The sequence below is a fragment of the Anoplolepis gracilipes genome, chromosome 11, assembly GCF_047496725.1.
Source record: "Anoplolepis gracilipes chromosome 11, ASM4749672v1, whole genome shotgun sequence".
In the NCBI taxonomy this organism is placed as follows: Eukaryota; Metazoa; Arthropoda; class Insecta; order Hymenoptera; family Formicidae; genus Anoplolepis; species Anoplolepis gracilipes.
In genome coordinates this window covers 1,463,505-1,597,610 of record NC_132980.1, presented here as the reverse complement: position 1 = coordinate 1,597,610, position 134,106 = coordinate 1,463,505, and the positions used below count along the sequence as shown (strand labels likewise).

Below are 134,106 nucleotides of genomic sequence, written 5' to 3'. Positions count from 1 at the left end.
TGCTACTTTTGAAAGATATAAAGCAGACGGGGACTAGCGAAATTTCACTACTCTGGAAAACTACACAAACCTGTCATTGATAAAAATACCTCGGGATAAATGTACTCATGGTGAAAATAGAAAAAAAGTATGTGCTTCATGCGGTCAAAAAATTAAGTTTGGGAAAACTAAGCCAGAAAAATTTCTTGTAAATAATGTTACGCAAAATTTAATTTAAAAATTCATAAATTCTGATTATGACGTTAATAATGAACAATTCCCATTAGAAATATGTAGAACTTGTTATCTCACGCTGCTTAATGCCGAAAAAAATCTTTTTAAGAGGCCTATGCAGGTGATGCCAAATTATTTTAACGTATTGTTGCCAAAAGAGACTCGTGCAAAGAAAAAAACATGTGACTGTTATATATGTTCTATTGCGAGATGTACAGGACATCAAAAAGTTTTACATGGTAGAGGCTATAAAAGAAATTTGAAATGCCGTTAATACATCTAAAGATCCTCAAAATTCTTTCACTGAAGAGGAATTGCTGTCAACATCCTTAGAAAATAAAAAACCTAAAAGCTATATTCAGCTGTGTAATGAATGTTTTCAGGAGATTGGCAAAGGTAAAGTTCATATTTGTAAAGGTGCGAAAAATAATTTAGTGAAAATTGTTGAAAGGCTTACCGAAAAAGAACAAGATCAAATTGTTACAACTTTTATCAAAAATAAGGTTGAATATGAAATTCGCGAAGGTAGTTCCTCCAAAAATGTGGAGTTGAATTTGTCTACTCGTGGTAGAAAGACGAGAATTATTGTGAATCTTAATAAAGAAAAGCATTCTTTTTTCAATTAGGAAAATTTAGACAACTTTCGAATTAATCTAGGAGCTTCAGCTAATGCAATGAAAAAAATAACTAATTTTTTAAGGACTTCAGTTGGTAAAAAATCTGTTCCATATTATTCAAAGCACCTGACAGAAAAATCCACAGCTCTGAAAGATGTATATAAAGTATCAAAGCTTGAATTTGAATATGAAAATTCATTAGGTAAACAGAACAGATCTGTTGTCTATGCAAATGCTGAGGAGCTGCTTGATACAGTTATAGTGAAAAGAAAATTCGAAGGAAATGTTGTGATTAAAGTTATGGCCGACGGGGGCCAAGGATTTTTTAAGATATGCTTAACTGTGGCCCCTGAAAATTATTTTCCTAAACCACACACCGATTTTGATGAAGATCGTGATTATCTAATTTTAAATGAATCTGCTTCAAAAAGGAGTTTGTATTCTCAAGCAGGTAGTATGGCTAAGCAGGCTAAGCTCACTAGTGTAAATAAGCTCATTTTATTGTGTATTGTTTTCCTCAAATAAAGGAATCATATGATAATGTTAAGCTTTTATTTGATCTAACTAACATCAATAATATAGCGTTTAAATTTGTATCAGATTTTAAACTTCTTTTGATTGTTAATGGACAACAAACGGCATCAGCAATGTTTCCCTGTCCGTACTGTTTTATTTCGTTGAAGGAGTTAAGAGGTGATCGAAATTCTGAAGACAGAATAAATGATGTTGCTCATAAAATTACTGATGACAGTTTAGAAAACGAGAATCCTACGAGATTGAACACTTATGGAGATTTAAAAACCGACTATCAAAAATTTTGTCGTACAAGAAATAATAAAAAATATAGTGCAGAATCGCATAGTACAATTAATCCTCCTTTGTTTAACGAAAATGACAATATATATATTCTACAAAAATGCATCATTCCAGAGCTTCATATTCTTCAGGGTTTTGTGAATCACCTATTTTGGAAAGGCTTAGTTCCTCTTTTAGGTAGAGAAAAAGCCTTGATATGGCCACAGAAAATGAATGTAATCGCAAAAAACTATTACGGAGATTCTTTCGAAGGAAATGCCTGTAGAACATTGCTCAAAGGAGCTGATAAACTGAATGATGCTCAAATTTATAACGAAGTAAGATATTTCAAAATTATCCCTTACATTGCTGCATATAAAGCAATGGATAAAATAGTTAAGTGCTGTTTTACTTCAGGTAAAATTGGTGAATCGATAGATAGCCATATACTAGATTTACATAACGCTTTAAAAAGTATCGACGATCTTTCTGTAACTCTAAAACCACATGTACTTATTTCGCATTTAAAAGAAAGTCTACAATTCAGTGACGATGACAAAGGATTAGGATTTTGGTCTGAGCAGGCTGGAGAGTCGGCACACCGCGAATTTTTAAAGTTCTGGGAGCGCTACAAAATTAATAACATTCACGATGAAAGTTATTCATCGAGATTGCTGAAAGCAGTAGTCGAATTCACCTCACTCCATATATAATTTATTATATGTTTGAAAAGAGTAATTTCATATAATTTTCTTAAATTCATAATAAAAAGTTTAATTATATAGAACTAGATATTAATAAAAAAGCCCAAAAAAACATAGAAAATAATAAAAATCCCAGAAAACTACAAAATAACTACAATAAAAAAAAACTATAAAATAATCAAAACAAAAAAAAAAAACACACGTCGTTGGTCCTGGGTAAAGCCAAAAGTCAATAGTCAAAGCCAAAGGTCAATATATTTAAAATAATTAAAAATGGAATATCTCACAAAGGGGAACAGCTGGGATTTGCTGCTTTTCAAATTTTTAACCTACAAATGTTTTAGAATTTTCCTGTGAGACTCGTTTTTGGATCCATTTTTGTCAAACTTCTTTCACCTTCAGGACCACCGTGAGAAGTCACTCGACAAACAGACCGTTCTTGTCAAATAACACTTTAAATATTACAACACGATTTCCTAAAGAGAGGGCTCGATGATGAAACACATTACGGATCGTCACTACGTAGGATTAGATGATAATCGCCCAATTAGTAATAAGAAAAAGTCGCACAATAAATAGACCGTTCTTGTTATACAACACCTTAAACACTTCAACACGATTTCCCAATGAATACACGATAAAAATACATTACAGTTCGATGTTCGTCACAACGTAGGATTAAATGATAACCGTCCAATTAGTAATAAGGAAAAGTCACGCGATAAATAGACCGTTCTTGCCACACCGTAACTCAAATAGTAGTAGTAGTAGTAGATGTTTATTCGATCGATCCTCTTAGGGTTACAATCATCTTACACTGTGCAAAAAACTTAACCACTATTAATAAATTACTTCCCCCGGGAGCCCCCGTGACTATCCACAGCCACCTCGTCCCCCGGGGTTCGCACACACACATACCTCCTCTCACATTCTTCCCCTCCCCCACCTTGCAACCGTCACTCCTACATACATACATTACATTTTCAAAAACTCCACTCTCGATCCTGGCCTTGAGTGACCTCACATTTTAAAATCCCGCTCCCTATCTCACGCCCCATCCCTTTCCTCTCGCATTTCCGCTCTTCTATCCTCCCTCTACCGCTTCATTTCCCACATTTAAAAAGAAGCCTCTTTCTCATAGCCCGTTCTTTTCCTCTCTCTCCCTTTTTTTCTCTCTCTCTCACTCACTCTCACTTTCTCTCACTTCCTCTCCCTTTCCGCCCATCACCTACACCTCCCACTATCATAACCTATTTACCTCTCTCACCTCCAACTAACTCCACTTATAACCTCCTCTTCCCTCGTTTCCCACATCTGAAAATAAGAGCTATCCTTCCTATCCCATTCTTTTCCTCTCTCCCCCTCTTTCTCTCTCTCCCTCTCTCTCTCTCTCCCCATCTCTTTCTCTCTCTCATTCTATACTCCTAACTCCCTAATGGGTTGTCGTGATGCTCCTAAGAGCACGTCAACCCTTACAATATCGCCTAAAATTTATTCCCTCACACTCTCTCCCCTTGCCCTTCTCCTCTTTACTCCCTCTCGCCGCTTCCTGTTCCTTGATTGTCCTCTTCCTCCTCCCCCGTGTCTCCTCCCATCACTTCCTTATCTCTCCTATCGTCTTTCCCATTCCTTCCGTTCCTTCCTCTCTTCTTCTCCTTTCGGCTCTTCTCTCCTCTTCTCCCTTCCTTCCTCCTCTCGTCTTTCCCTTGTCCACCTCATTTCTTCTGCACTCTCTTCGATGCTCTCTCATCACATACGTATCCCGACTGCACCTGTCAGCCCCTATCGATTCGATATCTCGACGGACTCTTTCATCGATCACGATCTGCCCTTTTCTCCCCTCGTTTTTGAACACTTCTTCCCCACTCTCCTCTCCCTTCCATCCTCTTCTCTCTTCCTCTTGCCATTTCACCATCCTTCTTTCTTCTTCTTCCTCCATCACGCCTCTTCTCTTCTTTCCTTTCTCTGCGCACCTCCTCACTTGATCTCCCTTCTCTCCGCTTATTCAAAACTCGCACCTAACCTCCACTTGTCACCGTCTATATTTTTCTCCATCTACACTCCTTCGTCTCCTTTATTTCGCTGCTACTCTGATCCTATCTCCTCTCCAAAAAACTTCCCCTCTTTCTTTCCCTTCCTCTCTTCTCTCTTCTTCCGCTTCCTCCGTCTCTCCTCCGTATGTTCTTCATCATTCTTTCACCTCTCCCTCCTCTCTCATCTCTCCTCTTCTCTCCCCCTTCACCACTGTTAACAACTCTCCTATATATCCTTTCATCTCCTTCATTTCGTTCTTAACTGTTTCATTTCCTTCATCTCCTCTCTTCTTTTCCTCTTCCTTTTCACTACCCTTCTCCTTCTGCACCGCTCTGTCTCTTAACCTCCTGCTACCCGCTTACTCCTCTCTCTTTACACCTTTCTCCTAACCTGCTTGCACCGCAACACGTGTCGATCGCTTATACTGCCTTCCCGTTTCGAATCGATCTCACCCTTCCCCCGTCGTCCTATCGATCTCTCGATCCTCGTGCTATGCGCTCCGACACACTGCTCCATCTACCGTTGTCTCCTTGTAGCTCCTTCTCTCCGTTGCTTTGCGCCTGCTCACCGTCACCGCGATCTTGCCACGTTTCACAATCCTCTCCTTTCCTCTCCACTCTCATCGCTCACTCCATTTTTTCACTCCTGTTCTATTCCTCTCTTTCATTTCCGCCTCCTCCTCTTCCTCCGCTGTTGTCTCTCCCCTGCTACTTCTTTCTCTCCTTCCTCTTTACTTCCTCTAAGCCTCAATTCCTCGTCCTCTTTTCCACCGTCCCATTCTCCCTGTCATCTTCCGTCTTCTCATTCCCGTTTTCATTCCCTCATATTCCTCCTTCTAGACCTGCCCTCCGCTGAACTCCACTTTCCCACCTTCTACCTGTCCTCCGCTCTCCCATCCACCCTCACTTTCACCTCCTAATCACTTTTTCCTTTTATAAACCTCACTTCTACCTTCTTTATCCTTTCTCTCGACTTTTCTCCATTTTCCACTTTTTCAATATATTATTCCCGTAACTCAAATATTTAGACACGATTTCTAAACGAGTACAGGAGGGACCAACAACAAATTATCAATCTCTTCTGTAACCGAACAATAAACACAGCTGAGTAAATTCTAAGATTTCCTAATTTTCACGAGCTCGGCAACGATCAAAACAAGGCGGAGAAAAGATACCTTTGGACCAATACGTGGTCCCGCCCAACACGTCTCAGGAAAATTATATAAAAAGAAAGAGTTGCGAGAACGCTTATGAACATTAATCTTAACATTCTTCAAGCTCTTAGAATTTTTCAAGTCAATCATCTCAGAAATTCGGGGCTGATAATCAGTAGTGTTGTACCAGTAATTTCCCTCGGAAACTTGACTTTCGTTCAAGCTCTTTTAACGCAAATTCAGTGCGTGATCCACGAGCACAACCCTCAACGTTCAGCTGCAGAACAACACCGAAACGAAGGGAACACCACGAGACTACCGAACGTAAGACTTCACCAAAATAGTAAGGCGAACTTAATTAGATAGAATCAGAAAAACACGCATACAATTTTTTTTCTTATTACAACCAAAATAAATATGTAAACTTTCCACCCAAAACATAAAACTTTAGACTCTCACTCTCCCTCTCATTATTCTAGGTGATGACCTCCGTACTTATGTAACACCTGCGATTAACACACACACATACGTACTCACCCGAACACAAATTAGAGAATGATTTTAATTAAATTACAAACACATGTATACATATATTATATACACACATTTATAACCAAACTTAACGATAATTTGATGTAATATAGTTTCAAAACTATGAATAAATTTATGTAATATTAAAACTCAATTCTCTCCGTGACTTCTAGCCCCTCTATTGGTGGAAAGATCGCACTTGGTCCTATCCCGCGTAATAAGGATTAATTTCCTTTACCAAAAAGGACCTTTCGACGAATGTCCGAAATAACAAGTAATAGCGATATTCATTATCGTTGACTTGTTTTTGAACCTGATAATTCGTTCGACTCGAAACTTACATCCTAATCCGTACGGTTTCGAGAGCTGGCTGTTATACCCTTTCTTTTAACTCATCCTTCCCGAGTCTGGACGTAACACATTACAAGTAACACATTACAAGTTTCTAATAAGCGTAAGCATTTCTGGATGCATTATATCCAGATATTTATTTGATAATATAGAATTGTCTAGCAATTTTACAATTTTATAATTTTAAATATTTGTTCTGTTTATGAAAAATTAAAACATAAAACAACAAAAATTAAATAATAAGTTACACATAATATTAATTTATTCTGATTATGTCTAAAGATAAAATTCTTAATTATTTTACATATAGTTATCACAAGTAAATATAACGCATTTATAGCTAATATAGTTATATAGTTAATATTTATTAATTGTATATCTTAATGTTTAATAATTTAAAATGTGAAAGCATTGATGACGTCTAAATGATGTATTTTGAAACGTTTTTTTGATTGTTGTCGACAGAGTTCTATTGTGGAATTCTTTCACATTATATTTTACGAATGTTATATTCGAAGAGAATTAGCTACATACAGCAAATGCAATACTTAAAACTTAAATAATTCCGTTTTAATAATATATCTTTTATTTTTATCTTTATTAGATATTATAAATAAGATAAATCTTATATTTCAAGGTGAAGGTACTCAAATTCGTATATTGCATACCCAGTTCATTACTTTATATAAAAATGTGTTAAAAAATTTTATTCAAAAAGCGATTCTTGATAAAATTGATTTATCAAAAATTAATTTAACTAATCCTGATAATTATTTAAAGTTAGAAGATATTTACATGGGTGCAAATGTACAACTTTTTTAAAATAATCATTTAATATCTCCAGAGGAATTAAATAAGAGTAGAATTAATATTTAAAATTTTTACATAGAGTTATGTGAGCAAATAAAAAAAGATTTGATTTTAATGATAAAGTTCTAATATTTTGTTTGAGACGCGAAATTTCGCGCTCGCTAATTACAGAAAGGGACATCGCGCATCATTCAAAATTCATTGCGGTGCAAAACGCAGTTCGCAAAACTAAGCGAATTAATTGTCATTATGCAACCAATTGCTTGAATGTCTTCAAATTATGCTCAAAGGTCTCTCTATCGCCTGAGACAAACAATTTAGTAAACACACTTTGAAAATCGAAGTCGCAAACAACTTTTTTTGATTTGATGTCACTCTAGCAATTATGGAAAACAACAACAATTATCACCGTTACTCAACCGCTCAAGTTTAAAAAAAAGCCAAGACGACTCGCACGCGTAACAAAAACCGCGTAACGCGCGTCACCGCTTGGCGGCAACCAATCACGCGCGACACGCTGGCATTGCTCTCAGCTTTAAATCAATTGGCTCGCAATCGCAAAGGTATCGGCTATAAAACCGCGTCGATAAATGACCCGCGAGCTTTTTCGGCTAAAACCGAAACTCAGCATACGCTTCGCATCTTTCGCTACACCGCTTTCTTATAAACTATCGCCGTTTTTGCTAAGCTTACGTGTTGCTGACTCATCCGCGACACTCTCGAACATTTAGTGGTCTTTCGAGCCGAATCTGTCCATCGGCAACCGCAGTTCGTGAGTGCCATCTTCTCGCTCAGTGTCCGCAACGCCTGAAAGAGACGGAAACCAGTGAAAGTGATGAGCATGGATCTCAACGCGTTAGTGAGCAGCCAATTCGACCTCCACGATCGCATCAGCCGCGCAGTGGAAAACTTGAGGAAGATGGGGAGCGCCAATGTCCAGTGCAATTGAGACTCGCATCAAGCTGCTGGACCAACAGTGGGTAAATTCGAGAACCAGCATGATCTCGTTCGCGCAGCGTACAAAGACAAATTTCTCGAGAGTGAGTACGCTAAAATGACATTTTTTATAAGACCGAGGACACTTACGTGCTGCAACGCTGCAAGCTCGCTGAGTACGCGCAGAAGGTCGCGAGCGCTCCTCCGGGCCCCGCGTCGTTGCGAGACGCAAGTGATGATCACGCCACGAAAACCTCGCTGCCTCGAATTAAGCTCCCACCGTACCCAGGCGTGTATGAAGACTGGCCGTCCTTCCGCGATCTCTTCATGTCGGTGATCGGCGACAACAAGACAATCTCCAATGTCGAGAGATTTTACTACCTCCGCTTGTGTCTCTAAGGGTCGGTTGAAAAATTAAAATTTCTGTCGTCGCGTTGATCTTCCCGCGCCTCTCCGCGTACCAGGGCCCGTCATCAACTGACCACACTACATGGAGCCACATCCAGAGGCTGCCGTTGGCTGATCCGCAATACTTGGCCAACGATCCCGTTAAACTCTTGTTTGGAGCCGAGGTGTGCTCCATCATTTTCGAGAATTTTCTCTGCAAGGGGGGCGCACAAGTTCCCATCGCCCAGAAGACGTGTCTGGGGTGGATCCTATCCGGCGGCGTTGAGACGGCATTGTCGGCGTGCCCGCGTAGCTCTCTTCAGTGCTCCGTCGATCAAGATCTGCTCGATCTGATGACCCGCTTCTGGGAGCAGGAGGAAATGTCAACACTGGCGGCCCTCACGCCTGAGGAGGAAAAGTGCGAAAAACTTTCGTCCGCTCTCACCGGCGCACAACCGCGGGAAGGTACATCGTCCAGCTGCCGTTCTCGTCGCCCCCTCGTGGGCACACCTTGTCGTGGTGAGGGGGCCTAGTAACCGAAAGGTGAAGCCAACGTGCCCAAACAGCATTGCCACGAGTCGGTGTCAGCTTGCTGAACGAATGGCTCTTATGTGGCAAGCGCACTGCGTGCGTTGTTCAGACGGTCTACGACCGTCCCCCGCTCTTTTTTTTTTTTTTTTTTTTTTTTTTTTTTTTTTTTTCCCTCCCAATTTTTTTGCGGGTGCTCCCGCGGGATGAGGGTGCGGAGCGGTGGGTGCTCCTGCCGTGAAGCGTCCCTCAGTGGGGAAAAGTGGGAGCCGGTCGGGACCCTCGCCCGAAGGACTGGATGGGTGACTCAGTCACCCGCCGGGCCAGAGGCGGGGACCACCCTGATCCCAGTGACTCCCACGTGTGAGTGTGTGTGTGTGTCTGTGAGCGTGTACTAATTCTCTCTTCATTTTCAGGAATTTTACTTTCAGGTACAATCGGGTTTCGGATGTTGCCGTCTGTGGCTTCGTCGGCTGGGGCGGTCGTTAGGTCGTCGTTGTCGTCGCGGTCGCTTTCGTCGAGGTCGGGCCCGCGAAACGTCTGAAGACTAAGGTGTTAGGAACCGTGCTTAGGGTCTGCATGATCGCGTAGACGATAAATGTCGCGGTCGCGAACGGTCCGCTCCGGGATACCTGCCGTCCTCCCGGAGTATCTAGGCTTGGCGGCGTAAAGGTGGCTCTACGTCGCTCGACCACCCCTTCCACCGTACTCGTGGGAACAGAATGGCGTGTAACAATAAAATTTTCGACGTGGTGAGGAGGAGTGCCCGCCTGGCCGACCGCTTCCGGTCTGGCGCGGCCGCGAGTAGGGAAGCGCGGGGTGTCTCCGTCGTTGAGTCGCGGGTCTGCTCGACCGCGTGCTCGGTGGCGGCCTCCGCCTCCTCGAGAGCGCCTCACCGAGCTGTGCGCGGGCGGGCCCGTGACACAATACGCGATGGCGCACAGCCCCGAGATTGCGGCCTTCCTGCCGCTAGAACCGCGTTCGTGAATCGCGAAACAACCGGGATTAGAGCCGCGTACGTCGTATTAGAGCGATGTCTAATTACTACGATTAGGTCGACGTCGGTCAATTCAGCGCGAGAATCGGAGACCGGCGTAAAACAAATAGCGCGCGAGATAGAAAAGTCCGCGATTAGGCCCGCAATTAGACCCGCGCTTAGATCCGCGAACATTGCGACAACGGTGCGAAAGACGGTTAGATTCGCGGACCCAACCCCACCCCACACAGCGAGTGGCCCGGCGCCACAGGAATTAGGTAGGATAAGCTCTAGCTTAGGTAGTGCGTCCACGGGTGTTAGGATGCTGCAGCTGAACATGCGACGTTCGGCTGTAGTAACGGGTGAGGTACGTCAACTCGTAGTCGAAAAGCGACTTGACGTCTTAGCACTGCAGGAACCACACGTCGGGAAACAAGGTTCGGGTTACAAAGTCGTAGGATTAGGCATAGGGATGAGGGTTGCCGCAGTGCGCTCACAACGTCCGTGGGCAGCAGTGGTAATCTGCAATCCCAATTTAGATACGGTTTTCGTCTCGCAGCTTAGCACTACGCATTGTGTCTGCGTGGAAGTGCGGGCCCCCAGCTTCTCTTTCTACGTTGTCTCGTGCTACTTCCAGTACAGCGACGAGATTGAGAAGCACCTCAGCCACCTCGAAACGGTGCTTCGTTCACTGAGGGGGGAGAGACTTATTATAGGTGTAGACGCCAATGCTCGATCGTCACTCTGGGGTCCCCAAGAGACAGACGATAGAGGTGCCAGATTCGAGGACCTCATCAGGGCATTTGGCTTGTCAGTGGTCAACGATGCTGGACAGCCGCCCACCTTTTGGACGACAAGGGGTTCGTCATTCATCGACGTAACCCTGACGTCGCCCTCCATGAACAAGTTCATCTGTGACTGGAAGGTAAGGTGTGACTGGACCACCAGTGACCACAGGGCCGTGGACATAAGATTGAGATTGCCGAAAGAGTCAGGTGCCGATCGGGGCGCTGGGAACACGAGGTTCGACACAAGTCGGGCCGACTGGGAACGGTTCTCTGTCACCCTGACAGATCTTTCAAGATCGCAACTGGAGGCTATCGATCTGTGCTCCACAATAGAAGTAGAGAAAATGGCAGAAACGCTCACAGTGGTGCTCACGGAGACCTGTGTCGCGTCAATGCCTAGGAAGCGCAAATTTAGGAAGTCCAACCCGTGGTGGACTAAAAAATTAACTATAATGAAGAAACAGGTATATAGATTGCGTCGTGCCCTTCAGGGAGGGCGAGAGGACCCTACTTACCTCCGGGTGCTGCTGGAGTATCGTTCTTCCACAAAGGCAGTACTGTAGGGGGGTGAGGCGGGCGAAACTCGCAAGCTGGCGGAAGTTCGTCACATCGCACGGCAACCGGGAGCCCTGGGGCTTCGTTTACAAGCAACAGGCGAGCAAACTCCAGGTTGAGGGGGTGCTAAGCACACTCCGGTGTGGCGAATATTCCACAAAGTCACTAGGGGAGACCGCTAGTTACCTCCTGGATGTGCACATCCCAGATGACCGGGAGATAGAAGACACGCTCGAACAGCGTGAAATTAGAAACGAATGCAGGGTCGCTCCCGATACAGCCGACGCCTCTTTCTTCACGGAGGCGGAAATGGCTCGCGCGGTGAAGACTTTTAAGAACAATAAAGCTCCGGGTTTAGATCTAGTCGAGGTCGCCGTACTCAAGGCGGCCTGTAAAATAATCCCCGGTCAGTTAGTTAGGCTTTTCAACGGGTGTCTCCAGTGGGGCGTCTTTCCTTCTGTCTGGAAGGAGGGTTCACTCCGAATCCTGCTGAAAGGCGAAGACAAGGACGAGAGAGACCCGAAATCCTACAGACCCATTTGTCTCCTCTCCGTAGTAGGAAAACTTTTCGAGAAGCTTATAAAAGCTCGTCTGCTAGACACGTCACTGGCACCGGGGAAGGTCTCCGATCGACAATTCGGGTTCATGCCCGGAAGGTCGACGGAGGAGGCTGTCGTGGAGTTGCGACGGATGGTCTCTGCCTCCGAAAGGAGGTACGCCATTGCGCTTCTCTTCGACATTTCCGGGGCTTTTGACAATGTCTGGTGGCCCCTTGTGTTAGATAGCCTTAAGAAACGAGATTGTCCGCGTAATATTTTCGAAGTACTCTGGAGTTACTTCAGCGATCGAAATGTAAAAATCTCTCTTAGCTCCGCGGAGGTGTCCAAGCGGGCCGAGAGGGGGTGCCCTCAGGGTTCCGTTCTGGGCCCGGCCTGCTGGAACCTCATGTTTGATGGCCTATTGAGATTACTGGAAGACGTGATTCCAGAAAGATTCGCCGCGTACGCGGACGACCTCGTGGTCGTCATAAACGGAAACTCGCGAAGAGAACTGGAAACAGAAGGCCAACGTGTAGTCAACATAATAACAGAATGGTGTAGGTCCGCGAAACTTCAGATTTCCGAGCGTAAAACTGAAGCCATCATTCTGAAATCCGACGCGATCGCGAGAAACCCGATAGGTAGACGGGGAGGAGCACGACCGGATAGGAAGCGAAAAACAAGCAAGAAAACCGTCGACTTCGATAACAGACCGCCAATTATTAAAATCGGTGAATCGAAAATAGGATTTAAGCGAACGGTTAGGTATCTTGGCGTCTATTTGGATAGAAATTTAAAGGTCAGATCGCACTGCGAATATTTAAACAGCAAAGTCGGTCCGCTGTTCGAGAAGTTAGGTAGAGTAGCGAGAGCCCATTGGGGCCTGCGTTTTAGGACACTCTCCACAATCTACCGGGGCGTGTTCGCACCGACAGTGGCTTATGCCGCTGCGGGGTGGGCCGACCTGTGTACGGAGAGAGATATTAGAATTCTGAGAGCCTTGCAGCGTCGAGTCCTAATTTCAATGACTGGCGCATACCGCACGGCCTCGTGGGAGTCGCTTTGCGTCGTCGGAGGAGCGACTCCTGTAGACATAGTTCTTCGCGAAGGTGCCGCGCGTTATAACGTTAGATCGGGAAAAGACGCCAAGATCGGTAATATTGAGATCTCCGCCGGAACCGAAAGAAAAACCGCGATCGTAGGAATAAAAAACGAAGCGATAAATATGTGGCAGACCCGATGGAACTCTTCAAGTAAGGGTCGTACCACGTTCGCCTTCTTTAGGGACGTGCGAGATAGGCTAGCTGCGCGTTCGTTAGATATAAATCATTGGAGCACACAGGTCCTCACTGGACACGGGGATTTCAGAGAAAGACTCGCGTCGTTAGGTCTCGTGGAAAGTGACGTGTGCATTTGCGGAGGTGGAATCGATTCAGTCCAGCACTTCTTGCTGGAATGTCCCCTCTTTGACGCGCAGAGAGAGATACTGCGAAGCGTCGTACCGGAAGGTGAATGGCAGTGGCCGGATGTGGCACGCTTCTTCGTGTCAAACCCAGAGGCCCTGTCCGTATTTACCGATTTTTGCCGCGAATCCCTCTGGTTGAAGGGATACGAAACGTAGATGAAATATTAGGTAGGCGCGTTGTTCAACCGAAGAGGTCGGAGCCTTCGGATATGGGGGTGTGACCCCGTAATCTTCTCGGGACAACCACGCTCTCGAGCAGCGTTCGCGTCGCGTTAGATAAAATTAGGTAGGACTCCACTTACCTTATTACGCCCACCTATCCCACCATTCCCTTCGCCCGACAGGGTCAGAAGCGTTCATCCAGGTCGGGATGCAAATGGACAGGCCTCCCCGTGGTCCCCGTGGGCACGACGGATAAGATAGCGGGGTGAAGGAGTCGGATAGTGGCGAATGCCAGCCGGCGGAGTTTATGTCACCCTAAGGAAGGAAGGATGGGCTTATTTGTCGTGGCCAAACTGTCCATCCTGCTCACACGAACCAGCAGGCGCTACTGGATTTTTCCATCGCCCGTCTCGGGGCGGTTCCGATAGACAGTGGATGTAAAAATGTGGCGTATGCCTGAAAGGGCGAGGTAGCACGGGCCTTTCCCACTCGTGGGAACGGCTCACACATTAACTGCCGTTCTCGTCGCCACCACCACCTCTCGCCAGCACGCGAAAGCCTGCGGAACGCCTCCTCGCCGCAATGGAACGCAAGGGCCGTCAGGTTCCTCGGTTTGGTCTATCGCACCTTTTTGCGTGAATACGAAGACTTAGAACACATGAAGTCAGTTCGCTCATCAACGGAACAACAGCCAAACAAGCTAAGGGTAGTCTTCAATGGATCGCAACGCATTCCCTCCGGCGAGTCACTGAACTCTCAATTGCTCATTGGCGCCAACCTCCTTCCCGCTCGGTATCTTGCGTAACGGTATCTCGCTGGTGACAATATCGCGATCGTTGTTTACAATTTTAGTACTTTCAGTCGCGGGGTGAAACCGCTGTACGACGGAATCACGATGCTCGCTACTCTCGGGCGCGAATACAAATCGTGTTTAAATATCATGTATTATGAGAATTCGCGTTATTATAATCCAATATTAAATTTAAAAGCCGCTGCCGGTTCTCGTGATTATTGCGCGGCGTATAATACGACTTGTCGAAACGAAAAAAGTGCTCACCGGTGTTCACATAAATGTCCGCATTGTTTTGCTATGCCTTCGTGCGATCAGTTCGACGCGGAATTCGTAAAGTGCGAGACGTGTAACAGAACATTTTACGGTACTTCGTGTTTCGAGCGACATCGGCTTGAAAAATGTTACAACGCAAAGTCGAGTATTTGCAACATTGTACATTTTTGCGACAAATGCAGGCGTGTTGTCCATACAAATTCGAAACACGAATGCGGAGTTTTTTATTGCAAATTATGTCGGTTGCGGCAATCAAGAAATCATTTTTGTTATATGCAGCCTCTTCATCGCGTTAATGGCTTTTCTATCGAAGTAACCTCGTCATCGTCGTCAACGACGGTTACGACGACTGCGGTAGAGTCGATAGAGATCTTATCAGCTGAGAGAAAAGATGCGCAGGGCAAATTTGATAGCGCGAATCAGAACGAGCGTAGGCGCGAAAAAGGTCGTGTAGCGTTTGTTTTGTACGACTTTAAAACGTGACAAGACGAAACGTTAGAGGGTACAACATTCGTGAAAAAGCACATTCCGACATTATGTATCAAGCAACAAATTTGCAAAGCGTGTGCAAGAAAACGACATGTCCATGTGGTGACGATGATGCGGTACGCGAGTTTATATTTCGGCATGATCCGGTTAAACAATTTATCGACTTTGTTACGCGCCCCTTATTTCAAGCAAATCATTTGCATAGCACATAATGCGAAAGAGTTCGACGCGCATTTTATTTTACAGTATTTAGTGGAACATCAAAGCCCGTTAGAGTTAAAAGTAGTTTTAAACGGCACGAAGATAGTAGTATTAATGGTAGGACGTACAAAATTCATCGACAGTATTAATTATATGCGGATGCGTTTATTGGAATTGCCAAAGGCTTTCGGGCTGGAAGATACATCGGCTAAAGGTATTTTTCCGCATTTGTTTAACACTGTCGAAAATCAAATGTATGTCGGACCGTTACCAGCCGTACAGTATTATAATCCTCCTGAAAATATGAAATCAAAAGTGCGCGAGCGCTTTCTTGTATGGCATGCTGAAATGACGCAGCAAACGTCGTATTTGATTTTCAACGCGAGATCGTTCGTTATTGTCGACGTTGTACCGACGTTGACATTCTTCGACGGGCGTGTATAGCTTTTAGAAAAATTTTTATAAACCGCGGTAACGTATGTCCATTCGAGGAATGCACAACTATTGCCTCGACGTGCATGACCATTTTCCATAAACACTTGTTGCGCGAGAAGAAAATTGGTATTATTCCTCCAGGTGGTTACAGGAAAATATGTAATTATTCGCGTAAAGCTCTGCAATGGTTGGTACGGATGAAACGTGAACTCGGCCATCCAATAAATCATACGGGGCGCGCGCGTGAATATCACACGGATGACGGCATGCTCGTCGATGAATACTTCGGAGCTACGACTATTAAGGGAACGAAAGCATGGCGCGTATTACATTTTCACGGATGTTTTTGGCATGGGTGCCATATTTGTTTTCCATTAAATCGCGATAAAACGCTTTCGTCGGCAGCGCAACGCAAAGATACGATTAAATCGCGTTACAAGCAAACTCTCGCGATGTCATGGCGGGTTCGTCAACGGGGATACTTAGTAACGGAAAAGTAGGAGTGCGATTTTGAACGTGAAATGTGTGATAATCGTGAGATGCGCGAATATCTTGTTAACGGGTGACACCCATTTGGACACGTTCAGATTGGACACCGCACGATTGGACACCGTACATGGAAACTTTATCTTGATATATATTTTCAATATTTTCATAATATACACACATACACACACAGGGGGGGATGAGGGTGCCTCCGGCTCTCCCCCTTTCGCACCCACCCCATCCACCTTTTTTTTTGTTATCGTAGAAGAAATGCATTACGCATCCCCCGGAGGATTGGGAAATCCGGGGGTATGTGGGACTCTCCTTATTTAACGGGCATATCCACTAAAACCTCTACAGGTGGTCTTCTCGGCGATTTGCAGGGAGGGCGGGCCTCGTCTGCGGCACTATCCCGCGATCCTCCCCTCGCCCGAGCCCAAGCTCCCTTAAAAAGGGAGGGGCTTCCTACACGTGGTACGTCATTGAGACAAGTCCCAATGACGCACCATTGACGGCGTTGCGGGAACCACCACCTCAACGCCGCCCCTTCACTGGGGTCAAGATGCAATGGGGAGTGAGTGTTCCCGCACTCACCCCCCTTGACCACAAGGGGCGGGAGATGTTCTACACGCTCCTAAGTGGCCGCCAGATTAGGCGACCTAGGTGGGGCGAGGAGGGCCAAAGGCCCTCCGTGTTCACGGCCCCGGCCGGACAACGGGGGAAAAGAGGAGATGGCGCTATCGATGGCAGAAGCCCAGGATCGCCCCAAGTCCTTCGCCACCTCCCGCCAAACTTCTTCTACTTTTTTTATGTCATCCGGCCTCACTCCCGCCTTTATCTCGCTTTAGTCCCCCCAGCAGAGGGGGCCTTTGAGAGTCCTCTCTAGTGGAAACACCACCGCACGATCCTCGCGATGCGTTTTTCGGCGGGTGTACAGGAAATATCGTAACGCGATATGAGATTACAACCACGGAGAAAATACGTTACGTGGACGTATGTTCTCTATATCCCTACATATTAAAAACAGATGGTTTTCTAATCAGTCATCCGAATATTTACGTCGATGCAGAATGTTCTAGTTTAATCGAAATGGGGCCCTGTTATAATTTTGACTCGCTCGAAGGTCTCATTCGTTGCACGGTACTTTCTTCCCGCAATCTCTTTCATCTGGTTCTTCCGTATCACGTTCGCGGAAAATTGTTATTCGCATTATGTCGTAGTTGCTGCGAAACATTTTCACAGACTGTACGCACGTTCATCCTAGCGAGCGTGAATTCACCGGCACGTGGGTGTCCTGCGAATTACGTAAGGCCGTTGAAAAAGATTATTTCGTGACATCGGTAAGCGAAATTTGGCAATACAACGTTAGCTAATTTAATCACGCGACTCGACAGGGATTGTTCGCCGAATATATTAATTTATTTTTGCAACTTAAACAGGAGACATCCGGATGGCCGAGCGAATGCGAGAACGACAACGCAACTAAAGAACGATACCTGAGGGAGTACAAAGAAACCGAAGGTATCGTTCTCAATAAAAATAACATCGCGCGGAATCCCGGTTTACGGATGGTCGCGAAACTTTGTTTAAATTTGTTTTGGGGAAAATTTGGCCAGCGATCCAATATGCCCAACACCGAAATCGTTAAAACGCAACAGCATTTCACAACACTATTAACAAGTCCGGAGCACGAAATAACCAATATATTATCTGTAAACGACGAGGTGATATATGTTTCGTGGCGACAAGAAGCCGTCGTACCTTCACCGATACCTAATGTCGTGATAGCGGCATATACGACAGCACAAGCGCGCTTGAAATTATATTCTTATTTAGAACATTTAGATAGTCGCGTCTTATATTACGATATGGATTTGTGTATTTACGTGAACACCGGTGAGCCAGACGAGTACGAGCCGCATACGGGAAATTTTCTGGGGGATATGACCGACGAATTAGAGAGTTATGGACGTGGTAGCTACATCGAGACGTTCGTGTCCGGTGGATCTAAATTTTACGCTTACGTTGTATGTACTCCCGAGAGACGTACACACGAAATTTGTAAAGTTAAAGGTATAAGCCTTAATTTTGAAAACTCCCGTCGTATTAATTTTAATAGCATTAAAGACTTATTATTAGCGCGCGAGAAATCACGAGAAAATATACAAGAAAATAAAAAAGAAGAAAATAAAACAGTTGCAAACGTGATAAAATTAAATTTTAGCGCAATTCGGCGAACTGCGTTTCACGAGATCATAATGCGATGCGAGACAAAGAAATGCGCTCCGGTATTGGTAAAGCGAAGATTTATCAATAGTTGGTTTTCATTACCGTATGGATATACGGCGTAGCATCTTCTTTTATATTTCCTTCTTATTTCTTTTATTATAATAAACTGTAACGGCCCCCCCCCCCCGCGTCTTAATTTACTTGACGGATAGTTTGGCGGGATCAGGGTTCGTGAGCTGGGAGGAAGGAGACAACGAGCGAGTGTTATTCTGAAATGTATTGTTGGTTTATTGGTATAATAAAAGGCTATATACAGTGTGTGTGCGTATATGTGAATGTTATGTACAGATAAGAGTGTGTTAATCGCGACGCCCGCGATTATCGATTTATTCACCGTGTTAATATCGGCGTTTGCTTTCGCAAGACGGGCGCGTTCTATTTTTAGCGGCACGGCGCGTGGCCGGGTTTTTTGTTGCCTTGTTTTTGCCGCTCGGGCGTCGCTGGGTTTTAAATCGCACGTGTAGCGGTGTTATGAACACCGGCGGTTATTGACCCGCGTGCGATGAATCGATCGAGATCCTGCGGGCACGTTTTCAGGATTGAGGAAATGCGTGAGGATTGTTCTTTCATCGGATGACGAGAACTCTCGTCAGAAGCTCACTCTCTACCCCTTGACCGTTGGTCCAATGTTCTGAACGGCGAGTTACCGAGAACTCTCGGTGGAAGCGGAGTATTCTCCCCTTCGGTTGACTCGCGTTTTTGAAGTGTCAGGATAATCCTGGTCGATCGAGAACACTTGATGGTGGCGGAGTACGCTCCACCGCTGTCGCTTCAGGATTTTTCTAGGAATCTGGAGTCTTTGGTAGCGTTCGTGATCGTTGTGAGAATCGGATCGGGAATGCTCTTTTTCGATCGGAGCGCTGTCTTTTTATTTGGGTGGATCTGCTCCTTCTTTTATAACAATTATTCTATCGGACCGTTTAATTTGAATGTTTGTTTGGTTTAGTCGTTTTCGAGTCCAGTCGGCGGCGTTCGTTGTCTCGACGAGCTTCGAGCCTGTGTCGCACGCTCCAGTGGTTTCGGGACCGGTCGGGTCGGTCCCCGAGCGGGACTTAGTCTCTCGCTCGCCGAGATCTGCCGGTCATAATAACCGTGCATTGTTGTGGAAGAATTAAAAAGAAATAAAAAGGGCGCATGGCGCCTCCGCTTTTGCCCGACCGGTGTTCGCCGGACAGCCGACTTCCGACGGTTATTTGGTCGGATATTAGTAACGGCGGCGCATCGTTACAAAACAAATTCGCATATTTTCCGCCATGTTAGCCGTAATTTTATTGTAAATCACTAAAGTTTTTTATGTATTAGATAATTGTGTTAAATAAAAATTTGTAAAATTTGTAAAATTTATAATAGCAAATAGTATTAAAATTATAATGTAAAAACTTAGTAATAACAAATACTATTAGAAATAAAAGTGCAAAATAATAATGTAAAAATTATATATAATAAATTTTTTAAAATATCTTTTCTATTCTATATGTGCAAGTAATCTCATTACTTTTATTGATTTGTCTTAAATCGCCTTCCGTTTCTTTCTACTATCCTTTTTCCCTTTTACAATATCAGTCGCACGAAATTTTACATATCTGTTTTTATTGTCATTATCATCGGGATGGCGCTCCGCAAACAACCAGACATGTCCAAACTCGTTTTATTATTATTTTTATTTTATTATTGCTTAATAAACGAACGTCGGGTCCCATGACCCGTTATTCTAGCCAAAAAGTTACAATAGTATAGCTCAGTAGGTAGCCTAACCCTTGCCCGACTGTTTTTTATTATCTCTCTTTGACTCCAAGAAAGATGATTTACATAATTATACAACAGCATCCAGACACTGTTTTTTCGTAGTACCCGTTTTTTTATTTATGACGCTTATCCTTTTTTTATCTCCATTCTCGGTGAGCACTATGGAGCGGGCCAATCCGACGCATGGGCACCATGGAGCGGACCAATCAGAACAGTTTCCTCTCCAGACAACCACACCTCTCAACCAATCAGAACACTTCCCTCTCCAGACAGCCACGCCCCTCAACCAATCAGAACACGGCCATTTCCATCACCCGGCCACGCCGCCGGGTCGGTGGTGGGAGTTTGTTTTGACACTCCATAATGCCCACTATACTACTCGTTTGTTATAATTGTTGCTTTCATTGTGCCACAATTGATACTTGTGGATTATTTCTGAATCTGGACATATTGACGAAATTAGTTTTGGTAAGTGATCCATTAATAGAAATGGCAGATTATGTTCATGAGTAAAAACATGATTAATTTTAATTCTGCACTGTAGACTTTTCTATCGTGTAAAATTGTTTTGTCATTCTTAACAAAGTGTTCCATCTTATGATGTTTGTATATTTGATAATGAATTTTATGTTTATTAGTTTGTTCAGGTCGTTTTATATGAGTAATGCTACCTACAAGTTTTAAATCACATGCATTACAAAAAGCATTTTCTTTATATTTTTTTAACCAAGGAAATTGTTCTGTCCAATCAGTATTGAACTTATGTGGATAAAGTTTTCTTTTTTTGACAATATCACAATTATTTTCTTTATTAGATATATCATCATCAAATGATGATATATGCACCTATAATATAAATAAATATACATCATAAACATATGTTATAAAATAGGGAAATAAACTAAAAACACATTTTTCTAACCTAAATACAAATACGTATTAAAATAGGAGAAAGTGGTAAAAGCATTAAAGAAACCGGTTTTTATATAAATCGTAAAAATAAAAAAGTTTAATATATAGTTAAAAATTATGGGATGGTTTACAATTGAAAATGGTAGTCGGTACATATTTTATCATAGTTATGGTCACAGAGGTAATAAGCAAATAAATTGTATAATAGATTGATTATGACTATCACATAGTTAAATAACAGTAACTTACATAATAATAACAAGCATGGAAATTGACAGAATGTACGTAAATAATATAAATAAATTAAAGTAACGAATTAAAAGTATATAAAAATCGCATGTTAACGAACGTTTCGGCTTGATATTTCAAGCCAACCTCAGGGCAAGAAATTGAATTCAAAATTAAAATTAAAAAATTAGTCAAGTTACGCAACGATATATCATATAATAAAACGATATTCAATTAGTTCGCCGTCCCGAATAAATGGTGGTTTTTTTATACCACATTGTTATTAATTTGTTGAATAAATAATTTATGACCCTCTGGAACGTAATGATTGAAAAATAATAATATAATAAACATCGGTTTAATTAAAAGAAAGAACTATTAAATTGTGTTTTTTGAGTACATGGAAATGTGGTAACTTACATAATCAACGGTATAAGTTCTCTTGTCTCTTGTGAGTGGATCTCCATATTAAGGAGACAATAGTCACTAGGTATAAACGGCAAACTAATGTCACGATACGCAATTGGGCGCATTATTTATACGTGTCGCCTGATGTCGTGGAGCGGGGAGCTTTTTTATCATATTACTATAGATTTCGGGTAAGCATTCCATATCGGTTTGTAAATTCAAACTATTATGTTGCGATTTGATATGCAACATTTCTGAAATTAAACGTTTACTGTAAAATGGTTCTTTGTCTAGAATTTCTACATTATCCCAGTCAAATTCGTGGTTTTCGATGTTCTGTTATAACGGATTTATTAGTGGTGTTTTTATGTATATGTTGTCGGTGTTCGTTGATTTTCGTTTTCAATTTTCTGCCGGTTTGACAAATACGTATGTTTTTAATATTAATTCATGAGATGTAATAAAGTTAATAAAAATATTTTTTAAAAATTACCTTTTCATTTTTATTATATAATAAAGTTTTCCAAGAACAGCTTCACAGTATAATAATAATAATTAAAAGAATGAACAAAATAATATTATAACGAGGCAATCCCGTCACCAAAATCCGCCTCGAATACCCGACCGTCCAGCCATCGGAAATCCGCTGCCCGGCGAACATCGGTCGGGCAAAAGCGAAGGCTGTTACGTGCCGCAACTCGCATTCCTAAACATTTATGATTTCCGTTCCTAAACTATATAACTTACTACAAATAACGCCTAAACCAAAACCAACAAATAACGCCTAAATTAAAACCAATAAACCTTATCTTTTTCATTTCCTCAAATTTTCCGACCCATAAATCGATAGGAAGATTCATGAGATAATATATATATATATATATTTACTCTTTACCTTTTTCCTTTTTTTATTACTTCCGAAACACGCTCCAATCATCACTTTCAAGATTAAAACATATTCAATCATTGGTCGTTATTTCTACGGGTTCCGAAATTTTGTTCAACCCCCACAAAAGGCTTTTCTTGAATTTTATAGTTAATTTTACAATTATTCAGCAGTTCTAAGTCGTCAGTCTTAGAGAAAATACCGACTTGTAACATTGCGCCTAATAAAGTCTTGTAACCAGATAACTGTACCTTTTTATTCATTACGTCGCGTTCAGCACGTAACAATTGGTGGCAGCGGTACTCAGTTATCCAGAAGACAAATCGTTACCAACATTTCACTTCGTTATTTACGTAAAGTACGAAGTAAATAAAGCACGAAAGAAGAATACGAGCGGAGAAGTCTGAATTCGAGAAAATCTTACAAGCCGTACAGCGGAATATTGAGATAGAAGACCGAAGACTAACGCTAACTGTTCCTGTTCAACAAGTGCAGCAATAGGTGCAATAATTTCGTGGTCTACTCACCGATAAAACCTTGGCAAATCACTGCTTAATATACAAGGTAAAAGGTCAGGCAGACGTTGCGGAAATACAACGAGCGAAGAAGAAGACGAAGCATCCCGGAACCTTTCCGAGAGAACGACAACAACGAAACTCCGTAGACGGCCGTAAAAGGGCTACTTCATTGAACTTCGAGTCAACAGCATCTTGGAGCAGCGTCAAACATCCCCCAGCCCCCAGCAATGATGTTATATACGCCGTATTACTGTAAGTTAATGAACTACAGAAATCCTAAAGCGCATTATAATACAGATAGCTCCGAAGAAAGTAGTTTAGAAAATAGTAGTTTAAGAAACAGCAGCTTAGAATTTAAATTTACATTAAAGAAAAAATCGATAATCATGAACGATCAAGCGGCAGATTTTACGCAAAACCAAGACGAGATGAGCCACAGTCGTAGATCCTCTGTTTCATCAAATGATAGTTATTTTTCTGTTCGGAATAGTTTAACACTTTTACCAGTTTTCAACGGCAAAAATATCCAAACACACCAATTTATATCCGACTGTAAAGGAATTCTCGAATTAGTCGAACCGGTCGAAAGAACATTCTTTTTCAGAGCAATTCTCCAAACAAAATTAACAGTGCGAAGCCGCACTAGTTAGATCCTTATACACGATAATGAATCTCGACGAATTATGTAGCGCGTTGGAAAAAGAATTCGGCAATTACAAAACTTTTGATCATTGAAAACTCGAAATAAATAATCTTAGGCAAAATAGAGATGAATCCATTGAAAGTTACATTATCAAAGTAAGGAAATTAAATTCTGAAATGATTATTGCAATTTCTAATTAGCCTGATCCAGCAGCAAGAACAGGATTAAGAGTTTTTGCCACTAATAAATTAATAGATAACTTTTTGGGCGGATTACACAAACATATCGGACAACATCTTGTAACGGCCGTCACTAACGGTCTCGGGGCTGAACACCCGCCCCGATATTGAAACTCGGCGCCAATGGGCGCCCCACCGCGCATACCATCGCACGCTACTGGGATTCCCCTCTCTCTCGCATCGTTTGAGAGAGAGGGAAGGCTCCTGGGTATATAAGCCCGACCGACCGACGACCAGACACCTGTCCCGATCCTGAATCCGGCCGGACAAGAGCCTCAGAGTTAAGCTCCGAAGCGAAGCCAGCTAGATTCAAGCCTCTCCTCGAGTTCTTGACCGTCGATCCGGGAGAAGGGTGTTCTCTTCTCCTGCCGGGTGTTCTCGGTGACCGCGACGAAACGCGCGCGCAGCGACCTGCTGGCAAAGCGACCCGCTCGCAACCCGCGCCGCCTTAGTTTGTAAATACGGCGAACCGCTTGTAATGCGCACCGCTCACACCGGTAGATAGCCCTATCGCGACCCGCTTGCACCGCTAAACGCTTGCATCCGTACCGCTTACCGTACACGCCCGCTTGCGCTCACGCCCACATACCTCCCCCCCTCACGCACACGCACGCAATTACACTTGTAAATGGCACACGACCCCCCAAACACCTGTAAATAATACGCGCTAATAAACGCTTGTTATTGAAAACCGGTCTCGTCAATTGGAGTCTTCCCCTTCTCCTGAATCCTGGAACCGACGAGTTTGTCCGAGACGTCGGGAAAGGTGCACCGTTACAATCTCTTAGCACAAAAATTTAATACATTAGAAGAAGCAATAGAAAAAGCAGTCAGATTCATACAAAAGTCACAATATCACGCAGAAAGAATTAAAGTTAATAAATCTAATGTTCAAACTATATAACTTGTAATTATTGTAGAAAAATCAGGCATTCTGAAAATGAATGCAGGAGGAAAATTTTTCATACGCAGAACCGAAGCGGAAATTCAAATCCAAATTGAATATAATTTAATAGACGTGAATTTAATTCTGTGCAAAATTTCGACAATAATTCTGGAACTAGATTTAATGTACAAACCAATAGACACCAAATAAATAACGGGCAAAATAACGATAATCGGTATAGCTCAAATAATACAAATAATTATCGCCATAATAATAGTAATAATCAACCTAACAATAATTTAAACTATCAAGGCCAAGTGGCAGGCGTGCAACGCCAGGGCCAATCATCGAGCCGTGCAAATCCGATTCACCTGATCGAAACAGAGTTCGAACATACACAATCCGAACAAATTCCCGAAACATCATCTCAATCCCTTTCGACAAGCTCAGAAATTCAACGGACAAATTCTTATTAGATACAGGTGCTGACATAAACATTATTAAAGCAAATGCCTTGCTGCGAAACACATTAGTATATCAAGATAGAAAAGTCGAAATACAGGGCATAACAGAAGAAAAACAGCAAACTTTCGGAACTGTATATTTAAATTTAGAAAACGGCAATCATGAGTTTCACGTAGTACCAAGTAAATTTCCATTGAAAGAACAAGGAATTATCGGATCAACCTTTTTACGTATCAAAAATGCAAAAATAGACTTTGAAAAACAAACGGTTACTCTACGAAATAATAAAGTATATTCATTAGAATATAGTAATATGTTAACATTACCGGCTAGAAGCATATGCTTATGTATAATTAAATGTAAAAAGAGCTAAACAAAATAATATTAATGACGGAGTAATAAATCGACAAGAAATATCAAACAACGTATTTTTTATAGATAGCATCGTAAAAGTAATTAACGGTAATATACATACATATGTAATTAACACGACAGAAAAAGAATTGAATATCGTAACACCTATAATCGACGTAGAGCCAGTGTTAATTAACACGAGCCCGAGGGACAACCCTGCGTGCGTAATTAATTCGGTGATCTCAAACAATCTAACAGATAGATTAAGATTATTGAGAGAAGGAAAAGTTAAGATTAAATCACTTGAATGAGGAAGAACAACTTTCTATATTATCTACGATAGAAAATTATAACGACATATTTCATTTACCGGGAGACTTTTGCAATGAAAGAAACATACTGGAACGATGTTTCTCTATTAAATAAAGATATACAGGGTGTCCCCGAATTGCCAGATCAACTCTCGTGGGTAGATAGAGCGTGTTAAACTGAAAACAAAAGTCTTATATCATTTTGCTAAATTCGCAATAATTAATGAGATATAAATTAATAAAGATCGGCCAATCCGTGCCAGTATAAGCGCGCGGCGCAAAGAAACCTCCCAGTTGTTACTTGATACTAGGCGCGCGGCAAGACATGAACGCAGCGCGCACTGTACGTATCTTTCTGTACGTCCTTTGTACGTCCTTTGTACGTTCTTTGTAGAGCGCTCCACCTACTGTCTCGCCGCGCGCCCAGTATCAAGTAACAAGTAGGAGGCTTCTTCGTGCCGCGCGCTTATACTGGCACGGATTGGCCGATTTTATTAATTTATATCTCATTAATTATTGCGAATTTAGCAAAATGATATAAGATTTTTCTCTTCAGTTTAACACACTCTATCTACCCACGAGAGTTGATCCGCCAATTCGGAGACACCCTATAGATGGTTCAAAAACTTGTAATTTTGTCAAAAAATTATGTTTAATGGGCAATCTTTTACGTATTTCTTGTGCAGCGGTTATATAAAATTGTAAACAGTTTTGTCGAATAGTTACAATTGTATCTATATGACCTTCTTATCATTAAATTATTAAGGTATTCTTGACATTCTGACCCAACAAAAATTTTATTAATATCTTTCTGAATTTTTTTTTGCGAAAAATCAATACTTGTTGCTATATCTTTTAAATATTCTTTTTTAACGAAGTTTTGGCAGACTTGAGAGAGAAAATTAGCTGATTTTAACGATAATGAATGAATTCTCGTCTCTGTTGATTGAAAAAATGCATGGAATATATTAAAGAAATTTAAAATATATTGAAGAAAAAGAAAATAAGCTTTTATTTCTAAATTATTCATCATAGACAAAAAATATTCTCCAGATTTTGTTTTATCGCTCACAACCATTTCTTGCAAAAAATTTTTAATTGTATTCCATGATTCTAGAAGTCTTTTGATACATGTGTGATGAGACAGCCAACGCGTTTCACTTAATTTTAAAATTTTGTGATAACTTTCTTAAAAGCAATTGCAAAATTTGTGAAAAATTGCCGAACGTTTTAGACTGTTATTAATATAATGTACTATATTTTTTAAAAACTCGTCACAAAATGACGGTGTTTTTGCACATGCAGCATGCGCAGCTAACGCGGCTGAATAACACGAGCATGGAAATGTTAACAAATGTTTGCACATCTCTTCTAATTTAGTTTTGAACGATAAATGTTTCCCTGTCATTACTGATGCATTGTCGCATGCATGACAGGGCAACAATATTTCCGAAAGAAATCTGTAATTTCCACATTTCAATTTTAAATGCGTGGAATAACTTTTCAGCACTACTATCTCTTGCATCAATATTTATTAATTTGATTAATTGTGAGTGAATATTTAATGTCTTAGGATCAATGTATCTAACAAAAAATGTCATCCATTTTTCGTTGCAGATATCTGACGTTTCGTCAATAAAAATAGAAAATTTTGTTGTTTGAAGTTTATTAGCAACATTTTCACTTTCAACAGGATACAAAACATAAGAAATTATATTTTTACATTTAGTTCGACCTACAGTCATTTTTTTAAATACATTAGGGTCTTGTCCTATATGTTGAAAAAAGTTCGAAATTTCTTGTGCTGTTTTATAAGGTATATTTTTTTCTGCAATTAAAGTGGCATATCGTATTTCCGCTGATTTCTTACGTTCATCAAATGACAAAAGTGGGTCATCTGTTATGTTTAAATCTTTGTCTGTATTTTTGGTTTCTGTTTCAATTTTTTTAGACATTATTATATGTGATTCGGATTTTTGCGTGACGATAAATGTGCGATAAATCACGAACCATAGATTTATTACAAAATGAGCAGACAAATGAACTTATGTCATGTGACACTTCACGTAACCATGGTTTAAATAATTCAATCTCAAGCCATTGTGGTTGAAATTTCTATTTTTTAGGTATATTTTTATATGAACTTTTATTATCATTTAATAAAAGTGAATTTCTATTTTCTTTAATATTATTTTTGTAGCACGCAGAATCCGCATGTCTTAAAACATGTGTGTTGCAGGAAATATTTTCGTTACATATAGCGCAATGATAAAAGCTATCATTAGAAAATACTTTACGTATCCAAGATTTAATTCTACCGTCATTAAGCTAAGCTTCCTGGAAGCTTCGCTTAAGTTTTTTTTTTAATTTATTTTTAAATAAGTAGAAACAAAGAATTTAAGAAGAAATAAACGGAAATAAATAAACAAGGTGAAAATATATACAAATTTAAAACATTTTGGACTTACAAACGGATTGTTTAACCAGGATTGTTTCAACTTCTCTCTTTCTCTCTCTCTCTCTCTCTCTCTCTCTCTCTCTCTCTCTCTCTCTCTCTCTCTCTCTCTCTCTCTCTCTCTCTCTCTCTCTCTCTCTCTCTCTCTCTCTCTCTCTCTCTCTCTCTCTCTCTCTCTCTCTCTCTCTCTCTCTCTCTCTCTCTCTCTCTCTCTCTCTCTCTCTCTCTCTCTCTCTCTCTCTCTCTCTCTCTCTCTCTCTCTCTCTCTCTCTCTCTCTCTCTCTCTCTCTCTCTCTCTCTCTCTCTCTCTCTCTCTCTCCCCTCTCTCTCTCTCTCTCTCTCTCTCTCTCTCTCTCTCTCTCTCTCTCTCTCTCTCTCTCTCTCTCTCTCTCTCTCTCTCTCTCTCTCTCTTAAACACCAAGATTTGATCACCGAGACACAAGACACGTTAAAAAATACGTGTACTCGGAAATACAAGATGATAAGATTATCTAACAGAAGTGCGATGAAACGAATGGGCCGCATTCGAGGAGACGCTATTAATGCAAAGAGCATCATTCTATCTTTGTTATTTACTCAAAATTGAATAACGACAGAACAAGTTGAATAGTGCCTCCTTGAACGCAACCATAGTGATATATAAAACAAATGATATATGAAAAAAAATAACAAATGCCAAATACTTCATTGTGACATTGTGAATCGTCGATCGTCGACTGTCGCAGGACGCAGAAGCCGAGCACACAGCATACATAGAAATGTCACGTAAGTAATAACTATAATTATTATTTGTAATGATTAAAAAAATTAAGATTATTTAATTTTATCCTTAATAATGATAACAATTTAATATTTCATTGTTACAGTTGAACTCACCAACGAGATGAAGCAGTTGGAGGTAAAGGACAATTTCGAAAAATTATTAGAACAGCAACAAATACAAATGCAACAACAGTTGCAATATTTGCTGCATTTGGCTAAAAAGCAACAGCCGCAGCCACAGCAGCCACTGGAGTCGCAGCAGCAGCAACAGCAGGGGAAAAAATGGTATTTATTTAATAATTTATTTATATATGTAATATTATAAGATAATATTAATTACACACGTAGTGCATTAATTTGATTAATAATGTTGTTGATTCTTCAACTTTTGTTTTCAGTATACTTGTGTATATATTTATTTTTCAGATACACAAAAAAGAGCTGGCGGCCGATCGCGTGCTCGCTGGTACACGCGAAGAATTGATAGAGGCGGTAGGAGCGGCAGAGGTGGCTACGGCTACGGCAACATAAAGAGTTGCCAAAACCAAGAAAGAACTATATGCGGCAGAAGAGGCCGCGGAACTGTCATTAACTATTACATAAATCATACATATTAATTTTATATTAAATATTATATTAAAACATTTATATCAAATATTAAAATAATAAATATATAGAAAACATTAATATGTAATAAATTTTTTTAAAGACATCACTCCCGGCATAAATGACACATTATAAAATATAATAGTATTTCATGTGTGGTATAATAGGGCTCCAGGCGAAGGTCCACACTCTAAAAAAAACCTTACGCGCCATTGGTGGTACCTCATGGGAGTGGTGAGGAAAATCACTATTAATATTATTTTATTATTATTTTTGAACCATCAACGACACAAACGTATATGTGGGTCAATATACGTTTGCTGTCGTTATTGTGTTGCATATATGTAAATATATAACCAACTTTAATACTTTTGACTAAGCCTGTATATACAAAATGCGAAATAAAGGTCTTAGTTTTAAATAAGATATTCATATTTGTAAAGATAAAGAAAGATCCTCAATGCCGGAGTGTCGCCACAAGAGAGAGCGAGAACGTACGAGGAGCAAGCGAGATAGTTAACGAAGTCCCGCTCGCGAGAATGTCTTTATCACATGTTTTTCGTATCACATATCATCCTATTATAGAAAATAAAATTTCTTATTTCGCATTTCATCGGTTTAAAAAAAATTTTAATGAATTAATGAGATTTTTGCGATTAAAATGACACCAAACACGACATAAATCGAATGATTTTTAATTAGAAATATAATTGTAATTACGATTAAATTTCTAATTAAATATTATTCGATTTATATCGTGTTTGATGTCATCTTAATTGTAAAAATTTTATTAATTCATTAATGTTATTTTCAAGCCGATAAAATGCGAAATAAAAGTCTTAGCTTTATTCAATAAGATGTTTATATTTGTAGAGATAAAAAAAAATTCTACCGATGCCGAAGTGTTGCCGCAAGAGAGAGCGAGAACGTATAAGGAGCAAACGGTGCTAATGTGATTAAGATTATGCATGTAAAAATAAGAATATACAGAAAGAGAGTAAAAGAGAGATAGCATTGCGTAACTTAATATAATTATATTGATATTGCACGATAACATTTTACTGCGTATAAATAACGTATCGATTATCCAAAAATGTATCGATCCAGTTCAATTGATGAATATAGTGCAATGATATCTTGGTATTTTATTAATTTCTTATTTTGTTATATACATATATATATATATATATATAGGGTGTCCCATTTTAACTTGGACAGTGAAATATCTCGAAAACTGAGCCCAGCAGACAAAAATGTTTCAGACAAAAGTTGTATGGTTTCGAGAGAGACGTAAGATGGTACCATTGGTTTGACCTTGAAGAGTAATTTGAAGGTCACATGAAGGTTACCTTCAATCTCGTAAATGGAACCTACTATTTCTCGTTACATATTCTTGTAGGTTATCTTGAGAGCTTTCCAGACCACTATAATAAAATAACTTTTCATTTAGTAATTTTCGAGTTATGAGGTTCCAAAGCAGTACTTCGCAGTATTTTGACATAAAGTACAAAATATCTTGTATGTTGTCATGTTATGGGGTCAAGTTGATCCTTAGGTATCATTCCAAGGTCAAATCAAATTTTCACCCAAATCTCTGTAGTTATAAATGTTTAAAAAAATTCGGATTATTCTACTTTTAGCGCTATACAGGAACAACGACGTGTACGTAGTAGAATTCTGTTCCCTTTGGGGTGCTTGATTAACGTGAGTCCCTTTGCCTCTCACGATCGAGGTTGATCCGGCTAGCAAAAGCAAGATCGAGGTTGATCCGGCTAGCAAAAGCAAGATCGAGGTTGATCCGGCTAGCAAAAACAAGATCGAGGTTGATCTGGCTAGCAAAAGCAAGATCGAGGTTGATCCGGATAGTTCATTTCTTAACCTTCATGTTCAAAGTGCCCTCCTTCATTATCTAAACACAAAGTCAATCTCCGCCTGAAATTTTGCATAACTCCTACAAGAGTTTCTTGCGTAACTGCACGACAAGCTCTTCTTATTCTATTCATCATGTCAGCTCTTGTTGTTGGAGCTACTTGATACACAAAATCTTTTGCATATCCCCAAAAGTAAAAATCAAGAGGGTTCAAGTCAGGAGATCTTGGAGGCCACAATACTGGACCGTTACGCATGATCAGACAATCCTGATACCGCCGTCGAAGAAATCTGCTTTAATCTATGCGTTGATAGTAATAAGCAGAAGCACCATCCTACTGGAACCACATTCTTTGTCGAACATCTAAGGGGATTTCCTCCAAGTAACCAGGTAAGTAATTTCGAAGGAAATCCAAATATACTTCACCATTGATCGTTCGCTCAAAGAAATGTGGTCCAATAATAGCCATTTAATATCCCTACCCATACGTGAATACTCCATCGGTGCTGATTCATTTGCTCTCTCATCCACTGAGGATTAACGGGCGACCAATAATGACTATTATGCCTATTCAGACTGCCAGTACTATGAAATGTAGCTTTATCACAGAAACAAACAAATGAAAAGAAATCTGGATCATTTAATGTATTCAGGGCTCACCTACAAAAATTGACTCTCAACAGTCGATCATTCTCACTTAGTTCTTGAACAAGTGTAATATGGTAGGGATGATAATTAACGGAATGTAACAAACAATGAGCGGTTGATCGAGGAATTCCTAATTCACGTTCGATGTGCCGAGTGCTAATGTGAGGATTCAGATGAACCATACCCAAAATGGCGAGAAGCCTTGGGTCATTATTATTATTGTTTCTGTTTCGCTGCCTCTGGCAACGATTTACTATTTCACGAGATCTTCTTTCAATATTTATAATTTGTTGCGGGTCTGGATGACGACGATCGGGATAATATTCAGCATAAAAACGTGAAGCATTCCTGTAATTTCTATGGCTTTCGCCAAGAACTAACAAAATATCAACTACCTCACTTGGCGCATAGTTTGCCATGGTACAAATTCGTATTCAAATACAAGATAGTTGAGAGTTATCGATCATGAACGAGAATCTGCAAAATGATAAGGAATGTTGTTTTCCGCACGTGGACCTTGCTCACACTACCCTCTCCCGGGAATATCGAAATAAGCAATTCAATGAAGCAAATATTATCCGCAAGTTTTAGAATTTTTTTGAAATGCAGTGATAGGTTGACAATATCGGATTAGCAGATCGTGAGAGGCAAAGGGACTCACGTTAATCAAGCACCCCAAAGGGAACAGAATTCTACTACGTACACGTCGTTGTTCCTGTATAGCGCTAAAAGTAGAATAATCCGAATTTTTTTAAACATTTATAACTACAGAGATTTGGGTGAAAATTTGATTTGACCTTGGAATGATACCTAAGGATCAACTTGACCTCATAACATGACAACATAAAAGATATTTTGTACTTTATGTCAAAGTACTGCGAAGTACTGCTTTGGAGCCTCATAACTCGAAAATTACTCAATGAAAAGTTATTTTATTATAGTGTTTTGGAAAGCTCTCGAGATAACCTACAAGAATATGTAACGAGAAATAGTAGGTTCCATTTAAGAAATTGAAGTTAACCTTCATGTGACCTTCAAATTATTCTTCAAGGTCAAACCAATGGTACCATCTTACGTCTCCCTCGAAACCATACAACTTTTGTCTGAAACATTTTTGTCTGCTGGGCTCAGTTTTCAAGATATTTTACTGTTAAGTTAAAATGGGACACCCTGTATATACGTTTGTATGATAAATTTTTATAGAAATTTACATAAAAATAAAATACATTAATTAAATATTGTTCACAATAGAGAACACAGTTTAACGGTAGAAAACGTATATATATATATATATATATACGTTTATTATATATATAATTAAATATTGTTCACAATAGAGAACACAGTTTAACGGTAGAAAACGTGTATATATATATATATATATATATATATATATATATATATATATATATATATATATTGTGACCGTATATCTGTTTCGATAAATTATCGTGTACGCTCCTTTATACAATTTTCGGCCGATGGACTGGCCTACGGCACACCTTCGGCGCGATCGCTTAATTAATCGGCGTTTTCCTTTACAAGAACGGTAATGTGTAGGCGCCAGGCACGAAAATTCGCGCCGTCTCCAATTAACAGGATATTCGTCTGATCCACGTAAAATCTCAAAGCGATTACGACCGCGACGGTAGCCACGACGACTAATCAGTACTTAAACGGCAGAGGGGGGGATGCGTCAGGAGCCGGACGAGATCGAGAATCGATAGTTTACGGGTGAGAAAGCCTCCGGGAAAACAGATACAATTACTGAATTTAGATAATTTAACAATCAATAGACAGAATGGATATGATATATAAGAAAACTTTAATTTGACCGACAAGTATCAGACAGAGTTATTCGGAAGGCGACAACTAGATGTGAGAGTCGCACGCTCGGGGCACGTGAAGGGCGTGTGACGGCGCGATGCCGCGACCAAAGAATATCGAATTACACTTGGTTTGAGGTGATTTTGGTTATTTGTCGCAGATCGTCTGCGGCTTATTAAGGTCGCAACGATCGTACGAATAAACCTTTTAATGAGCTAACGCAATTCTCGGCCGCGAATCGTCCGTCAATCACCCCAATCGATCTACAGAAAAACTCTCCGGAATGCACGCAAACAAGCGCGGTCGGCACATATCGACCTTCACTGATCATCGATCACAGCGGTATTTACTCCACGTAATATACGACGTACGCAATTCTCCACATACGCGGGATACAAAAATTCGACGTTCCTTTACATAAAGTTGCACTCAAACAATTTGCGTCTATAAAAATTGTTCCCGAATCGCGAGTCGATAAACGGCATGTGATATTAGAGTCGCACGCGACACGCAGTACACGAGCTCGCTTCCCGACGGATACAATTTAACACGCGGTACGACAAATTTTGACAACTAAACAATACTTAACACGGCAATACAATAATGACTATCGGCGGCGGTTCCAGAGAGAGACGTTATGCCCTTTTACGATTCGGACGAAATGCGGCCCCTCGCAAATTCCAACAACGATACGGCAACAAATACGCGACGGCGGAATATAATCTTCCCGTGAATCGCGACAACTAAAATTACGATAATTACGACAGGGCACGTTCGTCCGAATCGTATGAGTTACCGGTTTGGCGGCCTTACAATCTTCTTCCTCCTGCGTCGTCTGGTCTCACTCGGGATGCTTTAAGATCGATCGATAGGCTTGTCGTCCTCGAACGCTCGCCGAACAGTGACGAGCGTGAGGCTTACGGGAGACACGCCGGCGACATCCTACGCAATTAGGCCACCTGTGGCGCTATCGTGGCTCTTAGGGCCAATCACGGCCGTTTCTTATCGCAGCCGATTCGATTCGGATTATCGATCTTTGATCCTTCGGTATATATATATATATATATATATATACGTTTTCTACCGTTAAACTGTGTTCTCTATTGTGAACAATATTTAATTAATGTATTTTATTCTTATGTAAATTCAATAAAAATTTATCATACAATGACTGATTATCAACATTTGAATTTTTGCACTGAAGAAGGCTTGAAAAGTCAAGCCAAAACGTTCGCCACAACACCACATATGTTTTTATTATCTTTTTATTTTTTATTTTGTATTATGTATATTATGATTTTTATTTTATTGTACTCGAGTTTATTAGTTACGCTTAAATTTTGTTTATACATCTTAGTTACTTCCGCTACGACTATATTTCACGTTTATATTGCGATTCGACATTTTAATTTTATTGTAGTTTTTTCTGATTTTGCATTTAATAATTTGATTATTATATAAATTATATATGTTTGGCTCATTCACGCCTTTGTATCACATATTCCGATCATATTTTTTATCTATATTATTTTTATAAAGCATTTTTTACCGAAATGATACATTGTGCTATACGTTAATAAAATAAAACTTTCGAAAAATTTACGGACAAAGCATTACCGCTGAGAAAACTTTTTTTTCATAAACGTGTCGTGTTTGGCTGCACACTTGAATTGCTTGCATACGCATCTAAAGTTAATGATATCCTCAATACTAATATCATCGTAGCCAAGAATAATGTCTATTACCTCTTCAGGCAAGCACACTATTGCCATTATAAAGCGTTTTAGTATACCATAAAAAATATAATTAAAAACACAATAAGTAAAGCTAAAAATATAATTAAAAGCACAAAATCGACAGCGATGATATTTGATCTTGTCTGTAGAGAACACTAACTTCTTTACACTCCGTTCCTCTATATTTTGAACTATCTATAGTAAATCTGAATGCTCTTCCACTGTTGCCGATAGTTGTGAAATGACTGTGCTTGCAAAAGAAAAATTCCATCGAAGGATCTTAGGAAGTGCACAATGTACACTACCTGAAACTTTTCGAGTTTCAAAGTATTATTCTTTCCAAAAAAGGAAACAATTGTTTGGAAGAAAATGTATACCTATCTTTTGTTCATTATTAGTCCTAAAAAATACATACGCTTTCTAAAACGTTCTATACCACGGATATAGGTTGGGTTAGATTATAATTTTGATTGATTTATAGCCGGGGACACTTTAGAGTCCATAAAATTCACGTTAGCTTTTATTTTTTTTATTAGTTGTGAAGAGTAGGCATTTGTACTAGCTCTTATAAAATTCACGTCAGCTTTTATTTTTTTTTATTAGCTATGAAGAGTAGGCGTTCGTACTAGCTCTTATGCCATGTTCATCCCCTACCCTTTTTACCGAGACGTTACCTAGCCTCCGCTGAGGCAGTCATAAAGTGCCTGACTGTGGTCCAGTGAGTATATTTTGTGAAGTGATTTGATAAAAGTTAAAAAAGATGTTGCAAATATTAGCGTTTTTGGATGCTATTTTTGAAACGAGCTATCGTCGCCTACGGTTTCTCGAGGAAATTAATAGGCGATACCATCGCCGTTTACTTCGAAGAGTGAAGAATTTGGCCCGCGCTCTGTTTCGAGCGTTACTGGATACATTGTTCGAAGATGTAAGTAGTTTTTTTATTATTTTATTATTTTATACGCTTTATCTTTTATAATATATTTATAATATATTTATAATATATTTATATTATATGTATACGTTTTTATCTTTTACAGCTTTACGAATTTCGTTCCCATCACCACATCCCGGGATACATAAATATATAGCGCACATGAAGGAGGTGCGTCGGGTGCGGACTTTTCACCGCCAATATGCAGAATTCGAGGACTTATAATGTGATGGCCCCCGTGCTCGAGAATTAGACGAGTTTTTCCCATACAAGTACGTGAACGTATTTTACCTCCGCAGATTATTCGGAGAGGAGCCCCTCGCATTGTAAGTATCTCTATATAATATGGTCAAATTTTAAATATTTTTTTTAAGGTACTAATAAAGATGTTCATTTTCTTTTCTGTTACAGAAGCAGCTGTCGTGAGTTCCCCCTCCGCCTCTCTCCGACTAATTTTTAGTTTTCTTTTTATTAAATTTTATATTTAATATCATTTTATATCATTTTATATCTTTTATATTTTAAAATTTTATATTTATACCTTTTAAATTTAAAACACACACACACACATACTTTATATGTATACACACACACTTTTTGAAATAAAAATTATATTTATGATAAATATGTATATTGCTTACTTGCGCCTTCTTCATCAGTCCCATCCTTCTTCCTCCATATATTAGGTATAATTAGATATAATTAGATATAATAAGTTAATAAGTTAATATTTAATATAAAAAAAATTCTCTGTTGCGTTCTCGCATCATCTCCTTCGCCTCGCGTTATCTCTTTCTTTCCCAGCGCTTACTCTCTCGCTCTCCTTCGCCTCGCGCTATCTCTTTCTTTCCTAGCGCTTACTCTCTCGCTCTTCTTCGCCTTGCGCTATCTCTTTCTTTCCTAGCGCTTACTCTCTCGCTCTCCTTCGCCTCGCGCTATCTAACTTTTAGATGTTGCTCTCTCTTTCACGGTCCCTAGCTTCGCATTCTCCCTTCCCAGCATGACGTCATCCCCCGCAATGAGCTACGTATGAGAACTGGGATTGTTTACGGGTGGGAGGAATCACGGATGGGAAATGCGTGCGAATAAATTATATCATGATTTAGATTTAAAAAACTTTATTCTTCTCTTTTATATTTTTTTTATTATTATTACATATTGTGACTAAAAACTAAAGCTGCCAGTTTGTGGTATGGTATAGAACTTCGAAAAATGTAGTGTGCGAGAACAGTTCTTCTTCTTAGCACCGCCACCTCCTTTGCGATGAATTTATTCGAAACGATAAATCCTTGCAGATCGACAAACGTTGGTACAGACATGACAAGATCTCTCTTCGTCAGTTAAGAAAAAGAATGACAACCATCTCGTAACACTTGGATTTATATCCTGCTTCCCCTCTCTCTAAATTATTTTATTAAAGTGTCCATCCACAATAGTTGACTCACTCCAGCCAGCATTTCTCATAATCACGCTTCTATCGGATGATATTGTTACATAGTTTTTGAGCATACTTGTTATTCCCACGTTTCTATTGCGATCAATCTCCACACTATCGAGTTCGTATCGAATCTCATCAAACATGAATGCAACGCAATTATTTTGCAGTACCACATCGGATCCGACAGTTGGCTTTTTTATCTTCAATTCTCCCTCGATGTATAAGAAACTCTCGTACGGCAATGTATACAGATCCTGTTGTTATATGGGTATTCTTATCTCGTCACTGTGTCCGAACGTTGTGTTGGCGAATGGGTTGTAGGAGTGAGTCAATCTTGACGATGCGATCGTCAAAAATTGGCTCGTCCGCGATGTTGAGAATGTCAGTCATCGTTCAAATGTTCACACCGCAAATCCCAAAGATTGTAAAAACGCAACGTTTGATGCGTTCAATTTCTTTTTCTTAGTGCCGGATGATTGGATATTAGCAAATGTCGATGTTGTTGTCGCTGGCGTCGTAAAGATTGTGTTGTCTCTCACGTCTTTCGATCCATTCAACACGAGCATCACACGCTAATTTTGCCGCCGCCGCCGTACATGCAATCGAGTAATCGTCCTTCCTGGTCGACAACGCGTAACGTTAAATCCGTAATGCACCGCACGATGATCGGTAAGTAAATGATGTGCGCCGGTGTTTCCGATATCTTATATCCTGGTGGTACCCTCGGTGAAAATTTGTGTATCATATGAACGAGTTTGCGTTGTTGTACGCACCCGCGGTCACATTACATTCGACGCGGATAATGTTCACGTTGATAATGTTAATCGGCACGTCCGACTCGTACTATTTTCGCGGCTGCAGTATACGGTTCGAGAATCTTAGCAGCAATTCAATGTTGTTAGGCTTGCTAAAATTTATTCTGTAGGCGCATTTAATCTCGCTTCTCATCGTATTGTAATTAGCGCGGAGCACTATAGGCCACTCTCCAGCCTCAAAGTCATCGTCGTCGTCAGTGTGTTTTTTATCACCATCACGAACTGTGTGTTGCGAACGTTTTCGTGAAATTGTATGTTTCAAAAATTCATGTATCGCTTGCAGCTCGTACGATCCCTTGAGAATCGTAATTTCCGCATCGTCTTTGCCAAAGTAAAATTTATTATTCAAAGAATTCACGTTTGATATCATGTGATAACTCTCAAAATCCGCTCGACCGAGCTCGTATTCACCGTCGCTTAAATCTATGTTGGGAAAGTAGTTTGCCGCGAGAACGCTGCTCTTTCCAGTCAGCATGAATGTCATAGACATGTTGACCAAACTGTTTAACAAATACTAAGTTAAATAGCGCAATGTATGTCTTTAAATTCGCGTACATCGACCGTTCGGAGAAACTACAAGCACAATTGTCCACAGATGCTTTAATTAAAAGCTTGATAAGATGTGTGATTATATTCTATTTTTGTCACATTTAAATATCGCACCAATTCATTCGACGGTCGAAGATTGCCAAAACTGTCAAAATATATAGCGCGATTCCCCCTCTTTGCATACGCTATATCTTTGTCACGCATAAAAACACCTCTAAAATACGGAATGTGCATACGTTTTGCTAGTTGCAGCAATTATATGTTGGTAGTTACGTCCTCTGGCATTTTTAGCGTCTCTTTGATGTTTTTTTTTTCGTCTTTCTCATTGAGACTCCTCGTCCGTATTTGTATGGCGCGAGATACAATCCGCGACCTTCCATGACGCGATTATGACGTAGCATCTCTTGAAACTGACGTTGTGTAGCTTTTCCATCGTTCACCATCTTTGCTACACCAGCTGCTCCACCAATCAGAGATCCGAGAACGCCCAACATTGGTAGAATCGGTAATACACCCCTGCGTTTCGCTACCGGAAGTACTCTTTTTTCACCATCTTTTTCTTCGTTTTCGTCTTTAGACCCATACCGAACTTCATCTTGGTTTTCATTGCTGTCCAGACAGCTGTGGCTGCGGCTCTCTCACCGAGAGACGAATCTTTCACAATGATGCGAGTTTGCGCCTTCTTGGCGAGTATCTTATCCGCGTGTCTTTCGGCAAGATCATTACTCCAAAAGTACGCTATATCGTGTTCACGGCACGCCGCGTCCAATGGGTTGATACCTCGATCGCTTCCAGCCAATTGTTTTTCTAGCCGCGTGCCCGGACCGCAAAACTGATATCCAGGAATATGCAATTCGATAGAAAGCGCGTTTATCGCACGATTTAATAGACATCTATCTATTTGCGTTGACATTCACGACAATCTTTTATCATCGGCGCTGGACCGTCAATGTGCGTTTGTTGCCACGGTCGATTGTAATGTTTGAAACAGCGACGATAGGTCTGAATCTCCGAATCCGCCTTTATGTATTCTGGAAATTCATCCCACATGTAGTGGACGTGATTGCCACACATTCGCAATAAAACTGCTTTAGTTACAAACTGTAGCTGTTCGGCATTCAAATCGAGAATATCGTAAAGACTTGATAGCAGGACAAACATTTTTTCGTTACTGAACACTTTGTAGTTCCGCGCTATAAATAGACAGGCGTGCGATCCGAATCGGAAGTGGGAAAATGAAATTCGTGTGACAACCTTTCGCGATACGCGTGACAAATTACGACGCCAGATTACACCCGATGGGGGACAACGCGGAGATGCGTAGACACGGTACGATGCTGCAGAATACTATACGCGCAATCGTTTGCGGCCCCTCGAATTGCGGTAAAACTAACGTGTTAATTAGTTTGATAGAAAGCCCGCACGGCGTCCGCTTTGAAAATGTGTACGTGTATTCAAAGTCACTGCAACAGCCAAAATATCGATATCTGGAGAATTTGTTAACGTCGATCGATGAAATCGGCTATTTTACATTTTCCAATAACAGTGACGTCATTCCACCAAGCGAAGCACGTCCAAACTCGATTTTCGTTTTCGATGACGTGGCGTGCGACAAACAAAATACGATAAGAGAATATTTTTCAATGGGACGCTACTCAAACGTCGACTGCTTCTATCTCTGCCAGACATACGCGAGAATACCGAAACATCTTTTACGCGACAACGCAAACCTACTAATCTTGTTTAAACAGAATGGCACCAACTTGAAACACGTGTACAACGATCACGTGAATACCGACATGTCATACGAGGATTTCAGTGAGTTATGTCGTACTTGTTGACAGCAAAAGTATGGATTTCTCGTGCTAGACAAGGATAGCTTGCTTACAAACGGGCGATACAAAAACGGATTTAATGTGTTTGCGATATTACAAAACGATTAGTCGTTGCCTACATTCTGTCGTAAAGGGTGAAACGCGAGCGTTCAACACTCTCTACCGATATGGTTGGGAGCGATAATATTCGCGAGTGTGAAAAAATGGCGAAGGAGATTGCGAAAACGAACGAATCGATCCGCAAGAAACATCGCGCTTTGAAGACCGGTAACATCGATGACGATATCGCGGTCAAGACCCATTTTAAACCTATTATCGAGCCGCTGCAAAAAATTGTCGACAACTCGATTGCGGTGAAAAATAAGTCGGAGAGTAGCGCAAAGATTAAAATCTTACCCATCAAGCGATACAAGGAGGATGAGAAAGAAGAGGATAAAGATGAGAAGAAAGAGGAAGATGCGATACCGAAAAAAAGGAAACGTTCGGACGTTTTACTGTATGAACCGTCGATAGCCTCTACGCCGTTAGCGGCACCAACAAGCGTAAACGAAGATATTTTCGAAACCTCGGGCAATATGCTCGAAACATCATTTGTTCGAAATAAGTTACAAACGTCGGAAGGTCAAGAAACGTTGCGGGAGTACTTTGGACCACTTGGGCAAAAGTACATAGGCGCTTTGCTCGGTGGCGACAGAAATCACGAGATTGATCATGTGTATGGAGTCTATTTTGACAGAAAGAATGAAATGTGACTCGGCAACAAACGATTCAACATCAATAAAGATGACTCTATTATCATAGACGACGTGCGGCACATTGGAACGCCAGGATTATACGAGTTGATCTTCAAGAGAATTCTCAATGACAAACTTTACACAAGGGGGAACGATTTGGAAAAATACAAGAGCATATTATTGGTGACGAACGCGCATAGACGCGATTATGATGTGTGCAGGGCCATTTGAAGGGTAACAGGGGATACAAGTACAAACAAATAATTGCACCGTTGATGTCGCTCGAATCGAAAAATACAAAATCTGGAGAGGGGTATCTATGCCTCGCGCTATGACGCTAACCAACAATATGATTGATTATGTGCACTAAGACGACCCCAACGAGCTAGTGGATTGGCTACGATTGCTCGACGCTTCGCGACAAGCTGGTCACAACGCTCACGACAACGAGATCCAGTCGATCATCGAGGAACTTTGCGAAGCAGGAATTATTATAAATTAAATGGTGTCTCGATAAAACTAATCAGTCGATCAGCGTTGCGTGACACTTTACGAAGCATCGGGAAAAAAATACCTATCAACAAATTTGGATTATTCGATCCAAGAAATGATGCAACTGGCACAAACGGTTCTTGGGATAGATTGGTAAAAAGTTATGTGCACGAAAACGCTTTGTGTCGCGTTGTTACAGACTTCGATGCAAGGTCGCGTAAGATTCGCCGTGTAGCGCAACCTGAAGCTGACACCGATACCGTCAACAAACTGTACGTGGAGTCCTGCATTAAAAGATTAATGAGTCGACAGAAAAAATCAGACGAGAAGCTGACTTCGCTTGAGAAGGACATGCGAGCAATACAGATTGTATTAAACAAACTTCAACGCGCAGCTAACGCTAACTCAGAAATAGCTATCAATCTGAATGAGCATCAGTGAACGGGTTAGGAGCGGCTATCAAACGGTTATCAAACAGCTACGAAGGATTATCGAATGGCTGCGAACAATTATCGAACAGCTATGAAGAATTATCGAACTGCTATCTAACTACAATGAGTGGCAGTGGCAGTGAACGACCTAGCAGCAGCAGCTGCAACAGCTTCGAACGAGGCTATCAGCATCTCAAGCAGGGCTGCGAACGGGTCAGGAACAATTTTCGAATGGGTGAAGGACGGCGGTGAACAACGCAAGAACAGGTCAAGAACAGGTCTAAAACAGGTTAGAACAGATCAAGAACAGATCAAGAAGAGGTCAGAACAGGTCAAGAACAGGTCAAAAACAGGTCAGAACAGGTCAAGAACAGGTCAGAACAGGTTAGAACAGGTCAAGAACGGCTATTAAAGGATAATAAACGAAAATGAGTGAAAAAAGGCGAACAACAAACGGTCATCGAGAAAAACTGACAAAGCAAAGAATCAACATAGTTTGGAGAGACAGCAGTTGGTGAATGAACTGCACGCGCCGGCGAGAAAAAATTTTCCCCGAAGACACGTCATAGTGCGGGGATACGATGATCTGTGGCAAGCCGACATCGTCGAGATGCGTCCGTATTCTCGTTTCAACAAAGGTTACCACTACATATTCACCGTCATCGATGTGTTGAGCAAGTATGCATAGGCTGTACCACTCAAGAGTAAAGGTGGAAGCGAGACGGCTGATGCAAATGCCAAAATAATTCGAGATAGCAAGAGATGCTCGAAAAACATGCAAACTGATAACGAGAAGGAATTTTACAATATCGATGTGTAACGGCTTATACGGAAACCTAACATTAATCACTATTCCACATATTCAGTATTGAAGGCGTCTGTCGTCGAGCGATTCAATCGCACGCTGAAGAACGACATGTGGAAGATGTTTACGCTGAACGGATCGACGCGTTATCCCGACTCGTTGCAGAATATAACGCGCGAAAACATTGCACTATCAATATGAGACCTATCGATGTCACTCCCACGATCGCTGATAGATTTTTAAATACGGTATACAACAGTATAAAAATTGCGGGAGCGTCCCGTTTGACCACGTCACGATTGACCACAGCCACTTATATCGACCGATGCCTAGGGTCATCAGCAACGATTACCCAATCAGAGAGCCTCATTTTAAACTGGCCAATTGGCGACGTGGTCAATAGACTCCCACCCAAAATTGCTGCTCCTGCAAAGTTCAAAGTAGGTGACCTGGTACGCGTTAGCAAATACAAAAAACTTTTCGAAAAGGGTTACACACTAAATTGGACAACCGAGGTGTTTAAGATTGTTAAAGTGCAACATACTAATCCCGTAACATATCTACTCGAGGATTATCGCAAAATATCTATCGCTGGAGCATTTTACGAGCACGAGTTGCATCGCGCGAATTATCCAGATGTGTATTTCGTAGAGAAAGTACTGCGTAGGAGGGGTGACAAAGGTTTACATGAAATGGCTGGGATTTGATAATTCGCATAATTGTTGGGTACATAAGGATCATGTAATTTAATTTTATAAGAAATACAATGTATTCAATATAAAAATATATGAAATATTTGAAATATACAAAATCTTTATTAATACATCCTTTCCAATAGTCATTACAATATATAAAATATGAAATAACTGTAAGATATCATCTATGATGTTGTATATCTATGTTCGCATTTACTTACTATTCTCCTATTGGCTACTCTAATATGCGTCTGTATACACGGTAAAATTAAATAGTATTTATATATTCTAAGTACGTTGCTCAACAACAATATAACAAGAAGGTTCGTCAAGTCAGTTGACGATACAGATTCGTCTTTTATCGATATCTGCGCGAGTGATCGGTTGTGTCTAAGGTTTTTTCCATGTTTTAATCGATTAAAGTCCTATAATTATATTAAGAAAGTTGTGTTAACTTTTACTTTTTCTTATATATAAATAAATACTTGTGTTTAACATTCTAAATAATAGTGAGTGTTATTTTTATTCAAGTTCAAAATATTTTTCACGGAACATTATTAATAATATCTTTCTCCCGTGGAAACATCCTGACGAGTGTATAAACAGATTGGCTTTAATTAAAAGCTATCTTACATACGTTTACAAGAAAAAAAAATCACACACATTATATTTTATAAAGGTATCTTATAATGTCCCCACGGTAACGTATCAGTAGTTGTAGATACGATATACCGCTTGTCGTCGTACGGACTTAGAGCAATTTTTGTTTCGCGAATGGTGTATATCTCGTGCAATTTCGATCTTATACACGATGGACTATGTGTCATTTCAATCTCTTTGTTCAAACACCGCGTGTAATCGTCAAACGTTTTCGTTCTCGAGACAACATTACTCTTGACGCCTTTTACCTTTTTCGTATCCTTCTTACCATCCACGCGCAACGCGTACATTTTTGCTCTAAGCCCGACAAATTCGGTCATTATGGTACCGTTGTTTTCATCCTTCATTAGACCCGGTACCTTTTTATTCACAAGCGGTATACCGTACGCATTGTCTATCGCATAGTCGCTCGTATTAAATCTGCTGATGTCGCATTTCATATTCTCGTACACATCGTCGCACTTAATGTGATATATAAGACTATCCGTGTCAGTGTACATGACTTTGCATCTCTCCCGATATATTGACACCATATAATCGTGGTGAAATTCGTACAAACATGTCTTGGATATATCGAGAATACACATACCTACGTAAATTGGTTTGTAGAATTTCACCTCGAATTTACGTAATTCTTCAGCGATTAGATTTTCCAAAAAAACGTTTCTGCTATGAAAATTTGGTTTTACAATCAATGCCTCTGCGCCGCACCTTCCGTCCCATTTTGTTAAAAGTTTAACATCTACGCGATTGCGCACATTTTCCATCGTTTTGCCAAACACGGTATTATTCATCAGTTTGTACAAATTTTTCTCAAAATCATTTTTCGCCTGTGTTCTAAATTTTGTGTTGAGTTCTATATAAGTACGGAGCTACGGAGATTGAGTGAATTGTAATATACGATGAATTTTTGTAACACGAAGACCGTGACGAGAACATTACTGCAGGTTGCAGTAGTGTATCACGTAATGCTTCTTATCGTATAAGGTTGCGAGAAGCTTGTCCTCGCGCTTACCGGGTGGTTTGTCGCGTGTCGGACAAAACGGTAGGTCAGTGTGCGAATCGTGAAGATGCTGCGGATACTCGAGGTCGACTTCGAAGATGTAACCTGTAGACGAATCGAGCGCGATCGATGATACATCAAAATTGGAAACATTATCGACCCATTGAAAATCGGCATAGGGCAATGGTTGACACATTGCCCATCCGTATAAATTATTAACATCGAAATACATCAAGTACGTTGACGGTTTCGATGAGTCATACGACTGCATGTACTTGTTATTAGCACGCGCGTACCTGTTGGAACATTGACTCAGACCACCGCGTATACCTCGTTCGATAAATATAACCATGTCAATGTCTGTGAGTAATTCAAATATAATTTTTGTATGCTTTAACATGGCGTCCCACGTGTAGCCAGGAAGAGTATAGTAATACGTGGGGTCAAGCCCATAACTCTTGATACAACTCTCTTGGAAATTTTCAAAAATGTCTGCTAGTAACAAGACATCGATTTTTAAATACAGATCGCTATATTTGCCTAGCGTTTGAATGGAGAATCGCTTCCACACAGTCTCAGCGCATAATCGCTCTCGGATACTGTGTTACCAGTCAAGGAGCTGTAAAATGATTCTCGCGATGGTAAACACGCATCTTGCAATTTATCTACGCAGTCAATGTACTCGTACGGGAAGACACCTTTTCTTGTTAATAAATTGAAATCCTCGGTGGATAAATTTTTAAATTCCGATTGTAAAATTTTGAGTTCGTCCTTGCTCAGAAAAGATGCCAATTTGTCGAGTCTTGTTGTGAGAAATTTATATGAATCTATGAAACGTAATTTAATGTGATTTCCCGGTTTGTCTTCCGTACCTTTAATATGTTTTGTAAATGAAATATATTTTTCTTTTGTTATCGGAAGTAAATCGATTTCCCCTTCGAACGCTGTGGCTATTTCCTTGATTATAAAGTGAGAATCATAATCAGATAAATTGTGAAATACTATTGGAATGCAAAAAGATTTTTTGTAATTTAGATTGCAATTTGAATGCGCGGAACCTCTGTATCGCCCGGTCAAATGACAATGATCGCGTACGTGCGTATCATCTTTCACAAATGGTTTTTCACAGATATGACACTGAGTCGCACTTCGAAATTCTTTCCATTCATCTTGTGTTAAATTTACCATGGGGACATTGGTTGTTAAAATATTTTCTACATGTTGCGCCAAATTTTTAAGTTCGTCGGCGAACCATGCAACACAATTGGCTTCACGACGAGAATGATACGCGGATAACGAATTATCGTACGAGCAATGTACATAATAAGCGATATTAAATACTTGGTGATGTTGATAAAAATTTTTTTCTTTTTTTTTCATCAAAACGTACTCCAGGTCGGCATACACGATAAAAGGTAGTCGCTCCTTCCTATGGTTGGTGAATGTGAGCCACCTATTTTTATTACTCGGTAACCGGATAGCGCAATCGTTCATCTTTTCACAGTCTACTGTATGCGACTATAATTTCTCGTCCGAATTAAAATAGTGCATGCATCTGTAAAATAAAAGTTACAATTTGTTATCCTTGTTTTAAATATTTTTAGACGGTTTTATTAAATATACATACCGATCGCAGATATATTTTTTAGTTTTGTGTTTGCTGAATTGTGAACTCACGAGCCTGGACATATTCTTGATCCACGTAAAATGTCCAATATCTTGCGCATCTTGCACGTAGAGCAAGTTGACGTGCTTGTCCCTTTTTTGCTTCGTAAGGTGAATAGGGACAATGTTTTCGTTTTCAATGGTATACACATTGATTGAAATGTCGTTATAAATTTCAAACTTTTTAATTTGATTAAAAGTAACTGGAAACTCAATGTCTTGGAGATTCAATACTGTTGTATAATACGGGTATGATGATTGTCGGTCTGTGTGTCTTTCAACTGGATACAAAGCAGCTACCACCGCCCACGCAAAACATGCATTGTCTTTAGATTGCACGTTAACCACTGCTCGTTTCATTATTATCTTTCGCGATAATTGCACGCAACATCCAGCGCGCATAGAATTATATTTATTTATATTTACAGTCATATACGCGATAATGCCCATCCGCGTTCCTGAAATTCTTCGAGCGATGCAAGGGTGGGCTCGACGACTTGCCGCTCATACCACTCGCGTAAATCGGATGTATGAAAGAGTTCACAGTTTCTCGTATTGATTGATTTATTGGCATGCTTATCGCTCGCCACAAACTCGTTAAACACTGTATTCACTTTCACACTGTTGTGTTTTTGCATAACATCTTGCACGTGCTCGAGCACAATGTCACTCGCATCTTCCAAAAATTGACGAGGTTCGATGTGATTATAATTTATAACCGCACCAGTCAAGATGCGGCTCTCAAACGCCGTATCAATCTCTCGCCATATGAGTCTCTCCGCGTTATTTTCACTACTATAATCACCACCACTGGGTATAAACTGTCTCTGCAATCGAGTTTTTGTACCCTCGAGTCGCGCAATTCTTGTCACCAAAGATTGTCTATTTCCGATTGAGAGTCGCGGACGCTTGACACGGTTGCGTTCTTCAAGCTCTTCGATAAACTCCTCGCAATGCTGCAGCCATCCAAAATATTCGCCCAATGTGGTGACTTGGTGGGAACGCTCCAATAAGTCACGTTCTTTCTGCTCTGTTTTCCATTTTTTTTTATTTTGTTTTTTTCTCTATTTTTGTGTGCAAACATAACACATATTACGCGACATTATTATATGTAATAAAATTCCACAGTTGCTGCACCATCGCATATCCACCTCATCGGGCGATGTAACTTTATGTTTCCGTATTTCGTACATTACTCCGATGTCATCTCGAAAGGTGTCTATACACGAAGCACAGAGAGCTAGAGCACCACCCGTTGAATAATAAAAGTGTATGGCGCAAATCTTACGTTGGTTTTGCGCACGGACTTGTTCATTTTCCACTACGTTGTTGTCAAAATCGGTATCACTGCAATCACTAATATAATTACTATCGTCCGACAACGCGTGATCTTTGTCTGACGACTTGCCTATTATCGCTTCGAAATTAATATTTTCCATTTATTCACTATTGTGTCACTAACAATTCTAATACCAGACAGTAACCATTAAACTTTTTTTTCACAGCTACATCTATGCGCTTTCAAACATACTATGGTTTGACGAGCTCTCATCCTTCTTATATATCGCCTAATGCTGTCTTAAGGACACATGCTACCGAACTTCAACGCTTTTTTGTATTTATAAAAACGTTCCGACATGTTCGTCGCAGCGTCGGCCAAAAATTTCTATTCTTTTCCTACGACATCCTAATCATAAAATGTCCATAAAAATTAGAAAAGAAACAGTTTTATGGACTCTAGAGCGCCCACTTATATGTTCGAGCAGCCGAACGTTGGCGCAGTTGCAATTCTTTCTTAAAAAATAATAAGGAAGATGTCTCACTCCCGTTTTATGAGATTTTCCGCGAGGGTGCAAAGCTGCCGAACACCGGCGCTTAAAATCCTAATGATAAAATGACCATAAAATAGTCATAAAAATAAAAAAAAAATTTTTATGGCTTCTAAAGTACCCCCCCCCCATCCCGGTTATAAATCAATCACAAAGATAAACATCTGTTTTCGAACGTGAGTAGGACCCTTCCCCCCTTCCCCCAGTACTCCCCTGGGTTAGAACCCTCATTATACCCCTACTATTATATGTTTATCTTTATGAAATTTCATTAAAAATAATTAAAAAAAAAAAATTATGAGAATGTAAATAAAAGAACAATAAAGCAAAAAAAAAATATAAAAATAGCTTTACTGTAAAATATTAAGAATCATTTTTTATAGAAATTTACATAAGAATAAAATACATTAATTAAATGTATATATATATATATATATATATACAGGGTGGACCATTTTAATCCATCCAGTCGAATATCTCGAAAACCAAGCCCAGGAGAGAATAAAGTTTTATGGTTTCGAGGGGGTCATAAGATGGTACTATTGGTTTGATCTTGAAAAGTCATCTGAAGGTCACTTAAAGTTTTTTAAAAGGTACACTCTATATATTTTTACATATTCTTGTAGCTCATCTCGAGAGCTTTCCAAAACACTTATGACAAAGTATTTTTCATTAAGTATTTTTTGAGTTATAAAGCTTCAAAGTTGCAGTATTTTGACATAAAATACAAGATATCTCATAAAATATTCATTTTTTGATTATCTTACTCTAATACTTTTATACACAGAATAACGAGATGAATCAATTGGCATAATTAAAACACATAATTGTGTTTAAGTAAAAATCTGAATTTGCAACTAACAGTTACACATTTTTACTTTAACATAATTATGTGTTTTCTTTACACCAATTAATTTGTCTCATTATTCTGTGCATAAAAGTATTAGAGTAAGATATTCAAAAAATGAATATTTTATGAGATATCTTGTACACAATTTTGATTGGGACAATGTCGAGATTGTAGATAAAGAGTCCCATTATAGTAAGCGCTTAATTTCTGAAATGTTGCACACAACACAACATAACAGCTTTAATTTGCAGACCGATACGGAATACTTATTAGAAGTCTATATTAATGTGATTAATAAGTTCCCTACTTCGCGACACTCGAACACACATGTATAAATATCGCGCTCAATTGCGTCCCTTGACAGTATTTTGCCGTCTTTTATCAACGCCGATTGTTCCCGCATAATGGAATTCCGTTCACAACGATCACGTGAATTTGTACCGTTAATTATGTTAATAATACGGTTATATAAACAAATTAATATCACAGTACATTCCTTCTAATCAACTAACTAGAGCGGTACAGCACTGTAGAACACTTCGGGAAACTAGTTTTTTGTTGATACATGACAGCAAATTATGAATATCATAAATTTCGACTTTATACCTATGACACCATTGCATTAATTTATCATACAATGACTGATTATTAATATTTGAATTTTTGCGCTGAAAAAGGCTTGAAAAGTCAAGCCCAAACATGCCACACCACGACATATGTTTTATTATCTTTTAATTTTTTATTTTGTATTATGTATTTTATGATTTTAATTTTATTGTACACAAGTTTATTAATTACGCTTCAATTTTGTTTATATATCTTCGTTACTTCCGCTACGACTATATTCACGTTTATATTGCGACTCGACATTTTAATTTTATTGTAGTTTTTCTGACTTTGTATTAAATAATTTTATTATAATTTAAATTATACGTGTTTGGCTCATTAACGCCTTTGTACCACATATTCCGATGTTTAATCTTTTATGAGCTTTTTTTATTAATTTTATAAAAAATATGTTTCAATAAATGATTAAAAAACAAAGTTTCACAAGCTATTAAGAGCTACACGTGAATAGTAATACGCTAGTTTCGTAAAGAATTAATTTTTTTGCTTACGCTTTTTCTTACAATGAGATAAAAAAGAATTTACAATCTCAAATTAAGATTTATTCAGGATTTGGCATAAATATTTGGCTATTTATAGCCAAAAAAATTCGTGCTCTGTACACATTTAAATGGAAACAAATTATTTTTTTATGAAATTGCAAGTATCCTAAGAAAATTTCTTTTAATAGTTACTTCTCTGCTCCCAGACTCTCTTTCCTCTTCACTATAATATTTATAATAAAAAAATGAACATATATATTGTATATATAACATGATTTTTTATTCAGTCATTTGAAGATTAACAAACCCTACGTGATTGAATTTTTTCGTAAACTACATTACTACGTTAATGAAAATATGCCATCTTATTTAGAATGTCCTTTAAATCTCATAAAAGGTGATATTAGAAAAAGAATTTTATAATTCTTGTCGAGGTATCATTACTTTTAAATCGGATAATTTTGCTTTTGATATTTTTTTATGTCATCAAAAAAAAAAAAGAAAAACAGAAATATGTTAAGTGCTCTAATTAGAGGGAACACCCTGTATTTATATCTATTCTGTTATATTTTGTATTTTTATATATATTATTTGTATATATTATCATTAAACTTGTCACGTTTTTACACCTAAAAAATACATTGTTTTTCTAATTCCTTTTGCTCTCTATTTGTTTTGTTATAAGTACACGCACGCACGCACCCACACACGCACTACTCCCTGGCACATTTTTCTTTTCATTTTTTAATAATTTTTTTAAAATGTAGGAGGTTTCTTTAATTTTTTATGTTGTCTGTTGGTAAATGTAATATAAATAATTGTAACTTTGAAGGGAGCAATAAAGTTTATATATATATTTATTTATTTAACAGGTGGCCTAATGGAAAGAAGCTTTATGATAAACAAGAAAATGAGGCTAAGGAAAATAAGCAGAAAAAGTTCAAAAAACACAAACAAACAAATGTAAAACATTTAAACTTTATGGAAGCAGGCAATGATAAATGACGTTAGACAATTGCAAAATTTCTTGACTGAAGTAATTGAAAAATATTATAATAACGAAGTGTTAATCAATAATGACACATTTTATGGACAAACCGTAATATGTCAAACACATTTAAATAATTCTGAACATGACAATTTTGTTTTTAATCCTCTCATAGACTTTTCGTCTTCTTTTATGATGGATGAAATTAAAAGCTTGCTTCTTCGATCTCCAAAGTAAAACTAAATATAAATTGAAATATTATATACTAATAAGAATCTTTATAGCTTCATAGAATATGTATTTATTGAACAGTTAATATATAAATTTTTCAGAAGAGCTGGTTGCGATTTAACAAAAAGATATTTCAATATGCAAATGCTTAAATATCTAAACAGTTTAACGCTTGACGGTTTGTGCAGAAATTCAGAGCCACGCTTGGAATGGTATTATTATGCTATTATTTTAGCACACAATCTTCAACCCCAAAAGGTTATAACTCACTCGTCTGTAAAAGCGTCATTAGATAGCATCACATATGAAGTGCTGAACTGCCTCAGAGAAAAACATCCCGACCATTCCATATTCTCGATGCCCGTTAAAGAAGATTTTCATGATTGGCTCGAGAATACTTGGAACGAAACAGAAGGAACGCAGATTATAAATTCAATCGGTGAATATTTATTGGGCAAATTGAACTTTCGACTAAACCAATCGAAAGAATTGAAATACATGTGTATAGATTATGTAAGTTATATATTATAATACATTACAGTTATGATAAATTATGCTGTGAGCATATGTCATGTTCGTTATATGAAAAAATATACTTTCTCTAATTAATTTCTATTTTATAATTTTCGGCATAGGTCTTAGAAAGTAAATGTGGCCAAGAACTAATTTTATTAATAATATGTTACTGCGTGGCCAATAGACTTGGTGTAGATTTCCATATAATACTAGAGCATCCCGCTAGTGACCGGCGTCTCTATTTAATTTGGTTCCCAAGAGAGTAAGTATAATAAAAGATTAAAAATTATTTGACCTTTCGATATTTTTACTCTCATCATACAGATATGTTATCATATATTATGATTTATTGTTTACAGTCATAGGAATACTCTAGAAATGGTAACATATTTTACTGTAAGATCTAACGAATTCCCAAGTGGTTTTATGAAGCAAAGGTTTTTACTATGGGATTTTACCGCAAACAGTACTATACTAGGTATAACATCAGCAGAAGAAGTTAGCCTCCAACTATGTGTTTGTGTCCTATTAACATAATTAATAAATTCATAATCTTGGCAAAGATATAAATCAATAAAATAAGCTTTATAAGCAAAAAAATTATTTTTTGTTTTCGCGTTTGTAATCTTGTTTATATATTTAATCCTTTTTTTCTATATTTTTAGATGATGCTATATATTACTGAATACTCTCACTTGAAATCTGAAATATGGAAGTATAGTAAGAATTCGCACGTGGTATGTTATCAGAACATGATGCATATTAATAATAGAGAGAACTCTATCTCGTGTTTCTCTGATAATATATACAATTATGTATACATGAATTATAATTATTTATAATTTAATACAAAAATCTATTTTAGAATTATTATACTTGGCAAAAATATTTAATAAAAATATAATCTTTCTAGACTTTAGACAGCATGGAATTTCAAGTTCATGAATCAAAACCACAAGCAGTAAAATTTGCGGTTGGAACAATTGTAACAAATAAGGATCAATCTACAGATTCTTCGACTGGCGTGATAATCGGATGGCATCGCAATAAGGATAGAAATAATGTTACATTCTCTAGAAGAAATGGGAGAGATTTATCAAACTATTATGTAATGCCAATGAAGGTCTACAGTACTTGTAGTACAGAACAACAGACACATTACTTAATTCTTACCGAAAATAATGAAATGTGTTACGTGCAAGAAGGTATAAATATCGTTAGACATCTTCATTTTAAATTATATTTGTTTAATGTACGAGTTCCTCTCTTTTTACATAATAAATATGAAATATTTTATTTTGATTTATATCTTAATACTTTTAATTTATTTATTTGATCTATTTTAGTTATTATTTCTTTATTATATTATTTCATTTATTGATTTTTTTCTTATTGTGATTATGAATAATTTATTCTTCGTGTTTTTTATTTTAGACGCTATAACTTTAACAACACCGAAATGGATCGAAAATAGCGAAATAGGTCACTATTTCTGTAAATTTTAGGGCACTCATTACATACCAAACAAAATGCTGGCAAGACTTTTCCCACACAATGCTGCTATAACTGCCGAAGCAATATCGAAAAATTCCTTTCCTGAAATAGGTATGTTATTGACATTGTTGTCTCTTTTCCGTGATGCTGGTTGGTTGTTGATTGTCAAATTCGTGTGCTGCTTTGTTTCTGTTGTCTGCGGCTGTCAAACTATCCATTTTGTTTGGCAGTTGTTTAAAAACATTGTTTGAACAAAAGAGAAATAATATAGAAAGATACGAAAAATTGAGAAATAGAGAGCGAAAGAGAGATTTATCACATGATGCATATGTATAATGTATATGTGTGTGTGTGTGTGTGTGTGTGTATGTGTATATATATATATATATATATATATATATATATATATATATATACATATACATACAGGGTTTAATTTTAATTACCTTCGGCAAATATCTTGAAAAATACGGAAAATATGAAAAAATGTTTTAGACTAACGTTGTATGGTTTTGATGGTGCCAGTGATTTGACCTTGAGTAATTGTTTGAAGATCACATGCAGGTCATCTTGAATTTTTTAATTGGAGCACCATATATATTATTGCATATTCTTGTAGCTTATCTCGAGAGCTTTACATAACATTATGATAAAGTATTTTTTCATAAGTACTTTTTGAGTTATCGGCTCAACTTTTGGGTCTTACCTTCACCGGCCGGATCAGCCTCGTGTTTTACTTTCATCAGCCGGTACACACCTTGGATTTAATGCTAATGCCGGTAAATACTGTGATTTTCAACCCTTATAACTCGTAAAGTGCTTAATGAAAAAATACTTTATCATAGTGTTTTAGAAAGCTCTCGAGATGAGCTACAAGAGTATGCAATAATATATAGAATGTTTTGTTTAGAAAACTCAAGATGACTTTCATAAAACCTTCAAACAATTGTTCAAAGTCAAATCAGTGGCACCATCGCATGTCTCCACTGAAACTATACAACTTTTGTCTGAAACATTTTTCATATTTTCCATATTTTTCGAGATATCTGTCTGGCGCGATTAAAATTAAGCACTCTGTATACACAGAGTGTTCTCGTAGAGATGAGCAATTTCTTGTGGACATGTAGAGTTAGTAAAAATAATCCCATAAGTTTCTATAAAATTTTATTCTATAATGCATTTCTACTGAGATATTTGTCTCTAAAGTTTAAATTTCAAAAACATCTTTTTTAAATAACTTTTATATTACTTTGCAGATATAAATAAAATCTTTTTTTATATTATTAAATTAAGATGTTTAAAATAGTACAATACATTTTTTTATATTATCTCGAAGACAATCAGAATCGGATCACCTGTAAGTCTTCTAACTTACAAAACTTTAAAGCCGGTAGGGTTTTTTATTCTTAAAATATATGTTTTTAGATTCTTCTCTAGGAACATCTTTCTTTAAAAAATCTATCCTTGTTTCATTTCGTTAAAATTAACTCTTTTCAAGAAAAACGTATTTGATTGATAGAAAGTAAACCTTTATTCGTAATAATTGAATAATAATTTTTAAAATAGTACAAATTAACATTGTGTACTAAAGAGAGACGACTACTTGAAAAAAATTATTTATCACTGTGAACAAATAAGATTTAATCGTGGAATATTATAGCGGGTGCAACAATTAGCTATTCGTCGTACACGGAAATGCATTAGAGTCGGTGGAAGTCATTACAAACATTTCTTTAATTTGACTAAATTTGTTTTCTTTTAAACAAATTTTAATACATATACTTCTTATGAAAATATCTTTTATAATCATATTTTTGTACACAAGAAAATGTAAGCCCAACATCTTTAAATGAACAGAGTTTGGATTCATTAGACATAGTAAGAGAAGAAGACATTGATAAACAAACATCACAAGAAGTACAAAAAAAAACTTTTTTTTGATAAACTTTCCCAACAAGCTTCTAGTTTTTGAAGAAATACAAAAATTTGTGTTTTAATTATGCTTATTTTTTATTTAAGATGTTTTATTTAGTTTTGCATGTATAAATGTGCAATCTTGAATAAAAAATTTGTATATTGCGAGGCGAAAATTGCACAAATAATTGCACGATTACTTAGGATCTTTATTTTGTTATCTTATGTTATTATTTTTTGCTTACTTATATGCAACATGCTTGTATTTTTGTGTCTATTTTTCGTTTTTAGAATATCGAAACATGATATCACGGAACTTAAAAACATGTCAAGTTAAGGAGAAAGTTTCGATGGGTAGTACATGATGTTATGATTAAACATAAATCTGTAATAGACGTAGTAGCGAAATATGAACTTTATATTGAAACTTTATTATTAAAAATAGATATTTTGAAAAATAAAAGAAAGTATCTAAAAAAGAAAATAAAGTACGAGGCAGCAGTGAACGATGTTGTATCTGAAAAGAAAGGTATAAATAAAGTTATGAAACGCTACCGAGTTAACAAGAAAAGACTTGACGAAGATATAGCTCGTTATAAACATCTTGGAGAAAAATACCAATTTGACAGAGAGGTAAAGCCCAAATGTCAAATAGAGTTCACATTCCTGGAAGAGAAACGGTTTTTAGAAACTTTAGAGATATGGACAAAGGATCGACTTCAACGGAATTCTTACTCTTCCGCAGTACGTGTCTTGGAACGACTATTAAAAGTTGGTTATGAATACGCCAAAGAAAATGGGATAAAATATCTAGAAAGTTGGGTTAAACATGAAGAAGTGGATATATTCTGGCTACGAGAATTTGAACTGGGACACAGTAATTAAATTTATATTCTATTGTATCGTTCTACTAAAGGAGCTTCAAAGATTAAGGCTCCTGAGTAGTCACCGCGGCCATATTGAAATCGTGACGTCACAAGCGAGAAATAGCGAGAAATGACACCCTGATTTATTATATATTGCAACTGACATGTAAATAAAAACATATTTTAACGAAATAATACTACCAATCTCTTCAGCACACCTGTAAAAATGTACGGCTGGTAATCCTTTCTCCTGACAATTGATAAATAACTGTAAATTGAGTCCGAAATGAACCCTTGAAATGCGGAAAAACACGCGATTTGAGAGCTGCTGAAAGGAGAGGAAAATGTTACACAGTTTATTCCTTACACAGCTTAGCAACCGTACATTTTCACAAGTTTCATAAATACGTTGCACATCACAACACTAGTAAAAAGCAAATAATTACGACGTAGGTTGCAACATAAATTGGATTGTCATTTCTCGCTTCTGACATATTTCCCAAAAGAAGGAAAGAGACAGAACTATATGTCGCCACTGTCGACATCAAAGCTTCGCGGCGAGTACTCAGTAGCCTTAAGATAAGTGACGAACAACAACTTTCGTCAACATTTGATAAAAACATTATCAGATCAATAAAAAGTTCTAACATTCTATAACTGACAAATCTTGATTTGTTTTCAAATTTCACTGTAATTGAATGTTGAATAATAGTCTAAGAAGATAATATTTAATATTTTTTATAAATTTATATTTATAATTTTAAAAACACTTTTTAAATAAAAAATTACTTAAATTAATAACAACATCCACAATTTTGTATAAATGCCTAATTTATAAATTCAAAAATTTTAATGAAAAAAGGTATTAATAAAAAAGCTAAAAATTCATTGAGAAGACGACAAGATATATTAAAGTTTTATTTATTGATTTAAAACATAGTAATATAAGTAAAATGCTTTAAATAGTGCGAAAAGTTTTTTTTTAAATATCTTATTTGGCTATTTCTTGCGGCATTTCGGCAAAATGATAATAATTATTTTGAAAATTTGCAGAATATTTATAAGTTTCTTCTTAATTTTTACACTATGTTCTTTTTGTCTTTCTTTCTGCTTTTTATATGTTATAATATATTTAATTAAATAATTATTTGTTGCCCAATATGTATAAATTGATTGTTTATATTTCTGTAAATAGAAACAATAAATAAATTTCAATCCATCAATCACAACCTTCATGACATTTGAATACATAAGCTATTCAAGTTATATTAACAATCGCTATTTTTAATGACATGACACAAGAAACAATATATTAAAATGTTTACAAATTTAAAAATTAAAGAATTGTTGTTGTCTGTATTATATTTTCCCTGTATTGTGTCATATTAACTGCATTTTTCAAATGCAAATCAGCAATATTCACATTCATGAAAGTTTTCTATTTAATTAATATTTGTACGATTTATATTTTCACATAACTCCGTAATGATTGTAATGTGATAAAGATTTAGAATGACTTCGACAAATGTCCGATTAACTTTACAAGTAACGAAATATATGAAATTTTTAGTATAAATAGAATTATTAATTTTTTCTCCGTAAAAAATCAAATTATGGCGACGGATTATGTTTTTTAAGATTAATGACAAATCAAATTAATCAAAGTTAATTTAAATAGTTTTTTTGTATTTTTAAAATAGATTGTAAATTTGATGTCAAAGTTTTTGAACGCAGGATTTTTTATATTTATAAGGTTTTTGTTATTTATATATCAGTTATGACACATTTGTCTTATTTCATTAATAGATAAATATTCTAACATCAAAATATAAATTCTATTATAATTTCTAAGTACTCTGACACATTTTAACACATGAGATCGTATATCAGAAAAGATGTTTTTAAATAACAATTTCTATTTTTGACGTAATGATTTTATACGTGATTAATGAATCATCAAGAACATAATGTTAATAAAACATTTCTTATTTTAAAATTTATAACTATTACTTAAATAATTATTAATATTAATACATATACATATTAATTATAATTTAGTTTATTATTAGATATTTTATAATAATTTCTAAATAATAAAATAATTATATTAATATTAATAATATATAATTTGATTTATATATAATAATAATATTTTATATTAAGATTAATTTTTTTAATATTAATTTGTACATTTTTTGAAAAGATATTTTCATTACTATATATTGTAACAGGTATATGTAAAAATTATTTTGGCAGTTAGTTATTTTTTGCGTTTTAAATCAATTTTCTTTAATAAACACATGTAACTATCAATTAGGTAATGAGAACCATACGCGCATGTTAATGTGTAAATTTCTTTAGAAATTAATTCTTTCCGTAAAATTTGAATCGTGCACATATTTTACTTGGTGTATTTTACTAATTTTTCTTTAACAAAACTTTTAATAATTTTTATATTAATATAAATTAAGTATTTTAAATTTGTATATAAGTAAACAAAAGATTTTGTGCTTTGCATTGACATTTTTGATATCTGTGACTATATGTGTTTTGAGAAATTTTCTTAAAATTTTATCTTGACATTTTAAAAGTTCAAAATATAAACTGAGAAATGCAGTGAGTTTTAAAAGTGATTTGTTGCGTAGCTAGATCAATGCTTTACAAAATGTCTGTAAAAAATATAATTACAATATAGTAAGCAGTTACACGTGACTCAATTTACTTACATAATGTAATTTTAAAATACATTGTAAAACTTATCATATGCATTTCATTATCTAAAATGGTATTATGAGTTTGTAATATATTGACAATTTCTTGAGGATATGTTTTTAAATTATCTGGATAACAATCGGCTACCTGCAATGATACGAAAAAAGGTACGACAAGCGTGTTTATTATATGCATACTTTATTAAAAGAAATTTCTTAAAATTGTAAAAAAAAAGTTATGCAGTTAATATATGTTATTATATAATATTATCTTAATATAAATATATTATATTTATGATAATCACAATTGATAACTGTATCATTGTTTAATTAATATATTATAATATATTTATATATTAATTATATTAATAATTTAATATATATATATATGTGTATATATATATATATATAAAATATATTAATATATTATAATATTATAGGGCGTAGTCGATTTTCGACGAGGTTTGTTCGAAAAAATCATTTCCGAGAATCCCAGATTGCAAGATCGGGAAATCGTTGGAAACGATGTGGAAAGTAACCGGTCTTTCGAAGAGAATTACTGTAATTTCGCCCAGAGTGTAAACAGGATAATTATTTATACCGTTTAATTTTAAGATGTTCGTACGGTTAATACTTATTCCTTCAGGTACGAAGTTTTCTTTAATGACGTTTGGTCCGGATCCTGTGTCTAACATAAAAATTATCTTAATCGTGTCACTTATGGTTATTTGGACGGTAGGCACGCGACTCTGTCGAGATTTACGGTTACAGGTCTTATTTTTGTTTCGGTTTTACCTACTTGACTACTTGAGTTTTGTGTGGGCGCTTTTTTTGTTCGGACCCCTGCTGCGCACCCGATGTCGAGGGGCCATTGTAGATTCCCTGTGCCTTATTTTTCTTTTGATTATTAGCAAGGCGCACTTGGCAATTTTCTAACAGTTGTCCTTGTTCCTTGCAGTATCGACAAAACAAAGAGTTTCCGGTTCTTCCCTGTTGGTTCATGCTGGATCGGCAATCCTTTGCAACATGCCCGTAATTATTACAAATTTAACACGTGGTCTTGGGCCGATTTTCATTTTGTTTCCTCCAACAGTTATTAGCTGAATGTCCAGGTTTTTCGCACCATTGACAAATTATTGAAATTCTATTAGCTATATTGTTCACGTTACCTTGTTGACAAGTTTTTGCATTGTGACCGGATTTTGAACATAATTAACATGTGGTTAATTTTTCTTGTATTATATTGACCGACCGACGGACTTGAGGGTCGCGATACCGGCACTTGTCCGCGGTGTGTCCACGTTTTTTACAAATTTGGCAGATTAAAATGTCCGTTTCTAAATCTGTGCGGTTGTTAGTGGTCTGAGATACCTGTAAATATTTTCTGCAGTCATTGGCCACGTGCCCTTGCTTATAACAGATTTGACAGATTTCTCTTGAGCTGGCGTTCTTTTGTCTTCCTGAGTGGTCCGTTTCCTGTCGTAATTCTGTCATTTCCCGAAGCTCTCTCTCTATTCTTAAAGCGTCGGCTACTGTCGCATTTACTTCTAAAGTTTTCGAAATTCTTTACTCGATTTCTGGTTTTAATTCTTTAATGAAGCATTTGTTCATGTCTTTTTCTAATGATGCCTTAATACTCTGATCAATCGCAATATTTCCCGCGGTTTTATATGCTTCTAAAATTTGTTTTCCTAGGAATTTAACTCTGTTTGCGTATGTTACTACATTTTCATCGCCTTTTTGATATATACACTCTAATTCTCCTTGCAATTGATAAATATTTTTAGTTGGTCCGTATATCTGCTTTAAATAAGTGGTTAATTGTGAAATGCTATCAAAATTTTGATCTTGTATCGTGCGACGGGCCTCACCGATTATCCTCGTTCTTATTATTCTAGTTAGCTGTGGTTCTGTTTCTTTAGATAGCATAGATTTTGCTTCTTTACATCCTTCGATAAAATAATTTAACGGAATATTTTGACCGTCAAAATAAGGAACGGCCTCGACCGCGTATTTAAGAGTAGCGAAAGGATTATTCTGCGTCATGGTGTTATCGTAAAAATTTTCTAACTCTATTTCAATTTTAGATTCGGCGCCGTTTACAGGTATATCGCTATCGGACGTGCCACTGGTATAGGAATGTTGTTCATTACTTGTCTCAGTGGTTATTTCGATTGAAGAAAAATTAATAATTTTCGAAGATCGTGTGGAAGTAGATGTAGTAGGTGTTGAAGTGTAAGGTGATTCTGGTTTATCGAATTTCGGCCGTTTGTGTTTCTCTAGCGCTAATTGAAAATTTCGTTCTACTTCGTCTTTATCGGTTTGCCCTCTAGTCCCTTTACTCATTCCTGCTTAAAATCACACATTTCAATCAATCCCGGACGAGCCTCCAATTTTTCAGTATGTTACGTCCAGGCCCGTGGAAAGGATGGGTCAGAGGAAGGACGTAACAGGAACTGTTCCGATGTCAAAAGTATCGACGAGTGACTCGGTCGAGCGAGCTGCAGGTTAGCAAACAGGTAAACGACGGATGTCGTTATTACTCTGTTATGCGAACACTCTCTCGGTGATCCTTTTTTAGTAAAAGAATCGAATCTCTTTTACGCGGGACAGGACCAAGTGTGATCTTTCGCGTGGAGAGAGTGAAGGAATTAAATAAGTTTACCGATTATTTAATTTTTAGATTAACATTTATTCAATTAATTCCTAACGTTATACATATGATCTTATTGTTTAGAATATTAATGTCAGCCTTAAAATTATTTGTATGAGTGTGTGTGTGCGTGTGCGTGTGTGCGTGTGTGTGCGTGCGTGCGTGCGTGCGTGCGTGCGTGCGTGCGTGTGTGTGTGGATCGCGGGTTACATAAGTACGGAGATCATCAACCAGAAAAGAAGGGGAACGAGTGCGATTTTAAAGATTTTATTCTGGTTGGTATTCGTTACAATAGTTAATAAAAAAAAATAATAATAAAGATTTACGAAAAGTGTAATATGTGTTACGGCGTGATTTCGCACACGGTCGTGTCGTCCAGTCTATGGTCTCGGTTAGCTCGCGAGAATCGGCGGGTCGACGCGATTTTAGGCACTTTAATAAAAGAACAGGGTTGAATAAAGGGAAAAGAAACGACGGTAAAAGAGAGAAGAAAAATAGACTTACTACTAGGCAGATTCGTTGCGTTTTAGCTGCTGGTCAGGTTGTGGCCCAGTTGTGGCTCTTGCTCGGCGGGTGGTCGTTGTTGGGCACTGACTCTAATAGTTTTCAAGACTTAATCAGAACTCCCGATATGTGAAACGAATTCTTTGGGTAAGCGAACGACCGAAATAAGAATATAACTGTGCCGAATGAATCTAACGCTGTACTATCGACTGATTTGAATTTTGTGTGTCTGTAATACGCGAGTCTTCCCTTTTTATATTAAATCTTGAGGGCGTGTTAACAATTTTGGGCGGGAGTATTTTTGAAATTTTGACGTGTAAAAAGCTGTCGTTCGATGAGATCTTTCTCTTCTTTATTTTTGGTTGTTGCTGATTGGTGAGCTCTGTACGGCCTCTTAGGAAATTTGAAGATTCTTCATTTGGTTATCTCCTGGGATTATGCAGCTGTTTTTCATTTATTTATTTATTAAAGGGATCTCGCTATCGATCCTTTTCGGTGATTTCTTTGAACATCGATTTCAATGTTTAAAACATTTTTTCGTTCCGCGGCCCTTTTATAACTGGTCGGGCAATTATTGCTTCATTTTTATAGGAGGTAAAGACGTGGAGCTGACAGTGCGTAGTGGCATTATTTGTTTCTTTCTTAAGATTATGCAACTGTGTTTGTCTATTTATTCATTTACAGGATCTCATTATCGGTCCTTTCCTGTCGTTTCTTTTGACATCGTTTTCAATGTTTAAAATATTTTTCGTCGCGCGATCCTTTTTGTGACCGATCGGACGATTATTGTTTCATTTTCGTGGGAGGAAAAACGTGGAGCCGACAGGACGTAATAACAGCAATTTGGTAATTCTTGATTTTTGTTTTATTTTAACATGTAAAATTATCACTTAAATTTTGTTCTACCTGTCGAACATTTTGTATATGCCCAATGTTGCCTCAATTTTATTCTTCTTGATTTTTGTTTTATTTTATCATGTAGAATCATTTTTTAAGTTTTCCCACCTATTGTCGAACAACTTGTGTATGTGCGTGCGTGCGTGTGTGTGTCTATATATATATATATATATATATATACAGACAAAAAAAATATATATACGGACACATACACACACATATATATATATACAGGGTGGACTATTTTAATCCATCCAGTCGAAAATCTCGAAAACCAAGCTCGGGAGAGAAAAATGTTTCAGACAAAAGTTGTATGGTTTTGAGGGGGCCATAAGATGGCACCATTGGTTTGACCTTAAAAATTCATTTGAAACTTGAAGTGACCTTTACGTGACCTTCAAATGACTTTTCAAGGTCAAACCAATGGTACCATCTTATGGCCCCCTTGAAACCATACAACTTTTGTCTGAAACATTTTTCTCTCCCAAGCTTGGTTTTCGAGATTTTCGACTAAATGGAATAAAATAGTCCACCCTGTATATATATATATATGCGTGTGTGTGTGTGTATCTGTATATATATATATATTTTTTTTTCTGTATGTATATATATATATATATATATATATATATATATAGACACACACACGCACGCACGCACGCACACACACATACACACACACACACAAGTTGTTCGACAATAGGTGGGAAAACTTAAGAAATGATTCTACATGATAAAATAAAACAAAAATCAAAAAGAATAAAATTGAGGCAACATTGGGCATATACAAAATGTTCGACAGGTAGAACAAAATTTAAGTAGTAATTCTACATGTTAAAATAAAATAACAATCAAGAATGACCAAATTGTTGTAAAAGCTTCGTTTTTTAGTTAGAAATTATTTAAAAATTTATGTGAAAGCCTGAAGTAAGGTAATCCGCAATATTTTTGCCTTGCGTAGGTTATATCGACTGAATAGCTTTTAAAATACTTCGTGACTCAAAAGTATACTACGAATTGCCGAGATGGATACCTTTGAATATTAAGTTTTAATTTTATAATTAATTTTATAATATTATATTAATTTTTTTTTATAATATTAAGTTTTACTTGAAATCAGTGATGTTTTAAAACTTACTGATAGATATTGACTTATTTAAAGCATCACAAAATTCAACAAATTCTGGTTCGATATCTAATGAACTTAATTGATTACTTTGATATAACTAGATTTATTTATTATGAAACTAAATTTGATATAACCGTATTTGTTTGAATTTGCAACTCGTACGGAACATTTCTATTATTAAATCTAGATACTTTAGGTATTCTTGCTTGTACACCGTCTAAGTAAAGAATCTAACTTACAAAATTTTGTGTAATTAAATATTAAATTAAGAAATTTAATAATAAATTAAGAAATACATACAAATATATATTAATTTATACTATAACTTATTAATTAATATTAAATATTAAAAGTTTATTAAATATATTTCGATAATAATATTATAATATAATATGTTTAAGATTTTTTTTTATTCTTTATATTTAATTTTTTTATATATTTAATATTTATATTAAATGTTAAAAATATTATCATATTTTATAATTATTATATATACCCCGAAAGAAAAACATTTATAAAAATTAAATCTGATATGAAATTTTTATGATTTGCAATTATATAGATATATTTTAACAAATAAATGTAAGAATATTGTTCTTTTAAAAAATATTGACAATTATTTATTTAATTGTATTAATAGTTATTTAATTAATTTCTAAATTTTATATACATATATATACAGGGTGTCCCAGAACAACCTTCCATCCGTAAAATGACGTATTTCTGACACAATTCTAAGACAATTTTTTCTTTACCAAAATTTGATTTGAAGCGTAGTTTTTGAGTTATAAGCAAAAATAGTTAGCAAATCATATGTTGTTTTGGTAAAGAAGAAAATGTCTTATAATTACGTCAGGAATAAGTGTTCTTTAAAATAACGTCGGAAGCTGCGATCAGCTGATTGTTACACGCGATGTGTGTATGGCTGAGTGTGTGTGTAAAAGAAAGGAAGGGAGGGAGGGAAGGAGGGTGGGAGGGAAGGAAGGAGGGAGGGAGGGAGGGAGAGAGGGAGTGAGTGAGTGAGTGAGTGAGTGAGTGAGTGAGTGAGTGAGTGAGTGAGTGAGTGAGTGAGTGAGTGAGTGAGTGAGTGAGTGAGTGAGTGAGAGAGAAAAATAACCGTCTTCGCGACGGCGACGCTCCTTCGATTGTCATCGACATTGTCGTCGACGACTTCAGACCGATCGATATATTGATTTTCCAGCTCAGCTGACAGACACATCGCGTGTAGCAATCAGCTGATCGCAGCGTCCGACGTTATTTTAAGGAACATTTATTCCTGACGTAATTATACACCATTTTCTTCTTTACCAAAATTTTATTTAAAGCATAATTTTGTGTTATAAGATAAAATAGTTAGCGATTTTGACTCATGCGGCGGTAATCACTCGTCGGACGGTCAGCTGCGCCCGCGCTCGCGGTGCGCCGCGCCGCTCCTGGCTGCCTTCTATACTCGACGCGTGATTTGCTAACTATTTTCGCTTATAACTCAAAAACTACGTTTTAAATCAAATTTTGGTAAAGGAAAAATTGTCTTAGAATTGTGTCAGGAGTACGTCATTTTACGGACGGAAGATTGTCCTGGGACACCCTGTATATATTATAAAAATAAGTAATTATATACATAATTATCCTGGAATTATAATATAAAAATATCATCATAAAATATTACACGTCAAGTATAGCAAAATTGTTCAATTTTTAATAAATCTTATATACAAAATTTTATTCTGACAAATTGTTATGTTAAAATGTTATGGCAAATCATATTAGTGCAATTATTAAATTTTTTTTTTAATTATTATACTATTATATACAATTTGTAAATCAGGGTATATATAAAAAATAAATATTACTTACATGATTCAATTTAATATGAGGTTCAATATATGTAATTACAATACATCATTCCATGCAACAATTTGTACACGCCGTCCGCTATTGTTATTTAAATAAAATTTAAAAACTTTATATTGTTACTTGTCACCGACAAAGCGTGGGGTTTCAATGCCATCTAAAAATCCTACTATTTCACTGTAGAAGTAAAAAAGAAACTTAAATTGTTTTCATATTATAATTACGTATAATAATTATTAACATTGTATATACAAACATATGTATATATTTACACATATATATAATTATACAAGGTGATTGTTAAGTCAAATCAGTCGTATACAGGTAGAGTATGGTAAACTAAATCTAAAAATTTTTTATCATTTTGCAATTTTTGCAATAATAATTAAGATATATTATTGAAAAAGATAGATGAATAATTGCACGTTATAAACAGCTAGACTGAGATGTATATTCTAGGCATAGATGAGAAACATGGACTGTACTATTTGTATTTAAATTGTACATTAAATGTGTTCGGAAAAAATGAGAGAAAGGGCGAGAAAATGGCAAATCTTTTTCTTTTTAATATAATATACATTTATGATATATATTAATATACATTTATAATTCATATTAATATACATTTTTACAGTTAATCGACAGCACTTTATAGTTCAAAATTTAAAGATGTAACAAAAATAACAGAACTATGTATGTGTGTGTATGCGTATTTATTTAAAATTTTAATTAGTAAAAATTAAATAAAATTTTAGTACTTACATGATTGAGTCAAAAATTTGTAAATTATCTAAAATTTCATTTGAAGTTAAACCTTGCATACCATCTAATTTTTCAATTTCGTCTTTAATAGTTTCCAATCTATTTACATTTAAATCCATTTTTTAAATGTGACTTTTATAAATGAAATTTAAAATTTTTCTCTATAAATTTTATAAAAAATTATATTAACGTTTAAAAAAATTATATCTGAGAAGAATTATATATTTAAACCTCGTGCCTTTAATGACAGATATTCTGATCAGTTTAAAGAAAATAAGACAAAACTAATTAAATCTAAGTCAATATTTCTTGGAAATATTTTGTACTTTCCATAGTATTCGACTTATAAATAATCATAAAATCACATTGTACAATAATATGATATTTGTAAAAATTAGTATGTAATAAATATATAATATGTAATAAATATTTATATAATATAATATTAGAATTGTAAGAATTGTATATAATATATTAATATAAAATATAAATATATAAAATATATAATAAATATATAATATATTATTCTTCAATTATATATTATTCTCTCTTCCTTTTCTTTCTGTCTTGCTTCTATTGCTTTCTTCGTTTATTTTTCTACTTTTTCTCTTTTTCTTTCTCTGAGAATATATATATATATATATATAAGTAGTGTTATAGTGGGGATTCTAAGCCATGGGGCGCTGAGGGGAGTGCGGGGACGGGGGTATCTGAGAGGCGCAGGGGTCTGTTAGGGAAAGGGGGGGGAAGGGTCCTACACACGTTCGAAAGTAGATGTTTATCTTTGCAGTTGATTTTATAGCCGGGGGGGGGGGTATTTTAGAAGTCATAAAACTGTTTTTTTTTTCTAGTTTTATGATCATTTTATGACCATTAGAATATTATGAAAAAAGAGATTTTAAGCGCCGACGTTCGGCAGCTTTGTACCCTTGCGGAAAATCTCCCATAAAACTGGAGCAAAATATCTTCCATAATTTTTAGGGAAAGAACTGCAAGATGTTTATCTTTGTAGTTTATTTATAGTCGGGGGACATTTTAGAAACCATAAAAGTGTTTTTTTTCTTTTTTTTTCTAATTTTTTATAATCATTTTATGACCATTAGAATATTATGGAAAAAGAGATTTTAAGCGCCGACGTTCGGCAGCTTTGTACCCTTGCGGAAAATCTCCCATAAAACTGGAGCAAAATATCTTCCATAATTTTTAAGGAAAGAATGCAACGCACCAGCGCCAACATTCGGCTGCTCGAATTTGAGAATCTGTCTCCGCGTTAAAACGTATTCAACAGTCGTCGAGTGTCTTTCGATTTAGTGCTAAAATGAATATAGAAGATGTGATTGTCATCGAAGACAATGAAGACAATGAAGATGTGGTTATCATCGACGACAGCGATGAAGAAGTGGAAATAGTGAATGACTCTGATTATGAGAGTGATCCGGAAGACTATTTAAATGAACAAATAGTGCCGTTAGTGCGTGAAGATTTACGAATTATAACTGAACGGCAGGAAATGTGTAACATCATATTTTATTACGAAGTAAAAAAGTATGACAACGACGAGGAAAATAGTGAAAAATTTTGTTCGGGATGTTTCATCGAAGTTCAAGATTCATATACACAAGGTAAAATTGTGTATAAACATGAAACAGGACAATATATTTATCACGGTTGGAACTCGTGTAATAATTGTGGACACTCACTGTGCCAAGTAATAGCATGTAGTGTGTGCCGTTTTTGTGCGCAGCAATAAACTTTTGTAGACATTTGCTAGGATTAAGTGCTGTGAAAAATGGTGACCAAAAAACTATTGAATGCGGTGGTGGAGTTTCAACGAAATCGCGAACTTGACATAAAAAATTTCTCAACAGTGATCTTTAAATACAAAGTTATATATGGACGAATGAAAACAACAGACTAAGGGGAAAGCCTTGCGAGAATTGCTGTTTACCAGGCGGAAATCGGCAAGCATGTCCTGAGCAGTTACAAGAAATCCATCGGGAAATCCGTCAACATATCGATAACATGTTGTATCTACAACATGTTATCGACAATGATCCAGATTCTGATACTGATTCTGATCAGTAATTGTAAGTAATCCTTGATGTGTAAGTATTCTTTTTCAAATTATGAAAATATTAATAAATTTTTTTTTTTCTGTTATGCAGGAGCCCTACCTGGACGCCACCACGATCGCCCGGTCATCCCCTCCAGCGCCTCGCAGCAGCAGTCGCCGTCGTGCCGTACCGCTCGACCATCGGCGTGCAATCTCTTATATATTTTTTTTTTTTTTTTTTTATATCTTTTTCTTTTTATTTTTATTTTTAAATTCACACACACACACACAGATTTTTGTAAATAAACACACACACTTTTTAAATAAAAAAAATTATGTTAAAACACATATAATTGCTTGCTTGCGCTTCCTTCATCTATCCCATCCTTCTTCCTTCATATACTAGATATAATTAGATATAATAACTTAATATTTTAATATAAAAAGAAAAAAAAAGAAAAAAAATAATAAAAAGGAAGAAAAAAATAATAAAAAGAAAAAGAAAAAAAATTATAAAAAGAAAAAAGAAAAATAATTACTGTTTGCGTTCTCGCTTTCCTTCACCTCGCGCTATCTCTTTCTTTCCTAGCGTTTACTCTCTCGCTCTCCTTCGCCTCGCGCTATCTCTTTCTTTCCTAGCGTTTACTCTCTCGCGGTCCCTAGCTTCGCATCTCCCTTCCCAGCATGACGTCATTCCCCGCAACGAGCTACATATGAGAACTGGGACTGTTTACGGGTGGGAGGAAGCACGGATGGGAAATGCGTGTGAGTAAATTATATCATGATTTAAATTTAAAAAAACTTTATTCTTCTCTTTTATATATATATATTTTTTTTTTTATTACATATTGTGACTAAAAACTAAAGCTACCAGTTCGCAATCGACGAGTTGATGTTTATTGAAGGCGTCGCTGGCGCATATTACATTTGACACTTTTTTATTATCCGTTATAGTGGACGCGATATTGGAGAATTGCGTAAACTTAGTATCGACTGTCTCGGTGATTCTAACCAATCGATCAAAGGTTACATCGATGCATTGATCGAGATTAAACATACGGTGTAACATCGGTTCAATCATCATCATGCGTACGTTTAAAGATTCGAGACTTATAAGTTTAGTATCGTTAATCGTATGAACTCGCACTGTTAGCGGTCCAACGCTTATAAAATTATAGGTATCTTTAGAGTCCTTTCGCAGTAAATCGTGAATATTGCGACGTTGCTCGTAGAGTCCCTTCCACGTTTCGAGAGATAATACCAGTTCCTTTCCTTGATGATCTCCTATGACAATTTCCACGTAACTCGGTGTACCCACGTTGATACCAATTTCAAGGAATTTGAATTCCGTGGTTGTCAATGCGTATCGTCTACTTAGTATACGAATCGCACGACGCTTCAACGAAATGCTGTAGAAAAATAAAATAAAAAAAAAATTAGTTTAAAAACAATTTGTGAAAAAATAGAAAGAAGTTAAACAAAAACTTACTTGTCACATTTGTTCTCAAACAATAGAGTTTCATAACGATTCGGTACGTAATTATTCACGCTTCTGCTGGGGCCGCCACTGCTTCTTTCGACGTAGTACATATTTCCAGATTTCAAAAGTGGACCACTTTCACGAACGGTTAACGCAACACTGACCGTATGAAGAATCAAATATACGTGACATCCCGTTTTTCAAAGTAGTGGGAGATTAGTGGTAAATGTGGTGGGAGATTCTAGAATACTTTAGTGCTCTGAAATTTTTAGAAGGGAGAGAGAGACGATACTCGGATAAAAAGAATTCTTAAATGACTCGTGAGGGAGGGAGGGAGGGAGGGAGGGAATGAGGAGGGGGAATAAGAAATAAAACATATTAGTGTTTAAATATTTTATTTTTCCAAATCTTGCAATTCTTTCTGGCGTTGCGACCACCAGTTAAATATTTTAAATACATTTTGTAATGCGCAATTCTTAACATGTTTTTCACATCGTATAGTATTTTTAACATCTAGATTATTTAGAGATTCGATATCGTCGTAATCAGCATCCAAGGTCTCAATGATTAAATTTTCTCTCACATCGTCGCCGAGCATATTAGCAAGCCATTCTCGTTTCTGGCATCCTTTAACGTATACGATACACTGCATTTTATCATCTTCTTCTTCAACTACAGCTGTTGTAATCAATCGTTTCGCCATGCTGTACGCAACGATTCCATCCTCCCATTGTAGTCCATGATGATTCGCCATCAACCATGAAGCTTGACACTTTTCGGATTTTGTAAGGAGATGCCATGGTATAGGACTCCGAAAAATGTAGTGTGCGAGAACAGTTCCTCTTCTCAGCACCGCCACCTCCTTTGCGATGAATTTATTCGAAACGACAAATCCTTGCAGATCGACAAACGTTGGTACAGACATGATGAGATCTCTTTTCGTCAGTTAAGAAGAATGACAACCATCTCGTAACACTCGGATTTATATCCAGCTTTCCCTCTCTCTAAATTATTGTCGCAAACACTTAGGTAATTTTGCGCACAACGTTGGTCAACGGGTTGTACTGGATTACGCGATCGTGTATGATGAGACAGTACGCAGTCGTATTATTAGCCACATTCTCCTTACACTCAAATTCCAATCGCACATCCACGGTTGCACTCTTGACCGATTCGTTTTGTCGAGAACAATCGATGATCACAAACGGACCGAACTGTAGAAACAGTGAGACAATGAGAGTCGGTTCGAGGTACTCGTATCCGTAATAGTTTTTGCAGAAACACGCGTACGTGTCGTACAAAATCGACCATCTGTTTTTATCGAAATCCAGATTTATGTCATCGTACGGATAACATTCCGAGTTCAGATAGAGTTTCACGTTTGTTAATTTACAGTCGTCGAATTTACTCGCATCTTCGGACATAACATTCTTCCGGCCTGTCTGCAGAGCAAAGATAACGTATCGTGGTTTCTCCAGCTGAGTCGCGGTCTTAATGGCCCACGAATGTTTGGTTGTACGCTGCAACAGCGGAAACTCGTACAGATCCCACGAGCGAAAACCCATGCTGAGGTAGCGTCCGCTTTCCAGAGCGCGCAGCATAGACAGCTTTTTAATTTCACTCAACAACACATGTGGCATTCGCCATTGTATCTTGAATATGTTGATCACAGGCTCCAGCGTCGAAGCTCCAAGCAGACAATTGTTGTCATTGCGCGATTGTATTAAGATCAATTCGTGACGAGCGTTAATTACTATGCGTCTGTAATCCTCGCAAAATCCCAATAACATGTAGAGCGGTACGCAAAAATTAAAGTGTCCATCCACAATAGTTGGCTCACTCCAGCCAGCATTTCTCATAATCACGCTTCTATCGGATGATATTGTTACATAGTTTTTGAGCATACTTGTTATTCCCACGTTTCTATTTCGATCAATCTCCACACCATCGAGTTCATATCGAATCTCGTCAAACATGAATGCAACGCAATTATTTTGCAGTACTACATTGAATCCTCCAGCTGGCTTCTTTATCTTTAATTCTCCCTCGATGTATAAGAAACTCTCGTACGGCAATGTATACAGATCCTGTTGTTGTATGGGTATTCTTATCTCATCACTGTATCCGAACGTTGTGTTGGCGAATGGGTTATAGGAGTGAGTCTCAATCTTGACGATGCGATCGTCAAAGATTGGCTCATCCGCGATGTCGAGAATGTCAGTCATCGTTTAAATGTTTCGCACCACGAATCCCAAAGATTGTAAAAACGCAACGTTTGATGCGTTCAATTTCTTTTTCTTAGTGCCGGATGATTGGATATTAGCAAATGTCGATGTTGTTGTCGCTGACGTCGTAAAGATTGTATTGTCTCTCACGTCTTTCGATCCGTTCAACACGAGCATCACACGCTAATTTTACCGCCGCCGCCGTACATGCAATCTAATGGTGATCTCTTCTCCTCGAAAATCGAGTAATCGTCCTTCCTGGTCGACAACGCGTAACGTTAAATCCGTAATGCACCGCACGATGATCGGTAGGTAAATGATGTGCGCCGGTGTTTCCGATATCTTATATCCTGGTGGTACCCTCGGTGAAAATTCGTGTATCGTATGAACGAGTTTGCCGTTGTTGTACGCACCCGCGGTCACATTACATTCGACGCGGATAATGTTCACGTTGATAATGTTAATCGGCACGTCCGACTCGTACCATTTTCGCGGCTGCAGTATACGGTTCGAGAATCCTAGCAGCGATCCAATATTGTTAGGCTTGCTAAAATTTAATCTGTAGGCGCATTTGATCTCGCTCCTCATCGTATTGTAATTAGCGCGGAGCACTATAGGCCATTCTCCAGGCTCAAAGTTATCGTCGTCGTCAGTGTGTTTTTTATCACCATCACGAACTGTGTGTTGCGAACGTTTTCGTAAAATTGTATGTTTCAAAAATTCATTTATCGCTTGCAGCTCGTACGATCCCTCGGGAATCGTAATTTCCGCATCGTCTTTGCCAAAGTAAAATTTATTATTCGAGGAATTCACGTTCGATATCGTGTGATAACTTTCAAAATCCGCTAGACCAAGCTCGTATTCACCGTCGCTTAAATCTACGTTAGGAAAGTAGTTTGCCGCGAGAACGCTGCTCTTTCCAGTCAGCGTGAATGTCATAGACATGTTGGCCAAACTGTTTAACGAATACTAAGTTAAATAGCACAATGTATGTCTTTAAATTCGCGTGCATCGACCGTTCGGAGAAACTGCAAGCACAATTGTCCACAGATGCTTTGATTATAAGTTTGATAGGATGTGTGATTATATTCTATTTTTGTCACATTTAAATATCGCACCAATTCATTCGGCGGTCGAAGATTGCCAAAACTATCAAAATATATAGCACAATTCCCCCTCTTTGCATACGCTACCCAGTGAGTACCCGAGCCTTTAGCGTTATTCAAATTTATGATCCCGCTCTCGTTTCGATATATACCACCGATCGGTAATGAGTTACGCATAAAAACACCTCTAAAATATGGAATGTGCATACGTTTTGCTAGTTGCAGCAATTGTACGTTGGTAGTTACGCCCTCTGGCATTTTTAGCGTCTCTTTGACGTTTTTTTTTTTTCTTCTTTTTCATTGAGACTCCTCGTCCGTATTTGTATGGTGCGAGATACAATCCGCGACCTTCCATGGCACGATTGTGACGTAGCATTTCTTGAAACTGATGTTGTGTAGCTTTTCCATCGTTCACCATCTTTGCTACACCAGCCGCTCCACCAATCAGAGATCCGAGAGCGCCCAACAATGGTAGAATCGGTAATACACCCCCGCGTTTCGCTACCGGAAGTATTCGTTTTTTCACCATCTTTTTCTTCGTTTTCGTCTTTAGACCCATACCGAACTTCGTTTTGGTTTTCATCGCTGTCCAGACAGCTGTGGCTGCTCTCTCACCGAGAGACGAATCTTTCGCAGTGATGCGAGTTTGCGCCTTTTTGGCGAGTATCCTATCCGCCGCGTGCCTTTCGGCAAGATCGTTACTCCGAAAGTACGCTATATCGTGTTCACGACACGCTGCGTCCAATGGGTTGATACCTCGATCACCTCTAGCCAATCGTTCTTCTAGCCGCGTGCCCGGACCGCAAAACTGGTATCCAGGAATATGTAATTCGATAGAAAGCGCGTTTATTGCACGATTTAATAGACCTCTGCTTATTTGTGTTAACATTTACGACAATCTTTTATCATTGGCGCTGGACCGTCAATGTGCGTTTGTTGCCACGGTTGATTGTAATGTTCGAAACAGCGACGATAGGTCTGAACCTCCGAATCCGCCTTTATGTATTCCGGAAGTTTGTCCCACACGTAGTGGACGTGATTGCCACACATTCGCAATAAAACTGCTTTAGATACAAACTGTAGCTGTTCGGCACTCAAATCGAGAATATCGTAAGGACTTGATAGCAGGACAAACATTTTTTCGTTACTGAACACTTTGTAGTTCCGCGCAGCTATAAATAGACAGGCGTGCGATCCGAATCGGAAGTGGGAAAATGAAATTCGTGCGACAACCTTTCGCGATACGCGTGACAAATTACGACGTCAGATTACGCTCGATGGGTGACAATGCGGAGATGCGTAGACACGGTACGATGCTGCCGAATACTATACGCGCAATCGTTTGCGGCCCCTCGAATTGCGGTAAAACTAACGTGTTGATTAGTTTGATAGAAAGCCCGCACGGCGTCCGCTTTGAAAATGTGTACGTGTATTCAAAGTCACTGCAACAGCCAAAATATCAATATTTGGAGAATTTGTTAACGTCGATCGATGAAATCGGCTATTTTACATTCTCCAATAACAGTGACGTCATTCCACCGAGCGAAGCACGTCCAAACTCGATTTTCGTTTTCGATGACGTGGCGTACGACAAACAAAATACGATAAGAGAATATTTCTCAATGGGACGCCACTCGAACGTCGACTGCTTCTATCTCTGCCAGACATACGCGAGAATACCGAAACATCTTTTACGCGACAATGCGAACCTGCTAATCTTGTTTAAACAGGATGGCACCAACTTGAAACACGTGTACAACGATCACGTGAATACCGACATGTCATACGAGGATTTCAGTGAGTTATGTCGTACTTGTTGGCAGCAAAAGTATGGATTTCTCGTGATAGACAAGGATAGCTTGCTTACAAACGGGCGATACAGAAACGGATTTAACGTGTTTGCGATACCACAAAATGATTAGTCGTTGCCTACATTCTGTCGTGAGGGGTGAAACGCGAGCGTTCAACACTCTCTATCGATATGGCTGGGAGCGATAATATTCGCGAGCGTGAAAAGATGGCGAAGGAGATTGCGAAAACGAGCGAATCGATCCGCAAGAAACATCGCGCTTTGAAGACCGGTAACATCGATGACGATATCGCGGTCAAGACCCATTTTAAACCTATTATCGAGCCGCTGCAAAAGATTGTCGACAACTCGTTCGCGGTGAAAAATAAGTCGGAGAGTAGCGCAAAGATTAAAATCAAGCGATACAAGGAGGATGAGAAGGAAGAAGCTAAAGATGAGAGAAAGAGAAAGAGGAAGATGCGACACCGAAAAAAAGGAAACAATCGGACGTTTTACTGTATGAACCGTCGATAGCCTCTACGCCGTTAACCGCACCAACAAGCGTAAACGAAGATGTTTTCGAAACCTCGGGCAACATGCTCGAATCATCGTTTGTTCGAAACAAGTTACAAACGCCGGAAGTTCAAGAAACGTTGCGGGAGTACTTTGGGCCACTTGGGCAAAAGTACATAGGCGCTTTGTTTAGTGGCGACAAAAATCACGAGATTGATCATGTGTATGGAGTCTATTTTGACAGAAAGAATGAACTGCGACTCGGCAACAAACAATTCAACATCAACAAAGATGATTCTATTATCATAGACGACGTGCGGTACATTGGAACGCCAGGATTGTACGAGTTGATCTTCAAGAGAATTCCCGATGACGAACTTTACACGAGGGGGGACGATTTGGAAAAATACAAGAGCATATTATTGGTGACGAACGCGCATAGACGCGATTATGATGCGCAGGGCCATTTGAAGAGTAACAGGGGGTACAAGTACAAACATATAATTGCACCGTTGATGTCGCTCGAATCGAAAAATACAAAATCTGGAGGGGAGATATCTATGCCTCGCGCTATGACGCTAACCAACAATATGATTGATTACGTGTACTGGGACAATCCCAACGAACTAGTGGATCGGCTACGATTTCTCAACGCTTCGCGCCAAGCTGGTCACAACGCTCACGACAACGAGATCCAGTCGATCATCGAGGAACTTCGTGAAGCAGGAATTATTATAAATTAAATGGTGTCTCGACAAAACTAATCAGTCGATCAGCGTTGCGTGACACTTTACGAAGCATCAGAAAAAATGCCTATCAACAAATTTGGATTATTCGATCCAAGAAATGATGCAACCGGCACAAACGGTTCTTGGGATAGATTGGTAAAAAGTTATGTGCACGAAAACGCTTTGTGTCGTTACAGACTTCGATGCAAGGTCACGTAAGATTCGCCGTGTAGCGCAACCAGAGGCTGACACCGATGCCGTCAACAAACTGTACGTGGAGTCCTGCGTTAAAAGATTAATGAATCAACAGAAAGAATCAGACGAGAAGCTGATTTCGCTTGAGAAGGACGTGCGAGCAATACAGATTGTGCTAAACGAACTTCAATGCCCGGCTAACGCTAACTCAGAAACAGCTATCAACCTAAATGAGCATCAGTGAACGGGTTAGGAGCGGCTATCAAACGGTTATCGAACAGCTACGAAGGATTATAGAACGGCTGCGAACAATTATCGAACAGCTACGAAGAATTATCGAACTGCTATCTAAACTACAATGAGTGGCAGTGGCAGTGGCAGTGAACGACCTAGCAGCAGCTGCAACAGCTTCGAACGAGGCTATCAGCATCTCAAGCAGGGCTGCGAACGAGGCTACGAACACGTTCTTAACGGCTACACTCAAGGTTACAAACAACTCAAGAACTCCTACGATCGGTCAAAAGACGTCTGTGAACGAGGCTACGAACGGGTCAGAAGCGGCTACGAACGAGTCAAAAACGACTGTGAAAAAGGCTGCGAACGGGTCAAGAACGATTTTCGAATGGGTGAAGGACGGCGATGAACAGGTCAAGAACAGGTCAGAACAGGTCAAGAACAGGTCAGAACAAGTCAGAACAGGTCAAGAACAGGTCAGAACAGGTCAAGAACAGGTCAGAACAGGTCAAGAACAGGTCAAGAACGGCTATTAAAGGCGATAAACGAAAATGAGTGAAAAAAATGCGAACAACAAACGGACATCGAGAAAAACTGACAAAGCAAAGAATCAACATAGTTTGGAAAGACGACAGTTGGTGAACGAACTGCATGCGCCAGCGAGAAAAAATTTTCCCCGAAGACACGTCATAGTGCGGGGATACGATGATCTGTGGCAAGCCGACATCGTCGAGATGCGTCCGTATTCTCGTTTCAACAAAGGTTACCACTACATACTCACCGTCATCGATGTGTTGAGCAAGTATGCATGGGCTGCACCACTCAAGAATAAAGGTGGAAGGGAGACGGCTGATGCAATCGCCAAAATAATTCGAGATAGCAAGAGATGCCCGAAAAACATACAAACTGATAACGGGAAGGAATTTTACAATACCGATGTGCAACGGCTTATACGGAAACATAACATTAATCACTATTCCACATATTCGGTATTGAAGGCGTCTGTCGTCGAGCGATTCAACCGCACGCTGAAGAACGACATGTGGAAGATGTTTACGCTGAACGGAACTTACAAGTGGATCGACGCGCTATCCCGACTCGTTGCAGAATATAACGCGCGAAAACATCGCACTATCAATATGAGACCTATCGATGTTACTCCCACGATCGCTGATAGACTTTTAAATACTGTATACAACAGTATAAAAATTGCTGCTCCTGCAAAGTTTAAAGTAAGTGACCTGGTACGCGTTAGCAAATACAAAAAACTTTTCGAAAAGGGTTACACACCAAATTGGACAACCGAGGTGTTTAAGATTGTTAAAGTGCAACATACTAATCCCGTAACATATCTACTCGAGGATTATCGCAAAAAATCTATCGCTGGAGCATTTTACGAGCACGAGTTGCATCGCGCGAATTATCCAGATGTGTATCTCGTGGAGAAAGTACTGCGCAGGAGGGGTGACGAGGTTTACGTGAAATGGTTGGGATTTGATAGCTCGCACAATTCTTGGGTACATAAGGATCATGTAATTTAATTTTATAAGAAATACAATGTATTCAATATAAAAAATATATGAAATATACAAAATCTTTATTAATAGATCCTTTCCAATAGTTATTACAATATATAAAATATGAAATATACATACAAGAAAAAAAAATCACACACACACACACACATTATATTTTATAAAGATATCTTATAATGTCCCCACGGTAACGTATCAATAGTTGTAGGTACGATATACCGCTTGTCGTCGTACGGACTTAGAGCAATTTTTGTTTCGCGAATGGTGTATACCTTGTGTAATTTTGATCTTATACACGATTGACTACGCGTTATTTCAATCTCTTCGTTCAAACACCGCGTGTAATCGTCAAACGTTATCGTTCTCGCAACAACGTTACTCTTGACGCCTTTTACCTTTTTCGTATCCTTCTTACCATCCACGCGCAACGCATACATTTTTGCTCTAAGCCCGACAAATTCAATCATTATGGTACCGTTGTTTTCATCCTTCATTAGACCCGGTACCTTTTTATTCACGAGCGGTATACCGTACGCATTGTCTATCGCATAGTCGCTCGTATCAAATCTGCTGATGTCGCGTTTCATATTCTCGTACACATCGTCGCACTCAATGTGATATATAAGACTATCCGTATCAGTGTACATGACTTTGCATCTCTCCCGATACATTGGTACCATATAATCGTGGTGAAATTCGTACAAACATGTCTTGGATATATCGAGAATACACATACCTACGTAAATTGGTTTGTAGAATTTCACCTCGAGTTTACGTAATTCTACAGCGATTAGATTTTCCGAAAAAATGCTTCTGCTATGAAAATTTGGTTTTGCAATCAATGTCTCTGCGCCATACCTTCCGTCCCATTTTGTTAAAAGTTTAACATCTACGCGATTGCGCACATTTTCCATCGTTTTGCCAAACACTGCATTATTTAGTTTGTACAAATTTTTTTCAAAATCATTTTTTGCTAGTGTTCTAAATTTTGTATTGAGTTCTATATAAGTACGGAGCCACGGAGATTGAGTGAATTGTAATATACGATGAATTTTTGTAACACGAAGACCGTGACGTGAACATTGCTGCAGGTTGCGGTAGTGTATCACGTAACGCTTCTTATCGTATACGGTTGCGAGAAGCTTGCCCTCGCGCTTGCCGGGTGGTTTGTCGTGTGTCGGACAAAACGGTAGGTCAGTGTGCGAATCGTGAAGATGCTGCGGATACTCGAGATCGACTTCGAGGATGTAGCCTGTAGACGAATCGAGCGCGATCGATGATACATCAAAATTGGAAACATTATCGATCCACTGAAAATCGGCGTAGGGCAATGGTTGACACATTGCCCATCCGTATAAATTATTAACATCGAAATACATCAAGTACGTTGATGGTTTTGATAAGTCATACGACTGCATGTACTTGTTATTAGCACGCGCGTACTTGTTGGAACATTGACTCAGACCACCGCGTATACCTCGTTCGATAAACATAACCATGTCAATGTCTGTGAGTAATTCAAATATAATTTTCGTATACTTTAACATGGCGTCCCACGTGTAACCGGGAAGAGTATAGTAATACGCGGGGTCGAGCCCATAACTCTTGATACAACTCTCTCGGAAATTTTCAAAAATGTCTGCTAATAACAAAACATCGATTTTTAAATACAGATCGCTATATTCGCCTAGCGTTCGAATGGAGAATCGCTTCCACACAATCTCAGCGTGCGCGTAATCGCTCTCAGATACTGTGTTACCTGTCAAGGAACTGTAAAATGATTCTCGTGATGGTAAACACGCATCTTGCAATTTATCTACGCAGTCAATGTACTCGTACGGGAAGACACCTTTTCTTGTTAATAAATTGAAATCTTCGGTGGATAAATTTTTATATTCCGATTGTAAAATTTTGAGTTTATCCTTGCTCAGAAAAGACGCCAATTTGTCGAGACTTGTTGTGAGAAATTTATATGAATCTATGAAACGTAATTTAATGTGATTTCCCGGTTTGTTTTTCGTACCTTTAACATGTTTTGTAAATGAAATATATTTTTCTTTTGTTATCGGAAGTAAATCGATTCCCCCTTCGAACGCTGTGGCTATTTCCTCGATTATAAAGTGAGAATCATAACCAGATAAATTGTGAAATACTATTGGAATGCAAAAAGATTCTTTGTAATTTAGATTGCAATTTGAATGCGCGGGACTTCTGTACCGCCTGGTCAAATGACAATGATCGCGTACGCGCGTATCATCTTCTACGAATGGTTTCTCACATATATGACACTGAGTCACGCTTCGAAATTCTTTCCATTCATTTTGCGTTAAATTTACCATGGGGACATTGGTTGTTAAAATATTTTCTACATGTTGCGCCAAATTTTTAAGTTCGTCGGTGAACCATGCAACGCAATTGGCTTCGCGACGAGAATGATACGCGGATAACGAATTATCGTACGAGCAATGTACATAATAAGCCATACTAAATACTTGGTGATGTTGATAAAAATTTTCTTCTTCTTTTTTCACCAAAACGCACTCCAGGTCGGCGTACACGACGAAAGGTAGTCGCTCCTTCCTGTTGTAGTTGGTAAATGCGAGCCACTTATCCTTATCGCTCGGTAATCGGATAGCGCAGTCGTTCATCTTTCCACAGTCTACTGTATGTGATTGCAATTTCTCGACCGAGTGAAAATAGTGCATGCATCTGTAAAATAAAAGTTAAAATTTTTATATCCTTGTTTTAAATATTTTTAGACAGTTTTATTAAATATACATACCGATCGCAGATATATTTTTTAGTCTTGTGTTTGCTGAGTTGCATACTAACAAGTCTAGATAGATTCTTGATCCATGCAAAATGTCCGATATCTTGCGCATCTTGCACGTAGAGCAAGTTGATGTGCTTGTCTCTCTTTTGCTCCGTAAGGTGAATAGGGACAATGTTTTCGTTTTCAAAACTGTACACGTTGATTGAAATGTCATTATAAATTTCAAATTTTTTAATTTGATTAAGAGTGACTGGAAACTCAATATCTTGGAGATTTAGTACTGTTGTATAATGCGGGTACGATGATTGTCGGTGTGTGCATCTTTCAGCTGGATACAGAGCAGCCACTACCGCCCACGCAAAACATGCATTGTCTTTAGATTGCACGTTAACCACTGCTCGTTTCATTATTATCTTTCGCGATAATTGTACGTAACATCCGGCGCGCATAGGATTATATTTATTTATATTTACAGTCAAATTTAGTATACGCGATAATGCCCATCCGCTATCGCGTTCCTGAAATTCTTCGAGCGATGCAAGGATTGGCTCGACGACTCGCCGCTCATACCACTCGCGTAAATCGGATGTATGTAAGAGTTCACAGTTTCTCGTATTGATTGATTTATTGGCATGCTTATCGCCCGCCACAAACTCGCCGTTAAACACTGTATTCACTTTCACACTGTTATGTTTTTGCATAACGTCTCGCACGTGCTCGAGCACAATGTCACTCGCATCTTCCAAAAATTGACGAGGTTCGATGTGATTATAATTTATAACCGCACCAGTCAAGATGCGGCTCTCAAACGCCGTATCAATCTCTCGCCATATGAGTCTCTCCGAGTTATTTTCACTACTATAATCACCACCACTGGGTATAAACTGTCTCTGCAATCGAGTTTTTGCACCCTCGAGTCGCGCAATTCTTGTCACCAAAGATTGTCTATTTCCGATTGAGAGTCGCGGACGCTTGACACGGCTGCGTTCTTCAAGCTCTTCGATAAACTCCTCGCAATGCTGCAGCCATCCAAAATATTCACCCAATGTGGTGACTTGTTGGGAACGCTCCAACAAGTCGCGTTCTTTCTGCTGCACGTTTTCCATTTTTTCTCTCTCTATTTTTGTGTGCAAACATAACACATATTACGCGACATTATTATATGTAATAAAATTTGACAGCTACTGCACCATCGCATATCCACCTCATCGGGCGATGTAACTTTATGTCTCCGTATTTCGTATATTAATCCGATGTCATCTCGAAAGATGTCCATACACGAAGCACAGAGAGCTAGAGCACCACCCGTTGAATAATAAAAGTGTATGGCGCAAATCTTACGTTGATTTTGCGCTCGGAGTTGTTCATTTTCTACTACGTTGTCGTCAAAATCGGTATTACTGCAATCACTAATATAATTACTATCGTCCGACAACGCATGCTCTTCGTCTGACGACTCGTCTATTATCGCTTCGAAATTAATATTTTCCATTTATTCACTATTCACTGTCACTAACAATTCTAATGCCTGACAGTAATCACTCAAATTTTTTTTTTGTTTTTCCACAGTTTCCTCTATGCCCTTTCAAATCGTACTATGGTTTGACGGGGCTCTCATTCTTCTTATATTTCGCCTAATGCTGTCTTAACACATCCTACCGAACGTCAACGCTTTTGCATCTATAAAAACGTTCCGACATGTTCGTCGTAGCGTCGGCCAAATTTTTTTTTTTTTTCCATAATGGCGCTGATGCGTTGCAGTTCTTTCCCTAAAAATTATGGAAGATATTTTGCTCCAGTTTTATGGGAGATTTTCCGCAAGGGTACAAAGCTGCCGAACGTCGGCGCTTAAAATCTCTTTTTCCATAATATTCTAATGGTCATAAAATGATTATAAAAAATTAGAAAAAAAAAAAGAAAAAAAACACTTTTATGGTTTCTAAAATGTCCCCCGACTATAAATAAACTACAAAGATAAACATCTTGCAGTTGCAGTTCTTTCCCTAAAAATTATGGAAGATATTTTGCTCCAGTTTTATGGGAGATTTTCCGCAAGGGTACAAAGCTGCCGAACGTCGGCGCTTAAAATCTCTTTTTCCATAATATTCTAATGGTCATAAAATGATTATAAAAAATTAGAAAAAAAAAAGAAAAAAAACACTTTTATGGTTTCTAAAATGTCCCCCGACTATAAATAAACTACAAAGATAAACATCTTGCAGTTGCAGTTCTTTCCCTAAAAATTATGGAAGATATTTTGCTCCAGTTTTATGGGAGATTTTCCGCAAGGGTACAAAGCTGCCGAACGTCGGCGCTTAAAATCTCTTTTTTCATAATATTCTAATGGTCATAAAATGATTATAAAAAATTAGAAAAAAAAAAGAAAAAAAACACTTTTATGGTTTCTAAAATGTCCCCCGACTATAAATAAACTACAAAGATAAACATCTACTTTCGAACGTGTGTAGGACCCTTCCCCCCCCCCTTTCCCTAACAGACCCTTCGCGCCTCTCAGATACCCCCGTCCCCGCACTCAGCGCCCCATGGCTTAGAATCCCCACTATAACACTACTTATATATATATATATATATATAATATATATATTATATATATATATATAATATATATATTATATATATATATAATATATATATTAATTATATAATTATCGCGAGGAATCGATTCATATAAACAAAATTAATGTAGTTTCATTTAAAAAAACATAAATAATCTTCAAATGACTTTGAAAATCGCTTTTCAGGAAAAAGTCAGTAGCACCAATTTCTTTCTTTCCTTGAAATTTTATAATTTCTATCGAAATCTTCTTTGTATATATACAAAGTGTATATAAAACATCTCTTGTGAACAGATTTGTCAAACATCACAAAATTGAAAGTAATATATAAAACAGTACTATATAAGATAGTACTAATAATATCTTATCGTTCATTTATATTATTTACACAATTGCACAATTATTTTTTTTGCATAAGTGTTTTAATTATACGATATTTCTGTTTTTTTATTTGTTATTATGTTCTTAAAAGAGAAAATTTTATTTTAAGAATAAATTAAATTATTACTTTGATTATCACTATTATTTCAACATAAATTAATTGTTATTAATTAGATTTAAAAAATAGAAAGTTAAATATATATTTCCTTATATACATAATAATTTTTTACGTATCTATTATTACGTTGATTACCAAGGTGAACTTTTAATGCTTGCCAAGAACGAACTCGTGAAAAAGTAACATAAAGCTGCCCATGATTAAAAACATCTTTACGAAGATCTAGACCAATTCTATCAAACATTTGTCCTTGTGATTTGTTAATTGTCATAGCAAAAGCTAATTTTATTGGAAATTGTCTTCTAGAAAAAGTAAAGGGATATACATTTTTACAATATAATGTTATACTTTTCAAATTATTAAATTCAAATAATGTTATACGATTCAAAAAAACAATATCTCCTGCTTTGTCACCTGTTAAAATCTTACACTTTAATAAATGATCTGCAAGCTCTATAACCATTAATCTAGTACCATTACAAAGACCTTCATTGATACTAAGATTTCTAATCAGCATAATGATACAATTTGGTCTTAAACGTAATTCATGAGGAGGAAGAGATGATGGAGATAAACTATTCAAATATTCCGGTAACAAAGCTTCACCAATGTCACCATTGTCATCATTTACAGCACTGTCTATACTTGTATAAATTCATTCACCAATTATATCTAATAATTCAACAATTTTTTGATTTATTTCGTCTACATCAATATTTCTTGCAGAAAGTATCGCACATTTAGCTACTTTAATAAACTCTTTTTTTTTAATTAATTCACCATATATATCTTCCACAATATCAACATTAATAGGTGCTACACAACATTCAGGAATCTGTATGTTATTATTGAAATCATTTAATACGCCATCTCTTATATCTAAGAGAAACTTTGCAAATTCAATTTCTTCTGGGAGAACTCGCATATTTTGTGTTAAAAAAAATTTTACGAAATATCTCCAAGTAGAACTAAATTTAATAGAGAGATTCACAATTTCACTTCGAGTAGCATGTACTTTAATAGGCAAAAGTTGTCTAAAATCACTACCTAATAAAACAATTTTTCCGCCAAAAGGAAAATCATTATTCATAACATCACGCAATGTTCTATTCATAATCTCTAAAGCATATCGTGGTGTCATTGGTGCTTCATCCTAAATATAAATATCAGTTTCTTTCAAATATTGAGCTTCTTTAGTTTGTATTTTAATGGTAGATGATGAATCAGCAAATAATGGCACCGGTAATCTAAATGTCTTATGAACTGTTTTCCAGTAGGTAATAATGTTGCTGCAATACCTGTAAAAGCCATTGTGCACACGCGTTTATTTTTAATTCTAGCTAAATGATAAATAGTTGTGTATATAAATGTTTTACTTGATCCACCCGGACCATCAATGTAAAAACAATTATTATGATTATTATTACTATTATCCAATCTATTTAATAAGAGATCGACTATCTCTTTCTGTTTCTCATTTAATTGTTGGTATTGCTTAGTGCCTATTTCCATAGCTTCTTCAAGTGTCATGTAATTCTCCTCTCCGCTATTTTCTATTAACTGTTCCATTTGTGGAAAATCAGCAAAACTTTTATCTTCAGCACGAAGCATACTATTAATTTGCGCGTAAGCTTTATTTTGTCCTTCTAACATACCAAAATGTCGAACGTAATCCTCAGACATTGTTTCTTTAAAATTTTTCCACAATTCTTCAGGATGTAATGGTTAACAATGTAATAATATACGTACAAATAATCTACGAAGTTGTCGAGGCATCATCCATCCAACAGCTTCATTCATAGCTTCTACAGGTCCAATATAACGAGCTTCGATATAATTATGTATCTCATCATGATCAATAATAACATTTTCTGTTATTGGTTCAATGGTTATAGCAGCAACATCGTGTCCTTTATAAATATATTTATACAAATATTTAACCGATTTGATACTACTTCAATGTTAATATGACAATTAAATATAATTGATAAAATAGGGCAATATAACGATAGAACAACATAACGATTATCAACTATATATCCGCCAGGACGTTTAAAATTTCTACCATTATTTCGTTGACGATAATAAGGATAAGCATTTTCATCCATTTTAGTTTCTTCAAGAAAAGATTTCGGATAGTGTTTCGAACAACGTCCATCTACCAAACACCAATCATCACAAGGTTAATGAATCATATGTTTCATAACTATATTATATAAAATACGATTTTCATTAAGATCAGGAATTTCAGCAGAAATGTATTTATCAACAATTTGTGGAGTTGTTATTTTAAAATTATATTTTAAAGTAATCAATAAATGAATATGTAGCAAACCGCGTTTTTGAAATTCAATAACGTATACAAATGCTGCTACTTTACCAAAAAATTTTTGCTTCACAATTAAGTCAATTAAATAATCTTTTTTAATATTAAAAACACGAGCACAAATGTCAGGTCTATCAGAAGCTTGTTGACCAGGCAATAGATTTTCCTCGATTTCACGCCATTTTGGGTTGCAAGTCATTGTGATAAAAAGATCTAGCTTACCAAATTTACTAACAATTGCCATTGCATCTTGATAATTTTGCAACATATTACGCGGCGACTCAATAAATGTAGAAGGAAGTATAACCACTTTTCCAATACGTTCATTTAAGTTATTCGCCGTAGTTTGTAAATAATCTCTTAAGGCTCCTGAGTAGTCACCGCGGCCATATTGAAATCGTGACGTCACAAGCGAGAAATAGCGAGAAATGACACCCTGATTTATTATATATTGCAACTGACATGTAAATAAAAACATATTTTAACGAAATAATACTACCAATCTCTTCAGCACACCTGTAAAAATGTACGGCTGGTAATCCTTTCTCCTGACAATTGATAAATAACTGTAAATTGAGTCCGAAATGAACCCTTGAAATGCGGAAAAACACGCGATTTGAGAGCTGCTGAAAGGAGAGGAAAATGTTACACAGTTTATTCCTTACACAGCTTAGCAACCGTACATTTTCACAAGTTTCATAAATACGTTGCACATCACAACACTAGTAAAAAGCAAATAATTACGACGTAGGTTGCAACATAAATTGGATTGTCATTTCTCGCTTCTGACATATTTCCCAAAAGAAGGAAAGAGACAGAACTATATGTCGCCACTGTCGACATCAAAGCTTCGCGGCGAGTACTCAGTAGCCTTAAGATAAGTGACGAACAACAACTTTCGTCAACATTTGATAAAAACATTATCAGATCAATAAAAAGTTCTAACATTCTATAACTGACAAATCTTGATTTGTTTTCAAATTTCACTGTAATTGAATGTTGAATAATAGTCTAAGAAGATAATATTTAATATTTTTTATAAATTTATATTTATAATTTTAAAAACACTTTTTAAATAAAAAATTACTTAAATTAATAACAACATCCACAATTTTGTATAAATGCCTAATTTATAAATTCAAAAATTTTAATGAAAAAAGGTATTAATAAAAAAGCTAAAAATTCATTGAGAAGACGACAAGATATATTAAAGTTTTACTTTATTGATTTAAAACATAGTAATATAAGTAAAATGCTTTAAATAGTGCGAAAAGTTTTTTTTTAAATATCTTATTTGGCTATTTCTTGCGGCATTTCGGCAAAATGATAATAATTATTTTGAAAATTTGCAGAATATTTATAAGTTTCTTCTTAATTTTTACACTATGTTCTTTTTGTCTTTCTTTCTGCTTTTTATATGTTATAATATATTTAATTAAATAATTATTTGTTGCCCAATATGTATAAATTGATTGTTTATATTTCTGTAAATAGAAACAATAAATAAATTTCAATCCATCAATCACAACCTTCATGACATTTGAATACATAAGCTATTCAAGTTATATTAACAATCGCTATTTTTAATGACATGACACAAGAAACAATATATTAAAATGTTTACAAATTTAAAAATTAAAGAATTGTTGTCTGTATTATATTTTCCCTGTATTGTGTCATATTAACTGCATTTTTCAAATGCAAATCAGCAATATTCACATTCATGAAAGTTTTCTATTTAATTAATATTTGTACGATTTATATTTTCACATAACTCCGTAATGATTGTAATGTGATAAAGATTTAGAATGACTTCGACAAATGTCCGATTAACTTTACAAGTAACGAAATATATGAAATTTTTAGTATAAATAGAATTATTAATTTTTTCTCCGTAAAAAATCAAATTATGGCGACGGATTATGTTTTTTAAGATTAATGACAAATCAAATTAATCAAAGTTAATTTAAATAGTTTTTTTGTATTTTTAAAATAGATTGTAAATTTGATGTCAAAGTTTTTGAACGCAGGATTTTTTATATTTATAAGGTTTTTGTTATTTATATATCAGTTATGACACATTTGTCTTATTTCATTAATAGATAAATATTCTAACATCAAAATATAAATTCTATTATAATTTCTAAGTACTCTGACACATTTTAACACATGAGATCGTATATCAGAAAAGATGTTTTTAAATAACAATTTCTATTTTTGACGTAATGATTTTATACGTGATTAATGAATCATCAAGAACATAATGTTAATAAAACATTTCTTATTTTAAAATTTATAACTATTACTTAAATAATTATTAATATTAATACATATACATATTAATTATAATTTAGTTTATTATTAGATATTTTATAATAATTTCTAAATAATAAAATGCTTTGCATTGCAATGAACGCAAGACACATTCATAGAACCAATATAATATTCAACAACATTATTTACTGACATAGTATTATTTAAACAAGGTTGATTTTTTTGTCGTAATCGAGATTGCCATTCTGCGAAACGTTCTTGGCATACTGATACAGTATTACCAGAATTTTGTTCAATAATTTCATTATCCAATTCTATTACACGATTATCACGTATTGTACCAGAAGTACAAACAATTTGTTTGTGTAATAATATATTATTTGATGATTGTTTTTCAAAATTATCATTTAATTCTATTACACGATTATCACGTATTGTACCAGAAGTACAAACAACTTGTTGATGTAATGATATATTATCTAATGAATATTCTTCAACATTATCATTTAATTTTATTATACGATTATCATCTATTGTTCCAGCAATACAAATAGTATGATTTTTATCATCAACTGATTTTGGTATATTATTTATTACTTTTGCAATCTGACGGTGACGATCTTGATTTTTTGCTTTTCTGTCACAACGTCGTCGTTGAAATTCCTCTTCTTCTTCTATAGTACGCTGTATTTTGCGTCTCGGCATTTTATAAAAGTATTAATAATATATTAATAAATGATTAACAGATACGCAATATTTATATTATAAATTGCACTTTAATATAATATAATATAACAGGAAGAAATATAAAACAAATACAAGTAATATAAACACAAACATGTAAAATATTATATATGTAAAATCCTACATGTGGATATTACTATATCTGTTGTCGAAAAATAAGCACTTTCTCTTTTATCACAATTTTTGAAAGATCTTACTGTTTATGTCAACATTGTACATTTCTTATTACTTTTTTATTCTTCTTGTAAAAATTTTAATAATTTTGACATATTAAAAAAAAATTCAAAAATGCTGCAGTTCCAGAAAGCTAATAAAAAAAATGCTTTTTTTTGGCAAGAGTATCAATTTGTATTTTACCTGAAATTCCAAAATCTTAATTCTAACGATGACAGAGAAATATGTGCTTTCGAGTAGGTATTACCACGAAAATTGCCCAACCAAACATCATAGCCTTGATCCGCTAATAGTAAGCTAGAATGCAAAAAAAAAGTTTATTATATAACTTGTATCCATTATTATATAATTAGTGTCTTCTCAATATTCTAATATAAATTTCATAATATATTTTTATGTGTTATTAATATATTTTAACCATTTATTAGATTAAAACGATAAAATAATTCATAATGTACTCATTATTATTCGATAAGTTAAATAAACAATTTTAAATATACAAGATGTCCCATTTTAATACCTCCAGTCGAATATCTCGAAAACTAAGCCTGGAAGAGAAAAATGTTTCAGGCAAAAAAAGTTGTATGGTTTCGAGAAGGCCATAAGATGGTACCATTGGTCTGACCTTGAAGAGTCATTTCAAGGTCACGTGAAGGTCATTTCAATTTTTTTAAATGGCACCCCCTATTTTTTGTTACATATTCTTGTAGCTGACTTCGAGAGCTTTCCAAAACACTATGATAAAATGTTTTTTCATTAAACATTTTTTGAGTTACAAGGCTTCAAAGTTGCAATATTTTGACATAAAATACAAGATATCTCGTAAAATATTCATTTCTCGATTATCTTACCCTAATACTTTTATGCACAGAATAATGAGACGAATCAATTGGTGTAAAGAAAACACATAGTTATCTTTAAGAAAAAATCTGATTTGCACAACTAGCAGTTACACATTTTTACTTTAACATAATTATGTGTTTTAATTACGCCAATTGATTTGTTATTCTGTGCATAAAAGTATTAGAGTAAGATAATCGAAAAATGAATATTTTACGAAATATCTTGTATTTTATGTCAAAATATTGCAACTTTGAAGCCTTGTAACTCAATCTATAAAGCAAAATATCTTGAAAATGATTTTGAATTAAAAAAATTAAATACATAAGTGTTGAAGAAGTTCAAAAAGATCGACAGAACATCATAAAAAAAATTCGATAAATGAAGAAATCTAGGAAACTTCAAAGCTATCTTTATTTTTCTAAATGGAACCTTTGCGGGTACTTTTTTTATTGTATGAGAGAAAGCGCGACGAGATGAATTTATTCATAAGTATGTTGTAATGATTTAATAACATTGATTGTTTGATTGTTTGATAACATAATAATGTCAAAATAAATTATTACGGATTTTAAATTAACTTTTAACAATTTGTTCCGTTGAGTTATTCATATCGCTTATGATCAATTCACTTTTATAACACGAAGGAATATAAATAAATAAGTCTATTTCAATGTCAATCATGAAATGTGTATCTTGAGCGGAGATGTGAACTATTGAGCAATTACTGATCAACTACTGAAGTCAAGAAAACTGATATTGAAATAGACTTGTTTTATATACCTTTTGTGTTTTTTAACACCTATGTGTTCAATTTTTTAAACTCAAAAGCCCGTATTCTGGGTTCACATTTATCGCTAAATGTGCCTTTAAATGTGAGCTCAGAATACGGGCCAAAGTCATTTCCAAGATATTTTAATTTATAGATTAAAATGAGTCATCCTGTATATATAATCAGAGTCGGTGTGTGTGAATTTAGTTTCAGCTAAGTATCGAGTTGAGAAAATCGTATTACTCAAATATGATTCGCAGAAAGGTGATTTAAAAACAGATTAATATTTACAGAAATATGTTTTGTATAGAATAGAAAATTATTATATTTATAATCATAATAATAATACGTCTCATGAACCTAACAAAGTTTTTCTATCTCGTGCAGATAAGTTTAGTTCTTCACGTTCTCATTTATTATAAATCGATTTTTGCAAAATTCTGTGAAATACAAATTAAAAGATAATTAAAGATAATTAAAAGATAGTTTATTTTTCTTTAATAAAAACGTCTTTTCTAATAAAATTATTTTAATAATTTCTTTTGTTAAAAAAAATAATTAATCTCTCGACATACACATAAAAAAATTCCTTAATAAAATATAATTTGTTAGAAGAAAATAAACATTAATTTCATATATGTAACTGATTAAAAGTAACAATTTTTTCGCAAATCTCTTATTCTGTTTTTATAGTTTCGAGCAATTTTTCATCAAATTTTTAATTTTAAATTTGAATGTTAGTGTAAAATCAAATACAAAGAAAGAATAATGACTAATTAAATTTTTAAAAATATTAATGTTTAATTAACCGAAAATTTCGCTTATAAAATAATAAAATTTTACTCAATAATAATAATTAAATATCTTATATTCCATGTTACATGCATTTCTGCTAGAAGTGCTTTGAATTTTTTATTATTTTGTCATACATGTGTTTTTTCAATTTGAATATCTTTTAAATATCTTTAAAAGAGAATCGCCCTTTTTCTCAATCAAATATATTCATGATAAAAAAAATAGTGTTTTTCAAAGATACATATACCTCTAATTTAGCACATTTATATCTTTTACATTGATACCTTGCATGTAAGCCGCGCGGTGCTCACTCTCTTTCTGGCAATATCCCTTAGACATATATATATATATATATATATATATATATATATATATATATATATATATATATATATATATACATACGTACACACACATATATATATGTATATATATATAACATATAATATGAAAAAGCAATGTAACCGGCACGGATCAGTCCGACACGGCGTGATCGGAAAGAACCAGAATGCGCGAAATCGACAGATCGAGGCACGATCCCCGCGCAAGGAACCAGGGCTGCACAAAATCGCACCCTTAAGAGGCATCCTGCGAACTCTTCTGGCGAAGGAACTGGCATGTCGCGACTGATTGTAATCATCGACGATGGATCCTGGATAATACTTGCGATCGAAATTAAAGGTTTTGACCTCAATAAAGAGTCTTTCGAAGAAATTCCGACAGATTTGACGTGTCGTAATCGGGGGTGCGTACACTCTCGATACTTCCTTGAGCACGCGACTCGCTAGCGAGATGACGTATCGCTACATAATTGGCCACAATTACGCACCCCGTGTGCGCAGGATTGATCGGGCTATCGATCCGGGATATAGGAGAGCGTACACAGTCTTTACGGAGCTGTGAGTTGTGGTGGGCCGCGGTAGTTCAACGTCGTTATCCTACATTTATGCGACTATCGCGTTCGCGGGCGTATATTATATATACATCGCGGCAGTGAATCGAGATTACAAAGGACAGTTTCAAGAAAGATTGTCGCGCGCATTTGTCGTAATCGATTGTGTCTCACAATTTTCGAGTTGGTTTGATCTTGCGACTTCGTCGTTTCGCTATCGTCCTTACATACGCCAGTAATCTTCGGGTCATTGCGTCGCAACATCGAAAGAGTGATCTCGCGCGCGAAGGAATGTCGGGGGTTCCGAATTGAATAACGGGCGAAAATATTTACCGATTGTCCGCGCGCGATCAATATCGATATTCTTTTACGTCGCGATTAAAACGGTCTGCGCCGAGGAACGTGATTATTATCGAAAGATGGCGCGATCGCATATTCGAGTATCGTAATTATTAAACGCGCGAGTGTTGTTCCAAGATGCAACAAAAGAGAGGATGAGCAGGTCTGGGATGGCATCGGGCTTCGTCGGAACAATTGTGAGGTAATCTAATACGTATTATTTACGAAATAGATTTTTTTTGTCGTGGTCATCGCACAACTTTCTAGTATTTCGTGCAATATTATTTGAATGTGCGTAAATCTGGTGTGAAAATTTAATTGTTCTTATTTTATTTTTAATAGATTTATTAAGTTTTTGATAAATTAAAAAAATTATTTCAGCCACATGCAGACACGCATTAAACAACAAAAATGTTTTAGAACAAATAGACGCAGTTCACGCTGCGTCTCATTTTTTCTTACGATTTTAAGAAATTCTATGTGTAAAATTTATTAGAATATTTATTAAATTATATTGCTCAATATGTCACCTGTAATCATTTTTAATTTCCAGAGAGAGTGCATTGCGTTAAAATTATTAGAATATTTATTAAACAAAAGATTGTCCGAAAGAGGCCAGATATAAAAGTAGGTGAAACGCCGATCTAAAGTCGATAGAACCACTCGATATTTAACATATGTCGTCTCGAGCGATCTAATTATAATACTTTAATAAATATTCTAAATTGGCGTTCAATGTGGGCAATTCAATATTGAAAACAGAGTATCAGAAAATATAAAATTATGATAATGGAATTGTGTCTTCGTGTCGCGCTTGTTCCAGATGAAAAATAAGGTCATCGCGTTATTGTTCGGTTTTGTTGTCTTTGGTTTTTCTTTGCATTCCGTTGACTTCGCAAGGTATTCTCGTGCGTGTTTGCGTTTGCGATTTGTATAACTTTGAGAAGCTATATCCCTGAATTTAGGAATAATATAGTCTATTCACATTAAATTCGGAGGCTCACAAAAAATACGAAATATTGACCTAAATAACTTTCGTTTAATTTAGTACTAATTATGTGCTAACTTGTTGACGTAGTCCACATTTTCTTATTCTTACCATTTTGCAGGTATTCAAGTTCAAAGTGAAGGGAAAGCCCAGTTCTAATATAGTAGCGTAGTAGCTATATCTCTATTGCTCGAGAAAGAGGAAAACGGAAGTCTTCAGCAAGGAATCTGGCAAAATCGGCGCAACAATTACCATGACAATCTTACAGCATCGTTATTACGTAAATTTCAAAACACAAAAATATAATTTATTTTATTAAAATATTTTTTTTAATTTTTTTAGCGCGTAGATTTTTACGCAGCTTTTTATAGCAATAGCTTTCACATGCTATATATGAATAATTATAAAAAATTTTATTCATTGCTCAATGTAATATATGTAGTTATAGCTAGCTACATAAAAAACGTAAAATATATTTATGCCTGCATGTCTGTAATCTACGAGTAAACTCGAATTTTAAAAAACTATAGAATATAAATGAGTTATATAGTTTCCAATATTTTGCTCCGCTATTAAATCTAATTAGTTATTAATTTTCTAATTAATTTCAACTTTCTAATTAAGTTTAATTTTCTAAATGGTTTTCCGTTTATTTTTATTTTGTGGTTTTTGAATTTTTTTTTAAACATTTCGGTTAAATTTGGTTATCTAGAATTTAATATTCTAGAAGAAAGATGTCTCTTTGAATTAAAAACATGAATTTACTTTAAAGAAACAAAAATTTACTTTAAAGGAAAATCAAATTATAGAATGAAGAAATTTTTCTTCGATTCTTTTCTTACATTTGTATTATGGAAGATATCAAGAAATTCATTCAAATTTCAACTGCAGTTTTATTGTTTGCGATGGATTATTGCAAAGGTGAGCCTTGTTTTACATAAAACCTGAAAACTAGAAATCTATTTTACTTTTCTTTACTTTTATTGTTATGTTATTTGGAAATGTTTAGGTGTTCTCGCATCAATTGAGATGGGCTATTATTCAGAATACACAAAATGGTAAATAACTTCTTCAAAAATAAATTTATGTGGGTCTTGGTTCTGGCATCCGGCCCCTTAATCGGAATTTCAATGTGCAGTTTAAAAATTGGACACCACTCTGTTTGTGGAGACGCGTAAAGCATCCAATGGAAATAAAGCTAACACAGAGAGAACTTATGGGTACATTAATTTAGTGATCCATCTACTTGTGTATAATTCTACTGGTCTTGTCAGATAGATGAGGAGAGTTTTAAATCCGTAGTGTAGTATACAAAGCTTTTTAAAAAGTTTGATTAATATTTTAATGATTTAGCAAGTAAAAAGAAATAATTGCTTTAAAGTATCAGTTGGAATATTGAAATATAATAGCATATTACATTATAATTTATTAATATTAATTTTATATAAATATATTTTATATAGATATAAAAAAATATGAAAATTAAGTTTACAAATTCGAAATTGATATTTTAATGAAGTTGCATAAAAAAATGAGAATTCGAAATAATTCGCACAATCGCTCACACTAGCACGATCTTGATGCTTTTACTATTTGTGACGTGAGTTATTCTTCCTTATATAATCAATTTAATGAGAAGCCAGTTTTAGTATTTTCTTTTAATCAATAATTATAAAAAAAGAGTATACCGACACTGATGTGTATAATTTGTATTTAATTTAATAACCAGATTACTATATGTATATAAAGGAAGTTATTCGAATACTTTTATGCAGCATTCAAAAGTAATTGAGTAAAATTATGTTGATTAACAGAATTATAATAATAATCGATAAACGTTCGCATATCTTGTCGAAAATTTATCCTGGAATATATTAATTTTATTAAACGTGCAAACGCATCCGGTCATTGAATCTGTTTGTCAAGAAAATTTGACTAATTGTAAATGTAATCAAATTAATAATTATTTTATTAATGTATTCCCCAATGATTCCTGTCATTATTGAACGACAGTAAAAGATAATCAGATAATGTCAAAATGCTGATTAACAAATTACAGTCAGTAATTAATGAAATGTGTGTTTTTCTCACACATTAGCGTTTTATTAGCAGAGATTAATTATTTTTGTGACGGCAATAGAAATGTGATAACGTTGATTAACATATTATGAATTAATAATTAAAAAAACCAGACTAGATAAAAAGTTTCAAAATGAAAACTATTTATGAATACGCTTTTAACAATAAATAAATTTATTTATTAAATAACTTGTAAATGCATAAAATGCGTTTCAGTAATTTGGAAACTTTTCTCAGTATTAATATTGAACAAAATTAAACCTGATAATCCGAACATATTAATAAATAAATTTGTGTCATCAAATAAGTATTAATTAATTTGTCAATAATTAATGACACAGCAGCCCCTCCAAATAAATAAAATAATATATAATATTTTCAATAATTCGATTATATATTTTTCCAAAAAATTAGCTTCAGTTATTTGATGACGTTACCAATAAACAAATATAATTTAGTTTCCCTGAACACATTTATATAATGGATAAAACTGATACTGCACGCAATGTGCATTTTCAATAAATAAATTCATTGGTTACTTGTGTGAGAAACACGCTCGTTGAATAAATAAAATTATCTTCAAAAAAGTGATCGTGCCATTTCAATATATATATATATATATATATATGTATGTATATAAAATTAATTTTATCTGGCTGACACTTTTCCAATAAACAAATTTTACTTCAAACCAATGAGGCCTAAGCTTTTCTGATATTGAATATGATAAAAACTGATGGCTCTCTTGAAAGTACGTTTTCAATAAATAAATTTATGTTGATCACATAAACATTAAATTAAATTGTTAAGAAAAATTTATGCTTTCCAGAGTTAAATACGGAATTAAATGCAGATTTAAATACGATTATAAGTTTATTCCTTGTAATACATTTAATAATTAAAATACAAGTATGGATTGTAAAATTTATAAATTTTATTTTCCATTTAGTTGGAAATATTTGTAATACAATAGATAATATATACATCCGCATATGGCATCACAATGTTTCTCGAATATTTACTCTCGATTATTTATTCTTAAGATATTCAGGATTTTGTACTTGCGAAATAAGTTTAAAAATGACTAAAACGATATGGAAATAGTTGTCTGTTGTCAATTTGTTCTGCCAATTTTCAGTTGTCCTAATTGTCATCTGTCATTTAAAGTGTCAGAACCGTTTATTTCTGCATTTGGAACAAATTTATTTATTATTTTCTTTATATTTTTATTGTATTAAGAATCTTCAACATAGATAGACACCTCCTTTATTTTACGAAGCTGTAAAAATAAAGTAATGATTATTAACTTAATATAAAGTAATCAGCTCTTAACTATTAGTTTGTTGTGTCAATTTTTAGTTATTTTTTAAATTTATTTGGCGAGCAAAAAATTCAGAGCCTAGATATCTTAAGCTAATAATTTGGAAAATATGCTGATGCTATAATGCAAGCAATTAATTTCTTTAATGCATTTTATTCTTAAATACCGCATTTTGTTCTTGGTATCTTCTTAAAGTTGGATCAAAAAATATTTTTGGAAATAAAAAGTAGCAAAAAAATAACAAATAATTATGGAATATTATTAATTTTTTTGTTCGACTTATGGATACGTTATTTTTATAATGGTTTAATAGCTTGTTAGTCTTAAGCTATCTGGTTTTTGGTAACTTTTTAATAAAGTTTCAGCGAAAAATTATTTTTAAAAGCAAAAATTGGCAAATTATTTTTATATATAATTTATTATAGTATGTAATATCTTTTCATATAAAGTAAAAAAATAAATATAGAATATCGCTATTATACCTTGTATGTTTTCATTTAACTCGGGAATAGAATCATTATCGCTGATTTCATTTTCGCTTGAAGTACTAGTTATCTGAAAAATATTATTTATGTTTTGTGTTGCTTATTAATATTATCTAAAAAAGAATTATCTTATATGAAAATAAGATAACACTCAAGAGAATAATTATATTCATTTCAAGCACAAAAAATAGTTTCCAATAAATATTATCCAAGAAAATTTTTATACCGTTTTCATTTTTTTCTAAAATGTGAAATAAAACTTTTTTATTTCTTAATCCACAGCCTAATTGAGATTCCGATTCGGTATTACTTTTGTCTTTCATTAATCTTCTCTCGTTTTGGAGACTATGTTCATATGAATCTATAAAAATTAATTCTTTCAAGATGTCATTAATATTTTGCACACACACAAAATAAAAATTTATATATGTACATACGAGGTGTCAAAAACTCCAATGTGATTTGATAAAAAAATCTTAAATAGAAAGTTTAAAACATATATAAAAATTGCTTGAAAATGTTAACACTCAAATACATTTTTAAGTCTTTTTTAGACCTATGTTTAACTTTTTATAAAAGCATTTCTGGATGTTTCTCAGAAGCAATTTGTTCATAAGTGGCTGAACCGTTTGGCATCACCCTATATACATACTTATATACAGTCATACATACAATAAATATCAAAATTGGTAATCGTAGGCAATGGAGAGCTGGTATATTTGTTAATAAAAAACTAAAGGATAAAAATATAATTTGAAGAAACCATAATTGAGGTATTTAACAATATAAAGAAAACATTCTAAGTTTTTTACATATAATATGAGAAAGTAAACATTAATTGACAAAAATTTCAGTACGTACGTTTCGGCTTGTTTTCAAGCCATCTTCAGCGTTAAACATTAATATCCATTGTCAAAGCACACAAAGATACCATCCCTAAAAATTCCAATACCAACGTCATTTACAAAATTGATTGTGGTAACTGTGATGCTTCGTATGTCGGACAGACGAGCAGGAAGTTATCAACAAGGATCAAAGAACACAAAAGAAATATTAACTGCAATGTTAATAGTCGGTCTGTCATCACGGAGCATAGACTTAGCCACAATCACCATTTTAATTGGGATGACGTCAAAATCCTTAACAAAGAAACTGTTTATAATAAAAGAATAATTTCTGAAATACTTCATATAAAAAGACAACGCAATAGCATTAATCTGCAAACAAATACGGAATGCCTCCCCTAGATATATAACGATGTTATTAACAATCTACCAAAACTTTGAAAGTCATACACAGAAACAAACAAACATATTAGAACTGTTCATGTTTTCTACCATTTATAAATCAACCGTAACTGCGACAAGCGAGCTTTTTATATTGACATCACTTCTGGCGAGATTTCCTAAAAAAATTGTAAGTTATTTTAATGTATAATAATTTAGATTATTACAACCAATACACACGTAATTGCGAATTGTTTAGACTCACGGACTACATCTTAATTTTTGATACTTAATGACTCATAATTCTTAACTATTATTTATAATTTTAACACATAACACTTAATTTTATCAATATGACTCACACTCTCATTTCGACATGTTCGTTACATAATGATACCACTAATTTATAATTAACGTTCTAAAAATTGTTTTACTCTTTCTCATATCCATTGTTTGAGAAGGATCGTTGACTTGAAACACGCGTCCTTGAAGTACATCAAATATTATTACAATAATCGACTGACACAACATATACGCAACATTTACACCGATTGTTTAAATGTGAAATTTATAGATACAAATCCATGGAAATAATCTCAATTGCATTAACATCTTAGGGTGACTTCCAAATCGACATACGAACAATGGACCACAATATTCAAAAATTAACGGTGAGCATACCACACCCAACAAAAATAAAAACAAATATGTTACGCGTCCCATAATATATTCGAACTATTAGATTAAAAACACGAATATGTACTATCCAATACTTACTTTAGTTCATAAAAAGGGAAATCTTTTTCAAATCACTTTTTAATGTTTAACGCTGAAGATGGCTTGAAAACAAGCCGAAACGTACGTACTGTAATTTTTGTCAATTAATGTTTACTTTCTCACATTATATGTAAAAAACTTAGAATGTTTTGTTTATATTATTAAATACCTTAATTATGGTTTCTTCAAATTATATTTTTATCCTTTAGTTTTTTATTAACAAATATACCAGCTCTCCATTGCCAACGATTACCAATTTTGATTTTTATAGGGAGCTTACTTATCTTAGATTTGATACAATAAATACATACACAAAATAACAATAAAATTATATTTGTATGCTGCTCTTTATTTTTAATTATGTTAGCAAATATACTTATCATATTTATCAATTACGGTAACCGGGTGCATAATCCAATCATTCTGAGGTTTTTTACACTTAATGAGTGTCCTTTTTAGGCCAGTAGGAATATTTGTCATTTTCTTTTAACAATATAGTTGGTATTACAGAATATATTTCGTCTCCCTCATACTCGGCATTGAATTTTACAACAGAATAAAGTAACTGCAAACAATATATCGTTTAAAAATGCAAATTTTAAGAATTTATTTATACTTATAACAGTTTATTTACTCATACTTAATTTTAAATAAAATTATAAATTATAAATTAAATATAAATTAGAAAAAAATTATTAAATGTTAACATAATATTTGAACTTTACATGTGTGAACATAATACTTTAATATGCAATAGATATTACAAATTGTTGTGTAATAATGGAATTACTGCAAATTTATCATTTATTGGTAAAATTAAACATTTTACTTTTATATCTTTACAATCAAATGTTGCTGTATTTGGTGTTTCATGTATATCAACGACTTTTATAGTTAAACTAAATGAAGGCTTTTCTATGAAATTTGATATATTTTGAAAAATTTTTTCAGTTATTTTTATGTCGTTACTTTCATTTTTATAAGAATTTGAAATAAGCATATAATTAAAATTTCTTAAAAGAACTCAGTTATTTTCTTTGAGCTAGTGATATTGTAAAATTTTCAAAAGACATTTTTTTATAATATCTATAAATTTTTCCATTTTCATTAATTATTAAAGAGTTGTCATCTTTTTCACGTAAATTAAACTTGTTAGCAGATGTTAGCTTTCTATCTTCAACAACTCTATTATATATTTGTTGTAAGGGATACTGTGCATTCTTTATTTTTTTTTATCTGACTCATATAACTTTCGAATTTAAATGCACTAAAATTATCAAGTTTTCCAAATAATAATACATCATCGCAAAGATGCAAGAGATTATGCACGTTATATGTTCCTTACCATATATTTTTTTTACTTTTCAATAAAATATCGAATTAAAGATTTTGCATATGCATTAAGCCTAATACACTCTGATAACATAAAATTCTTATAGCGATGTGTAAGTATAAAAAAATGTTTATATTGAATATTAAGGCAATTTTCCTTGCGTTGCAGCAGGATCTGTATATAAAAGAAATTGTCTAAATTCTGTTGCTTTCCAATGTTCTACATCTTCTATAGCTCTTGTTAGACGATAAAACTCCTCAGAGATATATTTTCGGAAAATTTTCATAGTTTTTGATATTGAATTTATATCATGATCATTTAATTTTAATTGACTTATTTCCTTTTTTCCAGTCCAAAACAATACAAGTGTATTCATAATACCAAGGCATACTAAATACATATAATCGAACGGCACATTACTAATTAAACCAATTCCTATATTTTCTAAAGGAGTAGAACCTTTATGATGTTCTTGTTGTAAATGTAAAGCAAAATTTTTTTAGTTCTTAATGTGATATCAAGTTCTGAAAATGTCATTTGGACTCTAAGATATTTATCCTTTTGCGTACATTTATTGCAACCAAAATACTCTGTATGAGATTTTATTGATAGAACAAATGCTGTAGCAGGTGTATCAAAAATAATTTTTTTTAATATTGGCCTAACAACTTTATTCTATAGTAATACCATTTTTTCTTAAAAGCAAATATTCTTCCACAAATAAATTTAAAAAATCCATTACCGATTCTGGTTTTTTTAATCCATGATAAATACCGACAATAAAAGGTTCTGAAATTTCTAATAAACCAATTGACATTAAAATAAGCCAAAAGTGACTCTTTGATGATTTGCTCAATGGTAAGCCATCAATATTAATTGTTAACGGTAAAATTTCTAAATTCTCTGTTAATGTATTTTTCATCTTTTCAATTATGCCTTTTTCAATAACTAAATGTATATATGCACCAGGTGGCATATTTACAATATTACATAATGAAGGAGTTTTTAGTAATGTTCTACAATCTTTTGGAACAAGCAAATTTTCTGATTTCATTACTGATAATAATTTATTTGCAGAGTTATGCGAGATATTATTTTTAATAATCCAATGAGCAATTTTATCTGCTAAGATAATTTTATTCTGCGACTTATATATATCTTTATCATTAAAATGTATTGGTATAATTTCAGAAGAATTGCTAACTAAATTAATATTTTTATATCCATCGGTATTACTATTGTTTGTGTTTAAAATATTTTCATTAAAATTTCTTTCATTAAACTTTTTATTATTAAAAGAGTGCTGTATTTTATTAACATGCAGTAGTTGTTCTCTTTTCTTAGCTTTTATAGTTATTATTAACAATTCTACGAAAATGTCTACTTGTAACCTTTAAAATTTCTTTTTTCTTCCGTTGTGATATCTAGAATAAAAATAAAATATAAATAAATATGGCACAATAAAAGTAATCTATTTCGATGCATTCTAACACATATTATATTGTAAACAAAAAAAGATTATAAATTGAGATGTAATCGATTTTAGGGTTAGAGTCACTGATACAATTTTTGTAATTTCTTATTGACGGTATAAATAATAAGTGTTAGAAGATACATAATATATAAGAAATTTTTTTTATTATAAGTAATACTTCTATAATAATTAAGTAATTTCTATACATATACAAGGTGAGACATTTACATATATTGAGATGCATAAATGTCTCAAAAACTATAAGAGTTATAAAAAAATGTTTTAAATAAAAGTTGTATGGTTTCAAGGGGAATATAAGATGACGCCACTGATTTGAACTTCAATAATTGTTTGAAGGTCATATAAAGATCACCTTTAATTTCTTAAATGGAACCTCATTTTTCATTGCACATTCTTGTAGTTTACCTCGAGAGCTTTTTAAAACACTATAATAAAGTATTTTTTCATTAAGTACTTTTCGAGTTATGAGACTCAAAAGTTATAATATTTTGACATAAAATACAAAATATCTTGTAAAACATTCCGTTTTCGGTAATCTTATCTTAATACTTATGCACAGACTAATGAGATCAGTGTGAAAAAAACACAGTTGTCCTAAAGAAAAAAAATATGTAGTTGCTCGTTGCAAATTCATATTTTTTTCTTTAAGAAAACTATGTTTTCTTTACATCAATTGAATCTTTCTTCTTCCTTTTCAGACTTTTGTTCGGAGTTTAATCGTGCCCGACCTGTCGATTCCAAGTATAATTCTCGCGCGTGATGAAATGAAATTTTCGATCGTTCCGAAATTCGGGAGTGCCGTCAAAGTATCGCGCATAAAAGTGCGGGAGTGCCGTCCAAACTATCGCGCGTATAAAACAATTAATCCTGACGTACCTGACAATCTGAGAGGAGGAGGAGGTCTAAAAGAGACATCCTGCATCGGCGGAGCATCCCTAGGGTAAGTATTATTATTTGTATAATAATTTTTATTAATAGTGTATACGAATTAATTTGATTTATTTATTTAAATAATTTTAACAAATGAGGTTCAGAGAGAAAAACTTTTAAATATATCCAATCAAAGTTTTATTTAAAAAATAGTTTTTTTTATATTTATAAAAATATTTTATATTTATCTGTCTATTGTACACATCGAATATGAAATTTGGTGAATACAATAATTATTTCTTGAATATTAAATATTTTAAATGCTGCTATAATTTGGATTTTATATTTGCATGTTACAGAGAATGTAGCTTCAATGTCAACAACTCCGCTGCTGCGCATCAGTATCGGTAAGTAACAAAAAAACTTTTATTTTAAAGCAACAGAGAGATTTGTGTAGAGATTTGTAAATAAAAATGTAAATTATGGATAAATCTCTGTTGCTTTAACTCACGGACGGGGAAATAACTGCGCGTGTATTGTGAACTCTTTAATTTTAAATTAATTTTAGATTTTTAAAAAAAATTTCTTTTTGTACTTCAAGATAAAATTGTATATTTATTGTTAATATAATATAAAATTATAATATAAAATTGTAATATAAAATAATATAAAATTGTATATTGTTTTTTTATTCATTTTTTAAATTTGTGTTAAACTAGATATACTATTTGTATAATGTTTTAAAAAAATTGAAATAGAAAAAATATTTTTAAAACACTATAGTAAAGTATTATTTCATTAAGTTTGTTTTGAGGCTCAAAAGTTACAATATTTTAACATAAAATACAAAATATCTACAAAATACAAAACATTCATAAATGCTCCATTAAATTAAATACCAAAAATTCTCATATTCTTTCGGATAACATGTGTTGAAAATGATAAATATTTTAAAAAGTACGTCAAAACGGCCTTTAATACAAATGACATTTTATATATTATTTTATCAAAACGCACGTATACTTTTTCGATTAAAGTTATTTCGGTTCCAATAACAATAATAAACGGCTGCATTGTTCATGCAAGATTCATTTGGGACATTTTGTTTTGTTCATTAATACAGAATAGTTCAATATCTCCTGGTATCTAAAAAAAAGAAATATTAAAAAAACATTAAATTGCGTTTTACTAACATAAAAATTTAACAAATTTTTACAATTATTATCTCTTAACTACAAATATTGATAATAAACATATATTATCGAGCTAACCTTGCAATGTACAAGAATGTCATCTCGGCTTTCAGAAACTGTAAGTTTCCACACTCTTCTGCGATCTGAAGATTTTATACTAATTTTCGTTGATTTAGGAGCTAAAATAGCTATTAAAATCTAAATCTAAAAAACCGTTTTACTATTTATAAAGTTATTGTATCAAATATTTAAAAACATGTAACAATCACCTTTCAATAGATAAATATTAATAGCTGAGCAAAAAAAAAGATCTAAATATTTACCTATATTCACAGATTCCGATTGCATGAGAATCTCATTGAGTTGATCTCCTGTTGACAAATTTTTTTTTAAAAGCTTGTAAATTTTTTAAAGTCTATGATGAAATTAATCTATTTTTACATCCCGGATATTTTCTATCAAAATCTCTTTCGATCTAAATATGTGCAAAAAAATTAATCACCTACACATTTCATATATAAATGCAATTTAATAATATAAATTCGGAATTTCTACACTTTTATGATTAGTATTTTTAACTTAAGCATATTATTACCAATACGTATCCGAAATTATAAGTCAATATTAACTACTTTTTTTTATATATCATTAATACATTTTATAATTTGTATCGTGCAATCATTTAAACGTAACTCATATGACTCGTCCCACTTTTTAATTACTTCATCCTTAGAATGTCAATTATGAATTAATCAAATCCTGTATTGTTCCGTAATTTCTAAGTCCGTATACAAATTTTACAATGTTTAAAAAAATTTTGAAACAAACTGCAATTCAATATTTTATAGATGTTTCTAAATAATTTTGAATATAATTCAAATTTTGTATAAAAATACCTGTGTTGGTAAAAATGTTTTGTTCAGCTTGATTTTTTTATTTTTTTAAGTAGTTAGTAGAATTAATGAATTTTATATCATTATGAAATCTACTAATTTTCTTTGTGAAATTCCTGCTTTATTTTCCTCAAAGTCTTTTTGCGATTTGGTGGAACAAAATATGTTTTTTCGCTGTCATGCGGAGAGTTGTACGATTTCATGAGAAGTTTGTTCAAAATCGTTTCTGAGCGATCTTTTAAAGAAATTTTATATGATCTCTCGTTTGATAATATAAAATAAACACAAATTATAATAAAAGATGTACAGAGTAATATATATTTACCTGATATTCAAATTCAAAAGATGAATATCAATTAATGGCACAATAATGATTGACATCTTGTGAAAAGTCCATCATAATGACTTATTTGTAAAAGAGTTTGTCTAAATGCATTTTTCGACAAAATATCTTTTAAATTAAAAATTTTTTCTTCTCAAATTTTATACTCTTTAGAAATGCTTCGCAAACGTTATGTGTTGGATTTTATAATATTTTATTTAATGTTTCTAATTTATTTTCATTCCTATCTCTAATAATTCATTATTCTAATTTTTATCTAAGATTGTCATCAATTATTTGGAAAAATACTAAGTTTGAAGTACTTGTAAAGTTTTGTAAGTTAGATATTTTACCGTATGTTAGAACCTAAATAAGCAAAATTAACAATAAGTGAAATAAATATTATAACAACATAAACATAATAAAAAATTTTTGAATGTCATAAAATTTAAAGATGAAAATAAGTCGTACATAATCGTTGTATTTTTTACGAAGTCTACTCTATCTACAATAGAGGGAATTAATTGTTCAAAATCGCGGAAATTGCACCCTTTAAAAAGATCACCCAAACTTTCTACGTTGTCGATCCCACTAATGTGTAAAGTAAATAACAGAGACATTTAATAGACAAAAAATAATTCTTACAATAAATACATGCGTATTTTAATATTGAGACAAAAATAATATTTTGTTTAAAAATGCATTTAAAATAAAGCCTGAAAAATGAAATTTTGAAAAACACAATTTTAATTAATACGAATTAATTTAATGCAGTGTATTCCACAATCTGCACATTTCGATTTCCGAGAGTCAATTGCTTCCCCTTTACGTTTTTGATATCATCGCGTAACAACCGTAATCAAGGGTCAGGTACGGATCATCTGTACTGCGATGATTTCAAGATGTAAAAGTAAAGCGATAAATATTGACTTTTGAAAATCCGTCGAAATATGCAAATCATAGTATACGCAAATATTAAACAATTATTTCTCTCGATTCTTCAATAGAAAGTAAAAATTATTTAAATATCTTTTTCTAAATATTACATAAAAAAATGTTATTAGATTTTAAGAAAAGATAAATGTGTTCAGATTTCACCGAAAACTTCAAGAAAGTAATTTGATTATTTAGTAATATGTTGTACCTCTCTTATGAGATACACAAAATTTATTTGTTTATTGATAATTTTATATATTCTTTGAGTAATTTTTTATTAATTATCTTGGTATTCTACAATGAAGAATGAAAAGCGAAGAGGATATTGAGATTTTAATAAATCGTTGTATTAGTTGAAGGAAAAGAAAAGGAGAGAAAAATCAGGATTTTGAGAGTATTATCTATACGCGTATTTTTGTATCTGTATGTGAAATATTAGTTCAGCAAAAATACGCAGGTTCCCGCAAGGAGGAGAAATAAAAGGAATTTGCGAATATTATCTATACGTGTATTTTTATACGCTACCTCAGCATGGGTTTTCGCTCATGGGATCTGTACGAGTTTCCGCTGTTGCAGCGTACAACCAAGCACTCGTGGGCCATTAAGACCGCGACTCAGCTGGAGAAACCACGATACGTTATCTTTGCTCTGCAGACAGGCCGGAAGAATGTTATGTCCGAGGATGCGAGTAAATTCGACGACTGTAAATTAACAAACGTGAAACTCTATCTGAACTCGGAATATTATCCGTACGACGACATGAATCTGGATTTCGATAAAAACAGATGGTCGATTCTGTACGACACGTACGCGCGTTTCTGCAAAAACTATTACGGATACAAGTACCTCGAATCGAGTCTCACCGGTTCACTGTTTCTACATTACGGTCCGTTTGTGATCATCGATTGTTCTCGACAAAACGAATCGGTCAAGAGCGCAACCGTGGATGTGCGATTGGAATTTGAGTGTAAGGAGAATGTGTCTAATAATACGACTGCGTACAGTCTCATCATACACGATCGCGTGATCCAGTACAACCCGTTGACCAACGTTGTGCGCAAAATTACCTAAGTGTTTGCGACAATAATTTAGAGAGAGGGAAAGCAGAATATAAATCCAAGTGTTACGAGATGGTTGTCATTCTTCTTAACTGACGAAAAGAGATCTCATCATGTCTGTACCAACATTTGTCGATCTGCAAGGATTTGTCGTTTCGAATAAATTCATCGCAAAGGAGGTGGCGGTGCTGAGAAGAGGAACTGTTCTCACACACTACATTTTTCAGAGTTCTATACCATGGCATCTCCTTACAAAATCCGAAAAGTGTCAAGCTTCATGATTGATGGCGAATCATCATGGACTACAATGGGAGGATGAAATCGTTGCGTACAGCATGGTGAAACGATTGATTACAACAGCTGTAGTTGAAGAAGAAGATGATAAAATGCAGTGTATCGTATACGTTAAAGGATGTCAGAAACGAGAATGGCTTGCTAATATGCTCGGCGACGATGCGAGAGAAAATTTAATCATTGAGACCTTGGATGCTGATTACGACGATATCGAATCTCTAAATAATCTAGATGTTAAAAATACTATACGATGTGAAAAACATGTTAAGAATTGCGCATTACAAAATGTATTCAAAATATTTAACTGGTGGTCGCAACGCCAGAAAAAATTGCAAGATTTGGAAAAATAAAATATTTAAACATTAATATGTTTTATCTCTTATTCCCCCCTCCTCATTCCCTCCCTCCCTCACGAGTCATTTAAGAATTTTTTTTATCCGAGTATCATCTCTCCCTTCTCCTAAAAATTTTAGAGCACTAAAGTATTCTGTTTCTCACCACATTTACCACTAATCTCCCCCCACTACTTTGAAAAAACGGGGTGTCACGTATATTTGATTCTTCATATTCGATTCTTCATACGGTCAGTGTTGCGTTAACCGTTCGTGAAAGTGGTCCACTTTTGAAATCTGGAAATATGTACTACGTCGAAAGAAGCAGTGGCGGCCCCAGCAGAAGCGTGAATAATTACGTACCGAGTCGTTATGAAACTCCATCGTTTGAGAACAAATGTGACAAGTAAGTTTTTGTTTAACTTCTTTCTATTTTTCACAAATTGTTTTTAAACTAATTTTATTTTTTATTTTTCGACAGCATTTCGTTGAAGTGTCGTGCGATTTGTATACTAAATAGACGATACGCATTGACAACCACGGAATTCAAATTCCTTGAAATTGGTATCAACGTGGGTCCACCGAGTTACGTGGAAATTGTCATAGGAGATCATCAAGGAAAGGAACTGATATTATCTTTCGAAACGTGGAAGGGACTCTACGAGCAACGTCGCAATATTCAAGATTTACTGCGAAAGGACTCTAAAGATACCTATAATTTTATAAGCGTTGGACCGCTAACAGTGCGAGTTCATACGATTAACGATACTAAACTTATAAGTCTCGAATCTTTAAACGTACGCATGATGATGATTGAACCAACGTTACACCGTATGTTTGATCTCGATCAATGCATCGATGTAACCTTTGACCGATTGGTTAGAATCACCGAGACAGTCGATACTAAGTTTACACAATTCTCCAATATCGCGTCCATTATAACGGATAATAAAGAAGTATCAAATGTAATACGCGCCAGCGACGCCTTCAATAAATATCAACTCGTCGATTGTGAACTGGCAGCTTTAGTTTTTAGTCATAATATGTAATAATAAAAAAAATTTATAAAAGAGAAGAATAAAGTTTTTTTAAATTTAAATCATGATATAATTTATTCGCACGCATTTCCCATCCGTGCTTCTCCCATCTGTAAACAGTCCCAGTTCTCATACGTAACTCGTTGCGGGGGATAATGTCATGCTAAGAAGGGAGAATGCGAAGCTAGGGACCGCGAGAGAATAAGCGCTAGGAAAGAAAGAGATAGCGCGAGGCGAAGGAGAGCGAGAGAGTAAGCGCTAGGAAAGAAAGAGATAGCGTTACATTAAGGCGAAGATGATGCGAGAACGCAGAGAATTTTTTTTTATTAAATATTAACTTATTAACTTATTATATCTAATTATATCTAATATATGGAGGAAGAAGGATGGGATTGATGAAGAAGGCGCAAGTAAACAATATACGTATTTATCATAAATATAATTTTTATTCAAGAAAGTGTGTGTGTTTATTTACAAAAATCTGTGCGTGCGTGTGTGTGTGTGTGTGTGTGCGCGCGCGCGCGTGTGCGTGTGTGTGTGAATAAAAATAAAATAAAGTTAAAATCAGGGGAGGGAGGGAGAAGGCGCAGCATCTCTGAAACAGAAAAAGGAACATCTTTATTAGTATTTTAAAATATATTTAAAATTTGACCATATTATATAGAGATACTTACAATACGAGAGGCTCCTCTCCGAATAAGCTGCGGAGGTCAAATATGTCCACCTGTATGTGAGGGTGTGCAGCATCTATTTCCCGGGCACGGGAGCCATCACGCTATAAATCCTCTCATTCTTCAGCCTCCTTTCGACTGGCCCGCACCCAGCGCACATTCTCCATGTACGCGATGTTGATATAGCCCGGAATATGCTAGTGGGAACTATATTGGTAATGCTGTAAAAGATAAAAACGTATAAATGTATTATAAATATATTATAAAAGATAAAGCATATAAAATAATAAAATAAAAAAAACTACTTACATCGTCAAATAAAACATCCAGTAACGCTCGGAACAGAGCGCGAGCCACATTCTTCGCCCAACGAAGTGAACGGCGATGATATCGCCTATCAACCCATTTGGGAAATATCATGCGACAGTATCCCGACTCAAAAAGCGCATGAATGCTACTACTTGCGACATTTTTAGCTTTAGAAAATGAACTTCACTTCACTGGATCACAGACAGACACTTTATGCCAGCTCCAGCGAGAGCTAGGTAACGTCTCGGTAAAAAAGGGTAGGGGATGAGTATGGTATCAGTGATGCCAGAAGTCCGACGAGAACAACGCACAACCACAAGCGAAAACAACGTACGTGTGAGCTCGGCGCTTCGGCTAGCTTCGGATCATAGAAGGAAATAGAAAACGATATATCTGTCTTCTTTTTTCCTTTTAAAATTTCAATTTTTTTTGCAAGGAGGTGTTTGTGCTAATTGATGACGTGGTTTCATTGGATCTTGCTGCAAAAAAAAAAACAAGCTATGATTCAATATAAACAAAAACCTATAAAGAAAAATTATATTTCAAAATCATGATATTACTAACTTGTGTATCTTGACGCTCCGGATCCAGGCTTTCTGCATCTTCCTCGTCTGCATCCTGTGTTAAATAAAATTTTTTTAAATGTTATACAGACTAAGAAATTCTATAAATAAATAAATACCTGATTTTCACATATTTCTTTTCTGCATTTACATGCGGCAGAACATTTCTGTTCTCTTTTGCGGCAGCCACAGGTTTTATTAATGCAAGAAGTTTTGCATCGGCAGACATGATTTTTTTTGTCTGCCGTAGGTCTGCGCGTCGTGTTAGTCCTCTTAAAGGCATTCATAAAGTCGTTCATTTTTACCATTATATTATCGACTTTTTCTTCTAATTTTGTTAGTCTACTTTCTATTTCTAAATCATCGGTTTGTATACCGAGATCTCTAGTACTGTTAAAAAAAAATTAAATTTTTATTAATAAATTTACAATTATGTAAAAAACAAACGATAGGTCTGTATAAATTAAATTTTTATTAATAAATTTACAATTATGTAAGAGAAGACGTTACCTGTTTCGAAGAGACATTTCTTAACGAGCTTCAAACTACGATTGATCTTCTCGGCTTACGCAGGAGGCAGGAGCCCGCTGTTATTCTCACATTCCTCAGTTTTTCACCTGAGGTATATGAGACAAACAAGGTGTTTGCTTGAACACGTGTTTCGAGTTTCGATATCTCGAATTTGGCGATTTTGATAATAATTATTCTGTTAATATTTTACAATTATATATACATTTTTTTGAAATAATAAAATGCATTTTAATTCTATATATACGTATATATTACCTCATAATATATGCTAAAGTGGAAAAAGATCACGCGCAGCTAATAATATCTAATAAAACATTAATAAATCTATTATATGTTTCGTACTTTTGAGATCCACACGCGCGCGCACACACACACACACACACACACACACACGCGCGCGCGCGCGCGCGAGAATTATTATCATAAATAAATAAATATAAGTTTCATGGTATGACGAAGGTATATATATATATATATATTATATATATATTCCAATAAAATAACCAATAAAGAGATATCTTGTAAAATAATTAATTTAAATGTGGCGCGCATACAACATACAACTTCCGATGTTTGGCTATATATGGCGGATTGTCTGAACCTAACCTCTGGTCTTAACTCTTACTAGAGGAACTCTAGGGATGGCATAAGAGCTAGTACAAATGCCTACTCTTCACAACAAATAAAAAAAAATAAAAGCTAACGTGAATTTTATGGAGTCCCCGGCTATAAATCAATCATGCGTTTTTGCACCTTTAAAAATGGCCCGACCTGTTCGTCGCAACGTCAACCAAAAATTTCTATTCTAAACTTTATGCCAGCTCCAGCGAAGGGACCGTGAAAGAGAGAGAGAGAGCCAACACCTAAAAGTTAGATAGTGCGAGGCGAAGGAGAGCGAGAGAGTAAGCGCTAGGAAAGAAAGAGAGCGCTACATTAAGGCGAAGATGATGCGAGAACGCAAACAGAGAATTTTTTTTTATATTAAATATTAACTTATTAACTTATTATATCTAATTATATCTAATATATGGAGGAAGAAGGATGGGATTGATGAAGAAGGCGCAAATAAGCAATATACGTATTTATCATAAATATAATTTTTATTCAAAAAAGTGTGTGTGTGTTTATTTACAAAAATCTGTGTGTGTGTGTATGTGAATTTAAAAATAAAAAAAAAGATATAAAAAAATATATAAAAGACTGCATGACGATGGTCGAGCGGTACGGCACGACGGCGACTGCTGCTGCGAGGCGCTGGAGGGGATGACCGGCGGTGGTGGTGGCGTCCAAATAGGGCTTTTGCATAACAGAAAAAAAATAAATTATTAATATTTTCATAATTTGAAAAAGAATACTTACACATCAAAGATTACTTACAATTACTGATTGGAATCAGTATCAGAATCTGGATCATTATCGATGACATGTTGTAGATACAACATGTTATCGATTTGTTGACGGATTTCTCGATGGATTTCTTGCAACTGCTCAGGACATGCTTGCCGATTTCTGCCTGGTAAACAACAATTCTCGCAAGGCTTTCCTCTTAGTCTATCGTTTTCATTAGTCCATATATAAGTTTGTAGATTGGAGATCACGGTTGAAGAATTTTTTATATGAAGTTCGCGATTTCGTTGAAACTGCATCACTGCATTCAATAGTTTTTTGCTCACCATTCTTCACAACACTTAGTCCTAGCAAATGTCTACAAAAAGTTTATTCCTGTGCATAAAAACGGCACACACTACATGCTATTATTTGGCACAGTGACTGTCTACAGTTATTGCACGAGTTCCAAATGTGATGAATATATTGTCCAGTTTCATGTTTGTACACAATTTTTCCATGTGTATATGAGTCTTGAACTTCAATAAAACACCCAGAACAAAATTTCTCACTATTTTCTTCGTCATCGTCGTACTTTTTCACTAATAAAATATGACTCCCCCTTCCCGTAACACCAGACTCCTCGCGCCTCCTAGATACCCCCGCCCCCACACCCACCTCGAGCCCCATGGGTTAGAATCCCCCCTATATCACTACTGAAGGGAAAAGACAAAGAAGACCGGCGATCGAATATTACACATATGCGACCAGCACCGCATACATATGCAGGACTGGACTTAGTCGAATTACCCGTAAAAGAAACGAAACAAAGCAAGATAAACGTGCTGTTCGATACAGGAACAGCGATATCGTTAATAAAAGTTAAATGCTTAAAAGGAGAAACTATGATCACCGAAAATAAAATAGCGGGAGTTACAGGGCATAAAGTTTATACAATAGGAACAATAAACGCCACAATAAATCTTAAGGAAGGAAGAATCAAACATAAGATGTATGTGGTAAAAGACGATTTTCCGATCGAATATGACGGAATACTCGGAGTAGATTTCCTGAAGAAACAAGAGACCTTGCGATTATGCCAAGAAGCAACTACGAATCAAGCGAAGTATTTTGAAATTAAACTTGTACCGAAAGTTTACGTTGCAACCACGCAGCGAAACGATAATTCAGGTAGCAACGGATCAAAATATGATCGGAATAATACAAGCAGAAGAAACGAGACCCGGAATTTTTATAGGAAGCTGCCTAGTCGAGCCAAAGAATTATTTATGTCCAGCAAGTGTGATAAATACAACCGATGCTGAGGTAACCTTATTAATGCCACAACTAGTGATTGAGAAGATACCGAAGGAAACGAGGATAGAAATAAATACTGTTAACGGGGAAAATGACATCCCGCGTACCGAAAAAATAGTACGAGCCCTCCGAGCGGAACATCTAAACAAAGAGGAAAGAAGAGCAATACAAGAAATATGCCGAGAGTATAGCGATGTATTCCATCACGAAGAAGAGCCGCTTACATGCACTAACACAGTCACACATCGTATAGCAACAAAAGCAGATAGCTCACCGGTCAACGTACAACCGTACCGTCTGCCAGAGAAGCATAAAGCAGAAGTACACCGACAAGTACGAGAAATGTTAAAAGATGAAATTATTAGATCTAATACGAGTCAGTGGAACGCACCACTATTGGTGGAACCAAAGAAAGCGGATGCATCAGGAAAACAGAAACTCAGAGTAGTGGTCGATTTTCGTAAACTAAACGATCTCACAATAGGCGACTCGTTTCCGTTACCTAATATCACAGATATATTAGATCAGTTAGGAAACGCGAAATATTTTACAACATTAGATTTAGCCTCAGGATACCATCAAATCCCTATGGCTGAAGAAGACAAAAATAAGACCGCTTTCTCCACACCATATGGGCATTATGAATATAATCGAATGCCTTTCGAGTTAAAGAACGCACCCGCAACGTTTTAACGATTAATGAACGCAGTGTTAACCGGGATACAGGACATCAAGGAGTAGAACGAACCATTAATAGGATTCGATTAATACATAATTGGCGAGGATTAACACGAGACATAGAGAATTATATCGCGAAATGCGAATTATATCAGAGGAACAAATTATCCAGAAAAATCAAAATACCATTGATAATAACGGATACGCCAGATAAGCCGTTTGAAAAATGTGCTTTGGATATTATGGGGCCGTTGACAGTGACAGATAAAGGAAATAAATACATCTTAACATTTCAGGATAACTTAACAAAATTTAGCAATGCCGATTCCTAATCAAGAGGCTACGACAATTGCAAAGGAATTTACGACGAAAATCATTTTCGAATATGGAATTCCGAATAAAGTTTTAACCGATCAAGGAACGAATTTTCTGAGTAACGTTTTCAAGAGCGTATGTAAATTACTAAGGATCACGAAAATTCAGACAACGGCGTATCATCCCGAGAGTAACGAGGCGTTAGAACGTTCTCATCGGACATTGGCAGAGTACCTACAACATTATATTAACGCGGATCAGACAAACTGGGATGATGGGATGAGTGGATTCCTTACGCCATGTTTACATATAATACTACATCACACACCGCGACGGGATTTATTCGAACTGGTGTATGGACACAGGGCGATTCTATCTACGACACTGACGCAACCGCTTAAGCCCACATATACATACGACGATTATGCAAATGAATAGCGAGAAAGATTGCGAGCAACGCAGAAATTAGCAAAGGATTATATACAAGAAGAAAAAATTAAGACAAAGGAGAAATATTATAAAAAAACCAAAGAAATAAAATTTCGAGTAGGAGAAAAGATTCTCTTACATGATGAAACAATCCGTAGAGGGCGATCCAAAAAATTAGACGCATTATGGATAAGATCTTACGTAATCACCGAAAGAAATTCGGATATAAATTACACAATAAAAAAAGGAGAAGAACTGTACACGTACACGTGAACCAATTAAAATCTTTTCGTGGAAAATTAGATAGATACGACACCGCGGAAAAGAGAGATAAGGAAGAAAGTACTACAGTATAAATGATGCATTATATAATACAAAGATATTCATATTACAGGAGTATGATAGCTAGAAGTGTGGATAGCACAGATCCAGGCATTACGACAGCATGGAACATCCAAAAATTCTCAAACGAAGCAGGGATGTATTTTGAAAAAATTGGGAAAGTAAATCAAGTCGAATCAGCGTGGAAAATGGTAATAAAATTAGACATTACGGCGTTGAGTCATCGACATCAGCAATTGCAAGGATATATGGCACAGACCAGGGCGTTGTGTTACGATAAACCTTTGGAAGAAAATATGAAGGATGCTTGCGATACCCTTCAGCTAATAGAAAAAGATAACGAGCAAGTAACGACATTATTAACTCGAATCAAAACCATTTACCAGACATCGGAAAAACCACGTAGAGGATTAATCGATGGATTAGGAACAATAGCAAAAACGTTATTCGGAACAATGAACGCCAATGATGAAAGAATAATCAAAGAACAAATGAACCTTCTACAAGGAAAACAACAAACGTTACAACATGTTATGAAGAACCAGATCAAAGTATTAAACGCCACAATAGCACATGTGGATCATCTGGAAAAAGTTATTCAAGAAAACAAAGACAGATTTCTCAACATAACAGAAAAAATGAGGCGGAGCTGGTTACAAATGAAAAAAAATTACGGATATAGAGAAGAGCTAGACGAGCATTTTATTGTACTAAACGCAATTATAGGAGACTTAATGAACAATATGATGGACATTATCACACATCTACAAGACGTGAAAAAGGGAATAATCAATATAAGATTGGTGCCGATTGAAGAAGTAATAAGTAATCTTAGGGAAATAGTGTCGCAAATGCCACAAGAAGCGCGTTTTCCATTTCAAATAGCACAAGGAAATTGGGAAGCAATTGGAAAATTCATAACGATTAGCGCATATTATGATAATACACATGTATATAAGATATTAAGATTTCCGTTAGTATAATATCTAGAATTAATAAAACCGATACCTTTACCTATATATAAGTACAACCATGTATTTGCGTTTATAGAAGTAAACCAACCGTGGATAATAATAGATATAGAGAGTAGAACATACTTTACTATTACGGAAAGGGATCTTCAAAACTGCATAATAAACAATCAGCAGTATATATGCGAACAAAGTTATCCGATACATCGCGTAGATGACCAAGCGTTATGCGAAGTGCAAACATATGTACAGCTAGGGACACACACAGATAACTGTAACATAAGGCACGTACACACGAACACAACGATTTGGACGATGCTGAGTAACGCGAACTCATGGATATACTCCACGCGGACGAAACAGCAGATAGAGATAACGTGCAAGAACGAAATGACTAGGAAAGTCGAGATCGATAGAACGGGGCAGTTAACGATTAAAGGGAAATGTAAAATCGTAACACCCGACATAATAATAAGAACGAAAAAAAACTACATTAGTAACATACAATGAAATGCACATACCAGACTATAACTTAACACTGACGCCACGAAAACAAACAGACAGATTATTATATAAAATCGAGGCAATTAAGTTACAAAAAATAATTTAAAAAATCCATCAGAGTTAATGGAGTTAAGTGAAACCTTAAAAGACATGGACGAACAACTACAGGACAATACTTTCACAGTTCTAAATAAGCCAATACTCTACTATGTAATATCAAATTGCATGGGAGCGATAGTAATAATTGGTATAGTAGTAATAATATTTGCAATAAGAAAATACGCCAACAAGCAAAAACCGCAGGTAACTAGGAATTTGAACCCGATGGCAAGACCAAGCATAATTGCCATACCACACGCAAAAGCCAGAAGAAGCAGACACCAGTAATAGAATAGACGATACTGTGATATTATACTAGAATAGAGGTTAAGAAACGATTATAAAATTAACGCGGAAGATCCTGTAAAAAAAAATTAGAAATAGACGAAAATTCACCGATAGTTAATTTTCTTTTTCCGAAGGGGGAAGGATGTTACGGCCAGATCAGACATAAAATATTAACAATTCGTAGAAAGAATTAAGGGCGGAAGAAGGAATTAAGTAAAAAATATTAAATATAAAAGTTTAGAAAAAGATCACGAACGAGTAAATAAGGATATTGAGAAAGATAAGCATACGTGACGGAAATTAAAATACGACACGGCAGAAAGATGCTGTGTAAGCGGAAACGACAATGAAAACAATACGTGCTTTGATCAGGACCGTCTTTCCCACCTACGAAAAATTAGATATATAAAGACGTCGCAATAATCCTTGCGTCGTTGTCAGTATAAGCATTAAGCGCAACCACTGTATAATTGTAGTCGACGAAATATATTCTTTTACGATAGTGTACGGAGTGTTTTCTTTAGTGCGTGGGTTCTAATCCTTTAGGCAGCCAGAATTTCTTCTCCATTCTACTTTAGAGTAGACGGGCATAACACCCTTCACAATTATAAGATTCGGAGATGAGTAACCGGTGTTGAAGTTAATGATTAATCTGGAAGTCATCAATATTTGCAAAAGTTAAAAAAAAATTAAAAAACCAAAAAAAACTTTATAAATTATTTACAGAACCTATGAATCGAGTCAAATTATATGTCAGTCTTTAAAAGTAGTCAAATATGTGTTAATCTCTTTTAAAAACAGAAACATATCCCATGTACAAAACTGTGTTACGCAAAAAACTAGATTTTATCCATTTGGTGTGTCAATAAACAATTTATTTTATTATAATAGTATTAATGTTATATATATTATCTTGTAGTTTTTCCGTTTATTTTTATAAAAAAATACTTTTATAGGATGTATTTAAGCCCTTCCTTGTCCTGTAACGTGATGAGTCTTCAACCTGATACTCTTGCCTTTAATTGGGAATTAGTACAAAGTTCCCATAAGGCAGTAAGTTCAGCTTGATTGTTAATGAAATAAGTAGCTTGCAGGAAATGGGTATTCACAGGTATACTGCTGGGTTGGGGACTCGGTAACTTTATGATAAATAGGTGCTCTGGTAAGGGTTTGTCCGTAGTATTCTCTTGCAGCCTTATTTGGTGAATAGCTTCCTCTTCCGTTAAAACACAGGGAGGCTTGATTTGAGGGTACATCGGATATAGGGTGTTGAATTTATGGTGTAACACCTCGGAAGTGTCTGTTGTATTAAGTTCGCAGGGTACTTCATGCATATACAACCAAACTATCGTGGCTCTAATCGTGCAGGGTAGGGTGTCCTCGGGAGTCACTATGTAGGCTAAGTTTATGAAAGACAGTCACTGTTTCTTCTAAAGCACGGTTCTCCAACATTGAAATCTTATCCGCAGTTCTTCTCCCTACTACCCATGAGGCAAATTTTCTTGCCATATGTACTGCGTAAGATGCTTCAGCATCAACTTGTTTATGTGTAGCGTACCTCTCATAAGTATCCTTTTGGTATAGAGTAGATAAAAGTGTTGGTAGTATTACACCGGGATAGGTAACCTCGCTTAATTCGAAGGACTCTTCGGGAAGCACCCATGTACATGAGGAACACTTAAAAAGTACACCTTTTGTATAACACAAGGCCGTATCCGAAGTGATTTTGTAAAAACTTGAATGATTTAGTCTTTGATTAGCCATGCCACCTCTTCTCAATGCGGGGCACGGTAGTCGATGTGTTAATTTACTTGAGTATACCTTGCGCGTGTATTTCTGCAAATTATCTATGGTGATACTGGTTTTTTCTGCTATGAGTGTTTCGATAAGTTGAGTCATTATCATATTACCTATGATCCATCCATGTAACTCCATAAGTTGCTTGAGGCTTAACACCAAGCTTCCTACCTCGATAACTTGAAGAGAGGCACGTCGAGCTCTTAGCCTGGTTGTGGAACCAAAATAGGGAGTATACTTACCCCTACTTGTGGTCTTACTTAGTGAGGTTGGTTGCTGTTCCGTTATATAGCACGATCTATATTAATTTATGGTATAGATTCACAGGGGTAAATCTTGTTCTTGTTGAGGAGGCATGGTTATGTCTTCCATTTCTAAACCCTACGAATGTTCACATAACTTTGTGTATAAGTGGTTATGCAGTTAATACTCTTTAGTTCATCTGCAAAAGGGTCTTTTTTCTTTTGCAGAAGATATTTTAAATATCTATGCTCTAAACTTTTCACAGCTTGAACCACTTCAGCCTCACTACTCCACTGCTTAAAGGCAGTTTGCTGGATAGACCGAGTATTGGCAAATTTGCCTGCTCATTTTTCTTGTAGTCCTATGTTTGATAAAGCGTATAATTTGCTTAATAATTTGGGGTTATAAGGCTTTATTCTAGCTAAATCGGCTACTAGACTGTCTTGTGCTTGCTGCGTATCAGTAATGAATAAACATCTAACCGCCTCATTCACTACCATGGTCATTAAACCTTTCTTCACCTCTTTACGGATGTAATTGTCCGGTTGCACAGGAATATCTAAGGGCAAACTTTGCGGATCTTTTATGAGGGATAGAAAATCTTTATGAGCTCCTGCTTGCAGGGTTACGACTCTCCTCATTTGTTTTTGAAGTAAATTGTCGTTAAGGGCAGTTTTTATTAAGTATAAATTGGTGCTTAATACGTCTTGGACTGCTCTTGTGCAGAATTGGCTGTATATTGTGATAGGGTAACCGCCCAAACATCTTGTGGTGAGTAACAGACAACAGATGTATTCCCAAGGTTCTTCCAATAGTTGGGGGTAAGCAGTCGTAGTGTAGCTTCCACTATGGTACAATAGTAAGCCTCCATAGGGGTACTGTCTTCACCGCCCGCCGTCGCTCCAGTGAGAAAATACTAGAGAGATCTTCTTGTAAAGAGGGTATAACTTGATTTGCCTCACTGGCTATGCGAGAGATCCTTTTACAACAACTACTTATTTTTATGCCTTTGTAATAATATTTACGTGAGTATTCGAACAAATTGCGCAAATACCAGGTCTCTTCCAACTTGATGATAATCTCTGCCTGGCCCAATAAGGAGGCGGAGGTGCCGCATTTCCAAGAGGCTAAGAGAATGATCAGTATAGTGGCCAAGGTCCACCCCTTTTGTCTTTGACCTTCCAACAATGCCTCAGGTTCTCTGTAGCAGCGAGATCCCTCTTGTGGATCACCTGTGGGACCTTGACGTGAGGAGTTAAACCTGTCATTCCTTGGCTACTGCCACCATCACTCTCCACTCCTCTGGTATGTCACCACGTTGTAAAGTATCTATGACCTCTTTAACTTCTACCTTTTCTTGTTGCAAGTAATGAACAATCACACTCTTAGAGGTGGGAGGCGGGCCCCATGGGAAAAAGCCATGTTGGGTGCGATGAGCTTGCCTATCGTATTCGTGAATCCACTGTGATTTGCAAGGTATCATGGCTCGGTCCGATAAAAGGTCGGAGGTATCTACGTCGTAATCGAAATCCAGATTTTTGTCCAAGATAACATCTTTCAAATCTTCTGGTACCTAGGGGGCTCTTTGTTGTTCGTCCCAAGTATTGTTGGTGTAATTTCTTCTAATCTTTTGCGGTACGTCTTGCAGTATTAGATTGGGCCATCTCTTACGTTGTTTATAAAACTGTCGACAAAACTCGAGGCGGTAAGCCCAAACCAGTAAGGGTGCAATGGGATTGTTGGGACTCTTCATAGCGGCCCCTTTCCTTAACCAGGTAGCCACACTAAGATTCATGTCGATGTCTGGATGTCCAAAGCACTTCCAAAGACCAACTAATTCAAGATGGAGCACTGATGTTTTTGTCAGCCAAAGTATGCCTGTGGGTGAATCATTAGAAGGGCTGCCAATCACAAAATCACCTTCTTTGTATTTAGGTGTGGGTAGAGGTCCGTTGGCTAAATATTCCTCCTTTTGCCAAAGTATATTACATGGATCCCCTGCCAATGCTGAGGGCTCACAATCCCAACTTTCTCGCGTAGTGTCATGGGGATATCCAGGTAGTAAGATTTTCATGTGTTGCAATAGGGTGAAAATACATTTATATTTAATTTAAGAATAATAGACACTAATTAACGAATTTTAGAAACGATTTTTTATAACAAAATTTATATATAAGTCATTCTATACTAAAATAAAGAAACATATCATTTTTATTAGACACCACAATATAATTATGATGACAAGATATATGTATATATATATATATATCTTAAAAATAATCTTATATATAATAATCTGATATTTTTTATGATTATCTCTAATACAATTTATTTTATTATAATAGTATTTCATTATAATAGTTTTATATATATTATCTTTATATTATCTTGTACTTTTTTCTTTTATTTTTACAAAAAGATTTTACATTGCAATTTAAACGTTACAATTCTTTTTCCAATAAATCAAGTATATATCAACATAGTCCAATAAAAAAATTAATATTTTTTGTCAGTTTTGTTTAAATACGCCGTTAGACCATGTCATTATAATTATGGTCTGTCAAATAAAAAAAACTGAATATTTGATAAGTTCTATATAATTTATCGACATATTGCTAAAAATATTTTTAATAAATATTATTACACGTACCTCTGAATATGCTACACCAGCAATAGCTCTATTTGGCACGAAAATTCTATAAACGTTATATCGCCATATATTTGCCCCCCATGTCCTTACAACATTCCATGGATTGGGCCATTGCCTAATGTTCAAAACCATCATAATTAAAACAGAAATAGCATCTCGCCCGCTAATCGCTCGTCACGAACTGAGAGCGCCTCTTCGAATCATCTCGCGCGTCTCCGGGCACCAATAATCTCGGGCCTCCGCGCCACTATTGTTCGAGGCCCGAGATAACGAACTCGGAGCCTCGCGCAATAACAAACAACAATACCAGGTAATGGAGTCCTCTTGGAAGATGCTGACAAACAATCCGACGACTGTCAAAACAGGCAAAAACTGCCACCGGTAGTGTCGTCAAATCTAGAAAAGTCAGGAATCTTCTAGAAGGATTCAAGAATATAAAAGGTCGACAATCAAAACGATCCGAGTCACTGCTCGCTAAGTATCGATCGCTATAAGATATCGCAAATTGTATTCACGTAACTTGCGCGAAATACCAACAATTGCGACACCCCGTTGCTCGCGTCATTCTCGCGGTAAGAGTTATCTCTAGCAATTCGTTCCTTTTTCGTCACGTCGTAGCTCGCGACTGGCGGACCACGATCGCCTTTAATCGTAATCGCGCTGATTGACCAATCTTTGCTGATTACGCGGCTCAAAAACTGTAAATATTGTAAATATTCCCGTGTTAAGTTGAATCTTTTATTAAAGATTAAATTGTAAACATTACAAGTAGTTCGTCACCAGTGTGCCTCTGAATACACAGTGCTGCGTTCCGATTCTTCTTTATTCCTGACGCCTGCTAAGTTCCCCTCATTTGCAATTTTCGCTTAACTCGCGAACACCTAATAATGTTAAGAATGTTATTAATAACAAATAAATCTTTCAATGTTAATAATAAATTAATAATTATTACATTTTAATATTTTTTACAATAATAATATTAAAAATATATTAATTACATATAGTTTAAAATATAGTACAATATATATACGATATATATAAATAATAGTACAATATATATATGTATATATATTGTACTTTCATGTATATATGTACGTCTCTATATATGTACTCGTATATCATATATTGTACTATATTCGAAACTATATGTAATTAATATATTTTTATACACATGTTACTAAAAATATTTTTAATAAAGCTTACCAAACTCTCTAGCACCATTAAAGGACACGAAGTGAAACTTTAGCTTTTCAATTGTCAATTCGAAGTGTTAATTGTTTCTCACTGCAACAGAAAATTAAAACAATAATTAATATTAATAAAATTTTGAAAAAATATTTTTTTTAATAATGTTTTTTTACTTACTTTAGTCTGTGTGTTTTACTATATAGGCAGTGACGTTTCCAATTATCTTTTCATTCGCAGTACAAATATGTGTAAGTGACTTATTACAGCTGCGCGTGGCGTAGAGAGGATGTCATTTTTAAGCACATTTAATCTGAATGAGAAGTTAATCGTTCCTCACTGCAACAGAAAATTAATAATTAATATTAATAAAATTTTGAAAAAACATTTAAAAAAATTTTTTTTTTACTTACTTTATTTTATGGGTTTTCGACAGCATGTGCCGTTTAAGGCTATATGTTGAAATCAAACTTTTCCCACACAGGTCGCACCAGAATGGTGCACACGGCGGAGCCGAATTGCTCGAAACAGATGGTTCCCCTCGATGACTCTGTATTGAAGGCCCCGCTGTTTCCTATAGAAAAATATAATGATTCAGCACGAGATTCACGCAGTTTTTAATTTTAACCGATAAAATTTTTTTTACGAAATTCTTTCTTCCTGGCCCTTCTCCCTTCGGAGGGATCTTCTTAGTTTCACTTCTTCGTTTTTCTCTTTAAGGGGCAGTCTTTTTCTTTCTCCCTCTTCCTAGCCCTTCTCCCTTCGGAGGGATCATTTATGTGATACTTTAAATGTTATAAGAAAAAAAAGCAATTTTTACCAACCTGCTCGGCCACATCTTGCCACGTGTGGATAGTATGCGATGGCATTTGGAAATTCTCTTCCACATATGCAATTGAATATTGGCACTAAAAAATATTTTTTGGCATTCTATCACGTGGTTCCTGAGATCCTCTTTATCTGCTTCAATTTTTGTCCCACAGCAAGGTGGCTCCTCACTGCAACATAAAATTAAACCGATAATTAATATAAATAAAATTTTAAAAAAACATTTTTTTCTAATGTTTTTAATGTTTTTACTTACTTTAATTTATGCTTTTTTGTATTTGTGTGTCTTTTAAAATTGTCACTTTTTTTGCATGCGACATCGCATAAATTACATTTGCATGTATGCGAATCAGATCAGAACTGATTACATATTGGTAGCCAGGCTGTTTCCTACAGAAAAAAGGACATTCTTGATTTTCAGGATCATTATAATATAAAATGCAGTCGAAAATTAATAAATCTTCTTCGCCGATATTGTGTTCATTTTTCAAATGGGATCGAAAATCAGGGTAGTCCATAAATATATTTTCACAAAGTGAACAATAATAAGGCGGATAATGATGATCTTTATATTTAGGAAGAAACTTTCCGAAATGTTTATAATACTGTTGTTTTTCTCTTACTCTTGATCAGAATTCAGAGAGAGCAAATCTGCGCTGCGACGTTTCTCCCTTCGGGGGGATCTTCTTGGTTTTTCTCTTTAAGAGGCGGTCTTTTTCTTTCTTCCTCTTCCTAGCCCTTCACCCTTCGGGGGGATCTTCTTGGTGTCACTTCTTCGTTTTTCTCTTTAAGGGGCAGTCTTTTTCTTTCTCCCTCTTCCTGGCCCTTCTCCCTTCAGGGGGATCTATAAGATACGTGGATATACTTATTAAGATTTCTAATGAAAGTAATTATATTTTTTTGTGCATATACAGTGCGATTATGGTTTTGAAATATTACAATTTGAAAATAGTTCCTTGTTTCATGTAATACAATCCGATAAAAATTGACCTTTCTTTTTAACAAGTATAAACAATTATTTTTGATGTATTTTTTGCTTGCTTTTTCAGATTTATTAAAACTCAAGTACAAACCATATTAAAGGAAATTATTGCACGTTATGCGCTATTTTCACATGATTTAAACGACTCTCCTCATAATAAAAACGTTTTCCGTATTCACATACAATTTTTGGTGATTTTATGAAAAGTTTTGGAGCGTTGTGCTCCATTGTCACGTGTTCCCTGAGTTTCTCTCTTGTTTTCAATGTTTCTGAATACAAAGGACATTTTAGACCGTCAAGCTCATGAAATACAAGGCAGTCGAAAACTTCTAAATCTTCGTTATCGATATTGTGAATTCTAAGTAAGTGTCCTCGCAAACGTGCGTAGTCATCAAAACGATTTTCACAAAGACTACAAGAATAATAATCTTCATTGTAAGGCTTTAACCCTGTAAAAGCTACTTTATAGCTTCTTTTTTCGATTTGTTTTCCTCTTAGATATGTAAAGCGTTTTTAGCTTCAACGCTGCAAAAAAGTTTGTTTAGTTTACATAATGCAGGACTTTTTTTAAGTTAAGTTTAAAAATCTCAAACTATAATTTATAAAACAAAGCATTAAAAGCTTTATGAAAGGGAAACAGTTTTTACGAACCTTAGGAAGGTGTCCCTATTTTTTCCTTACATTGGGATGTCCTAGGTGTTTGTATCTCGGGCATTTGACCACCTAAAAAAGGAAAATGGTGATCTTTATATTTAGGAAGAAACTTTCCGAAATGTTTATGATACTGTTGTTTTTCTCTTAGTCTTGATCCGAATTCAGAGAGAATAGGTCTGCGCTGCGACGTTTCTCCTTTCGGGGGGAACTTCTTAGTTTTTCTCTTTAAGAGGCAGTCTTTTTCTTTCTCCCTCTTCTTGGCCCTTTTCCCTTCGGTCGATGGCCTCCGCTACTTTCATTAATTGTGGGCAGTACATAATACTTGCACCCACAGTTGAGAGCTGCTCGTTGACAAGTGAGCTAGCTTGAATGTCATTCTGCTTCTCAAGAAGCATGACATTAGTAGGTGGTAATGGCCATTGTATTATGGCCTGGGTGGTTGAGCCTGTCTCTGGTAAGCTGTCTATAGACAAAGTGGTCACCTTGAAGCTTTTGGTTAGTGCCACATAAGCAGAGATAGCGTACATCAGGTTGATGTTTAAACCTGAGTTATTTGGAAATTCGGGGAAGAGGTCTTGAGTTATCCCCACGTCGTAAGCCAAATTCTTGGCTTCATTTCGTCTAATGCTTAGGGGTTTAAAACCCAAAAGATTAGCGTTGGGCACTACTCTTGGTGTTTGTAGTGTAGACTGGTACGGGCCGGGAGGTGCATTGCTAACTGTCTGTCGCACAGCTTCGCTTAAGACACCTAAACATGGTATCTCCTCGTACATGTTGTGTGTGTCGACGTTAATAGGGCCATATTATCCACCATGACCTGCGATCACACTGATTGGTAGGTCTGGTATGGTTGGGGTCAGGTGTTCACGCGTCATCGTTTGCGTTGCCCGAATGGATCTTTGTTGTACTAAGATAGGCTCTGGAACGGAAAATTGGCTGTTCTGAATTAGAAGCAGCGCATCACGTTCCGCTTCGGTGATTGGTTGGCGAAGTTTCACTTTAAGTGAAATCATTCGAAGCCAGGTGAGGGCTACTGCGTAGTAGTCCAGGTACTCAGATAGTATGTTCTTCTGAGTATTGACGTTGTCCGCTACAAACTCGGAATAGCATAGTCGAGCCACTTCCACGAGTGTAGTTGTTGATGGTGAAAAGCGCGTGTCATTATTGACTTCGCGTACGGACATAGAACCAACAAAAACAGCGTTCTTTGAGGGATCGTCATTGACTGGCTGCGTTGGTTGGGTTTGTTGTAGGTTGGCGGGCTGGTTAATAGCGTGTGGTAACTGGCACCTCCGCGATGGTTGTTGCTTTGGTAGTTGTGGGGGTCGGGGGGATCTTCTTGGTTTCACTTTTTCGTTTTTCTCTTTAAGGAGCAGTCTATTTCTTTTTCCCTCTTCCTGGCGCTTCTCCTTTTGGGGAGATCTATTAGATACGTAAAAACAGGGACACCTTCCCAAGGTTCGTAAAAACTGTTTCCCTTTTATAAAGCTTTTAATGCTTTGTTTTATAAATTATAGTTTAAGATTTTTAAACTTAACTTAAAAAGAGTCTTGCATTATGTAAACTAAACAATTTTTTACTTATTAAGATTTTTAATGAAAGTAATTATATTTTTTTGTGCATATACAGTGCAATTATTTGTTTTCGATTTTCCATTATAGTCAAATTGATTCATAACAACACTAACAAATTAATATTTTGTTTTCTATGCAAACGGATACAAGTGTTTGAAGTAAACGCAATTATTGATAAATTGTTTAAAAACTTTTTTGTCACAAAATAAAAGAATTTGCGTATGATTTAATTTTATTATTTCACAGATAGTTTATTTTTTTAAATAGCGCGGTCAATCGCTCCTCACTGCAACATAAAATTAACCGATAATTAATATATAAAATTAAAAAAAAAACATTTTTTTTTAATGTTTTTTTCTTACTTTAATTTGTTTCTTCGTATTCTTATGCCGCTTATAATTATCGCTTCTTTTAGCAAACATCGCAACATCGTATAAATTACATTTGCATGTATGCGAGTCAGATCGGAGCTGATTACATATTGGTAGCCGGGCTGTTTCCTACAGAAAAAAATAATGATTTAGCACGAGGAGCAACAACGGTGAAGAAACAACTTTGATGAATAGCTAATTACATGCTAGTAACAACTATAAAAATTTTTAAAAGTTTAAAACAAACATAAATTAAGAGAAAACGAAAAATTTATATTCCTTGGTTTTGAGTCCCTAGCCTTCTCGGCCGCAGAGACTATTCTAACCTTTATTTAATTACTCTGTTTACATTTCATACCTTTTTACATTTTACTTTATCTTAACCTATATATATATTCTTATTCCTACTTCATCTGGGTGGGTTTGAGTCTGTATGGCGTTCCGCCATACTCGTTGTTTCAGACAAGTTTCGGCGACGCATACTTTTTGCCTCAGGCGAGTTTCAGCGACGTAGCGCGCACGACCACCGTACAACCTAACAAAAAATTGATATATAATATAATAAATAATTAAATGTAGTTATTTAATATATAAAATTATAGATAATTCATCTGTTTTAGTCGTTCTTCACTGCAACATAAAATTAAAATGATAATTAATATGAATAAAATTTAAAGAAAACATTTTTTTTTTAATATTTTTTTACTTTAATTTGTGTTGTTTCGTAGCTAAATTTAAAGTTATCAGGACGTGTTAGATCATATCATTATAATTACGTTGTGGAAACTAAAAAAAACCAGAATATTTGGGTAAGTTCTATATAATTTATACGCATGTTGCTAAAAATATTTTTAATAAATATTTTTACACTTACCACTTCATTTTTTAGACTCTCAATGGCTCTATTTGGTACAATAACAACATTCCTCAAAATAAACATGTCCCAAATATTCTCCCATGCTCTTATCAACCAATTCCATGGTTCTGGGTACCATCTAATAACATTAGAATGTTATTAATGACAAATAAATCTTTCAATAATTGTTCATAATAAATTAATAATTATTATATTTTAATATTTTTTACAATAATGATATTAAAAATATAGACTTACTTTTGTATAATATATATTATAAGTACAGCAACGACGACTTAGATGATAAGTGATGTTGGTACAGTAATATTAATGTTTATATTGGGTTGTTTGAAAGAAGAGACCCATGAAAGAAGATCCATTTTTAATGTCCTGAAACATTTCATGGGTAAATATGTATTATCATGAAATGTTTAATAATATTTTCAATTTATTTCATAAAATATTTCAAAAAATATATGAAAAATTTTTCACAAAATATTTTTAAAAATATTTCTATAATATATCATAAATGTTTCAGGAATTCTTTTCTATTAATTATGAAATCTTTCATAAAATAATTTAAAAATATTTCAAAAATCATTTAATGTAATACATCGAAAATTTTTCTTGAAATTTTATAAAAAAAATTTTAGAAATTTTTCAGAAATATTTCTGTATTTTGAAAAATGTAAATTAAAAATTTTTACAACAAAGTTATGAAATAAGATATTTTACTAAATACAAACATAAAAAGCTTAAGCATGCATTTTTTCTTACGGTTACGTATAATATATTTTAAATTATTAGATCAAAATCGCTAGTGATCAATTAATAGGGCGCGATATATATATATATATATCGCGCCCCTATATACAAATACTGATGTTTACTATTTACAGAGTTTTATTTATTTTATATATGTATGTACATATAAAATAAATATAGGGTACATGTATGTATACACAGGGTGATTCAAAACAACCTGATGTCCTTAAAATGACATATTCTTGAGCGAATTCTAAGACGATTTTTTCTTTTACAAAATTTTATCTGAAGCTTAGTTTTTGAGTTATAATTGAAAATAGTTAGCCATTTATGAGCTGGATGCAACGGGCATGCAGGGACAACGCAACGTGTCATCAGACTAATGGCCTCTCTACGGTCAATAATATTGTATAGAATGCAATAATAATTCAATAAACTTTAAACAATAATGTGTAATAATAATAATAATTATTATTATTGTGTAATATTATTAGCCGTCTAGAGATGTCATTTCCCAGTGAGAAATGACCCATCGATCGATATCAAATTGACATCGAATCGACATCAAATCATCGAAATTACATCGAATTGATATCAAATCGACATCGAATTGATATCAAATCGACATCGAATTGATATCAAATCGACATCGATTTGATAAGTCATTTCTCACTGGGTTGTTTCATGACGCGTTGCGCCGTCCCTGCTTGCCCATTGTACTCGGCTCGTAAAAATTCACATCACTTGTTGAAGAATTTTATGTCGAATCTTCATTACTTGAAGTCGGAGTCGGACTCTTTACTATTTTTTTCGTTTTTTAAATGACATTTTTGGATCTTTTTGTCTTTCTTACGTTTTATAATTGTCGTAGTGGTATTTGAAGCATTGTTTTCTAACTTATCATGTTTAGAATCAACTAAATTATTTTGCTGAAATATTTTTTTTCTTATATTTGTTGCATTATCTGATAAATGTAATTTGTTGAAATGTTATCTGTTGAATGTAAGTACTTATAAACTGCTCAGCATCATCATAATTATCTGAACATTCATATAAATAAATATTAAGACATTATATATTTGCAGATTATTTTAGACATATAATAAGTTTGCATACGTTTTAAGAATACGAATATAATATACCTTCTTATATAGAACAGCATTGACATCAAATTTTTTCCATGACGACTGATAGACTGCATTAGATTTTACTAATGCTTTAAATTTAACAGCAGATGTGGTTTTTGACCAATAACAAACTGAATTATTATCTGTTAACCAGATAAGAGGGATGACTGCATATTCTTTCTGAGTGCCTTTTAAAAATTGCACTATTGCATACATACTCATTTCGGCCAGTAGGATTTATATCGTGTTTTTTTCTATATTATGTGTTGTGTGTGTTATAGTACATTGAGGAAATATATTCAAAATTAATATTATAAAATTATTAATATTAAAATGATAATAACATTTACAAAAATGCAACTATCTTAATTATAATTTATCAATTCAGTTTTATTCATATTATAGCTCAAATTTTTAGTAATGTTTTGAAGAAATTTTTCACACAATTAGAATAATGAAAGCATTTCTCTCGCAATCTACCTCTACAATGTATGTAGTTATACAAATAAGCGTTGTCTCAATGTATACGTTATTGCTTAAACCTGATTTTTTTTCTTTAAAAGTAGTGATATGAAGAAAATGCGTCAATTGAGAATAAGTAGTATATTATTATAATATTATGTTATGTAATATTATATTTATTGTATTATGTATTAGATTAAATATATATATGTATATAAATAAATAAATAAATAAATATATATATATAAACTAATAATACGTATAATATGATTATGTATTTTACTTTAAAACATTTATGTATATATATTGCTTATATATAATATTCATATATATATATATATATATATATATATATATATATATATATGGTATATAAAATTTATAAAATATAATTACAA

At 35.4% G+C, this 134,106-nt stretch overlaps 6 protein-coding genes, 2 long non-coding RNA genes and 1 pseudogene across 8 annotated transcripts; 5 read left to right on the top strand and 4 right to left on the bottom strand.

Annotated features, from left to right (window-relative positions):
- Positions 1-45,406: 45,406 nt before the first annotated feature.
- LOC140671493 (uncharacterized) lies at positions 45,407-45,982 on the bottom strand. The gene has a single exon (XM_072902833.1). The coding sequence runs from the start codon at positions 45,980-45,982 to the stop codon at positions 45,407-45,409; it is 576 nt and encodes a 191-aa protein (XP_072758934.1).
- Positions 45,983-53,035: 7,053 nt separating this feature from the next.
- LOC140671324 (uncharacterized) lies at positions 53,036-54,123 on the top strand. The gene is made up of 4 exons (XM_072902587.1): positions 53,036-53,072; positions 53,172-53,583; positions 53,706-53,848; positions 53,946-54,123. The coding sequence occupies exons 2-4, from the start codon at positions 53,209-53,211 to the stop codon at positions 54,121-54,123; spliced, it is 696 nt and encodes a 231-aa protein (XP_072758688.1). The 5' UTR covers positions 53,036-53,072; positions 53,172-53,208.
- Positions 54,124-61,366: 7,243 nt separating this feature from the next.
- Positions 61,367-62,917, bottom strand: LOC140671323 (uncharacterized; annotated as a pseudogene).
- A 19,624-nt stretch (positions 62,918-82,541) lies between these two features.
- Positions 82,542-84,255, bottom strand: LOC140671135 (uncharacterized). Its single transcript, XM_072902264.1, has one exon. It carries the CDS (start codon positions 84,105-84,107, stop codon positions 82,974-82,976), a length of 1,134 nt encoding a protein of 377 aa, XP_072758365.1. The 5' UTR covers positions 84,108-84,255; the 3' UTR covers positions 82,542-82,973.
- A 10,644-nt stretch (positions 84,256-94,899) lies between these two features.
- On the top strand, positions 94,900-100,011 carry LOC140671039 (uncharacterized). The gene is made up of 4 exons (XR_012047663.1): positions 94,900-95,434; positions 96,342-96,500; positions 97,014-97,141; positions 97,230-100,011. It is a non-coding gene; the product is annotated as an uncharacterized lncRNA (long non-coding RNA).
- Positions 100,012-100,329: 318 nt separating this feature from the next.
- LOC140671037 (uncharacterized) lies at positions 100,330-111,304 on the top strand. The gene is made up of 5 exons (XM_072902054.1): positions 100,330-101,521; positions 101,906-102,002; positions 105,635-105,876; positions 106,166-106,213; positions 109,727-111,304. Exons 2-5 carry the CDS (start codon positions 101,976-101,978, stop codon positions 109,860-109,862), a joined length of 453 nt encoding a protein of 150 aa, XP_072758155.1. The 5' UTR covers positions 100,330-101,521; positions 101,906-101,975; the 3' UTR covers positions 109,863-111,304.
- LOC140671038 (uncharacterized) lies at positions 111,299-112,126 on the top strand (the record flags this gene model as incomplete). Its single annotated transcript, XM_072902055.1, has 1 exon — positions 111,299-112,126. A coding segment is annotated over one exon (585 nt), but the record flags the coding sequence as incomplete, so codon positions are not given.
- On the top strand, positions 112,119-121,088 carry LOC140671036 (uncharacterized). Its single transcript, XM_072902052.1, has one exon. It carries the CDS (start codon positions 118,367-118,369, stop codon positions 119,333-119,335), a length of 969 nt encoding a protein of 322 aa, XP_072758153.1. The 5' UTR covers positions 112,119-118,366; the 3' UTR covers positions 119,336-121,088.
- A 4,624-nt stretch (positions 121,089-125,712) lies between these two features.
- Positions 125,713-126,321, bottom strand: LOC140671348 (uncharacterized). The gene is made up of 3 exons (XR_012047705.1): positions 126,270-126,321; positions 126,108-126,188; positions 125,713-125,785 (listed from the first exon to the last, which is right to left on the bottom strand). It is a non-coding gene; the product is annotated as an uncharacterized lncRNA (long non-coding RNA).
- Between the last annotated feature and the right edge of the window lie 7,785 nt (positions 126,322-134,106).

Excerpts from the sequence above, each read along its gene's own strand:
- LOC140671493 (XM_072902833.1), bottom strand. The coding sequence starts at position 45,982 with ATGTGTATTCTCGATATATCCAAGACATGTTTGTACGAATTTCACCAC.
- LOC140671324 (XM_072902587.1), top strand. The coding sequence starts at position 53,209 with ATGCAAATGCTTAAATATCTAAACAGTTTAACGCTTGACGGTTTGTGC. Across the intron at positions 53,584-53,705 it reads AATACATGTGTATAGATTAT|GTCTTAGAAAGTAAATGTGG; the intron begins GTAAGTTATATA and ends TTTTCGGCATAG. Across the intron at positions 53,849-53,945 it reads TTAATTTGGTTCCCAAGAGA|TCATAGGAATACTCTAGAAA; the intron begins GTAAGTATAATA and ends TATTGTTTACAG.
- LOC140671135 (XM_072902264.1), bottom strand. The coding sequence starts at position 84,107 with ATGGAAAACGTGCAGCAGAAAGAACGCGACTTGTTGGAGCGTTCCCAA.
- LOC140671037 (XM_072902054.1), top strand. The coding sequence starts at position 101,976 with ATGGACCACAATATTCAAAAATTAACG. Across the intron at positions 102,003-105,634 it reads ACAATATTCAAAAATTAACG|ACTTTTGTTCGGAGTTTAAT; the intron begins GTGAGCATACCA and ends CTTCCTTTTCAG. Across the intron at positions 106,214-109,726 it reads GCTGCTGCGCATCAGTATCG|CGTACAACCAAGCACTCGTG; the intron begins GTAAGTAACAAA and ends CCGCTGTTGCAG.
- LOC140671036 (XM_072902052.1), top strand. The coding sequence starts at position 118,367 with ATGATGCATTATATAATACAAAGATATTCATATTACAGGAGTATGATA.